The sequence below is a fragment of the Pipistrellus hanaki genome (genome assembly GCF_964339955.1).
Source record: "Pipistrellus hanaki genome assembly, chromosome: 13".
Taxonomy (NCBI): Eukaryota; Metazoa; Chordata; class Mammalia; order Chiroptera; family Vespertilionidae; genus Pipistrellus; species Pipistrellus hanaki.
The window spans coordinates 58876867-59006025 of NC_140515.1; the positions used below are offsets into that span (position 1 = coordinate 58876867).

General features: G+C 67.1%; 8 protein-coding genes across 21 annotated transcripts in view; 5 read left to right on the plus strand and 3 right to left on the minus strand.

Annotated features, from left to right (window-relative positions):
- Positions 1–4647, plus strand: part of CDHR4 (cadherin related family member 4) — a gene marked incomplete at its 5' end in the record, with an annotated part of 8142 nt that extends 3495 nt beyond the window's left edge. The window contains 13 exons of the mRNA XM_084903281.1: positions 1–92; positions 155–446; positions 524–677; positions 844–937; positions 1153–1356; positions 1469–1608; positions 1833–1983; positions 2061–2281; positions 3060–3202; positions 3315–3668; positions 3765–3867; positions 4018–4048; positions 4509–4647. The exon at positions 1–92 is cut by the window's left edge and continues 45 nt beyond it. Of these exons, the coding sequence (XP_084759407.1) occupies positions 1–92; positions 155–446; positions 524–677; positions 844–937; positions 1153–1356; positions 1469–1608; positions 1833–1983; positions 2061–2281; positions 3060–3202; positions 3315–3668; positions 3765–3867; positions 4018–4048; positions 4509–4564 (2035 nt within the window). The 3' untranslated portion in view covers positions 4565–4647. The remainder of the gene's footprint in view (positions 93–154; positions 447–523; positions 678–843; positions 938–1152; positions 1357–1468; positions 1609–1832; positions 1984–2060; positions 2282–3059; positions 3203–3314; positions 3669–3764; positions 3868–4017; positions 4049–4508) is intronic.
- A 1775-nt stretch (positions 4648–6422) lies between these two features.
- On the plus strand, positions 6423–25464 carry IP6K1 (inositol hexakisphosphate kinase 1). 3 transcript variants are annotated; one of them, XM_084902427.1, is made up of 6 exons: positions 6423–6614; positions 20884–21210; positions 21949–22159; positions 22773–22954; positions 24165–24340; positions 24797–25464. In XM_084902427.1, exons 2-6 carry the CDS (start codon positions 20988–20990, stop codon positions 25331–25333), a joined length of 1329 nt encoding a protein of 442 aa, XP_084758553.1. In that variant the 5' UTR covers positions 6423–6614; positions 20884–20987; the 3' UTR covers positions 25334–25464. The 3 variants fall into 3 exon arrangements, with proteins under 3 accessions (XP_084758553.1, XP_084758551.1, XP_084758552.1); XM_084902425.1 differs by lacking the exon at positions 6423–6614 and adding an exon at positions 8241–8620; XM_084902426.1 differs by lacking the exon at positions 6423–6614 and adding an exon at positions 10099–10386.
- A 2799-nt stretch (positions 25465–28263) lies between these two features.
- Positions 28264–30560, plus strand: GMPPB (GDP-mannose pyrophosphorylase B). The gene is made up of 9 exons (XM_084902428.1): positions 28264–28599; positions 28710–28790; positions 28876–28924; positions 29057–29199; positions 29361–29519; positions 29592–29670; positions 29738–29865; positions 29948–30130; positions 30222–30560. Exons 1-9 carry the CDS (start codon positions 28471–28473, stop codon positions 30351–30353), a joined length of 1083 nt encoding a protein of 360 aa, XP_084758554.1. The 5' UTR covers positions 28264–28470; the 3' UTR covers positions 30354–30560.
- A 144-nt stretch (positions 30561–30704) lies between these two features.
- Positions 30705–51589, minus strand: RNF123 (ring finger protein 123). Of its 2 annotated transcripts, XM_084902381.1 has the most exons (39): positions 51478–51589; positions 50242–50353; positions 49978–50053; positions 46836–46915; positions 46634–46728; positions 46308–46362; positions 46147–46232; positions 45932–46018; positions 45723–45790; positions 45374–45499; positions 45115–45229; positions 44814–44918; positions 44343–44468; positions 44163–44255; positions 43999–44072; positions 43329–43446; positions 42957–43056; positions 42641–42702; positions 42442–42513; positions 42126–42246; positions 41641–41742; positions 41184–41290; positions 40899–41097; positions 40534–40679; positions 40296–40379; positions 39665–39772; positions 38228–38405; positions 37350–37424; positions 37048–37135; positions 36852–36939; positions 36678–36762; positions 35544–35683; positions 35102–35290; positions 34853–34928; positions 34649–34733; positions 31301–31443; positions 31091–31185; positions 30921–31006; positions 30705–30842 (listed from the first exon to the last, which is right to left on the minus strand). In XM_084902381.1, exons 2-39 carry the CDS (start codon positions 50318–50320, stop codon positions 30725–30727), a joined length of 3930 nt encoding a protein of 1309 aa, XP_084758507.1. In that variant the 5' UTR covers positions 50321–50353; positions 51478–51589; the 3' UTR covers positions 30705–30724. The 2 variants fall into 2 exon arrangements, with proteins under 2 accessions (XP_084758507.1, XP_084758506.1); XM_084902380.1 differs by lacking the exon at positions 51478–51589 and having other exon boundaries at positions 50242–50785.
- On the plus strand, positions 31896–34196 carry AMIGO3 (adhesion molecule with Ig like domain 3; the record flags this gene model as incomplete). The annotated part of the gene is made up of 1 exon (XM_084902429.1): positions 31896–34196. One exon carries the CDS (start codon positions 31896–31898, stop codon positions 33408–33410), a length of 1515 nt encoding a protein of 504 aa, XP_084758555.1. The 3' UTR covers positions 33411–34196.
- A 571-nt stretch (positions 51590–52160) lies between the features above and the next one.
- MST1 (macrophage stimulating 1) lies at positions 52161–57055 on the plus strand. Of its 11 annotated transcripts, XM_084902408.1 has the most exons (18): positions 52164–52311; positions 53060–53207; positions 53278–53390; positions 53475–53589; positions 53659–53795; positions 53870–53990; positions 54114–54232; positions 54548–54716; positions 54893–55023; positions 55087–55189; positions 55273–55409; positions 55499–55534; positions 55626–55746; positions 55929–56006; positions 56120–56266; positions 56348–56454; positions 56614–56753; positions 56825–57055. In XM_084902408.1, exons 1-18 carry the CDS (start codon positions 52260–52262, stop codon positions 56984–56986), a joined length of 2136 nt encoding a protein of 711 aa, XP_084758534.1. In that variant the 5' UTR covers positions 52164–52259; the 3' UTR covers positions 56987–57055. The 11 variants fall into 11 exon arrangements, with proteins under 11 accessions (XP_084758532.1, XP_084758530.1, XP_084758536.1 ...); XM_084902406.1 differs by having other exon boundaries at positions 52161–52311; positions 53278–53589; positions 53870–53986; positions 55631–55746; XM_084902402.1 differs by having other exon boundaries at positions 52162–52311; positions 54114–54255; positions 54523–54716; positions 54893–55189.
- Positions 57056–57337: 282 nt separating this feature from the next.
- APEH (acylaminoacyl-peptide hydrolase) lies at positions 57338–65636 on the minus strand. The gene is made up of 22 exons (XM_084902413.1): positions 65567–65636; positions 65359–65491; positions 64913–65039; positions 64540–64633; positions 64351–64426; positions 64119–64276; positions 63789–63926; positions 63560–63651; positions 63377–63417; positions 63163–63284; positions 62423–62483; positions 61354–61451; positions 60734–60785; positions 60018–60106; positions 59557–59695; positions 59359–59442; positions 58851–58931; positions 58509–58597; positions 58235–58425; positions 57986–58088; positions 57791–57897; positions 57338–57581 (listed from the first exon to the last, which is right to left on the minus strand). The coding sequence occupies exons 1-22, from the start codon at positions 65576–65578 to the stop codon at positions 57476–57478; spliced, it is 2193 nt and encodes a 730-aa protein (XP_084758539.1). The 5' UTR covers positions 65579–65636; the 3' UTR covers positions 57338–57475.
- Positions 65637–67388: 1752 nt separating this feature from the next.
- Positions 67389–119979, minus strand: BSN (bassoon presynaptic cytomatrix protein). Its single transcript, XM_084902657.1, has 12 exons — positions 119768–119979; positions 95625–96033; positions 90233–91111; positions 84580–85029; positions 77826–84215; positions 74079–76119; positions 73142–73920; positions 72926–73025; positions 72342–72473; positions 72108–72162; positions 71833–71919; positions 67389–70390 (listed from the first exon to the last, which is right to left on the minus strand). The coding sequence occupies exons 1-10, from the start codon at positions 119962–119964 to the stop codon at positions 72122–72124; spliced, it is 11418 nt and encodes a 3805-aa protein (XP_084758783.1). The 5' UTR covers positions 119965–119979; the 3' UTR covers positions 67389–70390; positions 71833–71919; positions 72108–72121.
- Between the last annotated feature and the right edge of the window lie 9180 nt (positions 119980–129159).

Here is a 129159-nt window from a genome sequence, read left to right on the forward strand (position 1 = left end):
GAGCGTGGTGGCGCGGGTCCGGGCGCGGGGCGAGGACGTGCGCTACGAGCTGCTGGCGCCGGCGCGCGGCCCGCGCTTCTCCATCGGACGCGGTGAGGGGCGCGGGGTGGGGGTACGGGCTGCTCTGCGGGTGGTTCGGGGTGTCCGCACCGAGGACGGGCTGGAGCCGCGGCGGGAACTGGGGCCCGGGCCGCGTTGGGGGAGAGCCTGGGAGCCGGCTCAGCGCGCTCCGGGGGCCGGGCCGGGACCCACCGAGCCCTGAGGCCCCCTCCCCGCCCAGCCGACGGCGTGGTGCGGGCCTCGGCGCCCCTGGCCGCGGCGGTCACCACGCTGCAGGTGCGGGCCTTCGAGCGGCTGCGGCCGGGGCCCAGCGTCCAGCTCAACCTCACCGTGAACGTGACCCCGGTCAACCGCTGGCCCCCGCGCTGCCTCCCGGCGCTGCTGCTGTGAGTTCCCGCCCGCCTCGGCCCGGGGGTGCCGGCCCAGCCCCGCCCGGCCGGACCGCCCTGCGCTCTGCCCCCAGGACTCAGGTCCCCGAGACCGCGCCCGTGGGCACCCCGCTGGGCACCTTCACCTGCGAGGACCCCGACTCCCCGGGCTCCCCCCTCCGCTACCAGCTGCGGGCCCGCCGCCCCCGGGACCTGGCCAGCCTGCGCCTGCGCGACCGGGTTCTGGAGGTGCCTGGTGCCTCCCGCAGGGCGCTTGGGGAGGGGGGGCGAGGGTCTGGGAGAGCCAGCGGGGTGAAGGACCTGGGAGCCTCCAGGGGTCGGAGGGCATGTGGGTGCCCCCAGGCTGCCCAGGGTGCTCCAGCGCTCACAGCGGGCCCTCCACCCCTCCCGGCAGGTGAACGCCACCCTGGACTGTGACGTGCCCGGGGCCTGCTTTCAGCTCGCCGCCTCCCTCCTGGTGCTGGACGGCGGCCAGCCCCCCATGAGCAGTGAGCGGCCAGCAGGCTGGGCGGCCCGGGCCTCTCTCAGGACAGGGTCCTCCTCCTCTCTCCGAACTGGAGGGCTGTGTGTCTCCGTTTCCTATGGGGTGGGGGGGCAGATCTCCTCTCTTAGCTGTTCCCTCCCACCAGCCGCACCCCCCAAGGGCAGGGACCATCTCCCCCAGCCCTTCCCCGGCCGGCGCCCTGACCGCTCTGGCCTCCAGCTGAGGTGCCAGTGCTGGTGACGGTGACACCGGTCAACGAGTTCTCGCCGGCCTGTGCCCCTCGGACGTTCCGGGTCCGTGAGGACGCAGGGCCCCGCACCCTGCTGGGCTCCGTGGTGGCCTCGGACATGGACTACCCGCACGCCGGCATGGAGTTCCACTCCCCCGGCGGGCCTGCCCCCTTCGCAGTGGACCGGCTCAGCGGTACCTCCATGGCGGCGGCGGGGGCTGGGTGCGGGGTGGGTGCGGGGGGCTGGGTGCGGGGTGGAGGCGGGGTGGGCTGTGGGCTGAGCCACGGGCGCGGCCATCCCTCCAGGGGAGGTCCGCCTGCTGGGGCCGCTGGACTACGAGCAGCAGAGGCTGCACCAGCTCCCCGTGCTGGTGATGGACCGCCGCCAAGGCCCGGGCCCCGCGCAGCCGCGCTCCGGCTCCTGCACCGTCGCCGTGGAGGTGGAGGTGAGCGGCCGAGGCCTCGGAGAGGACGGAGGGTTCAGACGGCCCTCTGGCTCTCCGGGTTCTCCTCCGTGCCTCAGTTTCTCCCATTGGCTGGCTGGGGGGAGGGGGCTCGTGCGGAAAGCTCTGTGGCCTGCCGCCCAGACCCAGGCTCTGGCTGTGGCGGCGGAGCGGCTGAGGGTGGCCTGGGGCCTGCGGGGGACGGTGACCCGGCCGCCTGCCTGCAGGATGTGAACGAGCACGCCCCCGAGTGCGAGCCCCCGTTCCAGGAGCTCGCCGTCCACGCGTCCCCGGGCAGCAGCACGGAGGTGGCCAGGCTGTCATGTCGGGTCCCACAGGAGCCACAGCGCCTCGCCTTCTCCTACAGCCTCGTGGGAGGTGCGGCCGGGCCCCGGGGGGTGGGGGAGGAGCAGGCCAGGTCGGCCATGGTCCCCTCCTCCTGCTGCTGCTCTCAGGGACCGGCCGGGGCCGCTTCCGCCTGCAAGGAGCCGCCCTGCTGCACCAGGACCCCCCGTCGGGGTCGCCGCCCCCAGCGCAGCCCCGGACCTTCGAGCTCCTGATCCGGGTGGCCGACGCGGGCCCCTCTGCCCCCCACCTCAGCACCACGGCCACCGTCCTGGTGCACCTGGTCCCCCTGAGGGCCAGCACCGCCGCCACCAGCACCAGCGGCGCCACCGTGAGGGGCCCCGGGCCGCGCGGGTGGGAGGGGCTCCTGGGGGTGAGGAGACCCAGTCTTCCGGGCGGAGCCTGGGGGCAGGCATTCCAGAGGGAGCCGCTGCGTGCCCAGAGCAGTCCCAGAGCGAACCCCCTCAGTGCCCAGAGCGAACCCCCTCAGTGCCCAGAGCGAACCCCCCTCAGTGCCCAGAGGGAACCCCCTCAGTGCCCAGAGCGAACCCCCTCAGTGCCCAGAGCGAACCCCCCTCAGTGCCCAGAGCGAACCCCCCTCAGTGCCCAGAGCGAACCCCCCTCAGTGCCCAGAGGGAACCCCCCTCAGTGCCCAGAGCGAACCCCCTCAGTGCCCAGAGCGAACCCCCCTCAGTGCCCAGAGCAGTCCCAGAGCGAACCCCCTCAGTGCCCAGAGGGAACCCCCCTCAGTGCCCAGAGGGAACCCCCCTCAGTGCCCAGAGCGAACCCCCCTCAGTGCCCAGAGCGAACCCCCCTCAGTGCCCAGAGCGAACCCCCCTCAGTGCCCAGAGGGAACCCCCTCAGTGCCCAGAGCGAACCCCCTCAGTGCCCAGAGCGAACCCCCTCAGTGCCCAGAGCGAACCCCCCTCAGTGCCCAGAGGGAACCCCCCTCAGTGCCCAGAGCGAACCCCCTCAGTGCCCAGAGCGAACCCCCTCAGTGCCCAGAGCAGTCCCAGAGCGAACCCAGGGTGTGGGTGCCATGCCCCGAGGGGCTCGGAGGCGGTGCCCGGGGCGTCGGGCAGGGCAGGAGGAGGCTGTGCCCGTTTCAGGTGCCTGTGGCGGCGGTGACACCCCGGCTGGTGACCCTCACGGAGCCTTTCTGGCGGCCGGAGCCCTGGTTTGTGGTGGTGCTGACGGTGACCGGCGCCCTGCTCCTGGCCCTGGGCTGGCTCCTCTGCCGGCACCTCCGGGGGTAGGGGCTCCCTGCCTCCCCCAGCCCATGCAGGGCCCGCCTGTGAGGGGCGGCTGCAGCCAAGATTCAATTACAAAGCCCTGGGACCGCAGACAGGCTGACAGTCAGGGAGCTGCCCTCCCTCCAGAGGGCGCAGTCAGAGGCACAGAGGCTGGGAAGGACGCTGTCTCCAGGGCTGGCAGCGCCCAGGTGTGGCAGGGGGTGGGCACGGAGGCAGCCCGGGCTTGGCCTCCCAGTGTGCGGTGCCTGGGGCATTGACCCTACTCCTACCCCCGCCCTCCACGGGCAGCGATGTGGATGCGGTAGACAGGCCCCGGCTCTCCCCGGCGCCAAGGGGAGGTGGATGGTGCCGGCGCTCGGGCTGGCCGGCCTGCGCCCTCATGCCCGGCCCTTCCTCCTGGCATCTTCGGTGGGCCCAAGGGCTATGGGCACCGAGCAAACCAGCCCCGGCGCTGCTGCTAACGAGGTCAGCCTCCCGCACACCGCGCTGCCTGCAAGGCGGTCCCCAGCTAGGCTGAGGCCCCGAGCCTCAACCTGCGGTCCTGCTCTCCCTTCGCCCCAGTATCCAGGGCACCGAGGGGTCCTCGGAGGGGTTCATGGAGGCGCCCAGGATGGGGACACCCAGGATGGAGACGCCCGAGGCACCCAGCAGCATCAGGAGCCTGGTATGTCAGCCTCTGCGCGGGGCACAGGCTGCTGGAGCCCTCCCGCCAGCCCTGCCCTGCCCTGTGGGTGGCTACCCAGGGCGGGTGGGGACGCAGGAAGGCAGGCACTGACCCTGGGACAGGCTCCCTCAGTGCCTCTTGTTCCCACAGCGACATTTCGATGGCAGAGCCCAGGACCCGCGTGAGCCCCCTCTTCCCAAGCCAGCCCCTCCCGGACCCCTTTCTCTCGTTCCCCAGCTCCCACCCACGCTTTCCCTGAATGGGGTCTGCTCTCCCCCCACTCACCTCACAGCCAGCGTTTGTCCAACACCCGGGGGGCCGGGCATAGTGGACTCAGAGCTGGTCTGGCCCCACCCACGGGGGCAGGGAGGGACGGTGGAGAGAGGAGGGCGCCATGGTCACCAGGGAACGCTGGCAGAGTCCCCTGGCCCTGGCTCAGCGGAGCAACTGTCCGGTTTCGGGGAATCCAGGATGCGGCCTGTGCATTTGAGCTGGACCTCAGAGGATTTTCTGAGGAAGGAGGGGTGGGGGACAGGGGGGAGATGGAGCGGAAGGGGGCTTTCCCCCGAGCCCCGGGTGGGGGGAGGGAGCCATTCTGCCAGCGCCAGCAGCGTCTCCTCTCTCTGACCCTCTGCGCGCAGGGACAGGCAGGGACTACCTGTTCGACCCGCGCACGGGCGCCTGGCGCTGGCTCTGAGCCACGGAGCTGCCTCACGGCTGCGTGGGAATCTCTGCACGTGGCCCTGGGCTGCGCTTCCAAGTTGACTCAATAATAAACAAAATTACCAACAGCAGAGTCCCAGCCTTGTCACCCACCGTGGGAGGAGGGCTGAGGTCTGTGCCTCCTTGTTCTCCGGGGACGGGCGGAGGAAGGTGCGTTTGGGGAGGCGATGTCCAGGCCGCGATGGCCCGATTAGCGCTCTGCGGAGCCCTCTGTCCTGCGGGCACGGGGCCGTTCCCTCCAGCTGGGGCAGCTTGCCCGCGTGGGGGAGGCTCTCCCGGGAGGGATCCGAGCTTCCGCACCGAGAAGGGGGTTGGTACAGAGCAGAGAACAGGGCCTGGATGGCCGTGGAGGGGTCGCCAGCCCTCTTCTGAGGGGTGTTTCCCATTTAAATATATATATATATTATTGATTTTTAATAAAATATATATATTGTATTGATTTCTTACAGGGAGGAAGGGAGGATAGAGAGCTAGAAACATCGATGAGAGAGAAACATCGATCAGCTGCCTCCTGCACACCTCCTACTGGGGATGTGCCCGCAACCAAGGTACATGCCCCTGACCGGAATCGAACCTGGGACCCTTCAGTCTGCAGGCCCGTGCTCTATGCACTGAGCCGAACCGGTTGGGGCTGGTTCCCATTCTTTCTGATGTTTCTTCTGCTCCTTGGCCCTCAGCCCTCCGTGTACTGAGCTGGGCTGCCGCACATGGCCAGGAGCCCCAGTACCCTGCGGGAGGGCTGCCCACTTCCCGCATAGCGGGCATCAGGTGCCAGGAGACTCCACAAGGCTCTGCTGTTTGGTGGGGCTCTCCGCCGTGTGCCCCCACACTCCCTCAATCTCCTCCCCTGTGCCAAGTCTGCGGCCTGGCATCCTCTCTGGGGCTGGAAGGCCTCCTTCCTGAGCCAGTTCCGATGCCCCAGGGCGGGGGGGTGGGCCTTGGGGTGGAAGCTGAGGTGCCCAGTGGGGAGACACAGGTGGAGGTGTTCCTATTAAAGTGAGGGAGCTGGGGCTGGCCTGGGAGCAGAAGGCGAGCCCGGCGCTGAGGGCTCCTTAAGTCTTCGTCTCTAGAGCCGGACGGGCATCCTCGGGTACAGATGGCGCAGCGGGGCCTAAAGCCACGCGCTGGCTGGGCCGGGCCCTTGCTGTGCTGTGACGGTGTGACGGCAGCTGGCCCCTGGCCCCACGCCGAGCCCAGGCCTCGCAGCTGGCCTCGGGGCCCATCCTGACTTCCCGGAGCTCAGGACGAGATGGTCCAGGGCAGGAAGAGGGAGGCCCACCGGGGCCAGGGCTGTGCGGGGACCTGAGCTCTAGGCGAGAGGGCGACGAGGGCGCGGAAAGGCGCGTTACGCGGCGCCTCCACTTGCAGGGGTGGCGTGACCTTGACCCGCTTCCCCCTGCACCTCAGTTTCCTCGCCAGGGAATGGGGACAGCAGCGCCTCCCTTCCCGGGTGCGCGGCCGAGGAGAGCAAACAGCACCCGGCGGACATTTCCCAGGCCCAGCGCCGCGTGGCGCAGGGAGACGCGGCCGGGCCCGCACCGGAGCCGGGGACGCAGAGACGCCAAGGGCGCCACGGCCTCGGAGTCACCCGCAACCGCTCCGCCGCCAGCAACCCCGGGAACCGCACGCATGCGCCCCCCGTGCCGTCACAGTCACGTGCCGCCGCGTTAGGCTCCGGCCTCTGGAGGCTGGCTCTGATTGACAGGCGGGCTGGCCTGTCAGCGGGGAGCACTCCCCGGGTGTCGGGCGAAGGGGTTGCTAATTGGGCACAGTCTCGGCCGGGGCGGGTTCTTTGCCGCCCTGGTTACTATGACGCCCGGCCCCCGCCCCCTCGGCTGGCCGCCATCTTGTTGTTGATCCTACCCAGTGGGCAGCGCCGGGAGCTGGACCGAGCGGCCGGTGCGGGGCCGCTGCTGCGGGGCTCAGCCGCCTGCGCTGCCTGCCAGGGGCGGGCCGAGAGCTGGAGGCCCGGCGGGCCCAGCTCCCGCGGGGAGCCGCGGGCGCCCGCTGCCCGGGCCGGGCCGGTGAGTGACAGGACGCGGGCGGAGGGGCCGGCCTGCGGGCCGCGGGGCGGGCAGCGGCGCGGGTGGGAGCGGGCGCGCGCGGGGCTGGATGTCGCACGGCATCTCCTGAGCGCCCGCCGGCGCCCGGAGCCCCGGCGCTGGCGCCGGCCCGGGGCTGCCTCGGGGTGCAGGGCCCCGCGCTCGGGGGCGGCCGCGGGGAGCGGGAAGCCGGCGTCTGCGCGGAGCCGCGGCGCGGACCCTGCCCGCTGCCTCCGGGCGCGGGGCGCTGCCGGCGGGAACCCCTTCCCCCGGCTCCCACGCCGCTCCCGCGCGGGGTTTGCAGGCGGCTGGAGGCTCAGCCCCGCGCGCCGGGCAGGCCGGTCCGCGGCCCTGCGGGTCCGGGAGGGCGCAGGCCCGCGCCGCCGCCCCCGCCTCCCGGGGCTCCGCGCGCCGCTCCCGGAGGCGCTCAGGGGCCCGCGGTGCACGGCGCCCCGTCCTCTCGCTCCCGCGGGCAGAGGCGGCCGCAGCCGGGCTCGCTTCACCTGCGGGAGGGACCCCGCGAGGCGATGGGCCCGGAGCTGGAGGAGGCGTCAGATCAGAAAAGGATGCAGCTGTCCTGGATTTCTGTCGTTGCGCGCGGTTTGGGATTGCCAAATTAACTTTAACCGACCGCTGTGTCCTCCCGGGGAAGCCGGCCCGCGGGCCCTCTGCCCCGAGGTGGGAGGCGGGCGACCGCGCCGGGGCGCGGGAGGTGCCGGTGCGGGAGCGCCCTCCTCCCTCCCGGCGGCTCCGGCCTCCCGCTCAGGCCCTGCATGTGGCACGGCCGCCGCGAAGCAGGAGCAATCCTCCGAGCCCCTGGGTCAGGCCCTTGTCACCTTCGGTGTAATTGGTGGGAATCCTCCGGTCTGGGAGCCTCACTTGGGGGGCGTGGGGGTGTCGAGTAGTCTCTTGTTTATTTCATTACCTTCCCTCCACTCATTGTTTGAATGTTGAATGAGCTTTGACCTTGGTGAGACCAGATCCTTGGGCAGTTCTTTATATATATATATATATATATATATACATATACATATATATATATATATATATATATATATGTGTGTGTGTGTGTGTGTGTGTGTGTGTGACAGCAGCGCCTCCCTTCCCGGGTGCGCGGCCGAGGAGAGCAAACAGCACCCGGCGGACATTTCCCAGGCCCAGCGCCGCGTGGCGCAGGGAGACGCGGCCGGGCCCGCACCGGAGCCGGGGACGCAGAGACGCCATATATATATATGTATATCATTGGTTTTCCAGAGGAAGGGAGAGAGAGAGAAATATCAATGATGAAAGAGACTGTTGGGTCTGCTGCCTTGGGCATTTCTTGATAGGAAAGGAAGAGATACTAAACTATTAGAAGCTTCTCAACATTGTCCCAAGCTAACCAACTCCCTCCTCTGATGCTGTAAGGCAGCCAAGAGTTAAGTGACTGCTGTTTTCTGTTAAAATAACCCAAGTGAGGCTCAGAGCCTGTGAGGGTCTTTCTGAGACATAGCAGTGACAGACTCTCCCCTTAGTGAGTTTTCAGCACTAACTTTTGCATGTAATTTTAGGGGTTCAAAGGCTATTTATTTTATTTTTTTAAACATATTTTTTATTGATTTTTTACAGAGAGGAAGAGAGAGGGACAGAGAGTTAGAAACATCGATGTGAGAGAAACATCGATCAGCTGCCTCCTGCACACCCCCTACTGGGGATGTGCCCGCAACCAAGGTACATGCCCCTGACCGGAATTGAACCTGGGACCTTTCAGTCTGCAGGCTGACACTCTATCCACTGAGCCAAACCGGTTTTGGCTCGAGGGCTCTTTAAATTCCATCGATGGTGTAACCCTATGTTAGAACTGCTGCCCCAAGGAAATCATAGAATCCCCCAGAACTTTTACTGCCCGCGAGAATCTTCACCTCCTGAGGATGTAGGGTGCCTGGTTCAGCGTGGCATTCCCCGAGTGGCTACGGCGGCTGCAGTGCCGGGATGGTGATCGCCGGCAGGTGAGAATGTCGTTATAACACGGCGGCCCTCTGCCCATGAAGCTCCTTTGTCTTCCTGTCACTCGCCGGGAAATGTCACCACTTGTAAGTGAGCTCAGACACTGCGCCCGGAGGCGCTGTCTGAAGGGGGAGACCTGCCGGTGTGCGGGACCGTCCTGGCTCAGGGCGCTCAGGGCGCTGCTGCTTCCGCCCCCCTCAGGGCTGAGCGGCCTGATCCTCTAATGAATCGAACGGTTTACCAGACATTCACACACGTTAGTGATTACACGGGTCACCCGCTGGACCTCGAGGCCTGCGCCCTCTGGTGCCCTGTTCCTTCAGCTCACGGCTCTCCCCGGGTGCCCAGCTCACGGCTCTCCCCGGGTGCCCGGCTCACGGCTCTCCCCCGGTGCCCGGCTCACGGCTCTCCCCCGGTGCCCGGCTCACGGCTCTCCCCGGGTGCCCGGCTCACGGCTCTCCCCGGGTGCCCGGCTCACGGCTCTCCCCCGGTGCCCGGCTCACGGCTCTCCCCGGGTGCCCGGCTCACGGCTCTCCCCGGGTGCCCGGCTCACGGCTCTCCCCGGGTGCCCGGCTCACGGCTCTCCCCCGGTGCCCGGCTCACGGCTCTCCCCCGGTGCCCGGCTCACGGCTCTCCCCGGGTGCCCGGCTCACGGCTCTCCCCGGGTGCCCGGCTCACGGCTCTCCCCGGGTGCCCGGCTCACGGCTCTCCCCGGGTGCCCGGCTCACGGCTCTCCCCCGGTGCCCGGCTCACAGCTCTCCCCGGGTGCCCAGCTCAGGGCTTCCTGCCTCTGGAACATTCCGCATGCGTCCAGCCCCGGGACGCCCACTCCCTCCGAACCCAGCGGCCTTGCCCTGTGCGAACAAAATGGATCTGCTCCTTTAAAAGTAGTTTTCTGTTTCCTCTGATGAGTCTTAACCCCCTTACTACAGAGACGGGGTTCTTGTGTCTCTGTGCACCTGCACGTAGTAGAAGAAGACCAAATATTTACGAAAACGTGCGCAATTTATCCCAGTTGGGAATTTCCTTCGTAATTCAACAGAACCAAGGGGACCGGCCAGCGGAAGTGGGGGCTTGGGGACCGTGGGACTCCACCCCCTGCCTGCTGGACATGGGGACAGGGACTCTGGCGGCGCTGGGGCGTCCTCAGTGCCGAGGGCGCGTCTCAGGAGCGGCTGTGGCGCCCTCCTCAGGTGCCGTGCGCAGGCACTGGGTGCTGGATTCTTAGGCTCTTCTGGCCGCTGTGGATGAACGCGGCCAGTGAACGTGTCGGCGTCTTTGCTGCTGGCGCTCCCCTGCTGCCCTGAGCCCAGGGCGGTGGTGGCAGGGCAGGGGAAGCTGCGCAGGGTGTGTCTGGTGTGGGGCGAGGGAGCTTGTCCCCGGGGGTCTATGCTCTTGCCCTGATGTTACATCATCCATGGCTCCCTGACTGCAGCAGGGTGCCAGAGTAGATTCTGAGTGAGAAGACAAAGCCTTGGTTTTCTGTGAGAGGTGATCGGGACGCCCCTGAAGTTGCATTTCGGCAGGAGGCGTTACAGACGCGATCTGATGGGTGGCACGTTCACTCGTGCTGGGTCCCTGTTGGGGCTGTTCTGTTGGCATCAGAGGCTGCTCCTGACCGCGCTGTGCAGTGAGGCTGGGAGCGGCGCGGACCGCGCTCTTCGGGTCTAAAGCTGGACACCAGCAGAGGAGAGCACCCGGAACCCCGTAAGGAAACCTGGGCCCGCTGCGATTGAATGAACACTTACAACCAACTCCATAACCGAAGGTCAGTCAGGACGGGGTGGGTGAGGCGAAGAGATGGAGCAGAGCCCCCGCGCACAGCTGGAAAGCACCGGGTAGTTCTTTAAAGGGTTAAACGCGGAGTGACTGTAGGACCCAGCAGTCCACTCCCCGTTACTCCCCAGGAGAGACAAGCGTGTCCACGCAAACCTGTGTGTGTGTGCACAGCAGCGTGTTTATGGAGCCACAGGGAGAAACGGCTTACATACATGTCAGCTGCTCGTGGGAAAAGGAAATGTGGTGTGTACATGAAGTGGAGTAGTATGCAGCAATAAAAAAGAACAGTGCTGACACGCTGCAACATGGGAAAAATCACACTTCAGTGAAAGACACCAAGCACATGGATCACATGCTATGTGAGCGATCATGGGAGTGTCAGAGGAGGCACATTTCTAAACCAGGAAGGAGGCTGGCGGCTGCTCAGGGCTGGGGTGAGGAGGGGAATGTAGCCAACGGTTTGCTCTAAAATTGTAGTGATGGCTGCACATCTGCAAATACACTAAAACCATAAACTGTACACTGTAAACGGGAGGAATCATATCTCCAAGCGGTTATAAAAACATGACTTCCATATAAGTAATATGTGCTCACTAATTTTAAAAGAGATAACATCTGAGTAACAAGAAATAAAATAAAGGAGCACCCATAACTTAGCTGCTAGTTTCAGTGTATATCCAGGCTTTTTTCCCTGTATAATTTTATAGAAATGGGATTGTGTACATCCTGATGTGTGCCTCTGGCAGTCAGCGCTGATCATAAACATCTGGTGGGTCCTGATGCGTCTGCACCCAGGGGCTGGCAGGGAGTGGAGGGAGCAGGGTGAGGGCAGAGGGAGGGCGGGCGCTCGGTGACTGACTAGCACAGACCCTGTCTGAGAGGTCACTGTCGCTCAGGGCCAGCTGTGCTACCAGATCTTGTCTTTCTTTTTAAGAAAACCAGAAATCCAGATTTTTATGTGAAATTTCCAAGATTTTAAAATTGGCAGTGAATTAAAATTTGAGCCATTTTAAAAAAATACATTTATATTGATTTCAGAGAGAAAGGGAGCAGGATAGAGAGAAACGTCAGTGATGAGAGGGAATCATTGATTGGCTGCCTCCTGCACGGCCCACACTGGGGACCTAACTCAAAACCAGGGCAGGTGCCCTTGAGCAGAATCTGACCTGGGACCTTCCAGTCCACAGGCCAACGCTCTATCCACTGAGCCACACCAGCTAGGACAAAATTTGATCCTTTCATTGGTCAAAGAAAACTGTCTGCTGGAAATGGTAAGGTTTTGACTTTCCTGTGTGCACGCTCCCAGCTGAGGTGGGACAAGGTGACCGTTTGCTGTCAGCGTGGTGCCAGAGACAGGTGTCCCTCAGCGATGCATTAGTGCCACGGTTCTCCATGATTCGCACTTTGCGTTGGTGAGTTTGCTGCCTGAGTGCGCGCGGCCTGGTCTTCCCCAGCCCGGGCTGGGCCCCTTAGCTCCGTGCGCGGGCATCGGCCTCGGGCTGGCGGCTGTGCGGTGGGCATTGCGAGCAGAGCGGGGAAGATCATCCGAGCGGAGTGTGTCTGAGTGTGCGTGTGTGTGAGGAGCTGTGGAGTGTGTATTGTTGGATGGCAGAAGAGTGGCCGGCAGCTCACAGGAACAGCCTGAGCCCCCCGCAGGTGCCGCGGGCAGTGCTGCTCATCGGTGTGCGCAGCGGCTCAGGACAGTCCCGGGCGGTGACTGCCTGTCTCGCTGCTTGTGGAGGCTCACGCACCTGGTTGCTGGCTCTCCTCGCTGCTCAGGCCCCTCTGTGCGCAGCCCCGTGCTGCTGGGCGGTGGGTGGTTCCGGGGTGTGGCTGTAGGAACCAAGATGCAGTGAGTGCGGCACAGCCGTGTGCGCACGTGTGTCCTCTTCAGCCGAGCGAGAGGCTGCTCTGCCCAGGCCGGCTCAGGGCGCGATTCCGGACACGCTGCGGGCAGAGGCCTGTGGGCCCGGCGGTTCTGCTCCTCCGCGTGGTCAGGCCCGGCTGCGTTTCCTCCGCGGGTGTCGGGGGAGCTGGCGGTGCTCCTTGAGGCCGGGCGTGGAGGTAGCAGGGCTGTCGGGTGTGGGTCTGTTTGCTGTAAAATTGGCTCTGTCCTTGTCGGTGTCTGAACGCCGCTGGCTGACGGGCCGGGGGCCCCTCGGCATCCGTCAGGCTCACAGACTGCACCTTCCTCCGCACTGAGCAGCTCCCGGATGTGCTCCCTCCCAGACCTGCTCCCTCCTCAGACAAGGCCGCGTGGAGCACTGTATCCCGCCCAGCTCCTGGATGTGCTCCCCCTCAGACGTGCTCCCCCTCAGACGTGCTCCCCCTCAGACAAGGCCACGGGGAGCACCGTGTCCGGCCCAGCTCCTGGACGTGCTCCCCCTCAGACAAGGCCACAGGGAGCACCATGTCCGGCCCAGCTCCTCAGATGTGCTCCCTCCTCAGACGTGCTCCCCCTCAGACAAGGCCACGGGGAGCACCGTGTTCGGCCCAGCTCCCGGACGTGCTCCCCCTCAGACGTGCTCCCCCTCAGACAAGGCCACGGGGAGCACCGTGTCCGGCCCAGCTCCTCAGACGTGCTCCCTCCTCAGACGCAGCCGCGTGAGCACGTGTGGGGATGTGACCGTGTAACTCACAGTAACTTTACTGTGGACCTCCTGTCTGATGGGGGGGGTGTGTGTGGAAAGCTAGCGCCGCCGGTGCGGCTGGGGTGCCGGAGGGTGACTTGCGGAGCCGCGAGCAGCGCTTTTGGTGGCGAATCTGATCCCGGCGGCAGCTTGCACCCCTGCCCGCTCAGAGCTCTGCCGGCACCGGCCCAGCCTCTGGCTCTGGGACACCCCTGCCCGCTCAGAGCTCTGCCGGCACCGGCCCAGCCTCTGGCTCTGGGACACCCCTGCCCGCTCAGAGCTCTGCCGGCACCGGCCCGGCCTCTGGCTCTGGGGCACCCCTGCCCGCTCAGAGCTCTGCCGGCACTGGCCCAGCCTCTGGCTCTGGGACGGGGCTCAGTGGCCGCGGCTCTCCGGAGAATGGGTTATCAGATCCTCTTCTAAAACTTCCCAAATCTCTTAAATAATTGAATGATTCTTATGAAGCTGCTAAAGTGATATTTCTTGGATGGAAATTAAGGTAGAGGTTTAAATGAATGAAAATTTAATGTGGAAATTAGTTGAAGTGAGAAAATGATTCTTTAAATACTGCTGCTTTAGAGGACATTTTATTAAAATTTTGAAGTGTCTATATTTTATAAAGTTCCAGTTTGGGGTGGAAGGGAACCAATACAGAATATTCCTCTTGCTCTGTTGGGATCTTTATTTCCTGGTCTACATGTTTTTCTCTTGAATAAGTGGATGAGAGAAGGAATCCCCCCTTTATTTTTCCTTCACCATTTATCCCCCTTTACCCCCTTCCATCTCCACCCCACCCCGCAGTCACCATCTTGTCTGTCCATGATTCTTTCTCCTTTCCTCCACCCCCTGACCGTACCCCGGGGATTTTTTTTAACAGCCCTATGAGACGAGTATAGTCCATTCATTTTACATTTGGGGAAACTGAGAGCTCACAGTAGTTCGCCCGGGCGGTTTAAAGGGAAGAATGACTGGCTGGAGGAGGGATTGGGGTGATGGATGGGCGGAGAGGGAGAGAACTCCAGATAACAGGAACACTCCGGGCTGACCGCCTCCAGGAGAGCGGCCGACTGCGGCCGCGCTGGGCGGAGGCGCTGGCTCCTAGCCCGGGGCGCCGGGCGGTCGCCGCTGGGCTGAGGGCGGAGTGCCGCCCCGCCTCCTCCTCCGCTGACACGGGAGTCTCCTCGGCCCGTGGTCAGAGGTCTAGCTCGCCTCGCATCTCCACTCGGTCACGTTTGTTTTTCCTGCGTCATCCGGTTTGTTTTGCTAAACGTTTCTAAGGATTTCTGTGTCTTTTTTCACTTCTCTCTTTTATGGTAAGTTTCTTTTATAGATTTGGTATCAGGGCTACCTGAATTCATAAAACAAGTTAGAAAGTGTTTTTTCTCTGTTTTCTGGAGTGAGTTCCGTTAGTGTAGTTTCTTTAAATGTTTGGGAGAATTCACCAGTGAAGCCACCTGTGTCGGGAGTGCTCTTCGGAAAGATTTTTATAAACTTCTTAGTGGAGAGAAGACTCTTCAGGTTTTACAGTGACCATGTGCCAGTCTGGGCGCATGTGTTTGAGGACTTCCTGTGTTTCTAGGTGGCTGGCTCATGGCTGTGACAGAGAATTGTTCATCGGCTGCCTCCTGCTCGCCCCCCGCTGGGGATGGAGCATCTGACCGGGACTTGAACCTTGACCTCCTGGTCCATAGGTCGCCGCTCACCCCTGAGTGTCTGTTCAGTCTTTATGTCTCGGGGGTCAGGAAGGGTGGCGAGGGCAGTGCCACCGAGGAGGTACCGCCAGTTCTCCAGGCACAGTGCGCTCCCTCCCGGGCCTCAGGCCTCAGCTCCCTGCTGAGCTCGCTTCCCCTCCGCTGAGCGCCCCGGATGGAGGGGAGGGGCCGTGGCACCGGCCACAGGAGCCTGGGAGGGAGCGCAGGCCTGGCCCTGGCCCCCCATCTGTCTTCCCCTGGGGCCGGAGCGTCTCTTCCAGTGGGGTCTCCCCTGGATGGGCAGTCTGAGAGGTGGAGGCCAGGATGTTCCCATTCTGTATTTTGGCATTTTAGACAGTTTCATTTTTTAAAAAGACTATATATATATATCTCCTATATGATAAAAAGCTAATAAGCAAATTGTCCCCTCGGGAGTTGGACCTGCCAGGGGTTTGATTGCTCGCTATGATGTGCTGAACACCAGGGGGTGGCACAGAACGAAAGCAAGCCCTGGCCAGCAGCCGCTAGTGATCCTATCTATGCACAACTTTCGTGCACTGGGCCTCTAGTGTGTGCACGCGTTTGTGTGTGTGTGTTTGTGTGTGTAAGCAAGCACGGTTTCTTATTTTTATAAGTCCAGTAAACACAGGAAAGGGCTACTGGATTCCAGCTTTTCTCTTTGTCTAAGCTAGTTCTGTTCTGGCCGCTTCTTGATGGGCTGGCATCCCTGGGGCCTCCGGCCAGCTCCCATCCCTCCTCGCTCCCTGCTTGCTCGCAGCCTGGTGCTCTCAGGAGGATGTCCCTGCCCCTTGGTCCGGGAGAGGACCCAGGAGTCCGAACAGCTCATCTCTTCTCGGGGACACACAGCAGAATGGACCGTTGAGCCTTTCCCGCCTGTTCCCAGCCCCGGTCGCTCTGGGCCTCTGCACAGCCCAGGCTTCTCGGTGAGGCGTGCCGGGCCCTGGTGGGGTGGGAGGGCAGGCTCCAGGCGGCAGCGCTTCTTCCTCTGAGAACATCCCTCCTCTCTCTCCGCTCTCCGAGGAGGAGTGTGCGCACCTGCTGCAGACAGCCCGGCCGCCGGGAAGGCTGGTCTGCCCCCCGAGCTCCTGCCGACCGGCCCGGCCTCCGGGGAGGAGCCAGCGGGCTTGGCTTCCGGAGGCATCGGCTCTCGCTCATGGGCTTGAGAGCCGCAGTCACCAGCCAACCTTTGGGCCGCACGGGCAGCAGCGGTCCGCGGGGCACCGGTTGGCGACCGCGGCTCTGAGAACAAGCTCCATGGCGGCGTCCTGGCGGCCTGTGTCCGGGACATGAGGGTCCGCTGGCTTCTCCGTCCGCGGCTGTGTCCCAAAATCGCTTTAAAGACCAGAGCCACAGCCCAGCCCTGGCGTGGTCTCTCCTGATGGATGCTTGACCGCCCATTGGGCTCTTTTTCTGCCAGTGATTTTGCTATTTTGACCTTGGATTAAATCAGAGAGTAAAAACAAACTGAAGCCGAAACCAGTTTGGCTCAATGGTAGAGCGTCGGTCTGCGGACTGAAAGGTCCCAGGTTCGATTCTGGTCAAGGGCATGTATCTAGGTTGTGGGCACATCCCCAGTAGGGGGTGTGCAAGAGGCAGCTGGTCGATGTTTTTCTCTCATCGACGTTTCTAGCTCTCTATCTCTCACCCTTCCTCTCTGTAAAAAATCAATAAAATATATTTAAAAAGAAACCCAAAAACTGAAGTTACATTGTTGCCAGAATTTCACTCAGCATTCCTGACTAATTAAGTGTAAATTAAAATTTTAAAAGACAGATACATTTTGTCTGATTTTCAAAGGGCATGATACTGTTCCGCTTTTAGCGCTTAAGTGGATGTGTTAACTTCAGAGAGGTAGTAAAGTATTGGAGTTACTGTTCCTTTTTTTAAATATATTTTATTGCTTTTTACAGAGAGGAAGGGAGAGGGATAGAGTTATTGGGTCGGCAAGTAAGTAATTGCGGATTTTTAAAAGAAAAAGAATTTTTTCATGGAACTAAATAACTTTATTCTGTAATGTATTGCCCATTTTGATCAATGACCTTTTGCCATCTTTCAGGCAGCATCATAATCCCACGTTCAAAAAACTTCTGGTTTTTATTAGCAAAAAACTGCATCAGGTACGATTTGACATCATCATCATTATTGAAATTTTTACCATTCAAGGAGTTTTGTAAAGATCGAAACAAAAAGTAATCAGATGGTGCAAGGTCAGGACTATATGGTGGATGTGGCAAAACATCCCAACCAAGCTCCATTAATTTTTGCCGAGTGACCAAAGATGTGTGTGGCCTTGCATTGTCATGATGGAATACAACACCTTTTCGATTTGTCAATTCGGGCCGCTTTTCTTCAACTGCATTGTTTAATTTCGTTAGTTGTTCAATGTAGACATCAGAATTGATCGTTCGGTTGGGTGGTAAGAGTTCAAAGTAGACAATTCCTTTGTAATCCCACCAAACTGATAACAAAACCTTCTTTTGATGAATATCAGCTTTTGATGTTGTTTGAGTTGGTTCACCTGGCCTGCTCCACGATCTTTTCCGCTTGATATTGTTGTAAACAACCCATTTTTCATCGCCAGTTATCAGTCGTTTTAAAAATGGATCATTTTCATTACATTTCTTTAGCAAATCGCAGCTGCTAATGCGTTGCGTTAACTGTGATTCTTTCAGTTCGTGAGGAACCCATGTATCGAGTTTTTGAACATAGCCAAGTTGTTTTAAGTGATTTTCAATGCATGTATGTGATACATGAAGCTTCTCTGCAATCTCACGTGTTGTACTGTGACAGTCCGAATTGATTATTGCTTTGATTAGGGCGTCATCAACTTCAACTGGACGACCAGAGCGTCTTTCATCTTTGAGTGAAAAATCACCAGAACGAAATTTGGCAAACCAATTTTGACACTGCCGTTCTTTTAAGGCTTCGTCACCATAAACAGCACATAACTTTTTATGAGCTTGCGATGCGTTTTCCCTTTGCGGAAATAAAAAAGCAAAATATGATGAAAATGTTCCTTTTGATTTTCCATTTTTCAACGAACGCCAAACGAAAACTACAAAACAGATCAAAAAACTTTTTTTACTGATTAACAGCTGAATAGCCAACTATCAAATAACAAAATGTGTTTTACATTTTACTACGTCTGCAAACCTAAAAATTCAACTGAAGCCATATATGTGTGAAACCCGCAATTACTTAGCTGCCGACCCAATAGAAACATCAATGAGAGAGAAACATCGATCAGCTGCCTCCTGCACACCTCCTTCTGGGGTTGTGCCCACAACCAAGGTACATGCCCTTGACCGAAATCGAACCTGGGACCCTTCAGTCCGCAGGCCCATGCTCTATCCACTGAGCCACACCAGTCAAGGCCTTACGTTTTCAAACATAGCTGTGGAATGAGAAGGCAGCAGGGCGCTTCCCTTTCTTAAAAGATTGCAATCAAACTCACGTGGTTGATGTGAGTTATAGGAATACGTTGGCCACCGAGTTTGGGCTTCTAACCAGACTTCTTCAAGTGCGTGTCTGCGCTGCATGTGCGTACGTCTGAGCCGTCCCCCTGAGGCCCGAGCCGTCTGCCTGAGGCCTGAGCCGTCCGCCTGAGGCCCGAGCCGTCCGCCTGAGGCCTGAGCCGTCCGCCTGAGGCCCCCTGAGGTCCGAGCCGGCCCCCTGAGGCCCAAGCCGGCCAGGCGTGTCTTGTGGGGAGTGGACGTCGTCCTCGCGCTAAAATAGCCCGACCTTGTTCGCTCCCGGGTCTCCTTGCAGCCGCTCGCCACGGGGCTTCTGCTCACGGCCGCTTTCTAGGCTCCCTGTTAATCAGAACAGCAGACTCACTGTGCTTCTAGTTGGGTTGGGTTTGTTAGTGTGGTTCTCCCTCATTGAGATGACCTGTCTGCCTGCTCCCTGTGCTCCCTGTGTCGTCAGCAACACGCTCTGAGCCGCCCCTCTTGTCCAGGCCTTCACAGCCACTCTCCTTCATGACCAGCGTGTGAGTCCAGATGCAGAGTGTCCCTTTCCTTGTTGCTTTGGGATTCCTCCTGTGGACAGCACCTCTGTTCTGGTCTCAGCCCCGGATTAGACTGTGAACAGTTTTATTTACAAGCCTAATGGGAGAAAAAGGACAGGAAGAACAGGCCCTTCACAAACACTTTCCGTGTGTTACACACTGTGCCAAACGTGCACACAGCATTAGCCAGCTGTTTCTGTGTGTGGCTACCATGTGCCGGACACCACTCCACCATTTAGGATGATACCTACTGACCTAAACAGTCTTTCTTTCATGGAATTGACATCATAATAAAAGTAAACACAGACGTTATTGATAAATAAAATACGTACTATGTCAGAGGAGGGTAAGTACCGCGAAAAAGAGGAAGAAGTAGAGCAGGTGGAGGGGGACGGAAGCCCACGTGGGTTTGCAGTTCAAAGAGGAAGACGTGGGGGCCGACGCTTGCTCTCAGGCTCTGGCAGGCAGCGGCTGAGCCAGCCGGGTGGGTACTGGGGGAAGGATGCCAGGCAGCAGGGAAGGCGGTGCAAAGGCCATCGGGGCCAAGTGCGCCCAGGTGCCAGCCGCTGTTACCTGCGGGGTGCTGAGCAGTGGCAGAGGCTGGGGAACCAGACGGGAGGACGGGGTGGGAGGATCAGTCTCGTGGGGTCTCGCAGGCTCTGGTGAGGGACTGGCTGAGATGGCGGATGGCAGGCTGTGAGCAGTCACATGCTCCGCCCAGTCCCCGTGCTGCCGTGCTGGCCTGGGGCTGGTTGTGGGCAGCAGGGGGAGTCCGGAGAAGTGGCACCAGGTAGGCTTTCCTTTGCCAGCACAGACGCCGAGAACAGGATGAAGTGGGGTTTTGACGAAGTCACGTGGTTGCAGTGCCTGGACCCAGTAGTGGTTCCTGTGCCCTGAGTATAAGACGTGGTCCAGCCCTTCCTGCGCCGCGAGGTCCTTCCGCCCGGTGTGCGTTCCCCGCCGGGCCCTGCGCTGGTTCATCCCAGCTCGCTGCCGCTCAGACTCCCTCGTCTGGAGGAGACGGCAGGGTGGTGCGGTGGCGGCGCCAGGCGAGGGCGGTGCGTGCGGTGTGAGCGTGGCACGGGCTGCCTTCGGGGCCGCGCACGCGGCGTGTCTGAGGGCAGGGCGGTGGGACGTGGTTTCCTGGCCGCCCGGGGGAGACAGTTCGCAGCGGTATGTGGCCCGTCTGCACATCAGTATGAGGGTCAGGAAAAAAGGACAGGTTTGACTCTTGCAGGTAAAACCATGTTCCTGCTCCACAAACACTTCATTCTCTAGTCTTGACCTTTTCAGTGCAGTCTTGCCGGTACCTTCCTAGCTTTAAAAATATATTCAGGCCCTGGCTGGGTGGCTCAGCGGATAGAGCATCTGCCTGCGGACTGGAAGGTCCCAGGCTTGATTCCAGCAAGGGCACAGGCTGGGGTTGTGGGCTTGATCTCCAGTAGGGGCGTGCAGGAGGCAGCCGATCCATGATTCTCATCATTGATATTTCTCTCTCCCTCACCCTTCCTCTCTGAAATCAGTGAGAACATATGTTTTTTAAAATAATAAAAACATATTCAGCAGTAAGGAAGGCGCCCGCTGCTCTAACTTGCTTGAGAGAAAGTGGACGTTACGAGGAGAGTCTTGGGAGACAAGAGCTGCCCCCTGCCCCCTGGCTGGTGTGGTCAGCGGGAGGAGGGCCGGACTCGGTGAGATCTGAGGCCGAGTCCTCGGGAGAAGCCCGCCCTCTTGAGTCGGGGGCCTTCCCAGTGCTGGCCATGGGGTGGGGGTGGGGGGCGGTCTGAACGGAAGGAGCTCGTGTTGACTCTTGCAGGTAAAACCATGCAAGAGTCAACACGTTCTGGGTTTGTGCTGAACGCGTCTGTGAACGGACGGGGCAGCTGCTTTCCTGGCGGCTGAAACAGACTTTGCAGCTCTGAGACCAAATCTTTCGAGAGCCTGGAGGGGGCCTGAGGCTGGCAAAGGGAGAGGAGGTGGCATTTGCGGCGGGGGAGACCAGCACTGCACCTCCATCGCAGGTCACCAGCTGCGTCACCACGCACCGCAGGCCCGGCCTTGACTCGAGCAGACACCGCGGGGACTCGCCCGTGTCCGTGTCCGGGCTGACTCTCCTCCCTCCCTTCTCCTCGCAGACGCTGACCTGCGCTCTGCGCCCGCCCGCAGGGCCTCCGCCCAGCTCCCCTGCGGTGGCCCATGAGCTGCACCCTCTGCCCCCGGCGCGGCGGGCCCCAACGCGATGTGTGTTTGCCGAACCATGGAGGTGGGGCAGTACGGCAAGAGCGCGGGCCTGGCCGGGGACCGCGGGGTGCTCCTGGAGCCCTTCATCCACCAGGTGGGCGGCCACAGCAGCATGATGCGCTACGACGACCACACGGTGTGCAAGCCGCTCATCGCCCGGGAGCAGCGCTTCTACGAGTCCCTCCCGCCCGAGATGAAGGAGTTCACCCCCGAGTACAAAGGTGAGCGGGGCCTGCCGCCCGGGGCGGGGGAGCAGATCGACCCCAGAGCATCGGCAAGTCTAGGTGTCCGGGCTCATCGAGGGGCCCAGGGCACCTCCCTGGCCCGAGGAGGGCGGGTGCTTCCCGGTGCCGTGGGAGGCGCGGGGCCCTGGCCTGTCTGCTGCTGAGCACACTGAGCACTCAGAAACCCACTTCTGGCCCCTCTGGGGACTTGCTGAGGACGGGCTCCAGCGGGAGCCAGCCAGGCCTGGGAGAGTAGAGAGGATTGTAGACAGGATGTTGTCACCCGGCGAGGGCTCAGGGTGTTGACCTAAGAACCAGGAAGTCGCGTTTCAATTCCTGGTCAGGGCACATGCCCGGGTGGTGGGCTCCATCCCAAGGCAGGGGCTGGGGGCGGGAGGGGGGTGCAGGAGGCAGCTGATCAGTGATTCTCTCTCATCACTGGTATTCTAGCTCTCCCCTCCCTTCCTCTCTGAAATCAATAAAAGTTATATTTTTAAAAATAAAATAAGGCTGTAGAAGGTAGATGATGTCGGGAGCAGGTGTCACCGAGGGGCACCTCTCTGAGGGGCACAGAATAAGAGCGACCCAGGGTCAGGGAGGAGCGCCGGAGGCGGCTGGAAGCTGCTCTGGAGAGACGGCGCCGCTGGGTCCGCTGGCCGTGGCTCAGGGCAGGGTGTGCCGAGCGCCGCCAGCCGTCGGTGCGGCCTTTGTTGACGGGCTGCCTGTTTCCAACAGGGGTGGTGTCCGTCTGCTTTGAGGGGGACAGTGACGGCTACATCAACTTAGTGGCCTACCCTTACGTGGAGAGCGAGGTGGTGGAGCAGGACGACACGCCGGAGCGGGAGCAGCCGCGGCGCAAGCACTCCCGCCGCAGCCTGCACCGGTCCGGCAGCGGCAGCGACCACAAGGAGGAGAAGGCCGGCCTGCCCTTCGAGCCCACCGAGAGGTAGGGCGGGCAGCGCCCACTCCGCCGCAGGTCCCGTGGGGGCAGTGGCTGTTGGTCTTGGGCCACCACGTAGGGCGACCTGTCCGGTGTGACGCATCGGGAGACTCGGAGGAGCCGCCTGGTGGCAGAGGCAGCTTTGTGGCTCTGAAAGGGGATCACAGAAAGGCACCGCCAGTGGCCTCGGCCGTGCCCCCCAGAAAAAGGGCTTTCGTCACTGAGGGGCTGGCGGGCTCCCCACTTCGGTTAAAGGACCAGATCTGTGCCGGCGCCACCCTGTTGGGGTCGTCAGGGCTCAGGAGAGGACAGTGATGCTGACATTGCCGTAGCTGCTGCTGCCACCGCGCTCTGCCATTGCCAGGACGGCCTCTGGCTGCCCCGCGTGGCTCTGCTCCGCGTGGCTCTGCTCCGCGTGGCTCTGCTCCGCGTGGCTCTGCTCCGCGTGGCTCTGCTCCGCGTGGTTTTGCTCCGCGTGGCAGTGCAGGGGCACACCCGCGGTCACTCCCAGCACAGCCTGTGTGAGGCTGACGGCCTGGAGGAAGGGAGCGCCCCCTCGCTGGCGGCTGCCCCCCCCTCCCCCCCGCCCCGGCAGTGACACTGTGTCTGCTCTCCTCAGCTCCCAGGAGGCCAAGAGCCCGAAGGCGGAGCTGCACAGCCACTCGGACGTCCCTTTCCAGATGCTGGACGGCAACAGCGGCCTGAGCTCCGAGAAGATCAGCCACAACCCCTGGAGCCTGCGCTGCCACAAGCAGCAGCTGAGCCGCATGCGCTCCGAGTCCAAGGACCGGAAGCTCTACAGTATCCTTGTGCCGCTGCGCTCAGGCCACGGCCAGACCTCCTGCTGGGCTCCCGGTCCCCCTCCCTCCCGTGGCCGCAGCCTCCTCACTGCAGAGCACACTGCCTTCTGCTTCCGGGGCCTGGGAAGACCGAACCTCCACTCCCTCCCTGGAGCACTGAGCAGCGCCCTCGGGGGTGGGGGCAGGAGCGCGGACGGACGGCGGGGTTAGCTGGCGATGTGGGCAGAGACGACAGGCGTCCAGGCCCAGTGCTGGGAGCAGAAGGCCTGGGGGCACCAGGGGTGCCTTTTATGTGCACAGCCCGCGGCTTTGAGGTTCAGTCAGAAAACGCCTGAGAGCTTTAACCCGCTTCTTCCCGGGCTCCTGCTGGGAGTGTGAGCCGGTTTCTCACCTCTCTGCTGGTGCTACGACCGGTCTCCTTAGGTCTCAGGCCCCTCGAGGCCCTGGCGGCCGGGCGGGGTGCGGCTGGCTTCCTGGCGGTGCAGGGTGTTGTGTGAGCCTGCAGAGTCCCCGTTAGCTGTGTGTGCCTGTGAGCCACATCCACAGATGAGTATCGGTGGCTTTGGTGTGTGTTCTTCCCGAAAAGGAGTAGCGTGTGACACTGCAGGACGGAGGCGCCTCGAAGACCTTTTGCTAAGTGACAGCCAGACACGGGACGGGGGCTGTGACTCCACATGGGGGACCTGGAGCAGGCAGGTCGGAGGCCAGGGGTAGTGGGACAGGGCTGGGGGGTAGGGGGAGTGACGGTGCTGCTGCTGCTGGGTGCTGTCTGTGGGGGGTGGAAGTGGCCGGCACAGTAACGTGCCTGCTGAAGGCCGCCGAGCGCACTCCTGAAGTACAGCAGCCAGTGGTATGCCTATGCATTTCACCACAGTGCCATTTTTATCTTATTGTTTTGGTTAATCCTCACCCTAGGATGTTGCTCCCAGTGATGTTGAGAGAGTGGAAGGGAGGGAAGGGGGGAGAGAGAGAGATATCAATTGGTTGCCTCCCACATGCACCCCTGCTGTGGCCGGGGATCGAACCTGCGGCCCAGGGCCTTGCCCTTGACCAGGAATCAATCCTGAGAGCCTTTGGTGCGCGGGCCATGCTCTGCCACGGAGCCACACTGCCAGGGCGTGAGCTGTCGGGTGAGAGAGAAGCCGGTGCTGTGGCGTCCCCGTGAGCTGGGAGGTGCCTGCGGCTGTGTGGTTCCCTTGACCTCGGCGCAGAGTTCCTGCTGCTGGAGAACGTGGTGCACCACTTCAAGTGCCCGTGCGTGCTGGACCTGAAGATGGGCACCCGGCAGCACGGCGACGACGCGTCCGCCGAGAAGGCCGCCCGGCAGATGCGCAAGTGCGAGCAGAGCACGTCGGCCACGCTGGGCGTCAGGGTCTGTGGCATGCAGGTGAGAGCCAGGCGCCGCCGCCAGCCCGCGGGGCCCCCGCCCGCCGCTCCCCAGGCCGGGCGTCCACCGGCCAGAGGGTGAGCCCGGGGCCGAGCGCCTCCCGCGTGCATGTTCCCCGGCCTGTCCGTGTCTGTGACTCTGGTCCGGCTCCAGGTACGAGCTGCCAGGAGAGCCTGTTACCGTGACATTGGGGCAAGTAAGACTTGTCTGTCAGAGGCTCCCAGGGGGAGTCCAGCTGGTCGCAGGGCGGCTGGAAAAGGACGTCAGTGATGGCGTAGGACTCGCAGGCCGGGCGCCTCCCGCCGTCCTGCGGGGAGCTTCGGGCGCACTGGCCCCGCCTCCGTGCGGGGTTAGCGGAAAAGCTCAGCGTGGTCAGTGCTTTCCAGACGGCGCCTGCCCAGGGCACCGAGGCCACAGACGCCCCTGCACTCACGCTTGTCTGTCTCGGGGTTTCAGGTGTACCAGCTGGACACGGGGCATTACCTCTGCAGGAACAAGTACTATGGCCGGGGGCTCTCCATCGAAGGCTTCCGCAACGCCCTCTACCAGTACCTGCACAACGGCCTGGACCTGCGGCGCGACCTCTTTGAGCCCATCCTGAGCAAACTGCGGGGCCTGAAGGCCGTGCTGGAGCGGCAGGCCTCCTACCGCTTCTACTCCAGCTCCCTGCTCGTCATCTACGACGGCAAGGAGTGCTGGCCCGAGGCCAGCCCGGACCGCCGTGCTGAGATGCGTCTCAAGAGCCTGGACCCGGGGCCGCCCGAGGTGGGGCCACCCTGCTGCCCTAGCACCAGCCCGGGCAGCCCCAGCAGCACCAGCCTCGAGAGCGTGTCCTCCCCCAAGGTGGACGTCCGCATGATCGACTTTGCACACAGCACATTCAAGGGCTTCCGGGACGACCCCACCGTGCACGACGGGCCCGACCGAGGCTACGTGTTCGGCCTGGAGAACCTCATCAGCATCATGGAGCAGATGCGGGACGAGAACCAGTAGGCGGCCCGCGGGCCCAGACCCCTCCCTCTCTACCCGCAGGCAGGGACCATTGATCTGAACTTGCCGTGAGGACACACAGACTTGCTTTTAAAGGTTATATTTCTCTTGGGGTATAAACTAAAAGAAATGTTTTTAGCTGTAGCCTGGCATCCATATATATAACCTAGAGGAGAGCAGAGCACACGTCCTCAGCCAGGCTCGGCTGCTCAGCAGCTCCGCCTGCTGTGTCCAGGCTCAGTGGAGGGGCCCCTGGGGGGCTGGCCGCAGGAACAGGGTACCCTGGACATTGGTTTCTCTTGCCGAGGTTTTTGGGGCCTGTCGCTGCAGGCCCTGCTAATTTTGGGGTGAAGCCCGGGGCTCATGCAGGGCCCCTCCATGCCCATTCACCCTTCGTTCCTCGGAAGTAGAGGGATTGGGTGCCCATTTCTAGGGGCATGTACCCTACCTAGTGTTATGGGTGTCAGCTGCTCTGACTGACGCTCCCAGGGCACTATAAGGCCAGCTGTGCACAGCTGGGCCCTCCTCCATTCTGTTCTTGGCTGAGGCTGGATTCGGAATCTGGGCTGAAGCCGGCTGAGGGCTGAGGGCTAAGGGCTGGCCCTGGGATTCCCAGGCACTCTGGCACCTGGACCTGCTGCTCTCCCTGCCTGCACACCCCAGCAGCCTTTCTCACCCAGATCCCTGCCTAAGGAGGGCCCCCCTTGTCCCGCTGAAGGGGGGCCTGCTCCATCTGCTGAAGAGCCTGCTGTCTGTCCCACCAGGCCTCGGGGCCTCTGGCGGCTCTAGCTAAGACGGTGTCCGCAGTTCTCGGGCGTGGGCAGCTGTGCTGCTCTGGACGGGCTGCTGCTCGCAGGCTCGGGCTGTGGTTCCTCGGGGGCTCGCTTCCCCAGCCAAGCTCCAGGCAGCAGCCGGTGAGGAGCTCCGCTTGGGAGGGAGCCGCAAGCTGGCCTCCACCCGGACACGGGCTGCTCCCGGTGCAGGCCCAGGCTCTGCTGGAGAGCTTTGTCTCTCAGTCCTGGAGTCCATCAGCCTGTCCATTTGTCCATTCTGCCAGCTCCAGTCTTGGGGTCCTCCCCTGGGGTTAGCCTTGTTCATTGGTGAGAACTGATGTCCTTCATGCTTTCCTCAGCAAAGGCTCTTGCTCCCATTTCTGAGGCGAGCTTTGCCCCTGTGCCCTTCAGCAGGTGCTGCCTTTTACGAAGAATGGGGAGTAGAATGCTTTGTGGAGGCGCCCTCTGCTGGCCCGGCGCCCTCTGCTGGCCCGAGTGTGGCCCTTCCACACGCAGCACTGACAGTGCAGGGCCGGCCAGGAGGACCCTCCCTCCCCACGTGGTGGTTCTCTTGCTTGTGGCCAGGAGGTGACCCTGCACTCCCCTAACCATTGCCAAGGTCAGTGACCTCCCCTCGGAGCCCAGAGCCACTGCCACGGTCACTCTGGGCATTAAAAGTAAGCTTGCTAGCCCGTGTCCGAGAGGCCGTGGCAGCTGAGGGTAGTTTCCCGGCCTCGATGCAGCCTCGGCATCTCAAACGGGCCTAAGCATCTCTCGGCTTCGGACGCCGGTGCCCGTGGTGGGCAGGTTCCCATTCCTGGGGCCTGGGAGGGACAGCTTGCTTGTTCTGGCCCTGGTCAGTAACGACCACCTTCGCTCCTGTACCTCCTGTGGCTTCCGCCATCAGGCAGCAGCTCTTCATAGGGCAGCCCGTCCTTCCCAAGGCAGAGGCGGAGAGGAGACCCCTGGTAATTGGACTGAGCCTGTCCAGCCTGGAGCTCTGTTGTGCCTCCCGAGGTCTGTATTTGGGGAGCAGATGTACCTTCTCATAGTGTCTTCCTGGCACTAGGAGCAGGGGCCTGGGATTTGCTGCTTCTCCCCCAGGGGGGTCCCCTCTTTTCAGCACTTTTGACACTTGGAGACCCAACCCTGTTACGCGGCAGGTGGTGGGCATGTGTGCGCGCTCACCCCCTTCCCACTGCTCTGCCAGCGCCCTCTGCCCTCCGGGCCCTGCCTTCCCAGCCCCAACTTGGGACCAAAGTGAACCGTGGGATCACGGTTGGAGCACTCGAGTGACCCTTGTCCATAGCGCTTCCTTAGGCCCAGTGACACTAGCCCCGGGGGGTGGGGTCGGTGGTGCTTAAAGAGGAAGGGACCAGTATAGCAATTAGCCAGGGACCCACCCCCTCCATCGGGCCTGTGCAGGGGCGTGGGGACTCCTAAGGGGCCAAAGGCCTAGGCTAGTTCACAGCCGCTGCCCACTTGCTCACACCTGGCCACGTGCACGCCCCTAGATGCAGATTGCTTTGAACTTCAGTGCTTTTCAACTTGGTTTTCTTTGTGCTGATTTAAAAGTGGTTTAATGAGGAAAAAACTGGGAGGACCCTGGGAGGATCCTTTGCTTCTCCTGGAACTGTAAAAGCATTGCCGAGGAATCGCTCTCGCTCCACTTTCCTGTCCACGCCGCCCGAAGCCAGGCCGGGATACTCGTGGCCACGTCGGTGCAGCGGCGTGTGTTGGAGGCGCTGCGTGCGGGGAGGGTACCTGGACCCTGGCCAAGCTGCTCCTTCCCGCCCGCTTGTCAGGTTGTGTCTGTCCAATAAAGCCGCTAAAACTCAGCGTGTCTGCGTCTCTGTGTCACCCCGCGGCTCCGGAAGCCAGGCGGCCCGCCTGCCCCGGGCCGTTCCTCCTCCCCGGCCCGTGCGCTCCTCCACGACCGCATGGCGGACGCCGCAGGCGGCTTCGCTCTTGGCGCCAGTTCCGCCTTTGGATCCGCCAATGGCCAGCTGACCCGCGGGCCCAATCGCGATCCCCATAGCAACCGGGCGCGCTCGGACTCTCATTGGCTACGTCCTCCAGAGCTGCGCCCCGGCGCCTCGACGCCGGCGTCCGTGCCACGTACGCGGCAGCTGATTGGCCCGCCCGCGCTCACGTCACCGCCGCCCGGGGCCGGCCGAGTCTGGGGCCGCGGCCGTCCAGTCCGCGTCGCATCCGGGTTTGCGGGGCGGGGATACGGCGTCGGGGGTCCCGGGCGGACCAGAGCGCCAGTGGGTCGGCCCGGCGGCTGGAGTGAGTGACAGGGGTCGGCCAGGCGCCGCGGTGCCCCGGAGCGCGGCCTCGGTCTCCGGCCGCCCTTCCGCCGGCGCCATGAAGGCACTGATCCTGGTGGGCGGCTACGGGACGCGCCTGCGGCCGCTGACGCTCAGCACCCCGAAGCCCCTGGTGGACTTCTGCAACAAGCCCATCCTGCTGCACCAGGTGGAGGCGCTGGCCGCGGTGAGGCCCGGTCGGGGAGGACGGCAGGGCGCGGGACGGCCGCGAGCGAGCGGGCTGGGGGCGCCCGCGCCGCCGGCTCAGCGCGGGCGCCCGTGCGGTTCTGCCCACAGGCCGGCGTGGACCATGTGATTCTGGCCGTGAGCTACATGTCCCAGGTGCTGGAAAAGGAGATGAAGGCGCAGGAGCAGCGGGTGAGGCTCGATCCACTCTTGCCCTTCCGTCCGTCCCCACTCCGCCTCCCTCGGGGAGGACCCTGACCCGGCTTCTCCCTTCTAGCTGGGCATCAGAATCTCCATGTCCCACGAAGAGGAGCCTCTGGGCACCGGTCAGTGACGGGGGCGCCCTTGTGGAGAGGCTCAGGGCTGGGACAGGGGTAAGGCCCAGCGTGGATGGCGCCTGCTGAGCCTGGGTGCAGGGCTCCGACCCCGGAAAACGGAGATCTGCTCCCGTCCCCTAGCTGGGCCCCTGGCGCTGGCCCGTGAGCTGCTGTCCGAGACTGCGGACCCTTTCTTCGTCCTCAACAGCGACGTGATCTGCGATTTCCCTTTCCAAGCCATGGTGCAGTTCCACCGGCACCACGGCCAGGAGGGCTCCATTTTGGTAAGGACCAGGCCTGACCTCCCGCCTCCCGGGCCCAGCCTCCCGGCCCCGCCTTGACCTGCCCAGTCCTGGTGAGCGCGGAGCGGGGCAGCCTCTCAGCACTGGGGCACAGCCCGAGGGTCAGGACAGCCCGTGCCCAGGCCTGACCCCCCTGCACGCAGGTGACCAGAGTGGAGGAGCCCTCCAAGTACGGCGTGGTGGTGTGCGAGGCCGACACCGGCCGCATCCACCGCTTCGTGGAGAAGCCGCAGGTGTTTGTGTCCAACAAGATCAACGCGGGCATGTACATCCTGAGCCCCGCCGTGCTGCGGCGCATCCAGGTGCGCGGGGCGCTCGGAGGCCGGGGGGCGGCCGCGCCCCGCCCCGCCCCTGCTCACGCGCTCCCCCCACAGCTGCGGCCCACGTCCATCGAGAAGGAGGTCTTCCCGGTCATGGCCGAGGAGGGGCAGCTGTACGCCATGGAGCTGCAGGGTGAGGCAGGCGGCCCGGGGCGGGGGGCCGGTGGCGGGGCTGAGCCTGACGCACTCCCGCCCTGCAGGCTTCTGGATGGACATCGGGCAGCCCAAGGATTTCCTCACCGGCATGTGCCTCTTCCTGCAGTCGCTGCGGCAGAAGCAGCCTGAGCAGCTGTGCTCGGGCCCCGGCATCGTGGGCAACGTGCTGGTGGTGAGCCCCGGCCCCGCCCACCGCTCACCCCTCGGCCTCGGGGACAAAGCCCCACGCGTGCTTTCCCCCCGCCCCGTCCTAGGACCCGAGCGCCCGCATCGGCCAGAACTGCAGCATCGGCCCCAACGTGAGCCTGGGCCCCGGCGTGGTGGTGGAGGACGGCGTGTGCATCCGGCGCTGCACGGTGCTGCGCGACGCCCACATCCGCTCCCACTCCTGGCTCGAGTCCTGCATCGTGGGCTGGCGCTGCCGCGTGGGCCAGTGGGTGAGCGGCGGGCGGGGCCGCCGGGCGGGGGCGGGGCCGCCGGGCGGGGGCGGGGCCGGGGGCGGGGCCTCCCTGACAGCTGCCTCCCCAGGTCCGAATGGAGAACGTGACGGTGCTGGGAGAGGACGTCATCGTCAACGACGAGCTCTACCTCAACGGGGCCAGCGTGCTGCCCCACAAGTCCATCGGCGACTCGGTGCCGGAGCCGCGCATCATCATGTGAGGGCTGGCCGAGCCCACATCGGCCAGGGGCACTGGCCTGGGCGTCACGGGCCCCGGACTCACCACCTGTCTGGGAGCTGGACAAGGTGGAAGCAGTTGGACACCTGCTTCTGTGGACACAAACCGGGCGGGGTCCTTGTGGGTACCCCCAGCCCACCCCCTCAAGAAGGCCGGGCGGGCTGTTGAATAATAATTTAATGCTCACGTGGCCCTGACTGCAGTGCGGGCTGGGCTCCCACCACGGGGACACTCGGGGGTGGGGGTGGGGGGGTGGGGGTGGGGAGGGGGTGGGGGTGGGGAGGGGGTGGGGGTGGGGGGGGGTGGCTGGCAAGAGGAGCTCATACATAGGGCCCAGCTGGGTGTGGACGCAGACTAGGCCGCCGAGGAGGTGGCGCCCCCGCCGCCAGCCTTCCAGTCCTCCACCGCCGTGATGGTGGCTTTGCAGAAGAAGCAGTCCTTGTTGTTCATCAAGTGCTGGTTGATGCAGGCTCTGCAACGGGAGGGAGAGGGCCGGTGTTCCTTGGCCCCCGTCTGCCTCCTGCCGGGGGTGGGGGGGGCCCGCACTTACTTGCAGGACTTGTGGCCACAGGGCTGGAACACGGCCGAGATGGGGTGCGCGTAGCAGATGGGGCAGAGGTCCTCCTCGCTGGTGGGCTGCGGGGAGCACAGGGCACAGTGAACACACAGGCCTCAGCACAGCCCTGCCTCAGGCGCCGGCTGGCCCGGGGGCCCACTCACCAGTGAGGCCGCAGCGGCCTGGGCAGACGCAGCCGTCAGGTGCGCCAGCATCTGCTCCACCTGGGCCAGCTCCTCGCTGCTGATGTAGTCCGTGTCTGGGGGGTGACAAGTGTCAGGCCCACTGTGGTCCCGGAACCCAGGCCTCCTGACACCCCAGCCTGGGCCAGTGAGGTTCCCACCCAACCCCCAGTCCGCTGCACTGCCACTCACAGCTCTGGAGGGAGAAGCGCTTCCGGTCAGGGGCGGGCAGGGCCGTGCCAGGGGCGGGGGGCTCCGCGTGCCCCAGAAGGTAGCGGATGGAGCGGAGCTGGAAGCAGGGGTCCGCCAGGAGCACCGACGTGGCTTTCTCCCTCCTGGGTGGGAGGGTGCAGGGGGCTGGGCTGGAGGAGCTACTGGAGCGGGTGGGTGGCATCCAGCCCGCCCCATACATGCCAGCTTCTACCCCCATCAAAGGTCCCGTCCCCTGTAAGGGCTCAGGGCGCCACCAGCAGGCAGTATTCGTGGGCCTTTCAGAGGTGGCCCGGCCCGGCCCGGCCCCGCGGAGAGCCTGCCCCGCCCCCTCGGCGGCAGCCAATGGGAGCCTGCAGCCCCGCCCCCGCCCCCTCGGCAGCAGCCAATGGAAGGCTGCGGCCCCGCCCCCGGGCGGTCCCTCCCGGGAGTACTTAGGCCGAGTGCCCGGGGCACTCAGAAGCCGGGAAACCCAAGAAGGCGCGGAGAGGAGCGGGCCGCTGTGCGGGCGCAGTTCCCTCCTGCCTCCCGGGCCGCCGGCGGAGCAGAGCGGGGAGTCCCGGGGCCGCGCCCCGCCATGGCCCGGCAGGCGGTGCTGGGCGCCCTGCTGTGCGCGCTGCGCGCCGGCGCGGGCAGCCCGGACCCCGAGGGCGCCTGGCCCGCGGCGCCCCTGCGCTGTCCAGGCAGATGCGTCTGCGCCGCTGACCTGCTGAGCTGCGCGGGCCTCGGGCTGCAGGACGCGCCGGCGGAGCTCCCCGCGGCGGCCGCCGACATCGACCTGAGCCACAACGCGCTGCAGCGCCTGCGGCCCGGCTGGCTCGCGCCCCTCGCCCGGCTGCGCGCCCTGAGCCTGGGGCACAACCAGCTGGCAGCCCTGGGGCGCGGCGCCTTCGCTAACGCCAGCGGCCTGCGGCGGCTCGACCTGTCTTCCAACGCGCTGCGGGCGCTCGGCCGCCACGACCTGGGCGGGCTGGGCGCGCTGGAGACGCTGCTGCTGTTCGACAACCGCCTGGCGCACCTGGACCCGCTGGCCTTCCGGGGCCTGGGCGCGCTCCGCCGCCTCTACCTGGGCTGCAACGAGCTGGCCGCCTTCTCCTTCGACAGCCTGCACGGCCTCAGCGCCAGCCGCCTCCGCACGCTGGACCTCTCCTCCAACCGCCTGGCCCGCGCCCCCGTGCCCGCCCTGGCCGCGCTGCCCGCCTTCCTCAAGGACGGCCTCTACCTGCACGACAACCCGCTGCCCTGCGACTGCCGCCTCCTCCGCCTGCTGCAGCGCTGGCGCCAGCGCGGGCTCAGCGCCGTGAGCGACTTCGCCCGCGAGTACACGTGCCTGGCCTTCCGGGTGCCCAGCTCCCGCGTGCGCCTCTTCGCGCACAGCCGCGTCTTCGAGAACTGCTCCGAGCCCCCGGGCGGCCTGGAGCGGCCGGAGCAGCAGCGGGAGGTGCAGGTGGGCGCGGGCCTGACGCTGCACTGCCACGCCAGCGCCCCCGCCCGGCGCGTGGCCTGGGTCTCCCCGCAGGGGGAGCTGCTGCTGCCGCCCGGGGCCTACGACCGCAGCATCGAGGTGCTGCCCAACGGCACCCTGGTCATCGCCAGCGTGCAGACGTGGCACGAGGGCGTCTTCGTGTGCCTGGCCACCGGGCCCGGCCTGCAGCACAACCAGACGCACGAGTTCAACGTGAGCGTGCACTACCCGCAGCCGGCGCCCGAGGCCTTCAACACGGGCTACACCACGCTGCTGGGCTGCGTGGTGGGCCTGGTGCTGGTGCTGCTCTACCTGTTCGCCCCGCCCTGCCCCGGCTGCCGCCGCTGCTCCCGGCGCACCTGCTGCTGCCGCCGCCGCGGGCCCCGCACGCCCAGCCCGCTGCAGCAGCTGAGCGCGCAGTCCTCTGTGCTCAGCGCCACGCCGCCCGACGCCCCCAGCCGCAAGGCCAGCGTGCACAAGCACGTGGTGTTCCTGGAGCCGGGCCGGAGGGGCCTGGACGGCCGCGTGCAGCTGGCGGTGGCCGAGGACTTCGATCTCTACACCCCCGTGGGCCTGCGGTTCAAGGTCGGCTCCGAGTCCAGCTCCACGGGCTCCGAGGGGCTGTGATGCCCCAGCCGCCCGGCCCCGCCTGCTGCCTGCCCGCTCCCTGCTGCCCAGAGCTCCCAGGAGCTGGGGGGCCCTCACTGGGGCCCTCGGCAGGGAGCCGGTGGGCCTTTCCTGGAGACCGAGGCCACGGGAGAGCCTGGCCTGGAGCGGGCAGTGAGGGAGGGAGCGAGTGGGCGGGGTGACCTGGCCCATCTCCAGGCGAAGAGGAAGCACCCTCCCCCGTAACAGGCCCCGCGCACATCCGACCTCCTTCTCAAGTGGCCTCTCCTGTGCCCAGGGCCTCGCAGGCCGTGGGGCAGCCTCTCCCGGCTCAGCACAGGGAGGGCACGGAGGCCGAGCAGAGGGCGGGGCGCACTGCAGGCCCTGGAGGCTCCGCTCCGCTTCATCTAATGGCCGAGGGCCGGCCTCGCCTCCCGCGGGGCAGGGCAGCTGGGAACCTGGGGAGTGAGCAGAGCTGGGGCCGCTCCGGGCCTGGATGGACCGTCACAAGTTTCCTAATAAAGCCGGACCCCGCGGAGCCCCCAGACACGTGTGCTCAGTCTGTCTCGGCAGCGCCGTCCCGACATCACAGGCGCCCAGCCCTGCCTGAGGCTCTGACGTGGGGTCCCTGCTTCTACTCAGCTGCTACTGCCACCGATTCATGCATTGCAGCCCTCAGCCGTGGTACCCCAGACCTGCCCGAGGCCCATCTCTGAGACGAGGAGGCAGAACTGCCAGGAGCCCTGTGCAGTCCCAGGGCCCCACCCCCCACTCACCCTGCACAGCCCCACGGGGGACCCCCACCCCCACACTCACCCTGCACAGCCCCACGGGAGCCCCCCACCCCCACACTCACCCTGCACAGCCCCACAGGGCCCCCACCCCCCACTCACCCTGCACAGCCCCACAGGGCCCCCACCCCCCACTCACCCTGCACAGCCCCCCACCCCCACACTCACCCTGCACAGCCCCACGGGGCCCCCACCCCCGCACTCACCCTGCACAGCCCCACGGGAGCCCCCCACCCCCGCACTCACCCTGCACAGCCCCACGGGGGACCCCACCCCCACACTCACCCTGCACAGCCCCACGGGAGCCCCCCACCCCCACACTCACCCTGCACAGCCCCACAGGGCCCCCACCCCCACACCCTGCACAGCCCCACAGGGCCCCCACCCCCCACTCACCCTGCACAGCCCCTCGGGCCCCCACCCCGCACTCACCCCGCACAGCCCCTCGGGCCCCCACCCCGCACTCACCCCGCGGCGGGGCCGTGCACCAGCAGCCGCACCAGGATGCCCGTCACGGCCACCAGGATGGGGTAGTGGTCCACGCTCTCCAGGCCTGGGGAGGGGAGGGGTGAGCCGCCCGTGCTGGGCGCCCAGCAGTGCCAACCTCCCACCCGCCGGGCCGAGGCTGGGTGCCCGCCGGCTGTCCGGCCGAGGGGCGGCCCCGGTCCTCACCGGGCAGCCACAGGGTGACCACGCGGTCGAAGAGGTTCCTCTCGGCCGTCACGCGGTTCAGCACCTGGTTCAGCAGCTGCGGGGGCGGCAGTGTTGGCGGCCGGGCTCCCCGGCCCCCCCCCGGCCTCCAGGCCCCCCCCCGGCCCCCAGCCCCCCTGGCCCCCCCGGCTCTCGGCTCCCCGCCCCCCCCCCCGGCCCCCTGGCCACCCCCCGGCCCCCGGGCCCCCGCCCCCCGCCTGGCAGACCCACCTGGGCGAGCCGCTGCAGCAGCATCTCGGAGGTGGGCTGGGCCGAGTCCAGGAAGACCTCGGGCACCAGGGTCACGGTCATCTCCAGGACGCGCAGCAGGCTGACCGACAGGTCGAAGCAGGTGGCGCACACCTTGAGCTGCCGCGTGTCCACGAAGTTCCGCTCCAGGCGCTCCACGGCCTGCTGGATCTGAGCGCCAGGGGTCAGCGGGCGGGGGCCAGCGGGCCGGGGGTCAGCGGGCGGGGGCCAGCGGGCGGGGGTCAGCGGGCCGGGGGTCAGCGGGCCGGGGGTCAGCGGGTCAGGGGTCAGCGGGCGGGGGTCAGCGGGCGGGGGTCAGCGGGTCGGGGGTCAGCGGGCGGGGGTCAGCGGGTGGGGGTCAGCGGGCCGGGGGTCAGCGGGTCGGGGGTCAGCGCCGGCCCCCGCCCACACGCCCCGGGCCCACCTCCTGGATCATGCCGATGAACTCCGAGAAGGCCCAGTTGAGCTGGTTGAGGACGCTGTTGAGGAAGCTGGGCGCCACCTCGGGGTCCTGGCACAGCAGGTCCGCCATGTGCTGCTGCAGCAGGAGGGAGGGGCAGGGCTCTGCGGGCGGGGGGGGGGGGGGGGAGGGGGGCAGTCAGGAGGGAGGGGCAGGGCTCTGCGGGCGGGGGGGGGAGGGGGGCAGTCAGGAGGGAGGGGCAGGGCTCTGCGGGGGGGGGGGGGGGAGGGGGGCAGTCAGGAGGGAGGGGCAGGGCTCTGCGGGCGGGGGGGGGGGAGGGGGGCAGTCAGGAGGGAGGGGCAGGGCTCTGCGGGCGGGGGGGGGAGGGGGCAGTCAGGAGGGAGGGGCAGGGCTCTGCGGGCGGGGGGGCGGGGAGGGGGGCAGTCAGGCTGGGGGCCGGAAGACGGCTCGGGATGCTCGGGCCGAGGGCGAGGACAGACCCTCTGCGGAGCCGCGGGCCCGGCACGTCCTTGGCCATGGGTGCAAGGAGAGCGAGGCCGGCGGAAACCGGAGCCGCCTGCTGGGCCGAGGCCAGCTCCCTCCAGAGCCTCCGGTGCCCGGCCGCCCTCCGCGCCCTTGGCCGGCCTGGCCCGGGGCTGAGGGGGTGGGCGGCAGGCCTGGCGACGGGCGGCAGGAACTGGAGCCCGCAGCCTCCGCGGGTCCCTCCCAGCAGATCAATAGCAGCCGCAGCCGCAGGCCCGAGGCCCCTGCCCTCCACGGCAGCTCCATTCCACCCTCCGAGCGGCCGAGGCCACGGCCAGAGCTCCCCAAGGCAGAGCCGCCGGGCGGGCCGGGGAGAGCCACCGGGCGGGCCGGGGGGTGCGCACGCGCGGCAGGCGGACAGGCCGGGCCGACGCCGGCTGTGCCAGACCAGGGCCCGGGCAGCACAGCGCCTGCGCCGACCAACGCCCCGCCCCAGCCCCAGCCCCCGGGCCGCCCGCCTGCCGTGCCCTGACGCGGGCATTCCGGCCGGGGCAGAGCGGGCCCAGGCCAGGGAGCACCTGGAAGGCGGTCCCAGGACTGACCCGGGGCGGGAGCGAGGACCGGGGGAACGCCCCGGGAGCCGGGAGCCGGGAGCCGGGAGCCGGGGGCACTCACTCTGCAGGCTGGGCAGGTTGGCGTCCTCGGGTTTGACCTTCAGCAGGTGCGGCAGCCGTGTGTAGCGGTACCCGAACCCACAGCCCTGCGGCGGGCGGGCGGGCGGGCGCGGTCAGTGCGGGCCCTTCGCCGCGGCCGGGCCCGCCCCCTCCCGCCCCGCCCCCGGCCCCTCACCTTCCAGAGCCGCACCAGGATCCAGTTGGTCTGCGCCCAGGGCCGCTGCTCGTAGGGAGCCAGGAGGCTCCTCACCATGGCAACGCGCCTGGGGGGGGTAAGGGGGGCACAGGTGAGGCCCGGGGGCTGTATGGGGGGGGGCACAGGTGAGGCCCGGGGGCTGTGCGGGCGGAGACGGCCCTCCCCCCGCACTCACTGCTCCTCGGGGATGCGCTCCACAGCCCGCAGCGAGTGAGGGTAGCAGACGTAGCTGGCCAGCGCCTGCATCAGCGAGTCCCGGATGTCTGTGGGGGGAGGGGCTCAGCGGGGTCCTCGGGCCCACCCGGCCACGCCCATGCAGCAAACAGCCAGCCAGATACACCCCCCATCCCCACCCCCCCACCCCCATCTCCATCCCACCCCCATCCCCACCCCACCCCCAATCCCACCGCCATCCCATCCCCACCTCCATCCCACCCGCATCGCCCCCCCCCCCTCCAGCCTCTGCGGGGCCCTCACCAGTGCCCACGATGCGTGTGTCGGCGAAGTGCTTGGCCAGGATGGCAGCCAGGCGGGTCAGGGTCTCCTCATAGCCTGCGGGGGGGGGGGGGCAGCAGGCTGAGGGCTGCGGAGCTGGCTCCCGGGTGGGTCTGGGCCTCGGGACCTCCAGGCTCAGCCTCAGCGACGGTAAACGGCTGAGGCCGGACTCGCTGTGGGGTGGGTCCCGGCGGGGTGCTAGCCGAGCCCACCCCTCGATGCTCAGCAGTCAGAGCCCCGGCACCTACAGCGCTGCCTGAGGAGGGCTTCACCGGGTCCGAGGGAGGGCAGCCCGCAGCCCGACCCAGCCGTAGCCACCCCCCAGCCGGGAACCAGGGTCTGCGCGAAGCTGCGGTTCCCGCGTGGCCCCCCTCACTGTGATCTACGGCGACAGCACCACACCCCGGGGCAGTGCCAGGCGCTGGGGAGGCACCAGGAGGAAGTGAGAGCAGGATCCGTCTGGTGCCCCCTCCCCGCGCCAGCGAGGGGCTGCTGGGCTCGGGGGCACAGGCCGGGCTCCAGCGCGCGGTGCTGGCAAGTGCGGTCCGAGCCGGCCGGGCGGAGCAGGAGCCGCTGGCTTACCAAGCTCAGACCAGGCTCCCCAGGCCCCACCCGCCCGCCCTCCCGCTGGGCCCTCACCGGGAGCTGCCCCAGGCCCCGCCCGCCCTCCCGCTGGGCCCTCACCCAGGCTCCCCAGGCCCCGCCCGCCCTCCCGCTGGGCCCTCACCCAGGCTCCCCAGGCCCCGCCCGCCCTCCCGCTGGGCCCTCACCGGGAGCTGCCCCAGACCCCGCCCACCCTTGCGCTGGGCCCTCACCCGGGCTCCCCAGGCCCTGCCCACCCGCCCTCGCGCTGGGCTCACCTGGGAGCTGCTCCAGGCTATGCACGGGCCCGAAGTAGTTCTTGAGGGCACTGTAGCTGTTGATGGCCACGCTCAGGTAGAACTCGGGCAGGAAGGCGAAGAGTGAGCCGGTGCGGTCGCTGTGCTCGATGGTGCGCAGGCAGACGCGCAGCAGCCAGTAGATGTCCAGCATCTTCTCCTGCGGGGGCACGGCTGCTGGTGGGCTCCCGGGCGCGGCTGGCACCGAGAACGCGCCCAGGAGGCCGGCAGGCAGAGGCGCTCTGCGGAGGGCGCCATGAGCAGACGCCAGGAGGCCTGCTTTCTCCACCGAGAGCCCGGCGGGTTCCAGAGAGATCGAGCCCAAGAGCCGCGCGGAACCTCAAGGACACCAGCCGCCAAAGCCACCTGGACAGAGCCCGCCGGCCTCACACCGGAGCCCACCGCCTGCCCCAGCGGCCAGAGCCGCGCCACCCATGGCGTCCGGGCAGACAGGCCGGTGCGGACGCACGTTCAGACTCTGCGACAGGAGCCGGCGGTGCGGCAGCACCTCGAGCAGCTCACCCCAGAGCGGCCGATTCCGCTTCTGAGCACAACCCACCCCTGGAGCCCACAGCGCCAGGCTGTCAGGGACGAACAAGGTGGCACGGACAACGCACCCGGGCCCCTCGGCCTGCAGCTGGCCCGGCCCCGGTGATGTGCGGGCGGCAGACCAGCGCCGTGGCTCTGGATGCGGGCCGATGCTGGCTGCGGGCGGGGGCGGCGGGGGCGGCGGGGGCGGCAGGGAGGGGCTCAGTGGGTGAGTGTCAGGTTGGGCAGTAAACATGCTCTGGAGGTCTATTCACACCGACGAAAGCACTGACCACCGAGCTGAACCCGGAGGTGACCGAGGCGCTGAGCGGGGTTTGACTGCGGCTGTGAAGGTGACGGCACAGCTGGCTGATGCTCCGCGAGGAGCGCCAGCCTCGAACCCGGAGCCAGGACTGCTGCCTCGGGGCACGTGCCGGGCTGCGGCTCAGCCCGGGGAGCAGAGGGAGCTCGCCTCTGTCCACCCTCAAAGCCGCTCCGGGGGCCTGGCCTCTCTGCCCGCTCCGGGGGCGTGGCCTCTCTGCCCGCTCCGGAGGGCCCCTGGCGTCGGGCGCACTGGACCCCGGCCGGGCTGGTCACTGATGGCGGAGCGTGAGCGAGCAGAGAGCGAGCCGGTGTCTGCGAGGAGCTGCCGGCCGGGGTGCGGCTGGGAGGGGCCGGAGCCCGCGGGCCGGAGGGAGGCGCAGGGAGCAGGCAGCGGGGACAGACTGCTCCCTGCAGTGTCTGAGCCGGGGGCCTGGGGGCTGAGGTTCCGGGAAGCAGGGTGGGGGGGGGGGGTAGTGTGTGTGCCGAGGCCCAGGCGGCAGGGGCACTGAGGCTGCCAGCCTGTGCCCAGGGGCTGGAGGGCGGGGCTGCCAGCCGGCCCCCGCTCACCTGGGAGTAGACAGTGGCGTGGACCCAGGCCAGGCGGCGGCTCAGGTGGTCCAGCTTTTCCGAGAAAACTTTCTGGCTCTTGGTCAGCTCCTCCAGGATGTCCTTCCTCTGCCGAGGAGAAGGCGGTCAGGACGGGCCGCGCCCACGGCCTCGGGCCCCATGGTGGCCTGGGTGCAAAGGGGTGACCCCCTCTGCCTGCCCGCGGTGAGCCAGCAGGCCGCGGGCGGGTGCGCTGGGGGCTGGGCATGGCTGGGCAGCCCGGGCGCGATGGCCGCAGGCAGCTGGGCCGGCCCTGCCCGGCGGTGAGCCGCGGAGGGCCCCGGGGGGGACGGCCCGGCGCTTCCTGCTGATGCTGCAAGTGCCAGGAGCGCTCAGGCAGATCCATAATTGATGAGGACGGAGGGTGTGCCGAGCACTTAGCGCGGGCGGGCGCCTTGGCACAGCACGGCGGGCGATGGGCTCGGAGTGTGCCGGCCTGGTGCCAGCCCCCGCTGACGGGCTCCGGTCCGGGCGGGGGCGGGGCGAGAAAACTGCTGAGGTCACCCCGGCAGCCGGGCAGGTTTCCTCGGCCGACCTCGGACCCCGGCGGGCAGGCCGCCTGCACACACCCCTCCCGCCCGCACACGCTCACCCGCTGGGGGCACCGGCGCAGCTTGTCCTCCGTGCTCCTCAGCGCCGCCGCGTACTCGTTGACGTCGTCGGACACCCCCACCATCTGGAGGGACAGCCACGGTGACCGCCGGCCGGCCCGACGCACGGCGGGCGTGTACACTCAACGCGCGCACACACATATACACGTGCACACACGCACACACACACACCAGGCCGCACACACGCGCACCGGCGTGCACAGCCCTGCCCCGGCGGACCTTGCCCAGCTGCTGGTGCACGCTGAGGTTGTACATCATCACGGTGCCGTCCAGCACCTCCAGCAGCGAGTTCTCGGTGAGGGGCTGCTCCGGCTCCTCGGGGGGCCGCCCCAGCAGCAGGCCCTCGTTCCAGTGGCTGCCCTCGACTGGAGGGGGGGGCAGTTAGGCCGGCCGCCCGAGAGGAGGGAGGCCGGGGGAGGGAGGCCGGGCGGGCGGCTCCGGACCTATTTCTGTGCCATCGATCTGCCTGGCGTGTACTTCCCTCGCCCTTGAGGCTGCGGGGCTGGAGGCGGTGGGGGCGGGGGGGGAGCAGGGGGGTGTCTCGTAGGGACTGCACGGGGGGGCCCTCGACGCCCGACACCTACTGTCCTCGCGGGTCCTCTGCTCGGCACTCAGCGTGCGGACCTTCACCTTCTCGGCGGTGCTCAGAGGCCGCCGGGGGGTCATCAGGGTCACGGCCGCGGTGCTGAGGAAGCGGTTGGCTCGGCCCAGGGTTGGGGAGCTGAGCCAGCCGGGCCGGGGCAGGGGCAGGGCGCCCCCAATGGCCAGGGCCTGCAAGGGGCGCTGTGGGAGAGGCGGCCGAGCCGTCAGCTCCCGGAGGGCATGTGCGGCCCGCCTCGGAGAGGGGAGCGCCCGCCCTCCCCGCGCACCGGGGCCGCGGCCGGGGCCGGCTCCTGGTCCTCGTCCAGGTCGTCCATGGTGGCCGCCTGCAGCTCCAGGGCGTCGATCAGGATGTTGGCCTTGGACGCCAGGTCATCTGGGGGGAGGGCAGGCTCAGGCCCGTGGAGGGCGAGGGTCCCGGCCGGGCAGGGTCTGGCAGGGCCCACTGGCCTCCGCGCCCGCGGCCCACCTGCACGTGCCCCGTGCACCGGGGACTCCGCTTGTGGAGACTGGGTAGCAGGGCACCCCGTCACCCCCCCTGCCCCTGTGCCTCGCCAGGGCCCCAGGGTGCCCCCTCTGCCAGCACCCACACCCGCCGCCCTGCAGGGCCCAAGGCCAGAGGCAGCGGCAGAGCAGCCTCTCCCCCAGGCGGTGCTCGGGCGCCCTCTGGTGGGCACGCACGGCAGAGCGGCGCCCTGTGCCCGCCCGGACCGCTCCGGGGCGCACCTTTGAGGGTCTTGCGCAGGTGGGAGAGCAGCCCCCCGAGGCGCTGCTGGTCGAAGTAGTCCACCTTGCCATTGTAGAAGACCTGGGGCGGGACGTAGGCCTCTGCGCGAGGCCGGCGTCAGACCCAGCGCGGCCCCCCGGCGCCACCCCCCCCCCCTCCCCCGGCACATAGCGGGCCCTGGCCACCTCCCACCGCCCCATCTCAGGTCAGTGCCAGCAACAGCACCGCCTGGGGTGAAGGGGAAAATGAGAGCCGCCCCCCCCCGTGGGGGTCCCCCAATGCAGGGCGCCTAAAGGGTGGTGCCCCTCCCAGACTCGGGCCGGCACCTCAGCCCGAGGCGCCCGGACTGCAGGGAGGGCTGGCCGCTGGGCGCCTGTGGGCACCGTCAGCGTGGACGGCTCACAGTCCCCCCCCAGGGCTCCTGCTGGCCCCGCCTGCCCCCCAGGGCTGGCTCTGCCCTGCTGGCCGAGCCCCGCCCGCTCACCCTCGCTGGGGGAGGCGTGGGGGGCGGCGGCCTTGTACTCGTCCCAGCAGCAGCGCAGGGCGGTGACCAGCCGGTGCAGGAAGCAAACCATGTACTCCGGGGGGCACAGCAGGGCCGCGTTCTGCGGGCACAGGGCACAGCCATGGCTACTCCAGCCCAGCCCACGCCTCCCGAGTGCCCGGGTGCTCCTGGGCAGAGGGCGGAGGGCAGGGGCAGGGGACCAGGCTTGGAGGGAGGGAGGCGGCGGAGAGGGGGCAGAAGCCAAGCGCAGAGCCTGCCACCAGCCAGGGCCCCGGCTGCCGCCTGCGACACGCACCCCCCGGCCGCTGGCGTTCTCCTGCAGGAACTTGCGGAACTTGGTCAGGAAGACGTAGCGGGAGGCCTCGCCCTGCGGGCGGAAGGTGAGAGCGACGAGCTGAGGACCCTGCCCAGCTGGACCCGGCCCGCTGTGGGCTGGACCTGCCCGGGCCGCCCGCCCGCCACCCGCCCGGGACCCTCCCCGGCGCGGCTCTCACCCCATTCTCATCCTTGTTGTTCAGCAGCAGCTTCAGGATCTGCACCTGCAGTTCTTCCACCACTGGGGGGGGGGGCACACTGAGCCCGCAGCCCTGCTCTCGGCCGGGGGCAGGAGGGGAGCAGGCCGGGGTGGGGCACCCCGAGCCCAGTGCCCGCGCCCCCGTGTGCACCCCCTGCCACCCGCCAGCCCATGTGCGCCCCCCGCCGCCCCATGTGCGCCCCCGGCCGCCCGCCCGCCTGCTCCCGTGTGCGCCCCCCGCCGCCCGCCCGCCTGCTCCCGTGTGCGCCCCCGGCCGCCCGCCCGGAGGGCCTGACCCTCGATGCGCTTCTTGAGCCTCTGGCAGCCCCGCTCGTAGGCGCGCCTCCGCAGCCGCTCCTCGGCCGTCTCCTCCTGCACCTCCTGGCTGTCCTTGCCCTGGCGGGGCAGGAGGAAGACAGCTGGCTCCTCCCCCTCCCCCAGCCCAGCCGCCCCTCAGACCGCCGCCCGGGCACACCCCCCCAGCCCGGCCGCCCAGCGCCCCCCCCCAGCCCGGCCGCCCCTCAGACCGCCGCCCGGGCACACCCCCCCAGCCCGGCCGCCCAGCGCCCCCCCCCCCAGCCCGGCCGCCCCTCAGACCGCCGCCCGGGCACACCCCCCCAGCCCGGCCGCCCAGCGCCCCCCCCCCCCAGCCCGGCCGCCCCTCAGACCTCCTTGCTGGGGCGCTGGGGCCACCAGGTGGTGGGGATCAGCTGCTGCAGGCCGGCCTCCTCCACGCGCAGCGGGCTCTTGATGTGGAAGAAGACGGCGGAGCGGAGCGCGTCGAAGCTGGACCGTCAAGGCATCTCTGCTGGGTAAGGCCCCGCCCGTCCTCTCCGTCCTCCCGGAAGCTCAGCTCCGTGCCCACTCCGCGTGCCCACCCTCTCCGCGCGCCCCCCCTCCGCGCCCCCCCTCCGCGTGCCCACCACAGTCTCCATGAGCCCCAGAGGGTGTGGCCGTCAGCCCACCTTGCTGGTGCCCATGCGTGTACGTGTGCAGGACAGGCGGCCACAGGGACTGGCGGCCACAGAACAGGCAGCCACAGGGACAGGAGGCCGGGGATAGGCGGCCGGGGACAGGCTGGACAGGGCCTGGTGGCCTCTCCAGGAGGCGGAAGGCCCCAGAGAATAGATCAGCACACTCCTGCCAGGGCCCAGAGCCTCGCTCCCCGCTGTTCTACTTGAGAACCCTCGCCATTCTGCACTTCTAGATCTCGGGAACCCCGACCCGGGTCCCCCACAGCTCCTAGTCGCCCCAGAATCTGTCTGGAGACCCTGCTGGGCCGGCCCCTGTGCGCTCCGGCCCCTGAGCCTCCTGGGCCCGGCAGTAAGGCGAGGATACAGGACGCTGCTCAGCAGGAACTTGCGGGACCGGTCGTGCCTCAGGATGGCCACGGTGAGGCGCAGGTGGAGGATCTGCGGGGCGGGGCGGGGCGGGGAGGGGAGGGTGCTCAGAGGGCGGCGAGGCCAGGGCCCAGCCCCGGGCGGCGGGCGGCGGGCGCGCACCTGCAGGCTGAGGTCGGGGACGATGGGCGAGAAGCGGTAGAGCCGCAGCAGGGCCATCATCAGCTGCCTGAGGCAGTCGTGCACCTCGTAGTCCTGGGGGAGAGCGGCTGCTCAGGCGGCGGCGGCCAGGCTGGCCCTCCCAGGAGCCACCGGCGGCCGAGGCCGAGCCCGCAGCCTCACCTCCATGAAGAGCCACAGGAGGTCCAGGACCTGGCCCACCACGGCCTGCGCCTGCTCAGGGCTGCCCGCCTCCACCAGGCCCAGCAGGAAGCTCGTGAGCACCGACTCCACCAGGTACACCTTGCGCTGCTCGGGGCGGGGGCACCGTGAGGGCGGCCCCATGAGGGCGGCCTTGCACCCACACGGGGCACCGGGCGGGCAGCGGCCAGGCCCACGCACAGCGGGACCCGGGCCCTCAGCCCTCAGATAGCCTGGAGACACAGCTTGCCCTCCGCTGAGACACAGGGCCCCTCCCTCCCCTTCCCCCCTCGGGCTCCGCCAGGCCACTCCCGCCGCCGTGGTCACTGCCCGCACCCACACCCTCACCCTCCCTAGGACCCGCCCTGCGGCCTCTTCCTCACTGGGTGACATCCCTGGGGTGTGAGGGCTCCCCGGGGCCCTCCCTGGGGAGGGGCAGACCCCGGCCCTCACCAGCAGCGGGGCGAAGCGGTGGAAGATGTGGGCCAGCGTGAGCAGCGCCGTGGGCTGGCCCTGCAGCTGCCACCGGGGGCTCTCCTTCTCCAGCAGCCGGCCCTCCTGGGGGAGGGGCTGTGAGGGGGCGGGCGGCAGGAGGCCCCGGCCCCCGGCCCCCCGGCCCCGGCCCTGGCCCCCGGCCGCCGGCCCCCAGCCCCCCGGCCCCCCGGCCCCCGCCCCCCGGCCCCGGCCCTGGCAGCCGGCCCCCGGCCCCCAGCCCCCCAGCCCCCTGGCCCCCGGCCCCCGGCCCCCGGCTCACCACGGGGTCCAGCTCCACGCTGAGCACGGCCCGGAAGCAGCCCAGCAGCCGCTGGGCCCGCACCAGGTCGGCGCGCGGCGGGTCCTGCAGCGGCCGGTAGCCCGCCACGGGGTAGGTGTCACAGTTAAGGCGGCCCGGGCCCCTAACAAGGTCGCTACGGGACTGCTGCCCCCGCCCCGCCCGCCCCGCCCCGCCGAGCTGCGCCCGTCACTCCCAGGCGGCAGGCCCTCGCCCGCCCAGCGCCTCCGCGGAAGGATATCGCAGGGGGCGGCTGCCGAAGTTGAAGGCCACGGACTCCTTGAAGGAGAGGCTGATGGCTGGGAAGTAGGCGATGCCCGGGCCCCGGGACAGGTTCTCGAAGGCGGTGCCCAGCGACTCGCCGTTCCTGGGAGGGAGGGAGGGAGGGAGGCCGGTGGGCCGGCCAGGCCGATGGGCTGCCCCTCAGCCACCTTCCAGGGCCGGGGCGGGCGGCCGGGGGGCATGCCAGGCTGATGGGCTGCCCCTCAGGCCACCCTCCAGGGCCGGGGCGGGCGGCTGGGGGAGAGGCCCAGGCCCGGCGAGGGGGGGGGGGGGGTGCGGGGGGTGGGGGGAGGGGGCAGGAGGCTCACAGGCTGAAGGACAGGGTGCCGGCGTCCAGGTCGATCAGGCAGCTCACGATGTCCCCAGCGGCCCATGCCTGCGGGAGAGGCTCAGATGCAGCCTGAGCCCAGCCTCAGCCCCTCAGGCCGCCGGGGGGGGGGGGGGGGGGGCGTCCTCAGCCCCTTGGGCCGCCCGGGGGGGGGGCCCTCAGCCCTCAGGCTGCCCGGGGGGCGCTCACCTTGCCGTAGTTCGTGGTGGTCACGTTCCACTTGCGCACGCGGTTGCCGTCGTAGGCGTAGGAGTTGTGCGTGTCCCCAACGCCCTCCTGGGAGGGAGGTCAGTGAAGCGGGGGGGGGGGGGGGGGGGGCAGTGGGGAGTGGGGGGCAGTGGGGAGAGGCAGGGGCAGTGGGGGGGAGCCGGGGTAGTGGGGGGGTCTGGGGCGCCCGCACACACCTCCTGATTGAAGCGGCAGGTGATGGTGCACCAGCCGATCTGCATGAGCCCCTGGGAGGAGATGAGCACCTCGTACACCCACTTCCCTGCAAAACACCGAGTCAGGCCGCAGGCGGAACCCGCCCGGCCCGGCCCAGCCCCAGCCCCGCCGCCCGCCGCACCTCTGTACACACAGGTGGTGGAGCGGATGGTGCCGAAGTTGCTGTGGCCGATCACCTGGGGGGAGCAGGGGGAGCGCTCAGGCACTGCTCCCGGAGAACACCGGCCCTGCCGCCCGCCTCCGGGGCCGCGGGGGCGGCCGAGGCCCATGGGCCCATTCTCCCCCCTGCCCCCCACTCCCCACGGCCCGGGCTGGCGTCCCCCAGGAGCAGGCGGGAGGGCTCGTGGCCACGTGGGACGAGACCGGGGCGGGAGGACTTCCAGAGGGATTCGGGGAGTCGGGAGGCTGGGGCTGGACTCCGGGGCAGGCGGGGCTGGCCTCACTCACCCCCAGGAGGTCGTCATCCACCAGCAGCAGCCCCTCGAAGCCGCTCGTGTGGTCCAGGACCACCGTGGAGGGGCCGAGCCGCCCTTCCGCCTGCCCTGGAAGGAGGGTGGGGTCGGGGACCGGATCTGAGCTTGGCAGGGCCCCCCCAGGGCCCACCGGGTCCCGGCCTGGCCCCCAGCCCACCGCAGCCACCGCCATGTACCCTCGCTCTCCTCATCCTCGCTGTCCACCTGTAACAGCTGGTCCAGATGCTCTGGCAGGTTCTGGAAGTTCAGGGGTTTCCTGGGGAGAGCAAGAGGCTGCGAGGGGCCCCCGAGTCCCCGAAACCAGCCCAAGGCCACTAGCCCCCTCCTTCGCCGTCCCCCGAGCTCCGAGGGTGGCGGCCTGGACTGCAGAAGCAGCTGTGTCTGGTCCCGGACCGGGTGCGGGGTCAGGGTGCGGGGTTAGCTGCCGAACTAGAAGCGATGGCGGATGGTGCCACCCAGGGCGCGAACAGGCCTCTAGGCCCAGCTCCGGGCTGCGGGGGCACCCGCCCTGCGGCAGGACGCCGGAGGCCCGGGAGTAACCTGCTCCGGTGCCGGCCCTGCCCGTCCTGAAGGCTGAGCTGACCGTGCCAGGGAGGGAGGGGTCGCCACCTGACCCCCACGTCGTCAGCGCCAAGGCCAGCGAGTGAGCCCTGGACCCCGGCCTCCACCCAGCCAGGGCACCGTGTGGAAGGAGACCCGCCTGGCAGAGTGCGGGCCCAGCCCTCTGAGCTGCGGGCTGGCTGTCCTGTACAACCACAGGGCCAGGAGGGCCTGGCCCGCCTCTGCCCCGCCCTGCCAAACCCTCTCGGCGTGGCCCGGCCCCGCCCCGCCCAGCACAAGGCTCAGAGGAGGGAGGGTGCTGAGCCAGCTCTGCCCTGAGCTCAGCTGCTAAGAATAGAGGGGAAGGGGGGGAGGCAGCGGGTCTCAGGCTGGGCCCACACCCGACTGGGTCAGGGCCCCGACTGCCGGCTCCTGCTCTCCCGCTCTGACCCCCGCTCCTGCCCCACGCGGCCGCCCAAGGACTGGGGTCTGGGAGGGGCCATGGCACCCATCCTCTGGCCAGGCAGGCGGCCCAGCCTCAGGCACCTCGGCTCCTCCCGTGTGGCTGCTCCTGATCCCTGGCCTGGGACTCTGGGGTTGAGCCTCGACCTATGAACCAGGAGGTAACGGTTCAATCCCGATCAGGAGCCAAGGAGTTGTGAGCTCGATCCCCAGTAGGGGGCGTGCAGGAGGCAGCTGGTCCATGCCGCCCTCATTGCTGTGTTTCTGTCCCTCCCTCCCTCTCCTTTCTGAAATCAATAAAAAACAACGGCTGCCGTCAGTCAGGGGGCCCAGGAGGCTCCCGGTTCTTCCCGCCCACACCTGGGCGGGCTGCTCCGGTCTTTTTCTTGTAATACATTTGTACAAATTCGTGCACCAGTGGGGTCCCTCCGCCTGGCCTGAAGGATGGGGCTGAAACCAGCTCTCTGACACCCCTCAGGGGTCCTGGATTGCAAGAGAGAGCAGACCAGAGACCAGGCGAGGGACCCCACCAGCGCACCATCAGGGAGGGAGGGCCGGAGGGCTCCGGGGCATGTCTGACATCTCGCTCAATCCCGATCAGCTGGACTCCAGCAGCAGGCTAATCTACCGATCGGAGCATCTGCCCCCTGGTGGTCAGTGCGCGTTACAGCGAGTGGTTGAACAGCCTTAGCATACCATTAGCATATTACACTTGATTGGTTTTACAGCTAATCAGCAGACCACTAGGCTCTTATTGCAGAGGGTTGATTTTAGAGAGACAGTAAGGAGAGAGAGAAACATTAAAAATGAGAGAGAGTCACTGATTGGCTGCCTCCTGCATGCCCCCACCCTGGGGACTGAGCCCTCAACCGGGCATGTGCCTGACTGACAGGGAATCAAACTGTGACCTCTTGGTTCCTAGGTCAATGCTCACCCCCTGAGCCACGCTGGCCCGGCAGGCTGCCCTGGTCTTATGCCTGGTCTGCAGAGCAGCTGTGGGCAGGTGACCCGAGACGGCCTCTCTGTGCCCTGGCACCGCCCATCTGGCCAACCCCCGCACTGCCTGCCTTTCTGGACTTGCCTGCCCAGGCCCCTGCCCAAATCCCAGCCCAGGCCCAGGCCCCTGCCCAGGCCTCCCGTCCACACAGCCGCTGACCAATGGCCCAGCCACCTGCCCGCCCTCCTGGCAGCCATGGGGGTGGCAGAGGGATCATCTCTGCTGTCACGTGAGGTAGGATCAGACGGCCCTGGAGCAGGCCTGGGCTGGGGCGGGGGCGGGGTGGGCAGCAGCCCCCCAGAAGCAGAATCCCCTTGGCCACCTCAGCCGCTTAAAGGGACAGGCGACAGCGCCGCCCTCGGAGCCTGCCCAGAGCAGAGGCTGCGGAGACAGAGCGGCCGGGCTGGCAGAGGCTGAGCCAGGGTCGCTCGCAGGACGGGGGCGCTCAGCAGCCATCGTAAGCGTGGCCGCGGTTCCAATGCCCGCCTCACGCCCAGCACGGCCCCCAGCTCGGTCCCCCAAGGCACAGCCAAACCAGGCGTGGGAAACACCCGGGTCTGCTGACGGCAAACACCGAGTCAAACTTCCAGGCCCTTTCGGAGCTGAGAGTGTGTACGTGTCTCAGTGGTATGATGGCCTCACAGGTTCCTGCAATTCAAACTCCCTTAAACACAGTGACTGCTGTGAGCCAATCATCCCTATAAAACTTTTTAATAAAGGACGATGGAGACAGAATCCAACCTGACCCACACCGCACAGAGGGTGAGCGGGCGGAGTCCCGGCCTGGGCGCCAGCCGCCTGCCGAGATGCACTGGGTCTGCCGGGTTCCACTTACTTTTATTTATTTTTTTTAAAATATATTTTATTGATTTTGTACAGAGAGGAAGGGAGAGAGATAGAGAGTTAGAAACATCGATGAGAGAGAGTCATCGATCAGCTGCCTCCTGCACACCCCCCACTGGGGATATGCCCGCAACCAAGGTACATGCCCTTGACCAGAATCGAACCCGGGACCTTTCAGTCCCCAAGCCGCCGCTCTATCCATTGAGCCAAACCGGTCCCGGCTGCCGGGTTCCACTTAGACGCACTGAGCTTGCCCGAGGCCGGTGAGGTGCGTACTGAACAGACGCCGGCGGGGGGCCGAGGGCCGGGCAGGGGGAGAGGGACCCTGCTGACCGCAAAGCAGGTGCTGCACTGAGCGCGACCGGAGGGACCTGCACTGCAGAGGGGAGGACAGGGCGGGGCCCGGCCAGGAGCGGCCCTGAGGGAACCCCCGCGCGGCCCCCAGCCTGCGGCGGGCCCTGCGGACGAGGCCGTACCTGCCGGTGGCGTCGGCGAGGTCCGGGGAGAAGACGCGGTACAGGTAGTCCTCCAGCAGCTTCTCCTGCACGAGGCCTGGCCGGGGGAGGGGCAGGGTCAGAGCGGCTCCGCTCTGCGGCCACAGGTCTGCGGCCACAGGGGCGGGAGCCGTCCGGGTGGTGCCTGCCCCGGGGCAGCCGAGGAGCTGCCGCAGGGACCTGGGCCTCGGCCGCCTCTGCCTCTCCCCCCTCCCTCCCTCAGGGAGCCCCCAGCCCCGGCCTCACCTGTGGCCCTGGGTTTCTGGTCCGAGGTCAGCCCGTAGCTCTTGCGGGAGAAAGACAGGTCGGCCCCCTTGGACGCCATCCTTCATGTCCGTGGGCGGCCAGTGTCCTAGGGCTGAGCCAGGCAGAGGTTGTCTATCACCACGAAGCCGGCCAGTGCCCCCATCCCCTCCTCCATGCTCTGGGCAGGAAGGCCTGGGAGCTGAGAGGCCAGGTGCCCGCCCCCTCCCGCACCCACGCTGGGCAGAGGGAGGCAGAGGGAGGGGGCCGTGGAGGACCCCGTGTGACAGGCCCACCCACAGGTCGCCACCATGTCCGGGGCCAGTAGGGGGCCCCACAGAGCAGGGGCCAGATGGGTGTTTGTAAACCAACCCGGGAGATGAACCCAGGGTCCACAGTGGGGCGGCTGGGCACAGCCCATGTACCCCTCTCTGCCACCAGCCACACTGGGCCCGGTCACACTGGGAGACAGGACACCCCCCGGGCGGCCACAGCAGGGCCGGTGCCTTCTGCAGCCACAAGCCCCGGCCAGGCCCTCCTGGGCCCAGACCCCTTCCCTAGGGCGGGTCCCGCTCACACCCCCCAGCCCATCCCGGGCAGGTCCTCCCCCCCCCGCGGCCCAGCCTCCCTGTCCCAGCCTCCCGCCCGCAGGAGCCGCCGGCCACACGTGGCTCTTCGCACGAAATCAAAGTTGGAAAAGCTGAAGCCAACTTCTCAGCCAGGTTAGCCGCTCTCAGGGGCCCGGCGGCCGCGGGGACACAGGACACCGGGCAGCCCCGCAGCCTGGGCCAGAGCCGCCCCCGCCCGCCCCCCGGAGGCAGCGGCAGCCGCTCCCGCAGCTCTTATCGCGGCCGACAGGCCTCCGCCCGCCGCCCCGCCGCCCCGTCGCCCCCCGGGCGCCCTGCCCGCGGCCGCCCACCGCGCAGGTGCGGCGCTGGGACCGGCCCGCGAACCGCCGCCGCCGCCGGGCCGGTGCGGCCGGGGAGCGGGCCTGGCTCTGCCGGCTCCCGCCGCGCCGGCCGCCCGGTCCCGCCGGTCCCGCCGGGGATCCGAGTTCCGATCGGAACCGACCCTCCGGGAGCCAAGGGCGCGGAGGGCAGGCACAGCCCCCCGATCCTGCGCGCGGCCCCAGATCGGGGTCCCCCGGCCGCCCGCCCGCAGCCCGCCCCGCCGGCCCCGCGCCGAGCCCCGCCCGGGCCCCGGAGCCGGGACTCCCGCCGGCGGCCGCCCCCCACTCACCAGCGCCGCCCGCCCGGCTCACAACATCCGCCGCGGCCTCGCTACGGCGCCCGCCGCGGGCCAAACCCCGCGCCGCGCACGCGCGCCGCCGCGCCGCCCGCCGCCAGGGGGCGCTCCGCGCCGGGCCGCTTCCCCGCGGGCCCCGCGCCCCCGCCCGCCGCCTGGACCCTGCCCCCGGGGAGCGCAGCCCAGCCCGGTGCCCCCGCCGCCGGCGCCCGCCCCCGCCGCCGCCCCGGGCGTGCCCGATGCCCCCAGGACCCCGGCCCCCGCCGCCCCCCGCCGCCCCCGGCCCTGCTCCCACCTCCCTCCACGGCGGCCTCGCGCTCTCCGGTCCGCAGGGAGTGCCCCGGGCTGGCGTCCGGGTGTGGACCCGGCTGCACAGCTGCGGCCGATAAGCGGCCACAGGGGTGGCGGCCGTGAGGTTGGGCAGGGAACCGCCGCCCTTCCAGGGGACAGGGGCTCAGGAAGGTTCCAGAGCACTGCGGGGCCGCAGCCCAGGCCTCTGGGCACCTGCTTCCCCTCGGAGCAGCCCGGGCTGCGGGGACTCCGCCCCTCCCCCGGCACCCCGAGAGTCCCCAACACCTGCCGCTGCACAGCCTCTGGGGCCAGCAGTGGAGATGAGGGCCCGCGCCCCTCGCCCAGGGGGCCTGGCCCCACCCCTGTTCCTGCACTGTGCCCCTGCAGCAGGGGTGTGGAGCCAGAGCCACCCAATCCTGGAGGGACAGGTTTCACAATTTCCCGGATGGGGCTGCGTGGGGCACAGTGCAGCCCGCGGCCGGAGGATGGGGTGGCTGCCACTCCTGCTCCTGCTGCTGCAGTGCCCACGGGCCCCTGGTGAGTGTGCCCTCCCCCTCTGCCTTCGGGCTGAGGTCAGCCCCAGGCCCATCCTGCTGCTCGAGCCAGGGGCTCACTCTCCTACTGGGCACAGTGCCGAGCGGCCCCAGGAATACGGGTGCTCACGGCCTGTCTGCTGGGCATCGAGGGGTGCTGGGACGGCACACGCCCTGGTGCTGTGAGAGGCCAGCCTCGGAGTCCGAATGCCGAGCTGATGTGGTTGTGCCCCTGCCTGGCCAGGGTCGGCTCTGGCCTGGCGTCCTCGGCTGTGAGATGAGACGAGACAACTCGCGTCTGGCAGACACGGCTCCCCGTACTCCCCGGAGTGGTGTTTGCGATCTGGGCCTGGTGCCCTGCCGGCAGGACACGGATATAGGCGATGGCTCCCATGTCCGGGCCTGCTTCTCCCGCCCTGAGCTGGGGTCTGACCCTGAATGTGTCCACAGTCCGTCCCGAGCCTGGAGCATTTGTTGTTAACCCTCACCAGAGGACACTTTTCCCGTGAGAGTGGGAGAGAGGGGAGGAGGGGGAGAGAGAGGAACAGGAGCCCTGGCCAGGGGGTGGGGAGCGAACCCAAAACTCATGTACGTGCCTTTGACCGGGAATTGAACCCGCAACCCTTTCATGCGCAGGCGGGCGCTCTAACCACTGAGCCCGCCGGCCGTGGCGAACCACCATAGCTCCGGTTCCCTGAACGAACTGAGCGTGGAGGTGTCGCTATGGTGACCGACACGCACCCCGCCCGCAGGGCAGCGGTCACCGCTGAACGACTTCCAGGCGCTGCGGGGCACGGAGCTGCGGCACCTGCTGCACGCCGCGGGGCCCGGGCCCTGGCAGGAGGGCGTGGCGGACGCCGAGGAGTGTGCCGGGCGCTGCGAGCGCCTGCCGGACTGCAGGTGCGTGGCCCCGGCCTGGACTGGACCGAGGCGGCAGGCCCGGCCCCCGTGACCCCGTGCCTCCTCCCAGGGCCTTCCACCACAACATGAGCAGCCAGGGCTGCCAGCTGCTGCCGTGGACTCAGCACTCGCCCCACACCTGGCTGCAGCGCTCGGGGCGCTGCGACCTCTTCCAGAAGAAGGGTGAGCGCCGAGGAGCAGGGGGGCCGGGCCGGGGGTGGGCCTCAGGCCTCAGGCCTCGTGGACCTGGGTGTCTATCCCTCCCAGACTACGTGCGGACCTGCATCATGGACAACGGGGTCAAGTACCGGGGCACCAAGGCCGTCACCAGGAGCGGCCTGACCTGCCAGCACTGGAGCCACAGGCACCCCAACGACCACAAGTGAGCAGAAGCTCCTTTCTGCCCCGTGGTGGGCACCCCCCACACACACACACAGCTCTCTGCGCCCAGGTACATGCCCACACCCAAGAACGGCTTGGAGGAGAATTTCTGCCGCAACCCCGACGGGGACCCCAGAGGCCCCTGGTGCTACACGACGGACCCCGCTGTGCGCTTCCAGAGCTGCGGCATCCAGTCCTGCCGGGAGGGTAGGCCAATCCGGGCCGAGCCTGGGGGCGAGGAGCGGCCCCGCCCCGCCCATAACCCACTGCCCTGTCTCCAGCCGCGTGCGTTTCCTGCAACGGAGAGAGTTACCGCGGCGCCCTGGACCGCACCGAGTCAGGCCGCGAGTGCCAGCGCTGGGACCTGCAGCGCCCGCACCCGCACCGCTTTGAGCCCAGCAAGTACGGGGGCGGTGGGCGCGATGCCCCGGGGCCGGCTGGTGGGGGGCTGGGGACTCAGGGGCGGCCCCATGTCAGGCGGCAGGGCGGGGCCCGGGTCCTGTTCACGTCCGGCCGTGGCCCCAGGTTTCCCGACAAAGACCTGGACGACAACTACTGCCGCAACCCCGACGGCTCGGAGCGGCCCTGGTGCTACACCACCGACCCGCGGGTGGAGCGCGAGTTCTGCGACATCCCGCGTTGCGGTAGGAGGCCCGCCCCCGGGAGCGTGGCCGTGGCCTCGCTGGTGAAGGGGCGGGGCTCCTGGGAAAGCGGGGGCGGAGCCAGGCTGGGGCAGGACTGGGCACCTGGGAACGTGGGGGCGGGGCCTCTCTGGGAAAGGGGAGGGGCACCTGGGAACGTGGGGCGGGGCCAGGCATCTGGGGGCGTGGTCTCGCCGGGAAAGGGGCGGGACACCTGGGCGGGGGTGGGGCCAGGCTGGGAAAGGGGCGGGCGTTCGGCCTCAGCCCTAGCCTGGTCTCAGTTCTGGCTCGAGTTCCGACCGGCTTCGGTTCGCCAAGGGCCCGAGGCGCAGCCGCATCCAGAAGCTACGCCGAAGAATTGCTTTCGCGGGAAGGGCGAGGGCTACCGGGGCCCTGCCAACACCACCGCCGCGGGCGTGCCCTGCCAGCGCTGGGACGCACAGAGCCCGCACCAGCACCGCTTCGCGCCCGACAAATACCCGTGCAAGTGAGCGGGCGGCGACGGTCGCCGGGAAGCCCGGGCGGTGCGGGGGCGAGGTCAGGGCAGTGCGGGGCGTGGCCTGGTGGTGCGGGGCGGGGCCTGGCGGGGCGGGGCGGGGCCTGGCGGGGCGGGGCGGGGCGGGGCGGCTCCAGCCGCAGGCGCGCTGAGCGGGCCGCCCCCAGGGACCTCAGGGAGAACTTCTGCCGGAACCCCGACGGCTCGGAGGCGCCCTGGTGCTTCACCACGCGGCCCGGCATGCGCATGGCCTTCTGCTACCAGATCCGGCGCTGCACCACCGACGTGCGCCCCGAGGGTAAGGCCCGGCGGGCGGAGGCGGGCCGCCTGGGGAGACCCGCTGACGCCCCCTGCCCCGCAGACTGTTACTACGGCGCCGGGGAGCAGTACCGCGGCGGGGTCCGCAGGACGCGGAAGGGCGTCCCGTGCCAGCTCTGGGCCGCCGACGCGCCGCACAAGCCACTGTGAGTTGTCAGCACCTCCGGCCCAGCCAAACGGAGCCAGCCGGGAGTCCGGGTCCTGCTCTGAACTTGCCCCCTCCCTCCAGGTTCACTCCCTCCTCCGCCCCCCACGCGCACCTGGAGGAGAACTTCTGCAGGAACCCGGACGGGGACAGCCACGGGCCCTGGTGCCACACCACCGACCCGCGGACCCCCTTCGACTACTGCGCGCTGCGGCGCTGCGGTGAGCGAGCCGGTGACCTGCCTGCTGCCCCCAACCCTGCCCCATCCCGCCGCCTAAGGCCGGCTTTCTAACGGGCGATCCCCTTTTAGATGAGGACCAACCGCCGTCCATCCTGGAGCCCCCAGGTACAGACGAAACGGGCGTGGGTGGGGGTGCCCAGCCTATGCCCCCCACCTGCCCGCAGCAGGAGTCACATCAGGCCCACCCTGCCCCCAGACCAGGTGCTGTTTGAGAAGTGTGGCAAGAGGGTGCTCCGCGAGGACCAGTACCCCCCCAGGCTGCGCGTGGTGGGGGGCCAGCCTGGGAACTCACCCTGGACAGTCAGCCTGCGGAACCGGTGCGGCCCAACCTCCTCTTCCCCCCGAACCCCCCCCCCTCAACCCTCCCCTGGCCTGGGAGCCGAGGCCGTCCTGTTGGTGCCCCGGGGGGTGGGAACCTGCCCTGGCTCCAGAGGTTCCGGCTGAGGTGCCAGGTCCGGCCCGTGGGCGGCCTCACCGTTCCCTGTGCTGCCTCCTCCAGGCACGGCCAGCACTTCTGCGGGGGCTCCCTGGTGAAGGAGCAGTGGGTGCTGACCTCCCAGCAGTGCTTCGCCTCCTGGTGAGCCTCCCCGGGCCCATCCCCTGCCTCATCTTCTCCGAGGCACCTTCCCGGGCCGGCCAGCAGGTGGCCCCGGGCCGCGGCGAGTCCCTTCTGAGCAGCTTGTCCGCCAGCCACGAGCCCCTCGTGGGCTACGAGGTGTGGCTGGGCACCATGTTCCAGAACCCGCAGCCCCAGGAGCCAGGCCTGCAGCAGGTCCCGGTGGCCAAAATGGTGTGTGGGCCCTCAGACTCCCAGCTGCTGCTGCTCAAGCTGGAGAGGTGAGTGCCGAGCCGGCAGGGAGGTGGGCCGGCCCCTCGGCCGCGGGCCCTGAGCCCTGAGCGCCCTTGTTTCTGCCCAAGACCCGTGACCCTGAACAAGCGCGTGGCCCTCATCTGCTTGCCCCCCGAGCAGTACGTGGTGCCCCCGGGGACCAAGTGTGAGATCGCAGGCTGGGGCGAGACCAGAGGTGAGACATGTGCGGGCGCCCAGGCAGAGGCCAGCCCCAGCCTCCCCCAGCCTCCCTCCCCATTCCCTCAGCCCCGGCCTCCCCCAGCCTCCCCCCATTCCCCCTCTGCAGGCACAGCCCCAGCCTGCCCCATTCTCCCTCCCCATTCCCCCGCTGCAGGCACAGGGAACAGCTCGGTCCTCAACGTGGCTGTGCTGCACGTCATCTCCAACAAGGAGTGCAACGCCAAGTACCGGGGGCGCGTGCAGGAGAGCGAGATGTGCACCAAGGGGCTGCTTGCCCCCGTGGGCGCCTGCGAGGTCGGTGGCAGGCCCCGCAGGGGGGCGGGAAACCGAGCCTCGGCACCGCCCCTCACCCGGTCCCCCCCCAGGGCGACTACGGGGGCCCGCTCGCCTGCTTCACCCACGACTGCTGGGTTCTGGAGGGAATCATCATTCCCAACCGCGTGTGCGCCCGGCCCGGCTGGCCGGCCGTCTTCGTGCGCGTGTCCGTGTACGTGGACTGGATCTACAAGGTCCTGCGGCTGGGCTAGGCCGGCCCGGCCCCCTGGCCCGGGCGGGACGGGCTTCCCGTCGGACATAAAGCCTCCTTCCCTCCTCGCCGGACGGTGCTTCGTCTCTGCTTCCGGGGGACCCGGGTGGCGAGCTGCCCTCCGACCGCCTCCGCCTGCGGGTGCTCTGGAGGGGCAGGACCTCAGGCCCCGCGTCAGGGGTGCAGGCAGCGCTAAGGGGGGGCTGCAGCGGAGGGAGCCAGCCGGGGCGCCCCGGGGGCCAGGACAGCAATGGTGACTCCTCACGGCCCCGCCGCTCTCACACGGAGAAGAGGAGGTCCCCACGGCGGGGCCTCTGAGCCCCCGGCGGGGCTGGGCACAGAGGACACAGGATCCAGACTCCTCGTTTATTGTGACCAGACAGCCCGCGCCCTCGCTCACCCATCCGGAGTCCAGAGCCCAGAGCCGCACTGCCCGGCCAGCCCCGGCTCTCCCGGGACCAGGGCCGCCCCCGGCCGGCCAGCGCCGCCTTCAGCTGCCCAAGTGCATGCGCAGCCAGAGCACGGCGTTCATGAGGCTGTCGGCCTCCACCTCCACCTCCGACAGGGCGTGGGTGCTCTGCGGGTACAGCAGCAGCCTGCGGGGGGAGGCGTGTTGGAGGCTGGGCCCGCCCCGCCCGCGGCTCCCAGGGCTGCGCACCGTCCGCCCGGGCACTCACCGCATGGACACACTCACCGCGCGGGCACTCACCGCACCGGCACTCACCGCACGGGCACTCACCGCACCGGCACACTCACCGCACCGGCACACTCACCGCACCGGCACACTCACTGCGCGGGCACTCACCGCACGGGCACGTTGCGGGCCTTGAGGGCGCGGTAGTACTCCATGCCCTGCTTGAAGGGCACCCGCCGGTCCTTCTGGCCCAGCATCAGCAGCAGCGGCGTCTTCACCTGGGCGGGCGCGGGGCGGAGGGTGAGCGGCGGCTCTGCGCGGAGGGCAGCACTAGGGCGGGGCGGGCGGGTTTGGGGGGCTGCGCACCTGAGGGGAGTACTTGAGGGGCGACCTGTCCAGCATCTCCGCCCACATGCCGAGGTCTGGCAGGCGGTCGCTGCTGTAGGAGAAGCCGGCCTCCACCAGGCACCTGCGGAGGGCAGACTCAGCTCCGGATGGCCAGGAGCCGGGGGGTGGGGGGGGGGTGGTGGTGGTGGTGGTGGTGGTGGTGGTGGTGGTGTGGGAGCCGGGAGCCGGGGTGGGGTGGGGGCCAGGCGGGGCGGGAGAGGCCCTCACCAGTCGGGGATGTCCGTGGAGCCCAGCATGGAGGCGATGTTGATCACGGGGTTCCGGGCCACGCAGGCGCTGTAGGTCTCGGGGTACTGGCCAATCAGGTGGCAGGAGAGGAAGCCGCCGTGGGACCCGCCCATCAGGGCCACTCGGTCCTTGTCAAAGTGCTCCTTCCGGAGCACCTGCTCGACGGCAAACTACAGGCGGGCCGGGCGCACTCAGCCGGCTGCCGGGCGCCCCAGCCTCCGCGCCCCCCGCCTGGGGTCCGCCCAGCCTGTACCTGGACGTCCTGCACGTCCTGGCGGCCCACGTTGCCTGGGAGGGAGAGGATGCTGTCCTGGCCGAAGCCCGTGGAGCCACGGTAGTTCACTGGAGGCCAGGAGGGGGCCGGACAGGTGGTCAGTGACACTGCAGCCCCCTGGACACGCCCCGTCCGGGGCCGCTGCACAGGCTGCGGGGGAGGGGCTGCGGGGGAGCCCTCCCTCCCTGATCCCAGGGCGGCCGGCAGTTCCTGGTGGTGGTGACCAGGTCCGGCTAGAGCTGCCTGGGGCCTCGGGTGGCGCCTGTGGTGTTTGCACAAACAGCCACCCATCCCCCAGCCCTGCGGGCCACGGTCACTCACCCAGCAGCACCGCGAAGCCCATCTGGCAGAGCATGGCTGGGAACAGCATCCAGGCCGCGACGAAGGAGGAGTGGGGGCCCCCTGCGGGCGGGAGCAGAGGGTGAGGAGCCAGCCGGGGGAGGGGGGTGGGCGGGGAGCAAAAGGGGAGGAGCCAGCCAGGGGGGACGGGGAGCAGAGGGGGAGGAGCCAGCCAGGGGGGGCGGGGAACAGAGGGGGAGGAGCCAGCCAGGGGGGGCGGGGAGCAGAGGGGGAGGAGCCAGGCGGGGGCGGGGGGAGCAGAGGAGGAGGAGCCAGCCAGGGGGCGGGGAGCAGAGGGGGAGGAGCCAGCCAGGAGGGGGGCGGGGAGCAGAAGGGGAGGAGCCAGCCGGGGGGGGGGAGCAGAGGAGGAGGAGCCAGTCAGGGGGGGCGGGGAGCAGAGGGGGAGGAGCCAGCCAGGGGGCGGGGAGCAGAGGGGGAGGAGCCAGCCAGGGGGGTGGTGGGTGGACAGTGCCCTAGGCCGGGTGCCTACCGTGGGGCATGACCACCATGGGCACTTGGGTCTTGTCGGGAGGGTTGCTGGGCTGCAGAAGGATTGCTTCAAAGTCCAGGCCGGCTGCGGGAGAGGCGCAGTCAGCAGGGCCCCGGGGCTGACCTCCAGGCAGGCCTGGCCACGGCGCCCCACGGCCACCTGGACCCGGAGCCCGCTCCCGGGCCGCGCCGGGCTCACCGTACTGCGCGTTCTCCTGCTCCGGGGGCGGCTGCAGCACCCGGACGCCCCAGGAGATGTCGGGAATGGGCTCGGCCTCCTCCAGGGACACCCACACCACTGACCGCTCCTTCCCCGGGGGGGGCAGGAACCCCACTTTCTGCCAAGGGGAGAGGGCGTGTCACGGGGCCTGGCTGCCTTCCTGCCCCTCCACCTCTGCCTGGGGGGGGGGGGGAGGTGGGCAGCCTCTGAGCCTCTGCCCCTCCAGTGGGTGCAGCACGGATGCCCCCGTGTGCTGTCTGTATCGAGGGCCCCCCTCCCGCCCCCGCGGCACAGAGGCGCCGCCTGCCTGCGCTGTTTGCCAGAGGCTGGGCGCGGCCCCAGGAGCCCGTGTGCAGGGCGGCCCGGCTGCGGGGCCCATGGGCCGCCAGTGCTGACCCGGAGCTGCCGGCCCGGACCCTCCCGCCGGGCCCCGCACTCACCAGGCTCGGGGGCAGGCTGGGCGTGGAGAACTGCGCCACCATGAGGTCCCGGTCCATCGTGAGCAGCTTCCAGCTCCCTCCCAGCCCCCCTGGGGAGGCAGCGGCCATCAGCACCCGAGGGCCGCCTTCCCCCCGCTCCCTGCGGAGCCAGCCCTGGCCGGAGGCCGCAGCGGGTGCCTTCCTGCCCTGGAAGCGAAGGTGCCCCAGTGCCACGGTCCGGGAGCTCCTGCTCAGGCTGCTGCTGTGCCAGGCTGCCAGACCCGGGACACCGGACCCCACGCTGGGCCCGCCCCCACTCCACTGCAGCCTGCGGTGCAGCCAGGCCGGGGCGCCGGGGGGAAATCCTGGCAGTGGGGTCCGAGGAGGTTCCTGAGCAGGCCCACGGTGAGGTGCAGCCAGGGACGGGCCCTCGGTAGCCAGGAGTGAGTGAAGTCCGGGCAGGACTAGGCAGGTCACCAGCTGGCTTGAGGAGGGAGGAGGGAGGAAGGAGGAGGGAGGAGGGCTGCCCCGGGCCTGGGCCTGGGGCTGCGGAGGCTGAGTGGCAGGTGGGGCCGCTCTAGGGCCGGCAGGACATGGCGCCCAGGGGCGCGGGGGAGGCGCTGTGGCACTGGCAGGAAAGGCTGCAGGACGCAGTGGCACAGGCCGAGGGCCACCGCTGCCCAAGCGCAAGCCCCAGCCCACCCCAGCCTGGCTGGCCCGCTCCGCCCCCCACTCACCAGCCGTCAGGGAGGCCACAGTGCCCACCTGGGTGTCCACAGCAAACAGGTCCTAACAGAAAGCAGCCAGTGGCCTCCAGCCCAGGGTCCTGTGGTCCCGCCCCCCACCCCCCACGCCGGGGACGCCTGAGCCAGGCCAGGGCTGAGAGCAACTATGGTGACGGCTACGGGACAGGAGGCAGCGGCCTGAGGGACCGAGCTCAAATCAGGCCCGCCACAGCGTGCCCAGTGACCTGGCATGTCAGGGCCGCCTGGAGCCCCCTCTAGCCAGAATGAGGACCCCATGGCATCACACCCAACAGGGACCCGCACACTGGTGCCCACCCAGCCCTGGGAGAAGGCCCTGCCCCTCTACCACGCCCCCTACAGTGCTTGGGCCCCCAGTGCCAGCCCCGTCCCAAGCCGGAGATGCCTGGGGAGGATGGAGGCCAGGGAGGTTGTCATGGCCGCTCCAGGACAGACCGGGGACCCCCAGGGCAGCCAGAGCCGCCAGGACAGGGGCCGGCAGGCCTCAGGCGGGCGAGGCTGGTTGCGGCACTGCAGCCAAGGGGAGCAGACGCAGGGCCTAGGCCCGGGGCCCTGGGCTGGTCGCAGGCCGCCACCCATAGCCGGGCTCTCACCTGCTGGCTGCGCTGAGCGGAGTCGAAGACCACGCGCCTGCTGTCCGCGGACCAGCAGCCCGGCGGCAGGTGGCTGCAGTAGATGCCAGAGAAGCTCTCTGCGGAGACAGGAGCGGGTGTGCGTGCGGGGCCGTGCGGGGCTGGGAGGGGGCTGTGTGGGGCCGGGAGGGGGCTGTGCGGGGCCGGGAGGGGGCTGTGCGGGGCTGTGAGGGGCTGTGAGGGGCTGTGAGGGGGCTGTGAGGGGCTGTGTGGGGCCGGGAGGGGGCTGTGCAGGGCTGGGAGGGGGCTGTGAGGGGCTGTGAGGGGGCTGTGTGGGGCTGTGAGGAGCTGTGAGGGGGCTGTGTGGGGCTGTGCGGGGCCGGGAGGGGGCTGTGCAGGGCTGGGAGGGGGCTGTGTGGGGCCGGGAGGGGGCTGTGCGGGGCTGGGAGGGGCTGGGAGGGAGCTGTGAGGGGGCTGTGTGGGGCTGTGCGGGGCCGGGAGGGGGCTGTGCAGGGCTGGGAGGGGGCTGTGCGGGGCTGTGAGGGGGCTGTGTGGGGCTGTGAGGAGCTGTGAGGGGGCTGTGAGGAGCTGTGAGGGGGCTGTGTGGGGCTGTGAGGGGGCTGTGAGGGGCTGTGTGGGGCCGGGAGGGGGCTGTGCGGGGCTGGGAGGGGCTGGGAGGGAGCTGTGAGGGGGCTGTGTGGGGCTGTGCGGGGCCGGGAGGGGGCTGTGCAGGGCTGGGAGGGGGCTGTGCGGGTCTGTGCAGGGCTGGGAAGGGGCTGGGTGGGGGTGGGAGGGGGCTGTGTGGGGCTGTGCAGGTCCTGGGAGCCCCGGTGGAGAGCGGCTTCAGGCAGCTGCTGGGAACCCAGAGAAATCTAACTGGGAGCTGCGGCTGCGCATGCGTCCCCCCACCCCACCCCACCCCCACCCCAAGCGTGGCCACTCGCGGGGCACCCTGTGCTGGGCCAGCTGACTCCCTCTACCCGGACCCTTCCCGTGGGCTGGCCCTCCCCCGCGGAGGCTGCCCTGCCCGTGGGCTGGGCCCGCAGGAGACGGCTGGAGGAAGACCGCTCCGCCGCCACACGCCCCTCACCTCCCAGCTGCCGAGGCACCACGTCCACCACCACCGAGGTGACCTTGGTGTACCAGTCATACTGCGGGACAAGGGTAGGGGTCAGCCGGACGGGCCCTCGGGCGGCACTCCGCCAGCCGCTCCGGGCAACGGGAAGGGAGGCCCGAGGAGCCTGGGGTCCTTCCTGGCGAGCTGGGCCGAGGTCTGCCAGGGTCTCTGGCACCTCCGGGGCCAGAGCTCCTCCTGGGCCAGGGCCGTGTGACGGGCCCCGGGCAGAGCCCCACGAGCCTGAGCAAAGGGAGGGCGCTGCACGCGGAGCACCCTCTCGGCAGTCTCCACGGCCCAGCCCTCCGCCGGCAGCACTGCCAGCCAGGCCCGGCCCAGACCGGCAGGGCTCACCGCCCTCCACAGCCAGGCCCGGCCTCACACCGCCTCCACAGCCAGGCCCGGCCTCACACCGCCTCCACAGCCAGGCCCGGCCTCACACCGCCTCCACAGCCAGGCCCGGCCTCACACCGCCTCCACAGCCAGGCCCGGCCTCACACCGCCTCCACAGCCAGGCCCGGCCTCACACCGCCTCCACAGCGAGGCCCGGCCTCCCACCGCCTCCACAGCCAGGCCCGGCCTCACACCGCCTCCACAGCCAGACCCGGCCTCACACCGCCTCCACAGCCAGACCCGGCCTCACACCGCCTCCACAGCCAGGCCCGGCCTCACACCGCCTCCACCCTGGGACAGGAGGCCCCGCCCACTCCGCTCACCAGGCACAGTCGGCTGCACTGGTGATGGGGGACCAGAGACGGGTACTGCAGGTACACGATGCGGCACTGGTCTGGGCTCAGCCGGGGCGAGGAGACAGCCAGGGAGTCGTCCGACAGGAGCTCTGGGCCGGACGGAAGCGGGAGGGTCACGCGGGCGGGCCGGGCCGGGCGGGCGGGCGGGTCAGGACAGCTCGGGGAGGGGGCCAGCACTTACCGCACTTGCCCCCGGTGAGATCCACGTAGTACAGGGCCGACCTGAAACCAGCAGGCACTGGGCATCAGGCGGCCTGAGCCACAGCCCCGCCCCGCCGGCCCCGCCCCGCCGGCCCCGCCCCACCGGCCCCCGCCCCTGCCAGCCCCCCGCCGGGCCCCCTTCCACCTTCTGGCCCCGCCTCACCTGCGGTTGGTGCAGAAGCGGACGCCCAGCCGGAAGGGCTCGTGCTGCCAGCCCACGAACACCAGGCCCGTGTCTCCGGGTGCCCAGAAGGCCTGTGGGCGAGACCCGGGCGGCGTGAGGGGAGCAGCGCGGGGCGGCCCCGGAGCGGGGGGGGGGGGGGGGGGGGGGGGGGGGGGGCGAGGAGACCCGGGCGGCCTGGGGGAGCAGCGCGGGGCAGCGGCGGGCTCACCTGGCCGGGGGACACGCCCTCAGGGACGCCCTCCAGCACGGAGATGTGGCCGCTCTCCACGTCCAGCACGCAGAGCACCGGGGTGCTTTTGGAGGCCATGCTCTCCCCCCAGTCCTCGTAGAACACAAACTGGTCCCCCTGCAGATGGGACGGAGAGCTCAGCGCCCGGCCGCCGGCTGCCTCCCCGGCCAGCCCCGTCCCGAGCGGTGCCTCCCGGGCCTGCGGGGTGCGGGGTGGGAGGGGTGCAGGGTGCGGGGTGGGCAGGGTGGGCACGGAGCCCAGCGCCGCCCCGCGGGCCTCCCCGGCCTGGCCCTGCCCCGCCCGGAGCACCTTGACGGCCTGGTCCGGCTTCGGGGGCCCGGCCCCCTCGTCCTCGCTGACGTCCAGGGCTTTGGTCTGGAAAAAGGACTCGGTCTTGGGGCGCTTCTTCTCCGCCACGTACACCAGGTGGGTCTCCGAGTGCGACCAGGACAGGCAGCCGAAGCAGTCTGGTGAGAGGGCCGGTCAGGGGAGTCCCGGGGGCCGCCCTCCGCCCACCTGCCCGGCACGGCCGGCGCCTCACCGTCCTCGTACACCGGCCCGTGTTTCTCCAGCGCCGACAGGTTGAAGCTCTTGAGCTTCCGGTTCTTCTCCCAGATCTGGGGACATGGGTGTCAGGCGGCCTGCGCCCAGCAGAGCCTGACTCGCAGGCTGAGCCCCCCTGTCCCTCCTGCAGGCCCATCAGGGGGCCCTGCCGGCTGCCCGCGCCCACCTCCAGGAACTGCTTCTCCTCGCCGGGGCCCGCGCTCCCCGCCTTGCGCAGCACGGCCTTCATGGCGCCGGAAGGGGACTCCCTGCTCAGCAGCCTGCAGAGATGTGCGCAGGTCAGGGTCACCTCCCGCCCAGCATGGCCCGGACAGGCCTCAGCCCCTGAGGCAGGATGCTGGAGGCCTGGCCCACGCCGCCTGGCAGTCCTGGCCCCACCGCGGGCACAGGCTCCCTCCTCCCTCCTCCCAGAGCCTCTGCGGCTCAGCTCCAGGCCCGCGTCTGGGGCAAACGCCGGTCTTATCAGGGCCCATCAGGAGCAGAGTCCCCAGGGCAGGCCTGGCCCGGCCTCAGCCCTGCTGGGCCTGCCACACACTTACTCCCCGCGGGTCTCCACGCTGCTGCCCGCGGGCCCTGCGAACACCACCGAGTCGCCGTCGTGGAACACCAGGTACTGGCGGCAGAAGCGGATGTTCTCCATGCGCTCCAGGTCCCGCTGCGTCCACTCTGCGTAAATGCCAGAGGCCGGTGCTCAGCCGCCCGCGCGGCTCCGCCCTCCGCCCTCTCCCGGGAGGCCCGCAGGTGCAGGGCGGGCACCCGGCGCCGCAGCTCAGGCCCAGCACCCACTCCCGCGGCGCCAGCACCCATGCCACCCCCGCGGCGCCAGCACCCACCCCCGCGGCGCCAGCCCCGGGCGCGTCCAGACGCCGGGTGCGCGGTGCGCCCTCACCCCCCCCCCCCCCCCCGCGCCTCGGACCCGGCTTCCCCCGCACACTGGGCGGCCGGCGCCTGCCCGCACCCCGCGGCCGCCCGGTCCCTCACGCACCGGTGTGCACGGTCCGGTAGCGGCCCCCGTACTGCGTGGTGACCTCGGGGCCCAGGCCGGCGGCGCTCAGCGCGGGCTGGCGGCTCAGCGCGCGGTACAGCGCCGCCGCCTCGGCGGGCTCGCTCAGCAGCACCTGCGCGGGGGACACAGGAGGGTCAAGCCCGGCCCGCGCCGCAGGGGCCGCGCGGACCGCCGGCCGAGCCCTCACCTGCCGCTCCATGACTGCCGCCGGCGGGCGGGCGGGGCGGACGGCGCCGGAAGTGAGGCGCGGGGGCGGAGCCCGGACCGCCCCCGGAAGCCGCGCAGCCCCGCCTCCCTGGGGCGGGACCCCCGGTGAGGGGCGGGGCCGTTGGAAGGGGCGTGGTCTGGAGGGTAAGGGGCGGGGCCGGGCGAAGAGCAGGGCACCCGAGGGGCGTCCCGGGCGGGACCGGAGGAACCGGGGCGGCTTGTTGGGGCGCTCAGGCTGGGCAGAGGCGGGCGTAGGGTCCCAGGAGAGGGGCGCGTGTGGGAGCCACGCAGAGGGGTCGCCGGCGGGCGGGGCCTGGGGGGACAAGGCCCCAGGGAGACGGGGCGGCCGGGGGTGGACCAGGCTGTGGGGGAGAAGCCAGGCAGGGCGGGGGGCCGGGGAGGGGCGGCCATCGGACGGGCGCGGCCTGGAGAGGGGTGCAGCGCCTGCCCCCAGGAGCCCCGCCGCCCTGGGCTCTGTGGGCCCCTCCGGGCACCATGTGGGCGCACCTTCCGGGACAGCGCCGGCCTGACCTGGGCGGGGCTCGCGGGGCGCTGGGGTGCGGGGCAAAGGGCGGGCGGCTGAGCCCTGGGGTGTCGCCCGGGTTATCAGCCACCAGGCCCACCCCGAGAGCTATCTGCCCCGTCAGCCCTCAGCCACCTCCCCGCCCCCAGGCGCCTGCCTCCCGCCTCCGTCCGAGCTCGGGGTGCAGAGGACCTGGAGGCCCAGCGCCACCAGAGCCCCCGCTTCCCCATCAGCCACAGGAGCTCCTCGGGAAGAAGGCCTGGCCCGGGGCCGCTGCGCTGGGAGCACACCACCCAGGCGGGGAGGCGGGCGGGAGGGAAAGAGCCGCCAGCCCCGAGGTGGGGGTTGGCCTGGGTGTTCCTCTCCGCGGTGTTGGTACCGGGAAAGCGGGACACGGGCCGCCTTCGGGCTGTGCAGTGGACCGGCTAGAAGCGCCAGCGCAGCTCGCGGGGGGCTGGGCACTGGGTGGCCCCCAAGGACCGGGGTGAACTGCAGAAATGAGTGGGAGGAGCTGACCTTCCAACTTCCGTGTGAAATGAAGAGCCCCAGCTGGTTTGCTCCGCGAATAGAGCATCAGCTTGCGGACTGGAAGGTCCTGGGTTCTATTCCAGTTGGGGGCACAGGCCTGGGTTACGGGCTCAATCCCCAGTAGGAGGCGTGTGGGAGGCAGCCAATCAGTGATTCTTTCTCATCATGGATGTTTGTCTCTCTCTCCCCATTCCTCTCTGACATCAATAAATATATATTTTAAAAGAATAAGATAAAATGAAAAATAACAGAAAAATACAAGACGGACATGCATTAAGGTTCTAACTTGGGGACAGGGAGAAGGCCAGAGGCAAGGCTGAGCCTGTCTATCGATCTGTGTCTTTAAGGTTACCTAGCAACGTTGGGCTCCTTTAACAAGGGTAGCGGTCCTTCAGGGCAGGACTGAGGTCACGCAGCCCCGGCGCTTGGGGTTTGGAGCAGACACAGCCAGGCAGGCGGGCGTAGGACCTGTTGGCGGCACCAGGGGGCAGCACCCGCTCGCCGTCTCCCTGGGACCAGAGCCCAGACAGCAGTTTGGACACCACGGAGGAGGTGCCAAGGACCTCCAGGGCCAAGCTTGGGCCTTCCCCGGGCGCCTCTGGGGGCCGTGGCTTGGACAGCCACGTGGCTGTGGCCTTGGCCTTGGCCCTGGCCTGCCTGGCACCTGCGCACTCTGCCCACAGCTGCCCCCGGGTGGGGATTCGCTCCTCCAGCTAAGCCTTCCCGCGCCAGAAACCATCCCAAGACAGGGTGCAGGTTGTGGATATCAAGTCCTTTTATTCTGATGCCACAGAGTTACCTCGTCACAGCACAGGGGAGGGACACGGAGGAGCACGAGTTCTCACAGGGCACGGAGGACGCACTTCACAAGGTCAAGTGGAGGACTCGGTCATTGCACTTACAACTGTAAACTTGTTGGTGTGACTTTGTACAGCACTCCCCCCCAGATAGAGAAGGAGAGAAAGAAGGGGGGGAATGAAGGGAGGGAGGAGGGAGGAAGGAGGAGGGAGGGAAAGCAAAACAAGACCGGGCAGCCAGCAGGGAGGCTGGGTGGCCCCAGCCCAGGCAGCACCCCCGCAGGGCCGATTGGGTCGGAGGCTGGAGCGGACACACACCCACTCACACGGGTCACATGCACGCACGGTCACCGCTGCACGGCTCTCAGGGCCACCCATGCACGGGGCAGGCTGGGAGCCAGGGAGAGGGTGACGTCTCTGAGGAGGTTCACTGACCAGGCCTGTCACTCTGACCTGTGGGTCCACGGTGACACCTATTTACAAAGTGAGGGAGGGGACGCAGGGTGGCGGGCCAGGCTGCCATGCAGGGACCTGAGGACCTGCCTGGGGACCCCCTCCCCCCACGGGCTCAGGGGACAGGCCCTGGAGCCACTGCTGCCCTCAGCAGGGCCCTGAGACCTCGCTCTCCCAGGATGAGCAGATGGGGTGGGTGTCGCTGTGAAGTGAATGCCCTTCTTCTGACGCTGGGCGTCGGGTGTGCAGAGGCCTGGGGCGTCCCAGGGACCCTTCCTGTTGGAGATGTGCTCGGTGCTCCCCACTGCCCCGTGCTCCCCACTGCCTACGGCCCGAGGGCTGGTCCCTTAGCATCCACACGAGGCCGCACGCCTGTGCCCAGAGGCCTGCTCCAGCCGCCTTCACGGGAGTGAAGGCACAGGTGTGTCCTGTGGGTACGCTGGGGCGGGGAGGCGCAGATGTCAGACCTTTCTAACTCGGGGCTTGGCCAGAAGGAAGTCTGCTGGAGTTAGCCGCCTGCAGCCCCCTCCTGCTCCTGCCCACCCCTGGCTTTGGTGGCGGAGAGCCAGGCCCGGGCCCAGAGGTGGTGGAGGGGCCCCTCAGCCCTTGCTCAGGTCGCCCCCCGGAGCCCGGGCCTGGTCTCAGAGGAGGCAAGTGCTCGTGGGGTGTGTGAGGCCCGAAGTCCTGGAGGACCAGGGTCCCGGGCCCAATGCAGAGGCTGACACCTCCTGTCCCCCCGAGCGGCCAGGATCCCCCTGACGGGCCGTGCGGACCGATGGGAAGCATGGAGATGTGGACCCTGAGAAATGCATGTGCAGGTGGAGCGCGGGAGGAGCAGGGCAGCGAGGCCCGGGCCAGGAGGAGGCTGGCAGGGGTGCAGGTGCTGGCAGAGGCAGAGAGGCCGAGGTTTGCTGTGAGAAGCCTCCCAGACACTGGCCGAAGCCGCTGCCGAAAAGCACACCTGCTCTGTCCGAGATGACCTTTCCTGCTGCCCGCTCTCCTGACACCCTTCACCCTGGCCCACCGCCTGGCTCAGCCCTCTGTGCCTCTGCCACAGGGAGGGACCCGGAGCGGACAGCCTGGTCAGAGAGCCCGCAGGGCGCATGGGCCTGGCGCTGCCTGCCCGCAGCCTGGCGGCTCAGGCGGCACCAGCAGGTCCGGCTACTCGTGCAGAGGCAGCGGGCGCTCCCAAAGGAGAGGCTGAGGCGGAAAGGACTCCGAGGAGAGGGCCAAGCATTGGGAATGGATGAGATCGTGCAGAGGCCGGGGTGTGTGGGCTCACTGGGGGGGGCGGCCCAGCCAGGGTCAGACATGCCACAGACAGAGCACAGGCGGGAGCAGCTGGGGAGGGTCTGATCTGAGCGTGTGTATCCAGTTCCTCAATTGCATGTTTGCAATGAGCTCCTTAGACATAGCATGGGATTTATTAAATATTAACGGTTGTCTTTGAGGGCTTCTATTTCATTGCATAGAACGTTAGAGATGAGACTGGTGCTGTGCCCAAGAGACAGAAAGTCCCCAAGGGCAGGGCCTGGGGGGGGCGGACGGAGCCACACTCCCCAGTCCAGGGGGGCCGCTGGGCCCGCCCGGCCAGAGCCCGGCCTCTGCTGGAGCCGCCCGGCGATGGCTTAAGAAGGACTGGATTGCACAGTAAACGGGCGGCGGCTCGAGGCCTCGCCCTGGCTTGTGCTCTGGGCGGCCTGCTGCCCGCTATTGCTTCGGAGTCGGCATCCCCCGAGTGGCAGGGGCTGAGCAGCGAGGGACCAACGTCCGTCACGGGTGGAGGGAGGAGGTCGGGGGCGAGCGAAGGAGAGGCGAGGGAGAGGAGAAACCAAAGATGTTCATGAGGTATACACGTAACCAACTGAAATGTTAAGGCTGCTCTTGAAATCAAAAGAAACCCCAGGCGTGGGGAGGAGCCCGCGGTGAGACATGGCGGTGCCCGAGCGATGGCTGGGAATGGCTTTGAGATGGCGGCCAGCGGGCACTGCCACCGCGGCTGCGGGGCCTCGGCCAGCGCCCATGCTGCGTCCGGTGCTATGGCCTCTGGTTCCAGCAGGGACAGTGTGAGGTCCTAGTGTCTGTGCAGTCCTCCCACCCGACAGCCCAGATGTCTGCGCCGAGGTCACCCAGAGGGTGTGTCCCCAGAGGGTGTGTCCCCAGAGGGCTGGGGGGCGGGGGGCCCGGGCGGCTGCGTGCGGAGGAGGGCCGGCGCCCTCAGGCCCAGGCCGGGAGAATGTGGGCCGCGGGGAGGCAGGTCCGTGGAGGGACGGGTGCCCAACTCTGTGTATAACGCATGGGAGCCAGCGGCCGTGCGGGTCTGCAAAGAGGCTCCTCCGCCCTGCAGGCGGCGCTGGGGAGCAGGGGCTCCACAAAGGGGTCCGACAGGTGGTCCCACTGGTCCAGCGGAGGCGGCCGCTGTAGCCAACATCCTGCCTCACGGAGGCCGCCCGCCATGTCCATCCGGCGAGTCTGGGAGCCAAGGTGCCCCAGATTGTAGATGCTTGGAGGCGGGAAGGACGGAGGAGGGTGGCAGAGAAGAGGGAGGATGGAGGGAGGAGGGAGGAGGAAGAAGGGAGGCGAGGAGGAGGGAGGGAGGCGGGAGGAAGCAAAGAGGATTTTGTCAGGAACGGCGGACAGATGCTTCCCACCCTCTCTCCACTCGGCTGGCTGTCACAGCCACGGCCTCCTCCCCTCAGGCTCCCGCCCGAGGCTGGGGCGGTGCGGGCAGCTCTGGTGGGAGGGAAGGACGGAGAAGCAGGCAGGTGGGCGAGGGGCGCTCCTTTGACCTGGGGGTGTTTGAACGGCCTCTCCAGCCCGTGAGACGGAGAAAGGGAGGACGTGGCTGGTGGGTGCGCTCCTGCTCGCCCACCGTGAGCCGCGGCTGTGCAGGCGGAGACCGTGACTGCGCAGGGAGCGCGGCTCCGGCCCACCACGCTGTGGCAGGACGCAGACCCAAGCCCCGCCGGGGCCTGTCCTTCCCAGGGACGGCGCTGCAGCCGGAAACCCACTGGGCACTGCCAGGAGCCCGGCACGTGCTGCCCTTGGCGCGGCTCCCGCCGTCCACCTGCTGCAGCCGCTGCGGGGAGACGGCGAGCCGAGGGCGGGAGCCGAGTGCCGGGCGCAGGCAGGCGGCACGGGTGCTGCTCTGTGGCTACCGGGAGGAGGGTGCCGTCCGGCTTCTCTCTGGCTGCCCGCCCGCTGGCTGCGCCTGCCCTGTCGCGCCCGGCTCAGCCTGCTGGCTGCCTGTCCGCCCCCCTGTGGCCTCCGGCACCGGAGCTGGGCCTCCCCTGCACCCGCCCGCCTCCTCTCGGTGTTCCCCGCTCCTGACGGGGCTCAGAGAGGTCGCCGCCTCCAGAAACTGCCCTTGGGCCTAACTTCACCGTCTAACCTTCCGTCCTGTCCCACTCAGGGACTGAAGCTTCTGAGGGCGGGGACCGCTGTCCGCGGTGTCCCCGGCATGGAGCAGAGAACCATTTATGGAATAACCGAGTGGAGGCGAAAGGCTGACCCTCCCCTCCCGCATCCCCCCAGCCCCCCTCCAGGGCAGGCAGCCCTCTCCTGGCCTGCCGCCCAGCCTGCACACAGGAGCAGCAGCGGCCTGGGAGAGGCGGAGGAGGTGGAGGGCGGCCCATGGCTGTGGGCGGGGCTGGCAGCGCAGAGCCGCACGCAGCCCAGGCCCTCCTCACCGTCCGGATGCCATCCCTCCCCTCACCGCCGGCAGCGCCAGGCCAGAGGAGGTCCGGGGAGGCCCGCCGCCCGCCGCCCGCCTTGGCCTTCCTCTCTCCGGGCTGAGCCGGGCTGGGACCGAGCCCACCCGCCCGGTGACCTCCTCTGCGGTGACGGTGACGGTGACGGTGACGGTGTATGACCTGGAGCTCGGTGTCTCCGTCGCCGGCCTGAGCCGCCCCCGCCGCCCGCCCGCCGCCCGGCGCCCACACTCACTGTTATACGCAGAGTCAGAGCTGCGCCCGGCTCGGCCTCACAGGTTCCCCACAACAACGACACCGCCTCCCTCAGCACGTCCAGAGCCTGCGGGGCGCGGAGGTTGGGAGGAGCGCACCCAGCCCCCGCCCCACCCCACTCCTCCCTCGCTGGGAGAGCCCGGGCAGGGTGCTGAAGACAGGGTGACCGGCCTGGACATAGGGTCCCTCTTTTCCGTCCTCCCCAGGACCCCAGCAACCCCTCTGGGCGGGAGCAGGTGCAGCACGCATACTCACCCTTCGGGGCAGGGTCACCAGAATGAGGAGAATTTTTTGCCGAAAGCGGAGACCGCTGTGAGGCGGGAAGGAGAGGCATCAGGACCCTGACCCAGGCTCGCTCCCGGGCGGGGTCAGAGGGCACAGGGAAGCCAGCGCAGCCCGAGAGCCCGGCAGCCCCCCGCCCCAGCTCTGTCCGGCAGGCCTGGGGCAGTGCCCGCCCCCCCCCCCGCCCCTGGCGTGGGCAGCGCTCACCTTCTGTCAGTTTGCCCGCCTGCTCCGCGGCGCCCCCGGGCAGGATCTTGGAGAACACGCTGTCCCCCTCGGCGCCTGGCTGGCCAGCAGGAGCCCCCGGGGTGCCTCCGGGCCTGGCTCCAGCTTTTGTGCCTGGGGGGGGGGGACCACCGTCACACCCAAGCTCCCCCCGGTTCCTGGAGCTGAGGGAGAGGCATGAGGTGTGGACACAGATGCCCAGGGATGGAGGGCAGAGCAGTGGCAAGAGGAAGGACAGGGAGGAAGGGTGTGAGAGAGCGGGAAAAGGACGCTGAGGAAGGAAGGAAAAAGAAGGGAAAGGCCGAGGACAGAGGAGGAGGAGGAGGGAGGAGGGAGAGGAGGAAGTCAGGTCCCGCTCTGGGCTCCATCCCTCCCTGACCCTGCTGGGCGTGCCTAGGCCCCAGGGCTCCAGTGTGGACCCCGCTCATCCTCACAGGCCGTCCTCTGCCGGAGGCCACGGCCCGGCCCTTCTCAGGAGCAGGGGGCCTGCGGGGCCGGGAGCCCGGGCACGGGGTGAGAGTCAGCCGGGCTCTGCCTCAGGCCGAGGGCACCCGCGGGCAGCTCACCTGCAGGTCCGGGGGCTGGCGGGGGCTGAGCCTGCGGGGGCCTCGCTTGCTGGGCCGCTTTGGCCGGCGCTTTAGAGCCGCTGGTCTGCTCTGTCCGCGGCTGCAACACAGAACCCAAGCTCAAACGCCGCCGGCGGCTGCCTGCGCCCAGCAGGCGCCAGGGGATGGCCAGGCCGCCGCCGCCCTGGGGGCTGTGCCCGGGGGCCTCCCTCTTACCGCTCCTGCTGGCTGGGAGCCTGCCGGGGCCCCGGGGCCGGGCTGAGGCCTCCCTGCTGGCTGGCTGGCGGCAGGGCCGGGACCGCGGGCGGCTGGCTGGCCCGGCTGCTGCTGCTGCTGCTGCTGCTGCTGCTGCGGCCGCGCCTGCGGGGGTTGCTGCTGGGGCTGCGGCCCGGGCCCCTGCGGCTGCGGCTGGGGCTGCGGCGCACGCGCTGCGGAGGGTGTCTGTCTGGAGGCGGGCGGCTGAGACGGCTGAGGCCCCGGAGGTGCCTGCCGACCCTGCGGCTGCGGCTGGGGCTCCGGCTTTGGCTGGGGGGGCTGCCGGGAGCCCTTCTTGCTGTCGGGGGCGTGGTGGTAGGCCGAGGGCGCCCGGGGCTGCTGCGCGTACTCGGCGGCGCTGGGGTACCCGGGCTGGCCCTTCTTCTGCGGGGCCGGGGCCGGGCCGGGCGGAGGGGCGGGCCGGGCCTCGTGGTGGCCCAGGTCCCGCGCGTGGGGCTTGGCAGCGCGCCGGCCGGGCTCCTCGCCGGCGTGGCGGCCCGAGTGGCGACCGTGGTCTCCGTGGTGCCGGTGCTCCTTAGCCGCGGTGTGGCGGCCAGGGCCCTCGTCGTGCGGCCACGGGCCCTCCTCGGAGGGCTCGTCGTACTCGTGGTAGCTGTGCCTGGCGGGGCCGCGCTTCTGGGAGGAGGCGGCCGCGTGGCCCCCGTGGTGCCGGAAGCGGTCCGAGCGGGCGTCCCGGGGCTTGTCGAACCAGTCCGTCTCCTCCTGGCCCAGGTGGTACGCTGCGAGACCACGGACAGCGTCACCGGCGGGCACCACGGCCACCCGCTCTAGACTGCCCCCGCCCACGGCCAGGCCGGGACCCGCGGGACAGCTCGGGGCCCAGGACCCGTGGGTGGGGGCCCGGTGCTGGGCCCACAGCGATCGCCCACGGCCTTACCTTCGCTGTCGGAGACCACGCAGTGGGAGTCGTCCAGGAGGTAGCCCTCCTCGCGCTTGTACGCGTGGGCCCGGGGGCCGCCCCGGGCGTGCTCCTGGACGTCCGGCATGGAGTGGCTGGAGCAGAACGGCGGGCAGGTGTCCCCGGGAGGGAGGGCGTCCCCCGCGGGGCGGGGCCGGCCCAGGGGGCTGACGGGGCTCTCCTCCTCGGAGGCCTGGCTCCGCATGGGGGGCCGGGCGCGGCCGTGGGCCATGCTCAGGGAGGAGGGCTTGGGGCCGGCCCTCTGGAGCCGCTCCGCGGCCTCCCGCTCCCGCTCGTAGCCCTTGCCCCGGCCGCCGAAGTCGTGGCCGGACAGCTTCTCGCCGCTGTAGGCAGCGGGGCCCCGGGCCCGGCTCCCGCCGTACACCCGCTCCTCCTCCTCCAGGGCGTCCCGGCTGGGCGCCCCGTAGCGCCTCTGCTGCTCGTACACGTTCTTCCGGAGCCCGCAGGTGATCTCGTCCTGGAACCGCCTGCTGCGCGAGGCCAGGCCGCCGCCCGCGGGGGCCGGGTAGGAGGCCAGGTCGGACTCCACGTCCCGGGCCTCTTCGATGGGCGAGAACTTGGAGACCTTCTGCTCCATGCCCTGCTTGCGGTGCTTGCTGCGCTTCGAGGGGAGGGCGGCCGGGGCCAGGCTCTTGGCGGGGTGCTTGGGCGCGGCGGGGCCCGGCCCGTACTTGTCGGCGCGGGCCCCCTGGCGGTAGTCGCCGTCGCCGTAGTAGTGGGTGCCGGCGGCCCGGCCGTCGCTCTCCACGCCCCGGTGGTGGCCGCTCTTCCCGCGGGGGTCGTAAGAGTCTTCCTCGGACTCCTCCTCGCCCCGGGCGTAGCAGCAGGGCAGGGGGGCCCCCTCCAGGGCCCCGGGCTCCCCCGGCTCCTTCCCTGGACGCCCACCGCCGCTCGGGCCCTGGGGCTCCAGCCGCTGGCTGTCTGGGGCCGTGGGGGCGCTGTCCTTGGTCAGCTCACTGATGTCGTCGATCAGCACGTAGTTCCGAGGGACGCTCTGCTCCAGGCTGGCGTAGTGTGAGTCGGAGGGGTAGGTGGGGGCGGGGCCTGCAATGATCCTGTCGCTGCCCCGGGGCAGCTCGGAGGCCTTGCTCTGCTCGTAGCTGCTGCTCATCGCGGGGCTGGGGCTGCTGTAGCTGGCTTCCGCCGGCGCCGACGCCATGGCCGCGGCGGGGCTGGCCACCACCTCGTAGTTGGTGGGCAGCTTCTGCTCCAGGTCGGCTAGCGATGTCTGGCGTGGCTTCGGAGGGGGGGCCCGGCTGTCGGCCGGGACCGGGAAGAGGGTGCTCTGTGTGGTTGGCATGGGGGTTTGGGCTGCATAATGGCCCGTGGGCCGGAAAGCCTGCTGGCTTTGCAAACCGGGCTCGGCAGGGTAACCGGTGCCGGGAGGAAAGGCAGGCGCTGGGTAGGTGCCGGGGCCGGGGTAGGCAGGTGCCTGGTGGGCTGAGAGTCCGTTGGGAGCCGGCCCGGCGCTGCCTGCGGAGTACTGCGGGGCCGGAGGGGGCGGCCGCGGCTGCGGGAAGGCGGCGGGGCCGGCGGGGGCGGCGGGCACAGCGGCGGGGCCGGGGAAGTCTGCGTACTGGCCCTGGAGCCGCAGCTGGTGGAGCTCGCTGTCCGACAGGTAGTCCCGGTGCTCGCCGAGGCCGCGCAGGGGCGCGTAGTCCCGGCCGCCCCGGTCTTTGGCCAGAGACTCCTTGCGCTGCGTGATGCCCAGCTCCAGGTACTTGAGCTTGGCGTCGATCTCCTTCTCCTCCTCGTCCAGCTCCGCCTGCTTCTTGCGCAGCTTGGTGGCCTCGTGCTCCACCAGCCGCAGGTCCCGGTCCAGCTCCCGGAGCAGGCTGGCCTTGGCCGGGGCGGCCGGCAGCCCCCGCTGCAGCAGGCTGGCCGCGTACAGCGGCGGGGGGGCCTGGCCCGCCAGGGGCAGGTGGGCCTCCTCGGGAGGGGGGCTGGGCAGTGTCCGCTTCACCTTGCGGCCCAGGCCGTTGGGTGGCAGCGCCGACACCTGAGACAGAGGGAAGGCGGCAGCACTGAGACCCAGGTGGGTGGCTCGGCGGGCACAGGGTGGAAGGGGGCGGGGCTGGGTTCCATATGCGGGTGCCAATTCAGCGGGCATCCTAAGGCCTGCCCCCCGCCCCGGCTGGGGTCCCTGCCTGGGCTCTGGGCTCTCCCGCTCTGGCCTGCTCCAAACATCGGAGCGTGTGGCTCTGAGAAGCCCTGCCGATGCCCCATGGGCGCCCCCTGTGCCTCCCCCCGAGTGCACCGCGGAGAGGAGGGTGCGGGTCGGCCTGGGCATGGCCCTCTCAGCTGTGGGGACGGGCCGTGAGGAGGGACATGGGTACAGGGAGTGGGTCCGGGGGGAGGTGCCCCAGAGGGGGAAGGAGCACAGGCTGACCTGTGTCAGTGCTGCTGCCCTGGGGCCTTGGCTGCCTCCTGCCCCTCCTCTCTAAGTGACACCAAGTCGGCTGCCTGCCGCCCTCCTCCCAGCTGCCCCCGGGGCTGTGCTGGCAGCCTCCCCCCAGCTCCCTCCACAGCCCTGACTGGGCCCCCGCTCGGGGCTGCCATGGGGGACGAGGGTGTGCGGGCCTGACGCTGCCCCCAGGCCCTCCTCGTGGCTGGAGGGCTTGCCCTGGGCCCTCCTTTGGTCTCTGGCTCACAGCCTTCCCAGAGGCCCAGGCGTGGACCACCCAAGGCCCCAAATGCAATGGGGCTGCCTCCGGGCCCCTCACACTTCAGCTTGGGAAGGAGCTGCATGAGATCCCGCTCATTCTCACTGTACGGGAGCGACAGTGTCCCCAGAACCTCAGAGCCGAGGGCTTTCCTGGCTGTGCCGGCTGCTGCGCCAGCTGCACCGGGAGTGCGCACGGGGCGTGGCCCCGTGGCCAGCCCATGGCTTCCCTGACGGCCTCCCTGCCAGCCCAGCTCCTGACCTCCTCACCCCTCTGGCCTGCACACCCAGGCTCTCCACACCACGCTCACCATCTCCACAGCCCCCGGCCCTGCCCCGGCCACCGCAGTCTCCACCGGCAGCGCGTCTGCCGCGCTCCGCCAGGAGGCTACTGCCCGCCAGGCCTGTCTCCTCTAAAACCTCCCAGACTCGAGGGCCTGCGAGAGACGCCCTCCTCAGTCTGCACTCGGTCTTGGCCTCTCACCCCCGCCCCCACAGCCGCGCATGCAGCCACCTCTCCTAGTGCCCTGGCCACTGGAGCCACCCCCGGGCAGTGTGCTCCGGGAGCCCTGGGGACAGGAGTGGGGACAGGAGTGGTGGGGACAGGAGTGGGGACAGGCGTGCTGAGCCTGCAGCCGCTGGGTGGCCCTCGATGTCACACGAGCTTGGGCTTCCTGTGGGGCCGTGGAGGCCAGGGCGGAGGAGGGACGGTCACCGTCTGACCGGCTTCTCAGGAAGCACCCACGTGGACGTCTGGAGGGGAAAGGGCCCGGCGGGAGGGCTGGAGGCCTGAAGGGGGAATGGCCCGGAGGAGGGGTGCTGAGGAGGGAATTCCTAGTGGTGTCTGCATGGATGGCGCAGGGCCAGGGGTGGGTCTGCCTAGGACGTCCGGGCCAAGCGGCAGGCTCCAGACGAGCCTCCGGAAAGTTCTGTTCTCCACTCCCTCCAGAGCCGATTCCCCCCTCCCCCCCCAGGAGCCTTCTCTGGGCCCCAGGCTAGGCAGAGACCCCGGCCCCACCCTGGCCCAGCCCCTGTGCCCATACCTGGCTCCCCAGCCCCCCCTGGTGCTGGTAGAGGGAGAACCTCCCTTTGGCGGACTCCTCGGCGGTGGGGCTGAGGGGCTTGGGGTCGGACAGAGACCGCTGCAGGGTCTTCATGGGGCGCGGCAGCGTCTGCTGGCGGAGCGCGCCGTCCGCCGCGAAGTGCTTCTGGGGACTCACGTGCGCCTTGCTCAGCCTCTCGCTGGGAGCGAAGGACGCGTCCAGGAGCCGGTGTGGGGACAGGGGCGAGACCGGCGAGTAGAGGACCTGCGGGGACTTGGGAGGCTGGCGGCTCACGAGCTGTGACAGGGACTCCAGGGGCAGGTGGGCCTGGTAGCCGATCTCCAGGGGGTCCGGCTTCTTTTTCTCGAATCTTCCCAGGGGCCCTGGCGCGACGATCTGGATGCCGGGCAGGTAGGGGCTGATGGCGGCGGGCCCCACGAGCTGCGGCCCGGCCCCGCCCTGGGCCTGCCCGTCCGGCTCCGTCTGGCAGGCCAGGCTCTCCCCGCGCCCCGTCTTCTCCGGCGCCGAGATGTGCCTGACGATCTCCACCTTGGGGTCGGTGGCCGCCGTGATGTGGATGGCGGGGGAGACCCGGGGCGGCTGGTCGGGCTCCGTCTGCACGGAGCAGTCGCTGATGGTCTGGATGCCCACGCTGCTCGTGGCCCTGGCGGGGGCGGCCGCGGAGGACGGGGCCCCGGCGTCGTGCTTGCCGTCCGAGCCGGAGTCCGAGTGGCGGGGCAGGCGGGGCCGGCGGCGCCGCACGGGCTGCTCCCACTCGGCGTTGTCCTCCTCGTCCGTCTGCACGCTGCAGTCCGCGCTCCGCCGGGTGCGGCGCCGCCGGCTCAGGAAGTAGCGGCCCTCCCCGTCCTCGTCGTCCGTCTGCACGCTGCTGTCCGCGATCCTGCGCACGGGGCCGGGCTCGGGCCCCGGCTCCGCCTCGTAGGCGTCCCGCAGCCGCGGCATCGAGTGCCGCTTCCGGAGGCCGCCGCGGCCGGCCTCCCACGGCTCCTCGGTCTGCAGCGACATGTCCGAGGCGGAGCTGGGCAGGCCGCGGTGCGGCACGGGCTCCCGGGGCTGCGCCGGCCCCTCGGGCCCGGCCACGGCGATGAACGCCGCGTGGGTCAGGGGCGGCCAGTACTGGCCGTTCTGAGCCAGCTCGGCGGCCGCCGGGGGAGGCCCTCGGCCGGGCCCGTCACAGACCACGGGGAAGGGGGCCTTTTGCCTCTGCTTTTGCTCCTCCAGCTGCTGCTGCAGCTGCTGCTGCAGCTGCTGGATCTGCTCCAGCTGCAGGCGCTGCTGTGCCAGCTGCTCCCGCTGCAGGGCGAGCTGGGCCTGGCGCTCCTCCCGCTGCTGCTGCAGCACGTGGTGCTTGATGGTGTGCAGCTCCTGCAGCTCCCGCTGCACCAGCAGCTGCTCCTCCTCCCGGTGCCGCTGCAGCTCCACGCGCTCCCGCTCCAGCTCCTCCTGCAGCCGCAGCTGCCGCAGCTTCTCCAGCTCCACACGCTCCCGCTCCAGCTGCAGCATCTGCTCCTGCTGCTTCCGCTGCCTCTCCTCCTGCGACACTTCCTCTCCTCCGGACCGGCCGGGGCCCGCACTGCCGCCCGCAGGAGCCACCTCTGCCGCGGGCTTCTGGCCGGCCAGCGGGGCCGGGGCCGCGGCCGCCTCCTTGGCAGCAGCCGGCGTGGCTGTGGACAGAGGCTCTTGCCGGGCGGCCCCTCCCGGTGGCTCTGGCCTCGCTGGGCCCCCGGCCCCGGGCGCCTTGGCGGCAGGTTTCCCCAGGTAGACGGGGCCCTCGGCAGGCGGCACGCTGGACGCGGCGGGGAACCTGCTTGGTGCGGGATATCGGTACAGAGGCACCCGGGGGGCGGTCGCAGGCACGCGTGTGAGGCTGCTGAGCGGCACAGCCGTGACCGCGCCCGATGTGTAGGGCCGGTACAGGCCGCCACGCACCAGGGGCCGCAGCGCCGAGCCGGGCTGGGTGGTGATGGGCAGTGTGGCTGCGATCGGGGTGTTGATAGTCGAGTAGATCATGCCGTCGGCGGCACGCACTGTGGCCGTGGACGGCAGCAGCTGTCGGACGGCCGCGGCCTGGGCCGCAGGCCTGTACTGGGGCAGGACCCCAGGGTTCGGGTGGGCCTCCGGGAAGGTGGGGTTCCCGAAGGGGCCGGGTCTGAGCCCCGGCTGGGGCTGGGGCTGGTACTGCATGAGGTCAGGGCCGCCGCCGCTGCTGCCACGCCGCCCCCCGTACTGGTCCATGGAGTCGAGGGCCGCGCACATGCGGCTGATCTCGCGGGCCGTGGTGGCGCTGTACTGGGCCAGGCTGGCCTCCTGGAAGCCCGCGCCGTCCCCCCGGGCGCCGTACCGGTGGTCTGAGTAGATGTTGGACACGGAGCTGAAGCGCCGCATGGGCAGCGGGTGGGGCAGGGCGTCCGCGGGCTGGCGCAGGTCCGTGAACGAGCCGTACTGCAGACCCTGCCCCAGGTAGCGCCCGTCGGCGAAGCCCAGGCTGTAGGACTGCCTCAGCGAGCTGAGGTCCACAGCCGCGTCTCGCCCCGGGCCCTGGAAGAGCTGCCCCATCCTGTGGGCGTGGTAGTTGAAGCTGGCCTCGGCCAGGTTGGTGTCGGACATGGAGGAGTACAGCCTGCCAGGGAGGCCCAGCGGGTAGGGCCTCTGCTCCTCGGGAGGCTCGGGCTCGCGCGGGCTGTAGAAGGGGCCGCCGCCCTGGGCCCGGGGGGCGGCGTCGGCCCCGCTCTTCTCGGGGGCGCTGGGGGCGGGCTGGAAGGCGCCCGAGCAGCTGCTGCCGAAGGGGAACTTGTAGACGACGTCGCAGCACGCCAGCTGGCTCTCGGGCCGCACCCCCGTGAGGTCCATGGCGCCCGCCGGCTCCTCGGGGAGCAGCGTGGTCACGGTGCCGGCCGCGCCCTCGGCCATCTGCACCAGCACGGTGTGCGGCTTCCTGGCGCCCAGCTCTGGCGCGGGGCCTGGCTTGAGGCCAGCGCTCTGCGCAGTGCCCACCTGAGTGATGAGAACGTCTCTCCTGGCCAGAGGCGCCACCTGGTTGGGCAGGTTGTACCTGGCAAACTTGGCCTCCCGGGGCCTTCCCCGGGGCCCGCCTCGGTACGGGGCCGTCTGGACGGCCTGCTCCACCTGCCGGACCTGGGCCAGGCACACGGGGCTGCCTGCCCCCTGGCCGAAGTCCAGGCGGCTCTGGAAGGGGTCTCCGTAGACCACGGGCTGCTTCTGCTGCGCCAGGAGCACGGAGGAGGCCACGGTGATGCTCACGGTGGTGGCCGCGCCGAGGAAGGCCTGCGTCTGCTCCTGGGCGTTGAGGTTGATCACCAGGGGCTGCACCGCCGTGGACTGCCGCCCCGGGCCCGGCTCCAGCGCCAGGCCGTACTTCCTCGCTTCCGCGGCGAGAGAGGTCAGGTCCATGCCCTGGTCGGTGAGGATGATGGGCGTGGGCTTGACGGCCGTGCGGAGGTCCACCACGGCACTGCCCGCGGGCCTGGGGCCGGGCTCCACCCGGGACGTCCCCGGGACGGAGGAGATGCGGCACAGGGAGATGTTCTCGGCGGGGAGGGCGCCCCAGCCGTACAGCGCCAGCGGCCCGTCCGCCCCGGCACTGGCCGCCCGCGGGAAGCCCGGCGGCCCCGGGGGCTCTGAGGGCAGCGGGGACGCGCCGTGGGGCGTGGGCTGCGTGCCGGTGGGCGAGCACACCGGGGAGGTGGAGGCGCTGGCGTGCACCATCCTGGGCTGGCTGGCGGCCGCGGAGGCCAGAGTGATGACCATGAAGGGGGCCTCCCGCGGGGGCTGCTGCCACGCCGGGCGGGGCGCGCCGGGCCCGTGGGGCGTCTGGGTGCCCTGCGCCACCATGGGGGAGGGGGCGGGGGCGCCAGGGCTCCGGGGCATGTCCGAGGCAGGGGTCAGGCTTGGCGTCTGTGTGGAGAACTCGGCGGTGGCCCTGGGGCCCGGCTTGCCGGGGGAGAAGGTGGGGCTCTCTGAGGGAGAGGACGGGGAGAGCGGCGGGCTGGAGCCCGAGTAATAGGCGTACCCCTGGGCGGGCGGGGCGGGGCCGCCCTTGCCGTCACTCACACGCGGGGCCTTCTCTCTGGCGGCGGTAGGCCCGCTGGGCGCCGGGGGCATTTCCTCCGTCTGGGACCCGTAGTTGGCGGTGGCCGGGCCCTGCCCGTAGCTGTGGGCGGTGGCAGACGGCGAGGGGCTGCGCTCGGAGCCCGCAGGCGGGCCCTGGGGGAAGGAGGTGCCGGCCTCCTTGGAGGCAGCGCTGGGGGAGGCGGGAGCGCCGTGCAGCTTGCGGGGGTCCTGGGGCTCCTTTGCGAAGTGCTGGGTGACTCGGACGTCAGGAATGACGCGGCCGCCGCTGCCGTCGGAGGAGGGGGCGGCGGAGAAGGGCACGGGGGCGGCGAGCTGGGTGGGGCTGGTGCCCGGGGTGAGCGGGCCGCCGTTCTGCTTCATGGGGTCCACGTACGCACTCTCCGCATTCAGAAACTGCTTCTCCTTCTTCTTATCCTCGGCGAAGGCCAGGTCCCGGGCGGAGGCGTGCCGCACGCGGGCGGTGCCCGGGGCCGTCGGCGGGGCCTCCTCGTACACGGCCGCGCCCAGGCCGGCGGGCGCGCCCCCCGCGGGCAGCGGGGCCGCCCGGCCGTAGTCACGGGCCGGGGCTTCCTGGAACTCGAAGGAGCCCTGGGCCCGGGGGCCCGCGGGCTGAGCGGGGCCGCCCTGGGGCCCCCGGCCGCCCGCCGCCTGGCCCTGCTGCCGCTGCTGCAGCAGCTCGGCCTTCCGCATCATCTCCTCGTAGGCCTCCTCGGCGCTCTTGAGGGGCCGGCCGGCGCTGGGCGTGCCGGAGCCGGCCGCGGGCGGCTCGGTGGGCGAGTAGAGGGACATGAAGGTGGGCAGGCTGTACTCGCTGCCCGACTTGTAGAGCCGGGCGGGGCCGCCGTCCAGGGCCTCGGCCTCGGAGTCCAGGGAGGGCGAGGGCGAGTACTCGGAGCAGGACGAGCGGTGCAGCTCCTCCATCTCGGCCGCCTGCCGCAGCTCCTCGGTGGGGGAGGCGTCCTCGATGGGCGACAGGTTGCTGGGCGGCGTCTTGGAGCGCTCGCGCCGGCGCTGGGCCCGCAGCTCCTCCTTGTCGCGCCGCGTCTTGCGGGCGGTGCTGCGGATGCGCTGCTGCTCCACCTCCCGCATCTTCTCCTGCTCCCGCAGCAGCTCCTCCTCCTCCCGCAGCTCCTCCTCCTCCGACGAGTCCTCGATGGTGGGCAGCAGCGGCCCGTGGGGGCGGTGCCGGGCCTTGCGCTGCTGCTTGGCCTCCTCCAGGCGCTGCCTGCGGCTGGGGCTGCTGTCGCTGTCCTCCTCCAGGGACGACAGGGAGGTGGGCGAGGTGCCTGAGGTGTAGCTGGGCGTGGAGGCGGGCAGCGTGGACGAGTGCTCCCCGCGGGAGCGGTCCTCGGGCGAGCCCGTCAGGCTCTCCATCTCCAGCTCGGGCTCGCGGTCCAGGCCGGGGTCGGCGCCCGGGCCCAGGTCCAGCTCGTGGCCGTAGCTGCCCGTGCTGTTGAGCTCAATGGTCTTGAAGCGGCGGAGCCCGCCCTGCAGGGCCCCCGTGCCGTCGGCGGCCTCGGCGGGGCCCCCCTCGGAGAGCGAGAGCAGCTCCTCGTAGCCCGTGGTGGCCTGGTGGGGCGGGCGCCGCGGGGGCAGCGCCGCTGCCTCGGGGCCGGGCTCGGGCCGGGGCCGGGGGCCGCCCTTGGGGGTGCCATGCCTGGCCAGGCCGCGCCTGGGGGTGGCCGCGTCCTCCTCCTCCAGGTTGTCCTCCTCGGCGCTCATCTCCAGGATCTGCCGCCGCATGAACTCCTCGTCGGTGGCGGCCGGCCGGGCGGGGGGCTGGGCGGGCAGCGGGGACAGGCCGCCCTCGCTGCTGTCCTCCACGTAGTCGTGCCGCAGCTGGCTGCCGAAGTCGTCCGAGGACTCGGCCGTGTCCTGCTGCTCCCGCTGGCGCCCCCACTCCAGAGAGTCCTCCTCTTCCTCCAGGATGTCCTCCAGCTCCTCGTCCGAGTCGAAGGCCTCGGGCATGATGGACAGGGAGTGGGGCCGCCGCTTCTGCTCCTCGGCGCTGCCGCGGGGCGCCTTGCTCCGCTCGCCGCCGGCGGCCGGGCCCTGGGCCTGCAGGGAGGGCTGCAGGCTGCCCGCCTTGTGGAGCTGGGAGGGGCTGGGCGGGCGGGGCCCGGTCACCCCTGCGCTGTCCAGCTGCTCCCCCTCCTGCTGCACCACCCCGGTGATCTCACTCTGGGAGCTGGAGACGCCGTCGGAAGAGTAGCCGGTGTCGCTGAGGCTCTGTGGGCTCCGGGACAGGTCCTGGGCGTAAGGCTTGCCCGCCAGCTCCTGCAGCGGGGAGAGGCGAAGGCTGACTCCCTGCAGACAGCTCCTTGGAGCCCCGCCCTCCGTCAATCCCCCGCCCAGCGCCCAGCGCAGGTCCCTCCTCCTCCCAGGTCACATCTCTGGCCTTGAATAGCTCCCGGGCTCCCAGGCGAGCCCCACGCAGCCCAGGTTCTCCAAGAGGAACCTCGCTGCTTCTACTGGTGGCCAAGCAGCCAGCAGGCGCCAGGCACAGGCTAGCGCTAGCCCTCGGGCTGCAGCCCCCACGGCCTCAGAGGCCGCCCTGCTCCCGCTGCGGCCCAGGGGCCCAGCCCCAGGGCGCCCAGCCCGTCCACCTGAGTCAGGGTCCCGCCGAGTGAGTGGCACTGACCTCTGCCTCCCCGCCCTTGGGGGCTTCGGGAACAGCCGTGACGGCAGGGGCGGCGGGCTCGGTCCTCCGCGCCCCGGCCTTTGCCTTCGGAGTGCCGGGGGGCGGCGCAGCCTCTGGAGGCGGCTTCGGCACAGGCTCCGCTTTAGCCGGGACCCCTGTCTTCTTCTCCTGGGCGCTGCTCGGGGTCCTGCTGGGCTCGGAGGCCCGGAGGGACTTTGCTTGGGGGCCGGCCTTGGCAGGCAGGGGGCCGGCCTTGGTGGGCAGGGGGCCTGAGGGCTGGCCCGGGCCCGGGGGCCCTTTCTGCTTCGGAGGGGCTGTTCCGGCGGCTGCGCGGTGAGGGGCCCCGGCGGGGGGCTGCGGCGAGGCGGCTGGGAGGCGGGGGGCTGGCTCCCCCAGGCTGCCCTCCAGCAGTCGCTTCGTTTGGCAGTTGAGACAGAGCCACTCGGATTTCTGTGGGGAGAGGAGGGAAGGTGTGAGGCCATGGAGACGCGGAGGCACTCAGAGCATTCCCTCGGCCGCTGGGACCGGAGGAGGCCTTCTGGAGCTCGGCAGGAAGCTCGAGGAGAGCAGACTGACCGGGGCGCTGTCCCCACTCCCCATTCTCAGACGCACTCGTAGCCCGCCCGCATGGCTCAGGGGCTGAGCGTCTCACATGAACCAGGAGGTCACAGCTCGATTCCCGGTCGGGGCAATGCCCGGGCTGCGGGCTCGCTCCCCTGTGGGGACGTGCGGGAGGCAGCTAATCCCTGATTCTCTCATCATCATGTTCTGTCTGCCCCTCCCTTCCTCTCCGAAATCAGTAACTTTTAGAAAGCACATGTTCAGAGTTAAAATGAAACCAAAAGCAGGTCCCTTCATCTCCCCTCAGAGAGCTCCCCCCCCAAACAGGGACTGGGGGTGGGGGGGAGGCTACGGCACAGGGTCTGGCCAAGAGGGGAACCTGGGCCCAGGGAGCAGACAGCCCCTGCTGGCCGGTGTGGAGCCCCATGGTGGAGAGCCTCAGCAGGCCAGCAAGGGCGTCAGACAGGGCACCCCTGGGTGCATGGTCCCCCGCCTCCCTCCCACCCCCTTTCCCAGCCAGGGCTGTGCTGGGGTGCAGGCTCCTGGGCAGGGCCGGCGCTGTGGGGGTGCCCTCCTTGGAGTCGGGGTGCTGAGCAGGCTCCTCTGCTCACACCTCCATAGAAAACGCCACGCCAGGGACTCTGCCTGCCCTCAGCCACACGGCATCTCTGCCTGGGGTCCCGGCGGCGCGAGGCCCTGTGTGCACAGAGGGTGAGGCCTGCACACGGGCTTGGGGTGCATCTCCCTGAGACGGCAGCTCTTCCCTGCCCAGAGGCCCCACAGGGCCAGCTAAGGAGGGACCCCGAGGGCACAGCCCGAGGCATCACGGCCACTGCAGGGCACAGGGCCATCCAGGGCACACGGTCACTGCAGGGCACAGGGCCATCCAGGGTACATGGTCATCCAGGGCACACGGTCACTGCAGGGCACAGGGCCATCCAGGGCACACGGTCACTGCAGGGCACAGGGCCATCCAGGGCACATGGCCATCCAGGGCACATGGTCACTGCAGGGCACAGGGCCATCCAGGGCACAGGGCCATCCAGGGCACATGGTCACTGCAGGGCACACGGCCATCCAGGAAACACGGGGCTACATCAGGGCACATGGGGCTACATCAGGGCACATGGTCACTGCAGGGCACACGGCCATCCAGGGCAGAGGGCCATCCAGGGTAGGCTTCTCCAGGGAGGTCACCTCCCTGCTCACCTTGGTGGCACAGCTCACCTCTGACCCTACCTCTGGCCTGCAGATCCCGCCCTGAAGCCACAGTGAAGCATGGGCACCGTGGGAGGTGGCCCGGGGAGAGGAGGCAGTGGGCGAAGTGCCAGGGGCTCAGAGCAGCCCTGTGCCTGCTCACAGGCCTCCGCAGAGCCGGGAGCCAGGGCACTGCTCCGGCCTGGTCCTCCGTGCTCACCCATGGAGCCCCTCTCCGCTCTGCTACACAGGCAGCGAGGGAGGGAGGGAGGGCGCTGGCAGGAGGCAGCATGTGAGCTGGAGGCTAAAAATAAACGCCGACCTGCGGCTGAAGGCGCTTCTCCAGCCCCCGGAGTAGGGGCAAGGGTCGGGGCAGGGGCTGGGAGGGGTGCAGCCAGGGGAGACATGGCCGGCCAGTCTCTGGGCACTGAGGACCGTGAGAGGCAGGCGGGCAGAATCCCTGTGCCCGGGGGCTAGGGCTCAGCTGCTCTCATCTCCCCCCTCCACTGCCCGCCCCGCCCCTGCTCCTCCATCCCCTGTCCATTCACTTGTCATTCTCCCCCAGTCTCCCTCCCCAGCCCCGGCCCCGGCCCCAGCCTCAGAAGCTGCTGCCTGCTGGACCCTGCCTGTCCCCTTCGGCAAGTAGGCTGGGCCATCTGGGACCTGGGAAGGGACACTGGGCGTGCTCGTGACCACTTCTGCCTCGCTCCCTCAGCCAGCTCTTTCCGGGCAGGAAGGCGGAAACCGAGGGCCAGCGGCCTACGGTGAGGTGGGTGTGCGCTCCGTCCAGGAGGGCGGGGCCGGGCGCTCGGGAAGGGGAGCGGGCTGTCCCAGGCCCGGAGGACGCCCTCGGCAGGTGGACCGCTGCCTTCGGGCCACCGGCTGCCGTGTCCGAGGGCCCGGCTGGCGGCACGGGCAGCGGCTTCCTCCCAGCACGAGGCCATCAGCGAGTGACCCGCAGGCGCAGTCTCCTCCGAGGCGCTGGCGGGCCAGTCTGGTGACAGTGACACCAGCCCCACCGACCCCTGTGGCTGCCTGGCTCACCCCCCCAGGCACTGCCAGGGCAGAGGATGAGCGCCCAGCAGAAAGGATGCCGGGGGTAAGGCCAGGCTCGGGCGCGGCTGTTCTCCCGTGTGACTGCTGCCCTCCCTGCCCCAGGCGAGCACAGCTCCTCTCCTGGCTCAGCCCCCGCCGGAGTCGGCCCTGACATCTGCCACGCGGGCCTGGGGGCCGGGCTGTGACCCCGTGCTCCGGGACCAGAGCTTCCCCCCGTGGCGTCCCCCGTGAGGCTCGGCCCTGGCACCGCACAGGGGGGCTCAGCAGACAGCCGCGGAGGGGGCCCTCTTGTAGACACTCCGCTGCGGTCTTGAACCGCCTGGCTCAGGTGACAGCTTGGGCCTCGCTCGCAGGAGCACGAGGGTGGATTCTCACCTGGTTCCCACGGAAACCCGAGGGAGCACTCCCGCCCCTCCCCAGATCGCTGCCCGGCCCCAGGTGGAGCCCAAGCAGGTCTACGAGGCCTGAGGGCAGAGGCAGCAGGTCCCGGGTCCGCCCCCTCACTGCACTGATAGCGCGACCCTCCCAAGCCTCGCCGCGCCGGGGCCACGCAGGGCACGGGCACACCGCAGGCCTCGCCGTGGCTGCAGACGTGCCTCCAGGCAGGCTGTGCGGGGCCTGCTGAGGAGTCAGGAGCCTCTGACAGGAACAGGCCAAGGTCACGGGGACGCACCAAACGGCTCCTAATGCCGAGTGGCCATTGGCTGAGTTGAGATCAGAGAGCCCCCCGTCTGGCTGGGGCCTCAGCGGAGAAAGCAGCTGTCAGGGAGGGAGAGGGGACACAGCAGGCACCAGCCCCTGGCAGGCCCACGGCAGGCAGAGCCAGCAGAGCTGCAGGAAGGTGGTGGTCATTGTCTGGGGGAGAGGGGGGCTGGGCCAGGTGTGGCCATGCAGACGGAGCGGAGAGGCTGGCCTAGGAGAGTGGGAGGAAGAGCCGGCGAGGTGTAGCCCAGAGCGGACCCGGGGAGAGAAGGCCGCTGAGGGACCCCAGCCGCCGGCCTGCATCTCTATGGTGGATGGTGGCATGGTTCCCGGTCCCTGTAGGGAGGACCCCGGGAGCGGGCGTGGCTGCCCACCCACACCGCCCGGAGCAGCACGGTCCTCTGGGGGAGCGCGTTAGCAGGCAGAGCCGCGAGGAGGAGGAGGAGGAGGAGGAAGAGGAGGAAGAGGAGAAGGAGGAGGAGGAGGAGGAGGAGACGACGCTGGGCCACCTCTGGCTGCCACGTGTGCAGGAGGCAGGGAGACCGGCGCGGGTGGGAGGAGCCAGGACCAGGATGCTGAGCAGCGTGGCCGCCAGGCCCACGGAGGCACGGGAGGTGCTGCTGGCAGAGGAGGCAGCATGGGAGCGGCCATGAGACCTGGGGATGTGGAGGGCGCAGGGCCATGCTGGCCACTGAGCGGCAGAAGCTCGGGTCCAGGAAGGCAAAGCCAAGCGGCGGGTGAGAGAGCAGGCGAGAGCCCGGACGCCCTGCGGAGCCCGCCTGTGCCCCACGGCCGCCTGGCGGAACCAGCACTGCCGAGGCCTGGCCCGGCTGCCGGAGGCGCTATGGGACCGGTTTTACTCAGGGGCAGAGCCGGCTCCGCTCCCTTCTGCGCACATCCTTCCTGCTTAGCGAGGAAATGCAGGCCAGGTCTGAGGGGCGGGAGGTAAGGGTCCTCGAGGCTGGGCCAGCTCAGCTCCATGGGGTTCACAGCCGCTCAGCGTTGGGGTGCCCCCCCACCTGGCAGTCTCTCTACGGGGGCCTCTCTGGCCCTGCGTGCCCCCGGCGCCCCCTCCCCGCACGGTCAGCAGACCGGGGTCCTCCAGGGAGCCCCGGGCCAAGGCCTGGGAAGGGGCAGTGTGGGCACTGGAGGACCACGGGGCATCCCACGAGGGACTCCTTCCTCATCACACTGGGCGGCCCCCGGGAGGCCTGGCCCAGGCGAGCCAGACGGTGCCTCACAGACCGTGGTGACATCCCCGCCCTCGGCCGGCAGGGCCGCACTCCGCACTCCCTGCCTGTCGCCTGCACGCTCGGCCCAGCAGGGGCCTGGGCTTGGCCCCCTGGCATAGACCCACAGAAGGGACACAGGCAGGTATGTCAGGGCAGCGAGCAGGCCCCGGTGGTCTGAGCAGGGAGCGTGGGTGCGGGGAGGCTCAGAGCAGGCTCCAGGCTGGCACGGCCCAGCTCCACCAGGGGCTCCGGCTCCCTCCCGCGGGCTCTGCCGCGCTCAGCACCTCCCCCTGGAACAGGGGCTGCGGAGAGAGAGCCCCCAGCCAGCCTCCAACCCTCCTGCGGCTCAGGAGAGCACTCTGAGCGCCCACGGGCAGGCCAGGGGCACAGGCCCCGGGGAGCAGGCCCGCCCAGGGGAGACAGGACCACAGGCTGAGGCTCTGACAGGCGAACATCAACACCCGACGCCAAGGGCCTGAGACAGGGATGGGCCCGGGGCTCGGCCTGCCCACGGCGAGAGCCTGCCTTCTCCTGGGCCCCACAGCCCTCCACCCTGTGGGGGCACAGACCCCGGCAGTGGGACCCCAGGCTCTTCCTCCCTGAGCAGAGGGGCTGGCATCGTTCACCGGGTCCTGCCATGAGGGCTGGCAGGGCAGGCAGTGGGGGCCTCCTGAGTGGGGCTGACTCTGGGACCAGCCTCGGGCACTGGCAGCCAGTCAGAGGCAGTGGGCACACTGCCCGCCCACGGTGCCCATCAGGACTCTGAGTGGAGGGACGGGCGGGGCAGGGACAGAAGAGAGACGCAGCCCTCGGGGCACCGCGGTGGAGGGCGCCCCGGGCTCAGCGCCGGCTCTCGGGGCTCCTGTGCCCCCCTCCCCGGTGCCCCCACGCCCCCGGCTCCTTACCTCCACCAGGTGGGGCGTCGGGTTGAAGCCACAGAGGTTGCACACCTGGAGCCTGCAGGCAGTGCAGGTGTTGTAGTTGGCGGGGCCCTGGCCGCCCACGTTGAGCTCGGCTTGGCACAGGGGGCAGGCGGGCCTGTCCTTGGGCGTGGCCTTTGGCTTGGCGGCAGCCTTGGGCGCCGCCTGCTGTTCTGCTCGGCCGTGCTTCGGGCTGGGCGTCCCCCCAGTTCTCGCCAGGGCTCCAGGCCCTGCTGTGGGGCCCGGCCTGGCCGCAGGCTCAGCTTTGGCTCCGGCTGCAGGCCCGGGCCCTGAGCCTGGGGGTCTCGGGCCAGCCTCCTTGCTGGCATCACTGAAGACGATCTTGGGTGGCCCCTTGCTGGCGGCAGGCTGGCCCTGGGCGTCGGCCTCAGGCTGCACGGACATGAGGGTACTGGCCTGGGTCAGCAGCGACGCGCCGAGACCGAAGAGCTTCCCGGTGAGGCCCTCCTGGGCCTGCTCGGCAGCACCAGGCCCGGGGGGCACCGCGGTGGCACTTCTGCCCGGGGCCTCTCCCGCAGGGGGCCGGGGCTCGGCTGTGGAAGGCTTGATGGGGTGAGGGGGCTGAGGAGACACCTTCCCCCCCTCGGGAGGGGCAGCTGCCAGGGCAGGTCCCGGCACTGTGGTGGCCTTGGCTGTGTCAGCCTGGCGGGGCCCAGGTTGGGGCCCCCCGGGGCCCCGGGGCCTCTCCTGCTCCGGCTTCCCCGGGGGCTGTTTGGCAGGGGAGTGGGCGGGGGACAGCGCAGGCGAGTGCAGCTGCTGCTGGCTCTTGGAGCGCGGCGCCGTGGTCATGTCCATCCCCAGCGCCCGCTGCATCTGGCAGTTCAGACAGAGCCACTCCTGCACCTGCGGAGGGAGCGGGTGTCAGCGAGGCCAGGCCGGGCACCGGGCAGCTCCCCGCACAGGCCGGGGCGCCCGCCCTGCTCGGGGGATCCCAGCTCCCAGGGCCAGGGCTGGGAGGGAAGAGGGCACCACCCTGTCTGCTGGGAGCTGCCAGGCATGGGGAGCAAAGCAGGAGGCACACACACCCCATCCCACCCACAACCAGCAGCCACTGCCCACAGGCCTCCCGCTCCACAGTCCCCAGATGCCCACTGGCTGTGGCTCAGCCCTGTGTGCACCCCACATCCCACCCCCCAGTCCACACCACTTCCTCCTGCCGAGGGCCTCGGCCTCCCCGGGTCCCCGTCCCCTCCCTCCCCCAGGCCGTGATCCAGCAGCAGCGGGAGCGAGGGGAAGTGGCTGGGCAGCGGTGCAGTGGGCACCCAGGGGACCGGCAGGAAGATTCGGAACAGAGCGGGGAGAGGGTGGCCGCACACACAGGCCCGAGGGGAGGAGCAGACCAGCGAGGAGACCGTGGTGTCGAGAAAACTCCAGAGCAAAGCGGCGCTCAGAGTGTGGGGTGGGCTGGCCCGCTCCTCCGGGAGACGGCTGGCCAAAAGAAGGGATGGCTGTGCCTCCAGAACAAACAAGACACGTGCTGCTATTCACGCGACAGACATGTAGTTTCTACCTGTCACCAACCCCGCCCTCAGTCAGGTGGGCATGTGACTCGCGTTGACCAATCAGTGGCCTAGATGGTGGTGCAGGGATGGGCACGTAACCTTGGCACCAGGGCCAGTGGGGCCCAGCCCTGTCACGAGGTAAAGGAACAATAAGAGGGTCTTTTTCTTTGCACCCCTCGTCAGAGGATGCTGCCTGTAAGGTCAGGAGCCGCCCTGCCAGCAGGGGGCCGCGGGGAGCCACGGACAGCCCAAAGTGAGCCGAGACCGAGGCGCCGGTAGGGGCTCCACTCGACCTCTGCACTCGCTGTGCCTAGTCTGCCCTTGGACCTCCAGCTCCACGAGCCAGTAACACTCTTTCCTCCAAAACCCCACGGAGAAGCCTGAGCACATACTCATGGGTCACCCCATGCTTCCCTGGGGCAGCCCCCCATGCACTCCCTGGCCCTCCCCAGCCCACCCCTCCTTTCCTGCCCCACCCCCCAGCTGCCTCACCCAGACACGCTGGGTCCTTCCCGCCGAGTGTGCTCTGAGCTTGCTTTGCACTCCCCGCCCTCTGCCCATCGGAACCCTCTCTGGGCGCTCGGTCTGACACCCCCTTTGCTTTCTCCACGTGGGGCGGGGCTTCCTGGGAAGAGGGGTCTGAGTGGTGAGGCTCCTCATTGGGGTCTGCAGGGGGCTGAACAGGGGTGGCATGTGCTAAGGCTCCCGCACTCACCCCAGAGCCTTCCCTCCCCGGCCGTCAGCCAGGCTGTCAGCAGGGGCCACCACCGCCCTAAACAGAAGCTCCCGGAGGCTGGCGGCCTGGGACTCACGCCTTCCTGCCCACCAGGTCCCGGCCCCGCAGGAGCCTGACCACACCTCCCCGTGCCCAGGCCAGGCAGACGCCCGCACCAGGGCCTCCCAGGGAGGACCCACAAACTCCCCTCTCTGCCTCCCCACAAATGGCCAGGAGCTTGCTGGCCTTGGCCTCCGTTCTGAGGAGCTGTCCCCTGGGCAGGCAGAGATCCCCTGCCCGCCTCAGCTGGTGTCCACGCCGAGACAGAACCCGCCTGCAGGTCTCTGTCCGTGGACCGGGCCTGGCACATGGCAAGAGATGGGCGGCTGCCAACCAGCCTGTCCTCAGAGCAGAGGCAGAGCTAGGGCGGTTCCGGGTCCACGCTGCCGCTCCCGCTGGCTGGGCTGAGCAGCATGCCGGCTTCCGCCCCACCCTGTTCTCCAGAACCAAGGGCTGCGGGCGGGGAGTTTGGAAGGAGCTGAGGGCACCCTCTGCGGGACCCAGCGGCCTGCCTGGGCCCAGGTGAGGCGGAGCAGATGGCAGCGGCCGCAGCACCGGGTCGGCAGCCAGTTCCCGGCTCCTGCCTCTGCTTCTCTCTCAGGCCCACTGCACCTCTCCCCCTTGGTCCCGCTTTGTCCATTTCCCTTTCGCTGACATTTTCACACTGCCAGGCGGACTGCCCGGCCCTGGGCGGAGGTGGCAGAAAGACCTCCCTCGGGCCTGCCCTGGGACCAGCTTCCGTTCCGGCTGGAGGTGGAGGTGGAGGGAGGAGCAGCCGGTGGCCTCTCCTCAGCCAGGTGGACCCGTGTCCTTCTCACTCCTGCCCGCTCCCTCCTGGCCGGCCGGGCGGCGGCAGTGTGGCCAGGAGGGAGCGGAACGGGGAGGCTGGAGGCTGCGAGAAGGCTGTGTCCCAGCACCGCCCCCGGCCATCTGGTGCCCAGCCCGGCGGCGGAAGGAGTGGGATGCCGGCAGAGGAGGAGGACCTGGCCATGGCGCATCTCCCTCCCTTCTCACCCGTCCATCTGGGGAGGCAGCCCCGCCCGGACTTGCCGGTGGCGGTGGTGGGAGCACCGCGGACGACACATCCTTGGCTTGGTCTCAGCCGCGTCCAGACTTTGGAGCAGGCGGAACAGGCCGTAAAGGCCATGCTCACTCCGCCATCTTCCTAAAGGGGCTCGTCAGCGGCTTTGACCAGAGAAAGGGCGGAGGGCCGGGAGGGCAGACTCACATCTGGAGGAGCCTGGCCAGGAGGTGCTGCTGTGCTGAGGGGGTAGTGGGGAGGGGGGAGGCGGATGAGGGTAGGAGGCAGGGTGAAGGCGGGGCCTCCAGGAGGGCTGGCCAGGGCTATGCCTGCCGCAGGCCATGCCCACCTTCTCCACCCATATCACTCCCTCCATTGGGTACCCCACCTCTGGCTTCCTGCCCTGCACCCACCCGGCATGGAGGGCCCCGCCTCTGGCCGCGCAGCGGGCAGCCTCAGGGATGGTCTCTCCGGAGGTGAGAGTGTTGGGACCCACGGGGCAGCCACAGTCTCTCTAGGTTTCCAGCAGTGTGCTATGGCCCTGAGCGCCGAGGGAGGGCGCGGGAGGGAGGGCGCGGGAAGAAATGGCCTCCAGCAGGAAGAGGCTTGCTGGGCCTCAGCCTGAGCAGAAGCCGAAGGGGGTGGGAAGTGGCCAGGGCCCGGGGACGAGACCTGCCACCAGCTCTGGGCCTGCCCTCTCACTCCCAGACCTGTCTGCTCCCCTGTGGCAGGTGCTCTGAGCTCCTCCCCGACCTCCATGCGCCCCCGGGGGTCCAGGCGCGTGGACTCCCAGCAGCGTGCGTGGCGGGCACCGTCCTATGAGGGCGTCACAGCGTGGGGGCTGGCCACCTGTGGCCGTGAATGGCGCTGACCGGGGAGGTGGCGCTGACTGGGGAGGTGGCGCTGCCCAGGGGAGGTGGCCCACGAGCAGGAAGACAGTGCTTCCAGACCAGGGCGGCCGTGCCTGTATGTGCCCGGCTCGGCCTGCCTGCTGTCCCTGCGGACCAGCAGGGTGAAGGACCTGACAGAGGGCAGGCCCGCAGCCCCAGAGCACCGAGGAAGGCAGCCAGAGGCGCGAGGAGGCGAGGCCAGGTGCTCTCCTCCGGGAGGAAGCACAGGTGAGCGGCTGGGCCTCAACCACCGTCCTCAGGGCTCAAGCAGACACCTCCCTAACCAGCCGCAGCACGGGCTGCCTCCCGTCCCAGATGCATCATCACGCGTGCGCCTCCGCCTCCTCGGAAGCCCCCACGCTCCAGGAATGACTCCAAGTGCCGCGTCGCCCCCACAGCAGCTCCTTCCTGGCAGCCTCACACTTACCTCGCAAACCACGCGTCCCGCACCCACGCACCTCATGTCACAAATAGACCCGACCTGTGAACACGCTCCCCCGCTCCCCCACGGCCCAAACGGCTCCCGCTGCTCTGGTTCCAGAGGCGGCCATGCTGTGTCTGCCGTCAGCACTCTCTCCATCCCGACGGCCACGGCTCCCGGAGCAGAGCACCGAGGCCACAGACCCGTCAGCTCCCTGCAGGGGCGCCGGCTCAGCTGGAGGCCGGGAGCCAGGGCGCCTCCAGGGTGGCTGAACACCCCGGGGGGTGGGGGCCAGGGGACTGCGGGCACAGGGCCTCTGGGGCAGCAGGAAGGCCAGGCTCATGCAAGTGGCCTCTGGTGAGCATGGGCATTGTCACCCAGTGTGGACGCTCCGCCCCAGCTAATAAACAAGCAGCGTGCAGAGGGGGAGCCCCGCAGACAGGGGGCAGTGTCCTGCCTCCCACACCGTGCTCTCCCTCGGGCCGGGCCAGGGAGAGGCCAGCCTAGGCCTCTTCAGTGAGTCCCATTGGGGAAGGTGTCCAGGCGAGGTTTGGTCTTCTCAACACCATTTCCAGGTCAAACCCGGACCCGGTGAGAACGCGCCTCCGCTCTGGGCCGCCCACGCCTCGGGGGGGTGCGATCCCACAGGAGCCCTGGGCCCAGGAAGACGCAGAGGAAACGAGAGGGAGAGAGAGCCGGTGACCGGGAGGGAGGGAGGAACAGGTGGGGAGGGGGCAGAGTGCTCACCTGGGTCAGGTGCGGGTTGGGGTTGAACCCACACTGGTTGCAGACCTTGCTGCGACACTGGGTGCAGGTGTTGAAGTTTGGCTGGCTGGGGGTCGACGTGAGGTCGGAGGTCTTGCATATGGGACACAGTGTGCTGCTGGGAAGGGGGGCGATCTGGGGGACGGAGTAAGGGGACGTGGGGGTGCTGCCTCTGTCTGGCGACACGGAGGGGGACCGCCCCGATCTCTGTGTCCTGCCGTCCACCTGCAGCGTCCTGCGGGGGCCACCAGCCTCCTGGCCGGCCGGGCCCTGGGCCCCTGTCTCCCGGGCGCCCTCGTGGCCGGGAGCAGCCCCGGGAGCCGGCTTCGGGGTTGGTGAAGCTGCTCGCTGGCTGCCCAGGGGCTCCTTGGGGTCCAGTCGCCTGGAGACGCTGAAATGACATTGAAAGGGACTTACGTTAGACACACACAGAGAAGCAGCCTGCGGGCTCGCCCACGCCCACGCCCACGCCCACCGCCACCTCCTCGTCCTGCCAGCGCAGACCCGCCGCCGCTGACTGAGGGCTCAGCGGGCCCTGCGCCCCCCGCCCGGACCAGCGTCTCCCATTCGAGCCCTCAGCACAGGCCATCCGCCGGACCCCTCACATCCCAGGCTCTCCCTCGAGAAGTGTGGGCTGGGTCTGCATTCTGAAGCATCGCTAAGGGGAGGCCTGTACGGTCTGCAGACCACACTGGGGGTACCAGGCCCCGATCCGCCCAGGAAGCGCCCAGGGCGACTCCAGACGGAACCACAGACACATCACCTGGAGTCTGTGGAGCAGGACGGCGGCCTCGGTATCTGTCCCCCGCCTGTGTCCGAGCGACAGCTCAGGTCCGGCTGCTGCCGGGCGGGTCGGTGACTTTCTACGCGGCCCAGTCAGAGGCTGGCCTGACGGCTGGAGGGGGGCGCCCCCATGCCTGCTCAGCGCCCTCCCTGACGGGGAAGGGCCCCCTCTGGCCGCCCCCGCAGGCCGGAGCCAGGCCACATCCATCAGGCTGGGCGACGCGCTACTTGCTTGCTAGTGCGAGGCTGGGAGGGGCTGGAGTTCGGGGAGAGCCCAGAGTCACAGAGGAAGTCCTCTGCCCTCCCCCACATCCCACCCCCACCCCGGAGCCAGCAATGCGATGCCGCGATGAGGCAGAAGCCAAGCGTCAGGCTGAGCCCGGTTCTCTCCATGCCTTCTCCTTTGACCCAGCTTAGGCTCGTTTCTGCCAACCTGTCCTTCCCGTTTGAAAGAAGCGAGCACAAACAGCCAAGGCAATGCCTTCTCCGGCCTCCTGGAGTCCCGTGCTCCTTCAGTCTGGATCACCTGGGTGGCGCCTGGCACCGGGAGCCAGGGCAGCCTGGCCGAGAGCCAGGGCGAGGCCGGGCCACCGCTGCCCGAGGAGCAGTCTGGCCTGCCCTTGTGCCCCAGAGCCCGGCCTGGAGGGCCTGCCTGACAGGAGTCTGTTTGCTGCCTCTCTGTGAAGGCCATCGCTTGCCAATAAGACTCAGGAGCCAACTGGTAGGCATCTCAGGACGAGCCACTTGGGAGGGGAGAGGCCCACGCCAGGCACTGCAGTCCCTCCTCTCTCCTGGGGACAGACTCCCCCAGAGAAATGCTGTGACATACCCATCCAATGCTGTCATCAACCAGGAGCCCCCCCCCCACCCCATCAGTCTCACAGGCCGCACTTCCCCCTCAGTGGGTGCTCAGCCCTCCCTCGGAGAACTGCCCGGACGGCCCCTGGGCATCCTCTCCAACCTCTGCCGCACCCAGCCCTGCCACACCATCTCTGTGGATGACAGAGGCAGCAATGCCAGGCAGCCTCACCGGGAGCACGCGTGTGCCAAGCACCTGTTTCACAGTCACTCCTTCTGACCATTCACAGGCGAGGACACAGCCACGAAGAGGCTCAGTGACTCACAAAGCCTCAGCACCGCCGGGGAGCTGGGGTCCTGCTCTGCGGGGAGCGCAGTGCGGCTGGGGGGCTGGGTGGCACTGCACGGAGACCTCGCTGGTCTCCCAGCGCACACGCCCCGGGAAGAGCCGGCTCTCTGACGCTGGCTCCCTGCCGCAGGCCAGGCCCAGCACCACGCCTGGCACCGAGTGGGCACGCCGTAAGCAGAGCGAACGGAGATGTGTGAGCTCACGGGTGGGCAGAGATGGGATTTAGTTATGGCCGCCTCACCGGGCGTTTGCCAGGCACGCTCACTCCCTGGGGCATCGGGTCACCGGCAAGCACTCCCTGCCCGGGGCAGCTGCCGGCCCAGCAACAGGTGTGGTGGTATGAGTGGTTACATCTCTTACCAGGGCAGCTGGGTCCTCACAGCGAACACCTGCTCACTGTATTGTTAACTGGCCTCTTACACGTATGTGTGTATAAATACTTATAAGTATTATTTTACTCTTTATGAACAGCTACTCAGCGCTGAATTAGATGAACTTTAAAAGTGAACCAGACAGGGCTCCTGTCCTCTGGGAGCCCAGCCCAGAGTGGAGACAGATGTGCAAACAAATCACTGTGAGACGGACTCCTGGGAGGGCCGGAGTCCGAGAAGGCTTTGAGGCAACAGCTAAACCGGGCCTTAAAGGATGGGCTGCCTCCGAGGGGAAGGGGCAGCACACAGACCCAGAGCAGGGCAGGGCATGCTGGGCCGGGGGGCCGTGCTGGGCAGCAGGGCAGGTGGAGGCAGCGCGAGTTCAGCACCTGGGACAGCTCCCGGCACCAGCAATAGCGCCTGGACCAGTGGCAGGGCCAGGACAGGGCGCTCACGTCCCACCAAGGCCGTGCCGGGTTCTGTGTGAGGAAAGGGCGCCGATGGGGACAGTGAGGGGAAGGCAACAGCCCGGGGAGCCCCTGGGTGAGGGAGGGCAGGCTCGGTGCAGGGCGTTCGGGCTGTCCAAGGAGGAGTGGGCCTCTCGCTGCGATGGGGTCGGAGGGGAGAAGCAGCTGGTGGTGGAGAATGGGGAGTGACACGGCAGACCACGGGGCTGGGTTCGGTTGTGGTGAGTTAGTGGTGGGGTGTCCAGGAGACCAGGGAATGGATCGGAGTTTGGGTCCAATTCAGGTAGGAGGGGCCATTCTAACCGGGCGAGTTAAGAGCTGGTTCACAGGATGAGCACACACAAAGGGCCGGTCCGGGAAAGGTCTGTGGGGAGCACGAACAGGGGTGGGAGCGGAGCAATGACAGAAAGAGAAGCCAGGGGAAGGGTCTCTCTCTCTCTCTCTCACACACACACACACACACAGTCCCAGGAGCGGGAGCAGCCAGGCTGTGAGGGGCTGTGTGCCTGGGGCCGAGGAGCCCGAGGCACGGAGGGAAGGGCTGCCCATGACAGAAGGGCCCGCCGTCCCAGGAGACCAGGCGGTGTCGGTGAGCCCGGGAGGGGAGAGGTGTGCCCGGGCGCCCCTCCTCGCTGAGGCCTCCACTGGGCGGAGAAGGGGGAGGAAAGGAAAGGAGGTGTCCACAGGCAGCCCGCCCGCCCAGCGAAGACCCGGTTCATGGACATGGACCCTCGGCAGGAGCCCCTGAGGCCCAGGCTCCCCGTTCCCGGAGGAGCTGGGACAGTGCGTGAGGGGAGAGGGCGCTTCCCTAGAGCAGAGGAGACACGGGCACCGGAGGGCGGGAAGGAGGGAGAGGGCAGCGGTGTGGCGCAGCGGCTGGAAGCCGAGCGGGGGAGGCTCACGTGCCGTATGCAGGCACAGGTGTTTCCTAAAATGGACAGGAAGGGAGAGGTGTGAAAGCGGCTGGATTTCGACCAGCTTTCTCCCTCCCAGCACTGAAGGCTGCTGCCTGGTGGGAAGCAGGTCTTCGGGCTGCATAGCCGGGCAGGAAGGAGGGTGCTGGGAGGTGCTGGGCGTGCCTGTCCCGCAGCCAGAGCCACCAGGACCAATAGCCCCCCCGCGCCCGCTGATCCGAAGCCTCAGGGAGGGATGGGGCCCAAAGCCGCTCCGACACCAGGTGCACCCACAAGGCCAGGGCCCGGGACCACCTGCCCTGGTCCGCGGGGGCACGCGGGAGGGCGGCTGGGGCTGGAGCGGCCGGGAGAGCAGGGGCTGGGAGGCTGCTCCCCGCAGAGGGAAGAGGCTGGCTCCTCAGAGCGGCCCAGTGGGACAGCTGGAAGGTAAACACTGCGCACCGACCAATGGCGGTCTGTTCAGCAGGACGGGAGAGCTTAGGAAGCTGCTTTCTAAGCAAGAGCAGCCGGAAGAGCCTGCGGCTTCACACAAGGTTTAATGAATGCGCGGCTGACCTTTCTGGAATAGGCGCGGCGGCTGTGGGAGGGCCTTCTCCTTTGAGACCCGCAGGGTGTCTGTGTGTCAGGAGGGGGGGCTGCGGAGTGGGGAGCAGGCGCCCTGCTGAGTCCTGAGAGGCTCTCAGGAATGAATGCGAGATTCACAGTCTGAGTTTGGAAAGAAATTCAGTTTTCACACAAGAAAACACTTCTTGACTCGCCCAGCTGTCAGGCCAGCAGCCTCTTGCTTTTTGACCATGGGTCCCATCAGTAAGCATGTTTGCGTGTGCTCAGCATGCGTGCGCGCGCACACACACACACACACACACACACACCAGTCTGTGCACGGCCAGTGCTGATGGGACACGCCTCCCACGAGGGCAGAGGGCAGAGGGAGGGCGAGCGGAAGGAGCTGTCCCTGCATCTCCGCTCCCTCCCCGGCCTCAGTGCCTATCTGCTCCCTCTCCCCTCACCTGTGCACTGGACCCGGGCCGCCCCCATCGGCTGCCGGACCCGAGTCTCTCCTGCCCCAGCCCTGCCCTCTTAGAGGCACGGTCAGTGTCAGGGAGCCCCGGGCGAGGGGCTGCCCTCCAGCTCTGACCACCGTGAACCGCGGAGAACCAGCCCGGCTCACAGCAGCAGCACAGAGCGAGCGGCGCTGACACGCGGGGCAGCACCCAGAGGTGGCTGCGGCTCTGTGCGGGCGGCCAGCCCTTCCCGCTTCTCCAGCGTCCTAAGGAGTTCACCTGTCACAGAGGCTTTTGTTCACGCACTCACTTCCAAAGAGCTCGCGGGAACCACGTCGCCTCGTTCTCAAATGTCTGACCACACCTTTGTGGCCATTAGACCTGAACCTTGTCCGGGTAGAAAGCTCCAGGCTCACACTCCCTGCGGAGGGCTCGCAGGCACAGCCCTGACTGCAGCGCTGGCTGCTGTGGAGAGCCCTGACCAGCCGGTCAGCGCCCCAGGCGCCCCGTTCCCTGATACAATGGGACCCCTTTTCTCTTTGAAGGTCAGTAACTTCACAAGGCATGTGTGAACGGTCCCCACCTCCTTTTCCTGAGTCCAGCGTGTTCTCTCAGACGGGATGTGTGTGCTCCTCTCTCAGGGGACGCTTTCTCTGTGCCTTTGGAAATGGCTCCTTCGCTTTGTTCTGCTCCCTTCTGCAGGGACACCAATTACACCTGCTCTTTCCTTTGTCTGGTCCCGGCTGCTGGCAGCCCACGGCTGTGCCCACCCGCTCGGTCCCTTGGGTGGCTCCACCTCCTTAGCAACCCCTGGCATCGCCCGGAGCCAGGACACTCCTCAAGGTCCCGCAGGCGTCGGCTCTGCGAACCAGTCCGAGGAGGGGTTTGGGGTTTGGCTCTCCAGAGTCTGATCTCCGTGCCTGGTTCCGTAGAGGCAAATGTCCCTCCTAGAACCACCCTGATTTCCCGCCCTGGCCCAGTTTCCCTGGTGCTTGGGAACCACGCTTTGTTCACTGCGTTCCAGCATGTGGATGAGACTCAGGTTGTTAAAGATAGACTTGCTTTTCTGTTTCTTCTTGCAGTTTTTGTCAGTTCAGTAAGGAGGCTGAGCAAACAGATGTTTCAATTCGTCATATTTAACCAGAAGCCATTTACAACCCAAAACAAACGCCATTTTCCTCTGGCTTTCCACCTGTGCCCGTCCTGCTTTCTGACCGTGGACCCATTTGCAAATCTGACTTAACCTCGGCCCTCAGCCCGAGGAGGAACAGACACTGACAAACACCTTCCTTCCACTTCACAGTGCAGACCCTGCTGCCCGGGCCACGCCTCAGAGGACGGTCTGGCTGTCAGTGCGCCCCCCCCCCCAACCCCGGCCTGTCCAGAGCATCCCACCGCTCCCCGTGCGGGACACGCGGGCTCTCTGCACCCCTGCCCACGGCTCCCTGGGGCTCTCAGACCTCCCAGCACCAGACCTGACTTCCCGGGGAGCCTCCCGGGCCCCCTCCCCCTGTGCCCCTACCAGCCTGGTCCCAGGCTGCCAAGCCTCTGAGTCTGTTTCTCACGTCAGCCTGAACCCCCGGAGGGCAGGGGTCCCCAATCTACCGTGAATACATGCCTGTCTGCAGTCAAAGCAGCAGACGTCCCACACAGGCTGTTTCAATCAACCGCTGGGGACTGTGATTGGCAGCCTGAGGAGCCAATGCCTCCTTTCCGCTTACTCCTCAGACGGGGCCACAGCCCATCAGGAGGCCCTGGGAGCCAGGGCAGGTGGGCCTGTCCTGGGAGCCAGGAGGGAGGCGTCAGGCGGGCGGCCAGAGTCTCCGCCCACAGCCTGCAGCTCCTGGAAGGGTCACCCCATCAAGCCCCTGGATTCCAGGGCCCCCCTCCCCCCAGGACCCCAGTGGAACCACCTTAGGGACTCTTCCCTGTCGGCACAAAGGACTGAGCCCAGGACGCTGCCCTGGTCTGAGGACAGCACAGAGCCCCGGCGGGCCAAGTGTAAGGGGCTTCCTGGTCCTGCCAGGCTGTGGCCACCGGGCCCTTCATGACACCCCAGGCCCGCCACCGCCCAGGCCTCTCCTGCCAGGCTCCGCCTTCTGAGGGGATTCGACCACAAAGAGGCGAATTTTCCCCCTCCACAGCCCTCGCGTTCCGGGACTCCCTCCTCCCTGTGTGCCCCAGGCCTGCAGGCTCCACTCGGGGGGCCCCCGCGGGGACCACTGGAGTGTGAAGTGTCAGTTGGAGGCTCGGGAAGCTCCGGAAGCCAGGAGGCTCTGGGCCCGTCGGCGGCCACTGCGGAAAGCGGAGCCAGCTTCCCGCCGGCTCCTGCCGTGGTGCTGGGCCTGCCCCGCGCCCACCCTGCTGAGCCAGGAGGGAGGGCAGTTCCAGGAAGCCAGGCATCACGTGACCATGGAGCAGCGCCCGTCCAGCTGGCCTGGGCTCAGGGCACAGCCCAGGCACAGCCATGGCTACCTCCGCCCGCCCCGGTCCCGCACAGGCAGCAGGACGAGGCAGTGCCCACCGCGGGCACCGCCCTGGGCCACGGGCACCCGTGCGGCTGCGGGCGCCTCCTTCCTCATCGGAAGCCAAACGCTAGGCTTTTGTGTATCTGGGGGAGAAAGAAACACCACAGCGATTTCTGTCAATTCCACCTAAAACCTCTGTCCAGAAATCCGGCCGCTTTAACGTTAAATTTTTAAAACTTTTTTTTTAACTAACAATAGCTTTCTTGCTTCTTATGTTTCTACACAAGAACCCTTACCTGTGACCCAAAAAACGTCCAAGAAAATTGTGCCTGGAGTCATGCTCTGAGTGAAACAATCAAAGGGGTCCCTCTCCCGCCCAGATTGTCTCCCCATGGCACCCGCCCTCTGCCCTCTGCCCTCTGCCCCCGCCCAGCTCCAGTCTCCCTGTGGCACCCGCCCTCTGCCCTCTGCCCTGCCCAGCTCCAGTCTCCCTGTGGCACCCGCCCTCTGCCCTCTACCCTCTGCCCAGTCCAGCTCCAGTCTCCCATGGGCACCCGCCCTCTGCCCTCTGCCCTGCCCAGCTTGTCTCCCCATGGCACCCGCTCTCTGCCCCCTGCCCCCACCCAGGGCTCTGTGGAGCCAGCAGGGCTGGGCCTGGGAATACCAGGTGAGCAGATGAGGAGACCTCCCTGGATCCCAGCCCTCCCCGTCGGCCTCCTGGGGGGAGCTCACCCTCATCCGGCCCTGGGTCTGGCCCAAGGCCAAAGCCTCCCACCCAAGGAGCCATCCCTGTCCGGTGCTGGACGGCCCTTGACCAGAGAGGCCCCCTCTGGCTGGCCCAGGAGCCTCCCCTATCTCTGCCCCTTCCAGGGCTCAGCATCAGGAGCAGAGGCTCAGGGGGTGCCCCCCCCCCCGTTTTGCGTTAGAACATTACACCCAGCTGCTCAGGCCCCAAACCCATCAGGACAGAGGCCCCCGGGGAAGGAGTCTGCTGTGTGAGGGGCAGTTAAGGCCGAGAAGAAGGCACGCCGAGCCGCTGTGTGAGCGCAAGTGCACATGTGTGAATGGTGTGTGCAGGTGTGCTCGCATGTGTGTATAGGATTGTGTGTGCATGTGAGTGCTCGCATGTGCTCGCATGTGAGCGTGTGCACGGAGTGCATGGGATCGCACTGCATGGCCACGTCTGGCCCCTGGGCACTGCTGAGTGCTGGCGGCTGCGCGAGGGGCAGGTGCCCCGCAGGCGCGGAGAGAACCCAGCTCTTCCCGCCTCCTGCCTTCCTTTCCGGGCCTGGCAGCCGGGAGCGCGGGAGCCGGAGCGGATGCCCAGGCCTCGGGAGCGGGAGGCAGTGAGTCGCAGCCAGCCAGCCGGCGAGGGAGAGCGGAGCAGAAGCAGATGGCCCGTGTGCAGCAGAGGAGGGGCCGTCCGAGGGCCAGCTCAGGCTCAGGCCTCTGCCCAGAGGACAAGAAAGTGGGGTCTGGACAGGCCTGCTCAGGGCACAGCCGGCTCTCGCCTGGGGAAGGTGCTGGGACCCAAGGGAGCTGCCGGGAGAGGGCATGGTCAATCACCCCGAACGCCAGAGGGGGCCGGGGTGGCAGCCGGCAGGCGCAGCAGCACCAGCAGGCCCTGCCCAGCGGGCAGCATGCAGACCGGTGGCGGGCGGGCAGCACGCTGCGAGGAGGCACTCCACTCAGCTCCTGGGACTGGCCTGGCCGCACAGGAGAGGAGCCAGGACCAGGAAGACAGCAGCAGGCCTGGAGCATGAGGGGCTCAGAGCAATGACCTGGTGAGCCGGCGCCTCTGGAGGGGGCCGGGGAGCAGAGCCAGGCGAACCTCCTGGGAGGGCAGCCTCGGCCCAGGTCCCGGGAGGAATGTTGGGGCTTGGGCTTTGGGGCAGGGGGTGCAGTGCAGACGGGGAGCCTGTGGGGGGCGGCCAGGGGGCGGTGCAGGGGAGAAGGTCTGGGAGACTGGGGCGTGAGCGGAGACCCTGCTTCTGGACGCCTTCCAGAGCCTTAGCAGCTCGTCTCCGTGACGCTGCGTGTCCCTGCTGACCGCCCAGCAGGCTGCTGAGGCCACGAGTCCCCCACACTCACAGCGACGGCGGAGCAGCCCCAGTGCGGGTCAGCGATAAACGGAGGCGGCGCTGGCGCCGAGGGCAGTCTCAGCTGAGGAGTGTGATTCTGACACAGGTCACACTGTGGACGCCCGGAGCCGTGCTGAGTGAAACAGGCCAATGCAGGAGGGCACACGTCCCGTGACTCACCCACCCCAGGCGCCGGCGCGGTCCTGTGCTCAGAGGCCCCGGCGCAGGGGAGGGGCGGGGGGGGGGGAGTGAGCTCAGCGGCACGCGGGTCCGGTTCAGGAGGAAACGTTCTGGAGATGGTGGTGGTGGTGGCACAGCAATGAGAAGGTCTTACTGGAAGGTCCACTCAGTGACAAAAGTTCACCACAGCCAACGGAACCGAAGGAAGCGCGACACAGGCTGCACGGGGACGAGCCTCAGGAGCGCTCCGCCGGGTGAGAGGGGCCGGACCACAGCCACGTCTGAGTCCGCGCACAGGAACTGGCAGAGCAGGCCATCGACGGAGACCAAAGCGGGGGCGGAGCGGGGAGCACTGCCTGTGGAGCTGGGGTTCTCTGAGTGTTTTAGAGGAGACAGCGGGCGGGCTGCACAACATGGGAACGTGATGAATGCCAGCGTTACCCTCGTTCAGGCTGTGAGCTTCACTTCACCAGGGACACAGGCAGAGGGAAGGGGAGGAAAGCCGAGCACAGTCAGAGATTCCTGGGCACGGAGCCCTCCTCTGCTCACCTCATCCACTCCCCGCCTGCGGGCGCGCCCCCTCCTGACCCGCGCTGCGCACCGTGGTCTGCATGGCCCTGCTCATGGCTCTCAGGGGGCCCTCAGGCCAGGGGTGGGAACACCGGCCCGCGGGCCCTGTGAGGCCTGTGAGATCATGGGGCCTGGGCCTGCCAGGCATTGGGAGAGCTCAGTAAGTGTGTGACCAAACATAGCGGCCTAGTTTCTCAGCTGATAACGGTGCGTGGCCGTGAGTGATGCTGCACACATCCACATGGCCCAGGCAGGAGAAAGGTCCCACCTCCTGGGACGCTGGGACTGTCACCGGTCTGTATCCAGCCTCCGTCCGAGTGCCGGGGCCGGAGGTCCTGACTGCTCACAGGCCTCCTCCTCCCCGGGAGGCGGGATGCACACTGGCCCCGAGCTCCGAAAGGTCCAGGTCCGACAACACAGAACACACACTACGTTCACCGGAGGCCTCGTGGCCACAGCCGGACCCGGAGCGACCCCTGTGCACGGCGCCTGTGTCACCTGCAGGGGTTTGCTGTGTGCCCCGAGCGGTGCCGGGCCCAGGACAGGAACGCAATGGGGTGACTCCACGGGCCCAGCCGCCCAGGGTGCAAGGCCGGCCGCGGCTGCCCCGTGGGAGGCAGTATGTGAGCGACCAAGTGGGTCAGCCAACCGCTGACGGAGCACGAGGCTCAGGAGGGACACACTCCTCAGAGCTGCCTCCCCACGGGGTGTGAGCAGACTGTGTGCCCTGACTCAGCAAGCTCTGCCCGCTCCGCACATGAGGTGTGCTGTGAGTGACGGGAGCGGGCATGTGCGGGAGGGGCCCAGCCACGGAGGGAGGCGAGGGAGCCGGTCACTTTCAGTGCCTCAGTGCCTGACCAACACTTCACGCGCCATTCTGGTTCCTGGCAGCAGCTCTGCGATGGGGGTGGAAGGGAAGGAGAGGGGAGGGAGGCAGTGCCGTGCAGAAGGCCAGCACCTGAGAGCAGGCCTCTCCTCCTGACCTGCCGCCCCCCACCCCCGTGCTGTCTCACGCTCCCACGACCCTCCTGAACCAGGGCGCGGCCACCTGCCCTCAGAGCCGAGTCAGCAGTGAGCTGCCCCGCGTGGTCCCTGTCCCAGGGACACAGCCGGGCCTTGGGGCGCCGGAGGCCACAGGACTGAGAACACCATCTCTGCAGTGGATGCTCCCTGACACCAAGGGCGACCAAGGGAAGAGCTGGCAGAGGTCAGAGGTCAAGGAGCACCCCGCTCTCTCACCCGGCACTGTGGGCTCAGGCAGGTCTCAAGGTGAGCCGCTCAGACAGGCCACGTCCCCGGGCCCCGGTGAGGCTGGTGCTGGCCAGGCAGGCCAGGCAAGGTGAGCTCTCAGAACACCAAGTCCTCCTGCTCCCCCAGCCACGGGAACAGGCGGGACCACGCAGGCAGCAGATGGAGCCTCTATTTCGGCCGAAAGCTGTGACTCATTTAAACACATCCCACCGTTTCCAGAAACCTAATAGCTCGCTCTTACTGAGAAATGAAAGTTCTTCAGAGCAAACCCGCCGGTGCCACAAAGGACGGAGACGGCTCTGGTGTCGCTCTGAGCACCTGTAACCAGCTGATGAGGCTCGGCCTTCAGGGGGAAGAGACACCACAGGGGGACTCGAGAGAGGAGACGCATGGGGAGGAGGGATCTGTCCTCGGTGCTGCCACCAGCGCCTTCTCCAGCTCTGAGCTCAGCGGCAGAGCCTCCCAGCAGCAGGTCTCCTGTGGGTGTTCACACTCCCAGGCCCCTCCCCCGGCCTCCTTTCCCGGAGCCCAGGCCTGACTGGCCCTGCATGTGGCTCCTCACCTCCAGCTTCCTCCCTCCTGTGGGCCAGTCATCATCTCAGCTCCGTGCCCAACAGCCTGTGCCACCAGCTCCAGGACGGGCTCTGAGCGTGCCTGAAGCCTCCAGCAGCCGGGACCCAGGCTCCCTCCCTACGCGTTTCGCACGCAGTGGCCAGGAGCACTTCCCAACAACCCTCAGCGATCTCCAACACTCCTCTGCTGCCTTCAGACTCAAGTCCAAACCCTGCCGCCATTCCAAGCCCTCTGGCCTCTGGCCTCACCACCCACTCAACACAGTGAGTGTCCGAGGTCTCTCCGTCCAGCCCTCTCTCCCAGCTACTCTCTCACCACTCTGAGTCAACACAGCACTGCAAGGTCTAGCTAGCTGAACTAAAGCAAGTAAAAGAAATAAAGGACATACAGACTGGAAAGGAAGAAATTAAACTGTATGTTTACCAATGATATGATTGTCTACATAGAAAATCCCAATGAATCTTTAAAAAAATCATAGAACTATTAAATAAGGTAAGCAAGGTTGGAGAATACAAAATAAACACACAAAAAATCAATCATATTTCTATATACTCATAAATGAACATGAAAAAGTCAAAAGTAAAAACATAATACCACTTCAATCACTCCAAAAGCTACTGAGGTATACACTGATAAAGCATTTGTAGGATCTGCATGCTGAAAATTATAGGACGCTGATTCAAGAAATCAAATCAGACCTAAATAAATGGAAAGGCATACTATGTTCATGAACTGGAATACTCAATATTGAAAAGATGTCAATTTTCTCTAAACTGATCTGTAGGTTTAATGCAATTCCTATCAACATTCCAGTAAGGTTTTTATGGACATAGACAAATGTATTCTAAAGTGTAGGTGGAAAAGCATGATCCCTGGAACACTAAAGTAATCTTGTCAAAGAAGAGTGAAGTGGGAGGAATTATCCTGCCCCATATTAAGGCTACAGTAAGCAAGACAGTGTGGTATTGGTAGGAAGATAAACACATAAATCAATGAAATGGAATAGAGGATTCAGAAATAGATCCACACAAATATGCTCAATTGATTTTTTTACAAAGGTGCAAAATAGCTCAATGGAGGAAGGATCCCTTTTCAACAAATGGTGATGAGGCCACTGGATATCCATAGACAGAAAAAACAACCTTGGCCTACGCCTCAGATCTAATACAAACATTAACTCTTAGTGGGTAATAGGCTTAAATGTTAGGAGAATCTTAAGGGTCTAGTCTAGGCAGAGTTTTTGGACTTGATACTGTACGCATGATCCATCATAGAGAATACCGATAAACTAGACTTCACCAAATTGAAAAATTTTTGCTTTGTTAAAATCCATAGAAAGAGAATGAAAAGAAAACTATTCAAATAAGGACAAGTGAACCCAGGGAAATAGGAGGAAGACTGGTGGCTTGGATGAATGTCACTGCTGGGGTTGCATTATTATATTACAGTTTTGCAAATGCTACCGCTGGGAGAAATTTGGGAAAAATTTAAAAGGAAAGTCCTTGTATTATTTCTTACAACTGCATATGAACCTGCAATGATCTCAATTTTTAAAAAAATCAAGCTCATCTCAAGTTACTTTATACCATTGGTTTGCCATTTTTAAAGTTGGTGAATAAGAAATGTGTTGATATTTCGTCACTTTGTAGTATCATCCTGTCTTTGGTTTTGAACCTTATCATAGCCAACAATCTTTTTAATAACAAATATAAAGTAAGCTTACAAATCTCTGGAAAAATGGATGAACTTTAAATGAAGGCAAAATAAAAACGTTCTGAGATAAACAAAAGCAGAAAAGATTGTTGATACAAATTGCAATGATAAGAAATCATGAAGGCAATGGCGTCTCCATAGAGCCGGGAGGGAGGGAGGAAATAATGGAGGAAGTTCGTCAGGCAGCAGCAAGTGACACCGCCAGAAATTGGAATCTACACGAAACCAGTGAGTGACGGTGAAGGCAGTGATGAAGGTAAGCATGACAGAAAGTGTGGTTGCTTATTCGTCTCCTTTATGCTCTTAAAACGATCCAAGGGCAGCTGACGAACACTCCGGTGCTCGGTGTGTGCAGTGAGCTGACTGTATAGAAATGCCGTGTCTGACAAAAAGCACAAAGCAGATACCATGTTTCCCCGAAAATAAGACATCCTCCGAAAATAAGACCTACTTACAGGTTTCCTTCTGAGTGAAATATAAGGCATCCCCCGAAAATAAGGCCCCCCCTAGGCTAAACATGAGAGATTTGGTCCACTGATTCTGAAAGAAATTGAGTCACAAGAAATTCACCAGGAAATTCAGGAATTGGATTGTTATGATGATGTTCCAGAAGATGATGACATGATTGTCATTGAATAAATGAGTAAATTCTTGATACTGTAGGATTCACAGTTTGTCTGGTTTGTGTTGACAACTACCATACTACTGTACCGTATACAGGTAATAAATTTCCTTTATTTTCATCTAACAATAAATGTGTATCGTATTCTTCTTCATGGAAAAATAAGACATCCCCTGAAAATAAGACCTAGCGCATCTTTGGGAGCAAAAATTAATATAAGACACTGTCTTATTTTCGGGGGAACAGGGTAGATGAGATGGGAACAAAGCTGTATTTTTTAAAATATATTTTTACCTGGGCATGTGCCCTGACTGGGAATCGAACTGGGAGCTCAATTCATAGGTCGATACTCAACCACTGAGCAACACCAGCTGGACAATAAAAATATTTTTAGAAAAAGATGGATGAGCCCAGCCGGCAGGGCCCAATTCTGTGTCTGCTTCAGCTGCTACATGTTAAGATGAGGAGGGTGGACCACGGAGTCAGAGCTTCCCCAGGAGGGACCACGCCCTTAAGCAAATTTAACTGTGGTAGGACAGGGATGCTAACCCCGTCACCTTCGTGTCCTCGGTCCCGAGCAGGAGCCAGCGGCACTGAGTGCAGCCCTTGCTGAGGGCTCTCACTTCCAGCCCCTGCGTCTGATAACACAAATGTCTGTCAAAGTGCACATCCCTGCCTGGCTCTCGTGGAGCGCGGTGTTGCCTCAATCTCTCTTTCTTCCTTATCTTTTTCTCAGGGCACTTGTAGGAACCAGGCGGCGTTGATATTAACGTAACTACAGGTGAAGCGTCAACCTATGAACCAGGAGGTTATGGTTTTATTCCCGGTCAGGGCACATGCCTGGGGTGCAGGTTTGATCCCCAGGATACACCCATCAATGGTTCTCTCTCACCATTGCTGTTTCTGTCTCTCCTTCCTTCCTCTCTGAAATGCTATATAATAAAACCTAATATGCAAATCAACTAAATGGCAGAATTACTGGTCAATATCTAATTAGATAGGGCCTCTAGGCCTCCCGAATAAAGAGGAATATGCTAATTGACTCCATCACAAAGACGGCTGCACCCACAGCTGAGCCAAGTTCCCATAGGAGCCTTAACGAGCAATCACAGGGACCTGAGGCTACCCCGCCCCCTCCCCCGCCCCCTGGGGCTTACAGGGGACCTCAGCCTGCAACCCCCTCCTGGCAGGGCTTGGCAGGGGACCTCAGGCCACACTCCCCACCCAGCGGGGGTTGACCAGGGACCTGAGGCTGTGCTCCCCTCCTGGTGCTGGGCTGGGGGACCTGAGGCTGCGCCCCGCCCCCACCTGGCAGGGCTTGACGGGGGACCTCAGGCCATACCCCCACCCAGCGGGGCTGACTGGAGATCTCAGGCTGAGTCCCCCACCTGGTGGAGCTTGATTGAGGACCTCAAGGCACGCCCCCGCCCTGGTCTGGGCTGGGGGACCTCAGGCTATGCCCCTGTCCTGCCCCTGGGCCAGGGGACCTGAGGCTATGCCCCCTGCCCAGCAGGGCTTGACAAGGGTGGGACTGGCTGGGTCTGGATCTAGCCCAATGGGGGGAGCCAGCCTCTGGGTCTCATGCCATTTTGAGGTGCATGTGGGTGGGCGGGCACTTGACTCTGGGTGCCATGGTGATCCCCAGACTCTGACAGGAGGAAGGTTTTCATATACATTTTACCAATTTTCTTTCATCTCTGACACTTCTATTATACAGAGAAAAGGCAAATAGCAATATTAAATATTTCCTCTAATTAATCCCCTCTTAACATGCACGAATTTCGCACCGGGTCACTAGTCCATTATAAAGAAGAATGTACACTAGGCCCTCGGTATCTGCAGGTTCCCCATCCACAGATTCAATCAACTTTAGGTTGAAAATATTTCTAAAAATGTCACATTGTTGCAAAGAAGTGATCGCTGCTGACGTGTACTAGGTAGCTAGGCCTATGGTGCTCTCGTCTGCACTAAACACAGATCCTTTTCTTGCCGTTATCCCCAGCATTTTCATTGTAGGAGGCATTAAACGTGACGGAGAGGATGTAAGTGTCCGGGTGGAGGCACCTGCGTTGTTTACAAACACTAAGCCGTTTGCCATAGGGCCTGGAGCACCTGGTTTGCACACGAGGGATAGCTGCCTGCGGAGGGCGCTGCTCTCCGCTCTTCACCTCCCAGGCTCGGCCTGTGCCATGCGGCTCTGCACTCCCCCACCAGAGGTAGAGCGTGTTTTCAGCTGGGCAAACTGTTTTCCAAAACCGAGCTCAGCGAGATTGCCAGTCTGCCGCCTTACAGCCTGACGCTCCCCACGAGAGGGGTCCACCTCCTCTCACCCCGGGGCCCGGGCAGGCGTGGCAGCAGCTTGGCCGCCAGATCGAGGCAGAGGAAGAGCGCGTGCTTTGGAGAGGAGTCCCAACGGCGTGCAGCCTCCGCCGGCTCCCGCGCTCCCGCAGGACGGGGCAGCCCACGGGAGAACCACGTCAGCTGTGAGGCACGCCCGTGTCACGTGACTCCGCCCCGGCCTTGGAGCCTTCCAGCTCCAGACTCTAGGAGCCATCCACTGCGCCTGCCGGCACAACCGACCTACAGAATCGGCGAGCCAAACAGCGGTTGTTTGATACCACAAGTTTTGGGGTAATTGGTTACACAGCCATACTAAGTGCAACACCACCCTTAACTTCTACTAAAGGAGTCTTAGTAGATGTGTGATTCCAAGCAAAGGTTTGAAGTGTGTGCGTGTGTGTGCTCGTGCGCGTATGTGTGCGTGCGTGTGTGTGTCTGCATGGGGAGAATGCCCGCGTGTGCATCTGTCATTACCGGGGAACGTGCCCTGGCTAGCCCGCTGTCCGAGGAGGAGAGACAAGAGGAGCAGAACCGGGCTCAGCGCAGCCTGGAGCCCAGCCCCGCCCAGGCCTCTGAGCAGCAATCAGCCGCCACAGCATAATATGCTGGCTTTTGATTGAAAATACTCTGGCTGGAATTAGTTGGAGGAATACAGGTGAAACAAGTTGGCAAAGCATTATGGGAGTCCACCGTAGCATCTTCCCTGCTGTGCGTGTTTGCGCCTTCCCCTGCTGCGGGGACACTGACGTACCCCAGAAAGAGGCCAGATGGCATGGCACCCCAAGAAGGACGGGCCTGCGCAGGGTTCCCTCCACAGTGCGCAGGGGCTGCCCCTGCCTTGGCCCTGCCCCTGGCCTCCACGGGCCCCTGGCCTCCGCGGGCACCACCCAAACCCAGCTGCTACGGTCTTGCCCTCCAGAGCCCACACTGACCCCGAGTCCGGTGCGGGGTGGAGAGTGGGCGCACAGGGCCACGGGAGGGGGGACGGCCTCCCAGCAGGATTCCCCCAAAAAGCACACTGCCTCCACCCCACCCCTCAGCGGACGGAGCCACGACCCAGAGGTGTCGCTGGTGGGAAGGGGTCTCCAATACAACCAGAGGAGGCCGGCAGGGACCCAGCAGGCCCCCAGACCCACAGCCGGGCTGCAGGAGCCTCGGCCGGAGAGGCTCACAGGAGGAGGGCAGAGTCGGGTGTGCTGCCAGAGTGCCAGGAGGTGGCACAGTGGCCTTCGGACGGCGTCACCCAGGCCAGGTGGCACGCTGAGCCCGGGTGCATGGGAGAAGGCTCCCTGCTCAGGTCTGACAGCGGGCACCGCCCTGTGGGGAGCAGCCGGCGAAGGCACATCTAGAGAAGACGGGATACCAAGCAGAGGGCACGGGGAGCGTCCGGCAACCCCAGGCAGAGTCAGCCGCGCGTGCCGGGGCAGAGCCAGGACGGAGAAGGAAACCCCTTTCCCACAGATAGGAGGAGCTTGCCAACCCCGAGCCACCTCCCGGGAGAGCCAAACCCTGGCCGCTGGGCCTTCCCGCCACGGCCGCAGCCTCGGAGCTGGGAGCAGGCCTGGGTCCATCGGGGCGGGGACGAGCTCACGGGAAAGTGGGCAGACAGGCAGAGCGCCGCGGAGGCCAGGCCAGGCCCTGAGGAGGGGCCTCGGTGCGGGGCCTGGCGCTGAGCCCCATGAGCCCCAGTGCGCGCTGCTGTGCCCCCCGAGGCGGGCTGAGCGGTGGGAGCATCCTGCTCCTCTTCCTCCTCCAGCAGAGCAGGAGGGCAGGGGAGACCAAGCCCTGCATCTGCTTCAGGCAGAAAGGACTGAGGGCCCCCCATCACTGCAGCCAGGGAGGGCCGTCAGCGCTGACTCCAGCCTGAGCTTCTCCCGTGCACCTGCCTCCCTCTCCCTCGCTCAGCTGTCCTCCTGCCTTCCCGTCCTCAGCCCTCTCCCTCCTCTGGCTACACTGGCAGGAGGCAGCAGTGGCTGGAGGCGGGCAGCGGCACGGCTGTGCGCAGTGATGGCATTGGGGGTGCGGGTCAGCTGGCTGGCGGAGTGTGAGGTCTCTCCTGTGCGGCCTCGGGGCCCCAGCAGAGTCAGCTGTAAAGCACCGGCAGGCAGATGCTGGCTGTCTGAGGACGTGAGACACTCAGCCCGTCATCGCCCTCGTGTGCCTCACCTCTGCGGACGGCGAGGAGGCGGGGCAGACTCTGCTTTAAGGAACTTGGGGGTAAAGACCTGAGCGGTGTTTCTGTCTCCCTCTCTCCCCCTTTCTTTCTCTCTAAAATCCTATATAATAAATATGCAAATCTAACAAATGGTGGGATGATTGGTCGCTATGATGTGCACTGACCTCCAGGGGGCAGAGATTCAATGCAGGAGCTGCCCCTTGGTGGTCAGTGCACTCCCACAGGGGAGCTCGGCTGGGCCAGAAGCCGGATTCAGAGCTGGCAAGTGCAGCGGCGGTGTCGGTGGTGGGGCCCTCTCCCTCCTCCGTGGAAGGACTAAGGACCCCTCGGGGGATGTCTCCCCGGGTAGTGGGCCTAAGCTGGCAGTCGGACATCCCCCAAGGGGTCCCAGACTGCAGACTGCAAGAGGGCGCAGGCAGGGCTGAGGAACCCGCTCTCCTCCCCCCTCAGTACACAAATGTTGTGCACCGGGCCTCTAGTTAGTTAGTTAATTAATTAATTAATTAATTAAACACACACAAAAAAAACGCCTAGCAGAATGCCTGCAAGGAAGTGGGCACCCAGCAACGGCCGTTACAGCTGCTCCAGAGCTTTGCCAACTGCTCCCAGTCTGCCCCGACTTCCTGTGCGTGGGCCATGGCTCCAGGAACAGTTCTCCCAGAGCCACACGCCGGTCTGTCCCCCCACCTCCATCAGGACAGGGGCCGGGCCCAGGCGGTGCAGGACCGCGCGGGGAGAGGGTTACCGAAGGCCCAGTCCTGTCCCGGCAGCCTGCTCCCTCCACAGACGGGAGGGCGCGAAGCAGAGCGGCAGGCGCGACGGGGACTCAAAGCGCTGCCTTCGGAAGCTCAGAGCCCAACAATGCAGAGGAAGGAGGTCTTTAAAAATAGAACCGAAAAGCTGCCCTGGGTGGGTTTTCTGTTTGCTCCCATCTCCATGGAGTCTGGCTCTATTTCCACAGCTCCAGCTCCTTCATGTCTGAAGCCCTCAACAAAGTCTTTGTGAAAAAGCTAGAATTTCTTGGCCACAACAATGAAATCGGCATCTGAATGGCTTCTATATATAACCCCGTGCTCCAGGGGAATGTGGGACAGAGGGACAGCTTCAATGACGCCTCCGGGTGCAGCCCACACCATCCAGAGCACGGAGACCGCAGGACAGAGGCTGAGTTCTCCAACCATAAACTGCCAGGGGGAAAGGAGAGGAAACCCATAAAGGAACTCAAGAGCTGTTTCAAACATAGACACAATCCGAGCAAACCCACTGTAAAAGTAAATCCATGAGATAATCAGAAAAACCGGACCCTGCCCGAATATTTGCTGAGATGAAGGGACCATCACCCTGGGAGGCTGTGGCCTGTGCTGTGGTCATGTCCGCACGAAGCCCTCATTCCTCAGCCGTGCACCCTGAAAAGCTGATGCGGAAATCTCGGGGTGTCTGGAAGTTGCTTCCATAAGGGTGGGAAGTGAAGGTGAGAAACTTGATCAGCCATGAGCTGATGACAGCTGAGACTGGGCAAGGGGAACAGGGAGCTCACAGGCTTTTTATGTACATTCAATAATTTCCATAATTAAAAGTTATTTTTTGCTGAAACCGGTTTGGCTCAGTGGTAGAGCGTCAGTCTGCGGACTGAAGGGTCCCGGGTTCGATTCCAGTCAAGGGCATGTGCATTGGATGCGGGCACATCCCCGGTAGGGGATGTGCAAGAGGCAGCTGGTCGATGTTTCTCTCTCATCGATGTTTCTAGCTCTCTATCTTTCTCCCTTCCTCCTCTCTGTAAAATAGCAATAAAATTTATATTTTTTAAAAAGTTATTTTTAAAGATGGCCTTTATCCCCCTAATGGCTGCATGACTTTCTTTGGCTGGCAGCATCTTACCTGGCTAATGCTGGGAGCGGCCTCTCTCCCTGGCAGAATGTGCGCCCCTTTGGGGGGAGTCTGGTGTCATCACCATTCAGATGTCCATCACTTTAGTACAAACCAGCACACGCCCTCCGTGAGGATCCAGGAGCGAGCGTGATCTCCAAATGGTGACCATTCTCTCAGCTTGGCAACTGTGTCCTTCCAGCTCACCCTGGCAAGTCAGGCCCGGCTTCTTCTAGAGCTGGCTGTGAGCTGCTGCAGTGTAAGGAGCCTAGCTAATCCTAGCCCAGAGACGCCGTGTGACAAACCAGTTAAATGGTTTTAAGGAGATGTAATAGGAAGGACCCACTTGCGAACGGAGCTCTGGTGGTCCTCAGGGCAGCCTGGCCCTCCCGGCGAGTGGCCGGGCTCTCCGGCCGCTGCCTTTGGCTCAGGATGTGCCATGGCTCATGGGCTGGGAGGAGCGCGAGGCGGCCGTGGCGTTGCTCGCGGATCGCGAGGGGTGCGGAGGGGAAGGCTCCCCACCTGGTTGGCCCCGATCTCCTCCACACCCCACCCTCGGCCCCTTCTCCGCTCACTGCCCCTGTCTGCGTGGACCACACTCCTCAGCCCTGTCTCCCTTCCCCTGCCTCTCAGGGCCCATTTCCGGCGGCCTGGGCCCGCCCTTCTTGGAAGCCTGGCTCTGCGTCGGCCTCCCTCCCCTGACAGCCTCTGTCAGCACTGCCGTCTGCCTTCTAGACAGGACCCGCTGCAGCACACGGCCTCCAGGACCGGGCTCTTCGAAGGCCGCCTGGCCAATCAGACTGTGAGGTGCGAGAGGACGGAGCAGCGCACCCCCCAGACCCTCGGCCAGCCCAGCACAGCCTTGCTCCTGACCCTGGTGAGTGCAAGGTGCAATGTGCAATGTCAAACGCTGGGCCCGTCCCCAGGCTGAGGGAGAGCAGACAGGCTGCCACTCGTCAACATGGCTCTTTGGTGCAGCTTTTTTGAAGGTGCTTTCTCGGTTCGACCGTCTTGGACGGGCTGTCATGGGGGCAGGGGGTACGGGAGAAGACCATCAACCTGAGCACTGCCCTGCACGTCAGGCATCTGACATCGGTCAAACGTCCATAAAAAGTAAGTCAATGGCCGGGCGGGCGTGGCTCAGTGTGGTTGAGTGACAACCTAGGAACCAGGAGGTCACCGCTTGATTCCAGGCAGGGCACATGTCCGGGTTGCGGGCTCGATCCCCAGTGCGGGGCATGTAGGAGGCACCGATGGAGGGTTCTCCCACACTGATGTTCTCTCTCCCTCCCCTCCTCTCTGACATCGATGTGTATCCACACGTCAGTGGGTGAGTGGATGCGGGTGCCTTCCTCGGGGAGGGGCAGCACAGCAGCGCAGGCTTGGAGCGGGGAGCTGATCACTCAGCCTCCTGGGCGGGCACCCCTCGGGAAGGCAGAGCCTACATAACTGTGCACGTGACCCCGATTCCAGAGAGAGCCTCGCCTTGGGGGACTTTCTGACGCCCAAAGTGCCGTCTCATCACCAGGCGGCACTGTGGGTGCTGAGGCAGCACCATGGCTGTGCGGTGCCACTCTGCACGGGCCCCAGGCCCCGGCAGCTCAGGTGAGGAGGAGAGACTGATTCAGCCTGGGTGGCCGACAGGAGTGAGCAGGCATCCACCCTCCCAGACCTGGTTCCCTGCCCCTGGAGGTTGGTAACGTGATCTCCCCTCCCCTGGCCCCCTCCTCTCTCTCCGAGGCTCCCGCTGCCCCCAGATTCACAGCTCGCCTGAGACGGTGCACTGCTCCTTCCCGAGGCCACAGGGCTCGTCCACCATCCAGGGGCCAATCTGATCAGCGTCTTCTCAGAACAGAACAGGCTAAATTTGGCATCAGGTACCTGAGACGCTGGTGGCGAGAGGAAGTGGCAGCTATTCTGGTGCTGAGGAGAGACGTGCCATGAAGGTGCTGGACAGGCTCAGAGCGCCTGGGAGAGCGAACCCCTGTCTCCTAAGGTCCCAGTGCTGCACTGTGGGGACAAAGAGCCGGCTCCCCCGGGGTCTGACGCCATAGGGACCTTCACTCTACAGGCCCACCGCCAGGAGCAGGATTACCTGACTGCTGCGCCCAGCAGGAGCCCATGGTCCCCGAACCCCAGGAGGCTGAGGGTCTGCAGAACACACAGGCCGGGCAGAACTGAAACACGGAACCGGACCACGAGCAGCAGACACCAGCCCCCTCCTGTCCCTCTCAGCGGCCCAGGCCTTCCCAAATGCCCTGTGCTGGCCTGCAGCAGCAGGTAGACTGGAGGGGAGCAGCCTGCTGGGCTCCCAGAAGGGAACCGCCGGATTCCCCGCAGAGAGAGAGAGCTGTCAAAGCCCGCGGAGCCTCGAGCACCCAAACCTCACACAGAGGGCAGCACGCAGCAGAGCGCGCGGTGCATGCGGGGCTGCGAGCCGGTGCCCTGGGCTGCATGGCGGGGGGAGCAAACCCGCTCCAAGAGGGACGGGGCTGGCCTGTCTGCGCCAGGCGTCCGGCCACCTAGAGGCTTTCACTGCCGTGTGTTGTCTGAGAAATGGCTTCGGGAGAAATCATTGCACAACAGGCACAGCTGGGCAGCTGGAGAATCAAAAATTGCATTCCCTCCCGGGTTGCGTGCTGCCACACAGAAACGCCAAAGCAGCATCAGCAGCAGACTCCCCTGGAGCCAGAGCGCACGCACACGCACGCACACACACAAGCACACACAAGCACATGTACACGTATGCACACGCCTGCACACGCGCACACATTTGCTACTCCCCGGGGCTATTTGGCGTAAAGGTAACGCCTTCCGTTTCATCCCGTCGTCTCTGGTGGCTTTCCGGAGTTTTCCATCCATTGATTTGACTAGAGGCTGGCATTCCCGTGCCCTGCCTCACTGCCCTCCGTGGTGTGTGTGGGACCTGGCTGGCACACATTGTGAACAAGCGGCTTTCTCGGCTGGCGTCTGGTCAGGTGGTTCTGCTCAAGGCATCTACTGGGTCCGGGCTGCCCTGGTCTGAGGAGGTGAGCTAAGCCGTCGGCACAGAAACCTAGCTGGTGCGGGTGACTCAGTGGCACTCTTGCTGGTGACAGCACCGGACCCTGTCAGCCTGCAGAGCCCTAATGTCCGGGCCCTTCCCCTTCCTCCAGTGACACCACAGCCCCTCCGCGCCCAAGGGAAGCGCATGACCAAGTTCACGGTCCAACTGTCTCCACAGCCCTCGCCCCTCCAGACACATCCTCCCCAGAGCCGCTCCCATGGCTCCGGCCTCCCCCGCACCATGGACCCTGCAGACCGCAGGCGGGGGGCCGCTGCATCCCGAAGGCTCCGTGCGGAGGACCGGCTGGTGTTACATAAGCCCCTCCGGGCCCGGCGTTGGGGGGAAGCAAACGGGGGTTCATGACGGAGTCACGGTCCGCGGGCCCCGCCGACCCCGCGCTCCCCACCCGGCCCCGCGGGCGGCGGGCGCTCCCCGACCCCCGCTCCCGCCCCCGGAGCGGCCGGCGTGGCCGGAAGTCCCACCTCGCGGGCTGACTGGATCGCGGTCACCGGCCCGGCCCCTCCCAGACCCCGGCGCCGCGGCACGCGCTTACCTGCCGGGGCCGGGGCCGGGGCCGGGGCCGGGGCCCGGGGGGCCCGCCGCCCGCGCAGCGCCCGCCGCGGGGAGCTGTCCGCCGCCGGCCGGTGCTGAAGGCGGCTTCGCGGCGCCGGGGCCCGGGCCGGGGCCGGGGCCGCCGGGAGGCACGGGCCCGTCGCCGGCGCCGCCCTCCAGGCTGGCCTCGTTGCCCATGGCGAGCGGCGGCGGGCGGGTCGGGGTCGCTCTGAGCCCGGGGCCGGCGGCTCCCGGGCGCTGCTCACGCTCTGGGCGCCGCCGCCGCCATCTCCCTGCTCCGCTCGCGCGGCCGCCGCCCCGCGCATGCGCGCGCGCCCCCGCCCCGCGCACGCGCCCCGCCCCCCCGCGCGCTCACGGCGCCTCCGAGGACGCGCGCCGGGCGCCCGCGGCGGGGTCGCCGGGAAGCGGGTTTCGGAGTCGGCGCATGCGCCCTCCGAGGCCGCCGCGGCCGGCGAGCGCTCCCGAAGCCCCGCCGGAGGAGGCGGGACCATCCCTCCCCGCGAACCGGGAGGCGGGGCACAGACCCCGAGGCAGGAACGCGGGGTCTGGGGGCTCTTCTTGGGGTGCCCTCGTGCCTCAGCTGGCAGCTTCGTGTGGCCTCGAAGGATGCTCAGGGGAGGCAAGGTCATGGAAGGACGGGGTAGAGGAGGCCGCGTGAGGGCCTGATGGTGAGGGTGTCACAGGCCCCTGGGAGGGAAGACTGTCCAGATGGTGCTAGGAGCCACCTGCGGTCCACGCTGAGGCCGTGTCCGGCGCCAGGAGCCTCGGGAAGGGACCTGGCAAAGGTGGAGGGTGTGCCTGGCTGGCCTGTGGCCAGGGGGAAGGCGCCTGTGCAGGCTCTGGGCCGGTGACCTTGACCTTGGCGATGGGGAAGAGGAGCCTGCAGCCCGGGCCCCAGGGGCTGTCTGGCCAGGAGGCTGCCTCAGCACCAGCTTTGGAGCTCCAGTGATTTCCCGTCACCTCACGTGTGCAGACATCAGTGCTGGCACCCTGGCCGACGGGCCTCAGGGCTGCTCACACGGCCTGCGGTGCGTTCCGGAGGGAGGACAGTTCCTGGAAGATTCGGACGAGACTCCACGCTCTCCCTGGCGTCACGCATCACGGCTGCGTAGAACCTGAGTAAACCTGGACCCAGTTACAGACCCGGGCGATGCTCCCGCGACGAGGGGACCAGCGGGAGGCTGCGTTTCAGCCCGGCCTGGAGGGCCCCGGGGACCCGGGGACACTGCAGGCCAGGCCGGCTTTCCCCGTGCGCTCGGCTGCTGCTCCCAGCCTCCGGATGGAGCCCGCGGGAGAGAAGAGCCCCCGCCTGCGGCCTGCGTGGGGATGGCCCTCGCTGTGTCTCCTCCTCTGGAACGCCTGGTGACTCCGTGCGCATCCAGGCTCCCCGGGGACCCACGTCTCAGCCCTGCACTTCCCGCCTGGGAGCCTGGCAACTGCCGTCGGCTCCCCACGCCTCATTTCCCAGCCTGCAAAGTCATGGCGTCCCCCCTCGCCCAGCGGGGCTGTGAGGGTGGCATGGCTGATGTGGGTAAAGGACCAGGGTCTGGCATACAGATGACCAGCTTTGTTATTCGCTGTCTCTCTGGTGGGTGATCTTGGATCTGGGGGGTTAGGGCCACACCTTTTCTCCTGAGGAAGAACATGCACACGGCCACCACGGGCAGCCTCGCCCTGACCTTGACCCAGCCCAGACTCCTCTGGCTTCGGAGATACCGTCAGTGTGGGAGGGGCCACTTGGAAGGAGGGGGGGGGGGTGTTCCTGTTTCCTGAGAAGCCACGGAGCTACAGCTTCCCGGAGATTTAAAGACACTGGTTCCGATGATAATCAGCTCTACCCACCCGGGGGGGGGGGGGGGCCTAGGGAGAGGCCCTCCTCAGAGTGGATCCCGGGCGGTTAACAGACTTCCGGGGTCTCAGCCGCCTTGGGGACAAAGGACGTAGCACAGCGGGGGCGGGGTGTGGGTTAGCGGTGTCTTGCCTTCTTTTCAAGTGCTCGGTTCCACTTCCCCCGCCAAGCACCCCTCTGCCGGCCCTGCCCTATCCACCCTCAGCGTTCAGCCCGGAACTGCTGCCGGCCAGGGCTGGTGCTGGCCCCGGGCTGTCTGGGGCTCCGATCAAGCCTCCCAATTGTATCCACTGTTCCAGGGGTTACCTGCTTCCTCTTGGCCTAGAGTAGGTAGGGGCTCCCCAAGCCAGGATCGTGTCTGACTCATTTCATTCCTTGGGGTGGCCTTCAGCATGGCCCGGGGGCTGGCGGGGGGCTGGGTCCTCCGTACGGATGGACACACATCCACTCTGCTCTGGTCTGGGCTCTCAGACACCCGCAGACGACCAGAGGGAAACGGAATCAGCAGGAAGATGGAGTCAGAAAGCCGTCTGGGTTGGGGAAGCGCTCACGCCTGGGGCTTGTGCAAGGACTGGGGGTTGGAAGGCAGATCTGGGGGCGGAAGCAGAGATGCAGGGCCCAGAGCTGCAGCTGGACGCCCGCCGGGCCACGGGCCGGGCACAGGGCGGGGGCACCTGCAGACGGTGAGGGGCAGCGTGCTGAGCCAGGACGATCCTGCCCCCTCACACAGTCTGGTGCGTCCCGGGCGGCTGCTCAGCGTGGTGGCCTCAGAGGGAGGACCCGGCTCCAAGGATGCCGCGGCCACGGGCCGATGAGGAGTGGCGAGCTCCACGGGCAGGCAGAGGAGGGAGGCTGGCAGGACCGCTCGGGGTGATGGATGCTATGGGCTTTGGACTCTCCCAGGCAAGTGGGAGCCAGAGAGCCGGCCCCTTCTCCTGGGCCCCCTGAGCTCTGGGCTCTTTAGAAAATATATATATATCGATATATATATATATTATTTTTTATTATTATTATTATTTTTATTGATCTCAGAGAGGAAGGGAGAGAGAGCTAGGAACATCCATGATGAGAGAGAATTGTTGATTGGCTGTCTCCTGCCCGTCCCTGACCGGGAATCGAACCGTGACCTCCTGGGTTGAGGCTCAGCCACTGGGCCACGCCGGCCGGGCTGGGCTTCTCTTTGTGGTTGTGCTGCTGGGACCTGCCTCCCCACCTCTGAGGAGCGCCTCAGAAGCTCAGCACCTGTCCTCGCCCCTCCCCGGATCGGAGGGGCAGGACCGAGGGGATTAAAGAAGCCAGAGAACGGAGGCTTCCCTCCTGGCCACGCTGTGTCCACTCTGCCCCTCAGCACAAGGAGGCGGCCTCGCAAGCCTCTGGCCGGTGTGAGGCTGCCAACAAGGGCCCAACCCTTGTCCTGCTCAGCAGCGCCCCTACCCCCAGCCCCCTCCCCGCTGGCCTGGACCACCTCACTTACGTACTAGGGGCCTCAGCGGTCCCAGGCCCTGGGTGGAACAGGAACAGGGGAGGAAGCTGAAGGCATAGGATTGGCTTGATGCCTTGTCTGAATTCCTTTTCTCTTGCGATGGAAGATCTTTACTTGCGTTACGTGGGGGAAATGGTAAAAAAAAAAATCATAGAAACGTTGACTAGCAGCCTCACGCCGCCCACCACTGCTCCCGGGAACGCTAATGGGCCCGGCTGCTGAGCGGTGTGGTTCGGAGCTTGTTATGACAAGAGAAAACCATGCAGCCTCGGTGCCTCCGAGTTGTAAGCGTCCAAGTCAAAACACGCTGCTTCCCTCGGCCCCGCGCCTTCCGACAGGCCCCGGGCTGGCTCTGCCTCTCCCTCCGGCATCCAGCTCCCCCCCAGCCCAGGCCCTGCGGAGACTGGGGCCTGCATGCGAGGAGCTGTTGGCAGGAGAGATGGACACAGACTGCTCCCCATAGACCAGAAAAGGCGCCTCAACCCCGATGGCCTCCTCCCCTGAGGACCCGCTCCCACGGGGCCCCCCCCTCTGCTCCGGGGATGGGAGTGAGAGTGCGGGCAGCAGGCCCCGTGGAAAGCCATGCCCTTTGCCCTCCCCTAACCAGCCCGGATGACAGGTTCAGATGTGAGCTCATGCTGGGCGGCCCCGGGGAGGTCCCACACTGTCCCACAGGCCTCCTGGGAGGGGCCAGGCCTGAACTCTCCACAGCTTCGCTCCCACAAGCCCAAGCAGCTCCTAAGAATACCCTTGACCGCCAGGGTTTCAGGCCGGCCACGGCTCCTCCCCACGGAGCCCCACCCCGGCCCCCGGCAAAGCAGATGGCTGACAAGGCCGTGTGCTCCGTCATCACCGAGTGCCCAGCCAGTCTCCAGGAGCGGCGGGTGGGGGCGCCCCCTTCTCAGACGGGTGGGCGGCCTGGAATGGGGTCCCTGATGGGAAGCGAAACCCACGTGGCAAACAGAAAGGCCCCGGTTCCCAAGTCTGGTCGTGGCCCCGCTGCCACTCGCGGCAGCGTGGCGCAGGGGTTGAGCATGGACCCAGGCAGCAGGAGGTCCCACAGGGCCGGGTTCTGGGCTCCATCCCCAGGGGGAGGCCTGCGGGAGGCAGCCAACCATGCTCCTCTCCCATCGCCGAGGTTCCTCTCTCTCCCTCTCCCTTCCTCTCTGAAGTCAGTAAAAAATATGTCTAAAGGAAAAGCTAAGGGCTCGGGTGTGCAAAGTACCAGCCCTGTAGCTCTCCCTACACACCTCCCAGTTCGAGGGTCGCAGGCGGGGCCCCAGGAGCAGAGCCTCCGGACTCGCCCCTCCTTTCCCTGCGGCTTCCCTCCCGATGGACAACGCCCAGGCGAAGGGAAGGCTCCGGCCCGCTCCATGCGCCACTGCCGTCGGGGTCTGGGCAGCGATGACCGGGCAGCGATGGGTGAACGGGAGAAACCCGGACCCATTTCACCTGCGGCGGCGACCCGAGGCCCCGCCCACAGCCCCGAGGCCCCGCCCGCCGCCGGCTGCTCAGCCCCGCCCGCCGCCTGCAGGTTTCTCCGGCCTCTGGCGCCACCTGCTGGGAGCCGCCGGGCATTTGCCTCCTCTTGGGCCCAGAGCAGCTGGCAATCCGCTCTCCGCGGGGCTCACCTGGGCGGAGGGGGGCGGGAGGGGGCTCACCTGGGCGGAGGGGGGCGGAGGGGACTCACCTGGGCGGAGGGGGCTCACCTGGGCGGAGGGGGCTCACCTGGGCGGAGAGGTGAACCGCCGTGAACCAACCCGAGGGCGCACCGCCCAGGCCACACGGAGGCTGCACAGGGACACAGAGACCAACGTGGCTTCACCTCAGCTCAGCCTCCAGGGTCGCCTCCATCGAAGCAGGGGGGTGAGGGGAAGGGGGCTCCCGAGAACCCTGGCGGCCAGGCCTCGTGCTGCTCTGGCCCCAGCTGCCCTCAGGCAGGCCCCTCCTGCAGGAGCAACGGCCCCTCCCTCAGAAGATGGGAACCCCACTCTGGATATCTTGGCCTACGTGTCTTCTCCGGATCTTCTAGGGTCCCCATAAAGGAATGGTACCCACCATCCCTCAGAGGGGGGTTCAATACTTCATCCCTCCACAACATGAAGAAAATGTTACAATCAGAAAAAAGAAAAAAAAATCTGAAATGCTTAGTTCAATCCCTGTCTGGGCATATACAGGAATCAACCAATGAATGCATGGGAAGGTGGGACGACAAATCTCTCTCTCTCTCTCTCTCTCTCTCTCTCTCTCTCTGTCAATAAAAGAGAAAAAGAGGAAAAAAATCTAAAGTGTTTAGAATGGAATCTGGGGCCTTGCACTAGTTGTAGGAGTGGGACCCTTGTCTTCTCTGGGCCTCAGTCATATTGTCCCAAGATGGTGATCAAGAAGGTGAGCAGCCCTGTGGCAGGGCTCAGTGGTTGAGCGTAGACCAATGAGCCAGGTCAAGGCACAGGCTGGGGCTGCAGGCTTGGTCCCCAGTAGGGGGCGTGCAGGAGGCAGCCCATCAGTGATTCTCATCATTGATGTTTCCATCTCTCTCTCCCTTCCTCTCTGAAATTATATATATTTTAAAGGAAAATATGCCCTAACCGGTTTGGCTCAATGGATAGAGCGTTGGCCTGCGGACTAAAGGGTTCCAGGTTTGATTCCAGTCAAGGGCATGTACTTTGGTTGGGGGCACATTCCAAGGAGGTGTGCAGGAGGCAGCTGATCAATGTTTCTCACTATCTATCCCTCTCCCTTCCTCTCTGTAAAAAACCAATAAAATATTTTTTTTTAAAAAAGAAAAGAAGCAAAACCAATACATACATGCATCAGGTAAGCAAAGCAGGAAAATCGTAAGGCATGGCCTCCGGGTGCGTTGAGGGAGGCGCAGGGAGTGAGCTCTGGGGCTCGAAGCCTCCTACGCGCCAGGGAAGCTGGAGAGGGCCTCTCGGGACTTTCCCAGCCCGCTGGGAGCAGGCAGAGGCCAGGCTGGCGGGGGCGATGGAGCCTGGAGCCCCCTCCACACACACACAAACACCGCTGGGATTCTGGAGGGAGGGCTGGCCTGGCAGGAACTCTAGGTACCCGGGTCCCCGGCCAGCAGCTCTGGCCCAGGGGAGAAGGCACTCTTTTATCCTCATTGGGAGTCTCTGCCCTTTTGCAGGCAGCGCGTTCGGCACAACTTGTGGTCCCCATCCCACCGCCCCCAGGTCCTGGCCTCAGCATCCCTCAGACACCAGCGCCGTCCGCTCCTCACAGAGGGCCAGGTCAGAGGCCCGGGAGCTTGCCCAGGGCCAGAGGCACACAGGAAGCAGATTCCTGCGGGTGACAACCCCCGTCTCCCCCAGTATGTCCCTTCCTGCCCCTTCCCTCCATCACCCCCTCTCCAGCTCAAAAGACCTGACCGTCCCCACGCCCACTGATGAGAGGGCACAGGCCTGGCAGGAGTGGTGGAGTACAACCATCAATACCCCCTTGTGGCCTCCCTCTTCCTGCCTTGCTGACCCTCCTGTTCTCTGCTGAAACCAGACCCCTTACTGGAGTCTGGGTAATGATTGCACTCCATCCAGGGCTTCCCGTGGGACAGGAAGCAGATTCCTGAGCCGACAGAGCGGGGGCAGCCTCCTTTCCTGGGCCCTGCTGCTCGGCCCAGGGGGTCTGTGTCCCTGAACCTGTGCTGGCCACAGGCTCTCCTGGCTCTCCTGGCACTTCTTCCAGGAGTTTCTTGACCCTCAACAACCCGCACAGTATCAGCCGCCTTCTCAGTCCTCCACACAGCTCATTTGGCAGAATCAGCCAACGCCTCACTGCCCCACTCAGCCTATTGGCCAAGACCAGCCGCCCCCTCACTGCGCCACACATCCCATTGGACAGGGCCAGCAGCCCCCTCACTGCCCGGTGCAGCCCATTGGTCAGAACCATCCTCCCACTCTCTGCCACATGCAGCCAATTGGCCAGGACAAGCTACCCGCTCATTTCTACAAGCAGCCCATTGGCCAAGACCAGCTACCCCTTCACTGCCTGACTCAGACCATTGGCCTGGAGCATCTGCCCCCTCAACACTCCAAACAGCCCATTGGGCAGGACCAGCCGCCCCCACACTGCTCCACACATCCAATTGGACACTCACTGCCACATGCAGCCAATTGGCCAGCACCAGCTGCCACCTCATTTCCACAAGCCCATTGGCCAGGACCAGTAGCCCCCCTCTATGTCAAGAGCAGCCCATTGGCCAGGACTAGTGCCCTCCCCGTCACTGCCGGATACAACCCATTAACCAGGACCAGCCACTTTCTCACTGACCCATACAGCCCATAGATCAGGTCCACCATCCCCTCACTACTCCACACAGCCCATAGGCCAGGCCAGCCACCCCCTCACTGCACCACACAGCCCATAGGCCAGGCCAGCCACCCCCTCACTGCACAACACAGCCCATAGGCCAGGCCAGCTACCCCCTCACTACTCCACACAGCCCATTGGCCAGGACCAGCCACCCCCTCACTGCACCACACAGCCCATAGGCCAGACCAGCCACCCCCTCACTGCACAACACAGCCCATAGGCCAGGCCAGCTACCCCCTCACTACTCCACACAGCCCATAGGCCAGGCCAGCCACCCCCTCACTGCCCCACACAGCCCATTGGCCAGGCCAGCCACCCCCTCACTGCACAACACAGCCCATAGGCCAGGACCAGCCACCCCCTCACTGCCCCACACAGCCCATTGGCCAGGCCAGCCACCCCCTCACTGCACAACACAGCCCATAGGCCAGGACCAGCCACCCCCTCACTGCCCCACACAGCCCATTGGCCAGGACCAGCCACCCCCTCACTGCTCCACACAGCCCATAGGCCAGGCCAGCCACCCCCTCACTGCACCACACAGCCCATAGGCCAGGCCAGCCACCCCCTCACTGCCCCACACAGCCCATTGGCCAGGACCAGCCACCCCCTCACTGCTCCACTGAGCTATTGACTAGGACCAGCGCCCTCCCCCTCACTGCCAGATGCAACCCATTGACGAGGATCAGTGCCCTCCCCCTCACTGCTCCACACAGCCCATTGGCCAGGACCAGCCGCCCTCAGCTCTGGCTGCACTTGGGCTGTATCTGGGTCTTTTTTTTTTTTTTTTTTTTTTAATATATTTTATTGATTTTGTACAGAGAGGAAGGGAGAGAGATACAGAGCTAGAAACATCGATGAGAGAGAGTCATCAATCAGCTGCCTCTTGCACACCCCCCACTGGGGTTATGCCCGCAACCAAGGTACATGCCCTTGACAGGAATCGAACCCGGGACCCTTCAGTCCCCAAGTCGACGCTCTATCCATTGAGCCAAACCGGTCTCGGCTGTATCTGGGTCTTGAAGGCTGGGAGCAGAGCAGCGGCCTGGGCTGTGGGTGAAGATGGTGAGAAGGGGGTGGGGTTCCCGGAAGAGGTACTAGCTGTCCTGTGACCAATGGCCTTGGAAGACACAGCTGTGGCCCCGCCTCCCATCCCCGGGCAGCGTCCCAGGCCTCCCAGCCCCTTCCTGGCAGTGAGTCACAGTAAGCCTGCCCAGCTGGCCGCCCATCCTAGCAGGGCACTCGGGGGCAGGCCCCAGGACTTCCAAGCCCACCCCGGGCAGAACAGCTGGGCCACAACAGGTTTCCCTTTCTCCCCACTCCAAGGCCAAGGCCAAGCTTGCCTTGAGCCTGTCTGGGAAAGTGGCCAGTTCCAAGCCACAAGGCAATGGGGGCAGGAGCAGGGCGGAGCTGCAGCCAGGAGCCCCTAAGTGCCCATCCTGGCAGGGGCCCAGGCTGAGGGACTCCTGCCCTGGGCTGGCACCCGCTCGGGCAGAGCCTGTGGCAGGGCCTTGCCCACTTCCAGCCCCTCCCGCCCAGTTTCACTGAGTTTTCTTCATATATATATATATATATATATATATATTAATTATTGATTTTTTACAGAGAGGAAGGGAGAGAGATAGAGAGCTAGAAACTTCGATGAGAGAGAAACATGGACCAGCTGCCTCTTGCACACCCCCTGCCGGGGATGTGCCCGCAACCAATGTAC

Coding starts and splice junctions, on each gene's coding strand:
- IP6K1 (XM_084902427.1), top strand. CDS start 20,988: ATGTGTGTTTGCCGAACCATGGAGGTGGGGCAGTACGGCAAGAGCGCG. Junction 22,955..24,164: donor CAAGGACCGGAAGCTCTACA/GTATCCTTGTGC, acceptor ACCTCGGCGCAG/AGTTCCTGCTGCTGGAGAAC. Junction 24,341..24,796: donor TCAGGGTCTGTGGCATGCAG/GTGAGAGCCAGG, acceptor TCGGGGTTTCAG/GTGTACCAGCTGGACACGGG.
- GMPPB (XM_084902428.1), top strand. CDS start 28,471: ATGAAGGCACTGATCCTGGTGGGCGGCTACGGGACGCGCCTGCGGCCG. Junction 29,200..29,360: donor GCCAGGAGGGCTCCATTTTG/GTAAGGACCAGG, acceptor CCCTGCACGCAG/GTGACCAGAGTGGAGGAGCC. Junction 29,520..29,591: donor CCGTGCTGCGGCGCATCCAG/GTGCGCGGGGCG, acceptor CTCCCCCCACAG/CTGCGGCCCACGTCCATCGA.
- RNF123 (XM_084902381.1), bottom strand. CDS start 50,320: ATGGCGTCCAAGGGGGCCGACCTGTCTTTCTCCCGCAAGAGCTACGGG. Junction 36,940..37,047: donor GAGCGCATCCCCGAGGAGCA/GTGAGTGCGGGG, acceptor TACCCCCCCCAG/GCGCGTTGCCATGGTGAGGA. Junction 36,763..36,851: donor TCCTGGTGCGGCTCTGGAAG/GTGAGGGGCCGG, acceptor CGCCCGCCGCAG/GGCTGTGGGTTCGGGTACCG.
- MST1 (XM_084902401.1), top strand. CDS start 52,260: ATGGGGTGGCTGCCACTCCTGCTCCTGCTGCTGCAGTGCCCACGGGCC. Junction 54,717..54,892: donor CCCGACAAATACCCGTGCAA/GTGAGCGGGCGG, acceptor GGCCGCCCCCAG/GGACCTCAGGGAGAACTTCT. Junction 55,535..55,625: donor GTCCATCCTGGAGCCCCCAG/GTACAGACGAAA, acceptor CCCTGCCCCCAG/ACCAGGTGCTGTTTGAGAAG.
- APEH (XM_084902413.1), bottom strand. Junction 64,634..64,912: donor AGCGTGGAGACCCGCGGGGA/GTAAGTGTGTGG, acceptor ACATCTCTGCAG/GCTGCTGAGCAGGGAGTCCC. Junction 64,277..64,350: donor CGGGCCGGTGTACGAGGACG/GTGAGGCGCCGG, acceptor CCCTCTCACCAG/ACTGCTTCGGCTGCCTGTCC.
- BSN (XM_084902657.1), bottom strand. CDS start 119,964: ATGGGCAACGAGGCCAGCCTGGAGGGCGGCGCCGGCGACGGGCCCGTG. Junction 96,034..119,767: donor CCCGGCCCCGGCCCCGGCAG/GTAAGCGCGTGC, acceptor ATGTCATTTCAG/CGTCTCCAGGCGACTGGACC. Junction 91,112..95,624: donor CCAACCCGCACCTGACCCAG/GTGAGCACTCTG, acceptor CTCCCTCCGCAG/GTGCAGGAGTGGCTCTGTCT.